This window comes from Microcebus murinus, chromosome 2 (genome assembly GCF_040939455.1).
Source record: "Microcebus murinus isolate Inina chromosome 2, M.murinus_Inina_mat1.0, whole genome shotgun sequence".
NCBI classification, from domain to species: domain Eukaryota; kingdom Metazoa; phylum Chordata; class Mammalia; order Primates; family Cheirogaleidae; genus Microcebus; species Microcebus murinus.
This window is the reverse complement of record NC_134105.1, coordinates 29,094,544-29,237,367: the sequence shown is the minus strand read 5'-3', so window position 1 is coordinate 29,237,367 and position 142,824 is coordinate 29,094,544. Positions and strand designations below refer to the sequence as shown.

The following is a 142,824-nucleotide window of genomic DNA, read 5'->3' as shown; positions in this document are numbered from 1 at the left end:
TTGTGATGCTAGGAAAAGGTGGAGAATCCAGATTTGAATCCAATTTCAACTTTTTACTAGAAGAATATGGAATCCTGGTTAATAATGATGGTGTTGTTAGAATTGCATATTATAATTATTTCCATCCTAAAGAAGCTCTATTTTCCAATGGAGTCTTTTTTTTTTTTTTTTTTTTTTTTTTGAGACATAGTCTCACTTTGTTGCCCTGGCTAGAGTGAGTGCCGTGGCGTCAGTCTAGTTCACAGCAACCTCAAACTCCTGGCTCAAGCAATCCTCCTGCCTCAGCCTCCCAAGTAGCTGGGACTACAGGCATGCACCACCATGCCCAGCTAATTTTTTCTATATATATTAGTTAGCCAATTAATTTCTTTCTATTTATAGTAAAGATGGGGTGTCGCTCTTGCTCAGGCTGGTTTCAAACTACTGACCTTGAGCAATCCTCCGGCCTCGGCCTCCCAGAGTGCTAGGATTACAGGCGTGAGCCACCGCACCCGGCCTCCAATGGAGTCTTGAACAAGGAAATTAGCCGAGCTGCAGGAAAGGCTGTGCCTGGAATCACTGATGAGGAAAGCAGTGGAAACAATGGCCAGGCTGTCACCTCTGTCTATCCTTCTGGTGCCACATTGAGTGTCATGAAACCAGCAGTGGCTGTTCTTTCTACAGGCTCTGTCTGCTTCCCGCTTAACAGACCCACTCTGGCTTTCTATTACTCAAAGAGCCATGGTGGGAAGCTGGCATTGCTTGGCTCATGTCACATGTTCAGTGACCAATATTTGGTAAAAAAGAAAACAGAAAAATCACAGGTATTGTTTTCCAGTGGCTCACGACAGAACACATCCACCTACACCCGGTTGTTGCTGAGGAAGCTGGGATTTCCACTACTTGACACTGCCCAACACAGCCACCCTGTCAGAGCGGCTTAACGTCTTGTCTGCAGCAGGGTGATGAGAATCCTCAGGACTTTACCACCCTCTTTGACCTGTCCATTTACCAGCGGGTACCACCTCCATCTCCAAAGTCATCAAGGCTCGCGGGCAGCTAAACGTGAAACATGAACCTCTCCAGCTCCTCCAAGCTCAGTTTGAGTCACTGCTGCCAGCCCTTCAGCCTGAAGTTTTCCCTCCTAGTTTCAGGGAATTACCCCCTCCTCTTCTGGAGCTATTTGGCTAAGATGAGATGTTCTCCTCTGAGAAGGCATGGCTTGCTCAGATCACCAATAAGTCTACAGCAGAAGACCTGGAATTCTATGTCAGGAAGTATGGTGACATTCTTGGAGGAACCAGTAAATTACCAAAGGACCAACACAATGCCAAACATATCCTTGAGCACATCTTCTTCCAAAAAGAGGCATTCCAGAAATTGAACCAGCTTGGGAAACATAGTAAGATCCCATATTTAAAAAAAAAAAAAAAGAAGAAGAAGGCTGGGCGCGGTGGCTCACGCCTGTAATCCTAGCACTTTGGGAGGCCGAGGCGGGTGGATTGCTCAAGGTCAGGAGTTCGAAACCAGCCTGAGCGAGACCCTGTCTCTACCAAAAATAGAAAGAAATTAATTGACCAACAAAAATATATATACAAAAAATTAGCCGGGCATGGTGGCGCATGCCTGAAGTCCCAGCTACTCGGGAGGCTGAGGCAGTAGGATTGCTTGAGCCCAGGAGATTGAGGTTGCTGTGAGCCAGGCTGACGCCACGGCACTCACTCTAGCCTGGGCAACAAAGTGAGACTCTGTCTCAAAAAAAAAAAAAAGAAAGAAAAGAAAAGAAAAGAAAAGAAAAGAAAAGAAAAGAAAAGAAAAGAAAAGAAAAGAAAAGAAAAGAAAAGAAAAGAAGGATGGAAAAGAAACCACTTGGCTGAATATTCTGCCTAGAAATCTCCTTAGCCCCATTTACCAGTACATTAAATATACTTTCTAGTTTATGTTACCACAGGTGACATTCTTCTAAATGTTTTATTACTACATAACAGTAGTTGCCTTTTCTTCAGCCTTCAATAACAATTTCCTTGCTCTCCTTCTAATCTTCACTAACAGCTTCTTTGAGCCCCTTCCAGCTTCCAACCACGACCTAGCCTCAAGTCATTCCCACATGTTTTAGGTTTTTGTCACAGCAGCATAACACTTCTGGTATTGATTTCTGTTCCAGTTATTTATTACTGCATAACAAACCAAACCAAATCTTAGTGATTTAAAACAACAATTTCTTATCGCTCATGCTTCTGAGGCTTGACTGAACTCGGCTGGGCCGTCCTCACTTGGGGTCTCTCGTGTGATTACTATCAGATGATGGTTGGGGTTGGAGCCATCGGAAAGCTTCACTGGGCTAGCTGGGTATCCAGAATGGCTCATTCACATGCTGGAAGTTAACACTGGTTCTCTGCTTTGAGACTATCAATCAGAGCGCCTGCAAGTGGCCTGTCCATGTGACTTGGGGGTCTCACATCATGGTATCTGGGTTCTAAGAAGGAGTGTCTCATGTCTCAAGAGCAAACATTCCAGGCTGGGTGCGGTGGCTCATGCCTGTAATCCGGCACTCTGGGAGTCCGAGCTGGGCGGATTGCTCGAGGTCAGGAGTTCGAAACCAGCCTGAGCAAGAGCAAGACCCCCGTCTCTACTATAAATAGAAAGAAATTAATTGGCCAACTAATATATATAGAAAAAATTAGCCGGGCATGGTGGCACATGCCTGTAGTCCCAGCTACTCGGGAGGCTGAGGCAGCAGGATTGCTTGAGCCCAGGAGTTTGAGGTTGCTGTGAGCTAGACTGATGCTACTGCACTCACTCTAGCCTGGGCAACAAAAAAAAAAAACAAAGAGCAAACATTCCAAGAGATACTGATGGAAGCTACAATATTTCTTATGATCTAACCTTGGAAATTCCCAAATGACACCTCCTCTGCATTCTATTGATTAAACAAGTCAGCATTCTCTTGATTGAGTTGCTAAGCCCCGCCCAGGTTCAAAGGGAAGGACAACTCCACATCAGGGAGGGAAGGAATTGATGTTTACCTCTGATGACTACAACGTCAACCCAAAGATTATTTTATCCACTTCAAAAAAGTGATTAAGTTTATAACTAGAATTGTATTAAATGAATTGATTTCACTAAACTAGACATTTTAAATCTTCCCATCCAAGAATAGGAGATGTTTTTCTATTTTAGATTCTGTTTTATAATTTATAGTCACATTTAATCTGTGAGACAAACTTCCCCTTTGGAACAAAAATGTAAAAGAAACAAAATACTGTGTATACTTGGAGCATTTTCCAGAATTCCAATATGAGGTTGCATTGTACAGGTTTATGAACTCTAATCATGCCCAGGAAAATTCAAAACTTATAGATCTGTCAGAATCATTGTGGGAATAAATGCCTACGTAATCTAAATTATGGGTGATTGTTAAAGTAGTGGCCTAAAGCCAGAAAAAAAACAACAATTCCTGGATTTTTATTCATTTATAAATTGACTTAACTGAGAAACACACCTCTCTCCTACTGGGGTTGCCTCCCTTTTCCCATCCCATAAATTAAGTTAAACCCAGATTATTGGTCTTAGGCAGATGCTCTGTGAGGACAAGGATAGGTAGTATCCACTATCATCATTACTGCTACCATTTAATGAATACCTACTATGTGCTGGGTAATAGCTAAGTACTTTGAGCCTGTTACCACATTAAAGATTAATTAATCAATTAATTAATTAAAGAAAATTAGGCCAAGAGGACAATAGCACAAAATAGAGATCCCAGAGATAGACCCATGTATAAATATGTGAATTTAATATACAATAAAAGCATACCAAGGCCAGGTGGGGTGACTTATGCCTGAATCCTAGCACTTTGTGAGGCTGAGGCAGGAGTATTGTTTAAGGTCAGGAGTTTGAGACAAGCCTGAGCAAGAGCAAGACCATCTCTACAAAAAATAGAAAAATTGGCTGGGCATGGTGGCATGTGCCTGTAGTCCCAGCTACTTGGGAGGATATGGCAGGAGGATTGCTTGAGCCCAGGAGTTTGAGGTTGCAGTGAACAAAAATGATGCCACTGCACTCTACTAGTGTGTCAGAGGTAGACTCTGTCTCCAAAAAAAAAAAAAAAAAAAAGGATACTGCAAATTAATGAGAATATGACTCCAGGGTCCAACCAGGAGAATATATCAGTTAAGGTTCAACCAGAGACAGAAACCACATAGTGGTTTGAACAGGGAAAGTTTATTGAAATTAATTCATTTAATACAATTCTATTAATAGTTATAAACTTTCTTGCTCTGTTGGTGGAGTACTGTGTCAGTTATCACAGTTCACTGCAGCCTCAGCCTCCCAAGTAGCTGAGATTACAGGCATGCACCACTACACCCAGCTAATTTTTCTTATTTTTTGTAAATAGGGGGTCTCACTATGTTGCCCAATCTGATCTTGAACTCCTGGCCTCAAGCAATCATCTTGCCTCGGCCTTCCAAAGTGTTGGGATTATAGGCATAAGCCACTGTACTCAGTCTGAATTTTCTTTTGAAGGAATAAAGAAGGCAACTCCATGAGAAGATAAACCTCAGATCTATGAAACCCCCTTCAATTCTTCTTACTTGGGACTGGCCATCCCCACAAGCTAGCATGTCAGAGTGTACTAGGAGCATTTGAGTCAGCATGAAAAACATGTGAATAACAGTGTGTAATGTCTGGTTGAGGTTACCAAGGTTTGAATCAGTGTATTCTAAATTCTGAATGCATATGAATGATAACTAAATAAGTGTAGGTCATATCTGAATCAGCCTACTCTATGCATAGTATCCAGTACTCATAGTATGATCCCATGCTACTATAGGGTAGGCATGGTGGCTCATGCCTATAATCTTAGCACTCTGGGAGGCCAAGGCAGGAGGACCACTTGAGCTCAGGAGTTTGAGGTTGCAGTGAGCTATGATGATGCCACTACACTCTAGCCTGGGTGACAGATTGAGACCTTGTCTCAAAAAAAAATCTATTATATGTTAGTATATGCATATCCAAAAACGTTAGAGGACTCTTTGCTCTAAACTATTGACAGAGTTATTGGTGGAGTAGGTGTGGCAGAGACTAGCCAATAATTTAACAAATCTCTTTCCTTTTCTTCCTGGGCACTCATTAGCTTACATTTCTCAGTCTCTTGCAGATAGCTATGGCCATGTGGCTGAGATCAAGCCAATGGCATTGTGGACAATTCTCCACACTCCGTCTCCTTCTGTGGCAACTTGGAAAGCTGTGTGTTCAAGATAAGACACAGGATGGAAGGAGTCTAGGGCCCTGAACTATTGCTTGGAGGAGAGCAAGTTACTGATCAGTGGTGAAATCCTGTTTTGGATTTCAGAAGTAAAATATCAACTTTTATTTTATTAGGAATTTGAGATGTTATGATTTATCTGTTAAACTATTAGCATTACATTAACTCCTACAGTGAGATTATAGGAGACCTTGACATTCTACATTACACACTTAGGTATTTGCATTTTGTAGAATTTTGTATTGTATTTATAATCAGCATTGTATCCTGAGTAATTTCTTCTTGTTTAACATTTTAGTGGAAAATACAAAATTGGATAGTGGTACTAAAGGGCTGGTTGTTCAATGTCTATAAGCATAGAAATCAGCTTGCTATCATTCTGGTTTTCTTTATTGAGGCATAATTCACACACAATAAAATTTACCCTTCTAAGTGTACAATTCAGTGGTTTTTAGTATATTTACAAGGTTTTGCAAACTTCACCAGTATCAAATTCCACAAATTTTTCATCACCCCAGAAAGAGGCCCCATACCTATTAGCAGTCATTCCCTATCCCCCTCATCTAGTACCTGGCAAGCAGTAATCTACTTTCTGTCTCTATGAATTAAGCTATTCTACACATTTCCTATAAGTGGAATCATATGATATATAGCTGTTTGTGTCTGGCTTCTTTCACTAGACATAATGTCTTCAAAGTTCATCCACATTGCAGCAGATATCAGTGCTTCATGCCTTTCTTTGGATGAATAGTATTTCATTTATGGATGCACCATATTTTGCTTATCCATTCATCAGTTGATGGACATTTGGATTGTTTCCAGTTTTTGATTATTACGAATAGTGCTGCCATGAACATTTATATACAAAGAATTGTATGAACACATGTTTTCAATGTTCTTGAGTGTATACCTAGCAGTAGAATCTATGAGTCATAAGGTAACTCTTCATTTAACTTTTTGAAGAACTGCCAAACTATTTTCCACAGTGGCTGCACCATTTTACATTCCCATCAGCAATGCATCGAGGTTTCAATTTCTCCACATTCTCTCCAACACTTGTTATCATCTGCATTTTTTTATTATACCCAACCTATACCATCCTAAGGGTGTGAAGTGGTATTTCATTATGGTTTTGATTTACACTTCCCTAATGACTAACATGATTTCTTTTTTGAATGCTTGTGTGTGTATAGTAGTGGTAGTATGATAATCACCATACTATAATGACAAGAAACTTGTAGATTATATGTTGAAGAAAGCATAAAATACTGAAAAAACTGGTTCCAGATTCTCTTACATTTTTCATTCATCTGTCCTCCCTGCAACAAACATCTAATCAATTAATTTTCACCTCTTGATGTAGCAAGGTGGCTGGATTGGACACAGTTTGGGAGTCAGTGCTTCTGATGAGTGAAATTCAATAATGCCCTTCCCTCCATCTCCACATACCTATTTCAATCCATCTTAGTCTACTTGGGCTGCCATGACAAAACACCAGAGGCTGCACGGCTTAAACTGCAGAAATATGTTTGCTCATAATTCTGAAGACTGGAAAGCCTAAAATCAAGGAGCCAGCCAATTTGGTTCCTGAGGGCTCATTTCCTAACTTGCAAACCATCACCTTCTCACTAAATTTTCACATAGTGGCCTTTGCTCATATCTGTGCATGCGTGAGAGTTCTCTGGTATCTCTTATAAAGATGCTGCCTATCAGATAGGGCCCACCTTATGACTTCATTTAACCTTAATTACTTCCCTAGAGGCTCCATCTCCAAATACAGCCACACTGGGAGTTCGAGGTGTGCACAAACATTCGGTATGGTCACTGATTCCCTAGGAACTTCCTGCAAAACAAAAAGTCTTGATCTCTGTCCCCTGTTTGAGATACAAACAACCAATCTCAGGGATTGGTATGGCCCTGCCTGATTGCCCGGAAGCTCAACTGTGCTTCTGAGAGGCAATTCAAGAAAAAGGGTAGGCTGCATGAGGCTTGCACAAAAAGTTGAACTCAGCAACAAGACTATGAGAGAAAGGTTGCTGCACTGCATAACGGCACCATTCACATCATACTCTATGTGGGTGGCATTTCCTGAAGTTTTGAACAGTGTAAAATCTGTGAGGCCATGCTTTAGGTAATGGTCCTGAATACAGTGTGTCAGCAATTACTGGCACACTTCCTGAAACCTTTTCCAACTCATACACTATGGAGATATGCCTGCGGAGAAAATTGCTGCATGCATATGTTGGAAAAGCTGGATCACTCACTAGCATCTCATTTTGGGGTCCTTTTCGCTGTGGGACCTTCCTAACTGAGCTAATGCCAAGAGATTAACCACTAATTAAAGTTCTTTGGCTACAAGCAACAGAAACCAAACTCTGACTAACTTAAGGAGGAACATAAAGGAATTAATTAAAAGAAAACATAAAAATTCATAGCCGGCTCCATGGTGCAGTGGAAAATGTGAAAATTCACAGAATCAAAAGACAAGCTGAAAAAAAAGGACAATTCGAACAGCCAAGTATCAAGATACACAGGAATCAGGGCAGTTCTAGATAAATAGATAACAGAAACGAACAGAAAATCCCTTCAGAATACTGCCCCAGAATGAATCAGCTTTAAGAATTTTCTGTTTTCCTGCCTCCCATTAAAATTTTCTTCCAGAGAAAGCGTTTCCAATTGGCCTAGTTGGGATTGGATGTCATTCCTGACTAGGGAAGGGCATTGAACCGTGATTGACAGCCCCACCACAACAGCGTGCGGTGGGGGAGGGGCGTTCTCCAAAAGAAAGAGGTAGAATGCTGATAGGAAAACAACAGATGTCCTCTGCATTCCAACCGTGGGTTGCCAGGCAACGTCTTCCCACTTTTTAAAATACCATATACAATTTTTTAAATGCTTCTGCCTAACATAATATAATTATCTCACATGCAAACAAAAGATACCCTCAACTCCTTCCAAAAGGAAACAATACTTGTCCAGTTATGACATCCATTTCTTTCCTGGTTCCATCATGATCTCCCTCCACATTTCGCAACTTGTGGACAAAATGACAAATTTAATCATCACCAACCCATACCATACATAATTCTAAGAATAGAAAAGGGAAGAGGAGGATAACTACTTTTTAAATATATCTGACTTTCTGCATATTACTGTATATAAGTTATGCTTCAATAAAAGAGAAAAAATAGGCCAGGTGTGGTGGCTCACGCCTATAATCCTAGTACTGTGGGAGGCCGAGGTGGGAGGATTGCTCAAGGTCAGGAGTTCAAAACCATCCTGAGCAAGAGTGAGACCCCGTCTCTACCAAAAATAGAAAGAAATTAATTGGCCAAATAAAAGTACATAGAAAGAATTAGCCGTGCAAGGTGGTGCATGCCTGTAGTCCCAGCTTCTCATGAAGCTGAGGCAGAAGGATTTGAGCCCAGGAGTTTGAGGTTGCTGTGAGCTAGGCTGACGCCACAGCACTCTAGCTGGGGCAACAGAGTGAAACCCTGTCTCAAAAAAGAAAAAGAGAAAATATATCCATGACACAGCAAAGAAGGACTCCAGGTAGAGGCGAACTGATTATGGTATTTATGACTTCTCTCATCGTCTGCCCAGTCTACATTCTCTTGACTTTGACTGGCCAGAGCCTCACTAGGTTTAGTGCTTTGCCAGATGGTTGTGGTACCCAGCCTTCAGAGTAGCACCCAGTGACCCTCTGGTGTCCATGCCCTTGTGTAGTCCCCTCCCATGTTAGTTATATCCTAGAATATTTTAGATTTTTGGAATTACGGTCCTCCCCCGGCATAACTACACCTTCTGTTCTCGCCATCACTACTCTGGTTTTCAGCTCTCTCTTCACTTTGGACCCTACCTATTTATTTCTCTTTCTTCTTATGAGTTCAGTTCAGCATTTCTTTACATTTTAGCCAGCATTTCTAAATGTTTCTCATAAGAACATTTTCAGGTTATGTATTCTGCTAGATTGCTGGAATTGGAAGTCCCATGTTTTTACTTTTCTGTCTGCCCATCTAGACTGCTAGATCAATAGAGAAGGGAAGATATCTTGTTTATAATTGTGTTCCCATAATCTAGTACTGTGCCTGGTACATAGGCACTCATTACATTCTTGTTGAATGAATGAATGCAACCAGGGAAGGAATAGATGCTATAACTGGACATAGGTTGCCTCCTTTTGGAAGGAGTTGAGTGCATTTTTTTTTTCTTGCATGTAAGCTAATTATATAAATAATTAATTAACTAATGAAGACATAGAAGACTTTTGCCCAGTTATAGAGCCTCTAAAGATTATCTTTCAGAATTGTCTACTGCTGATAATTAAACCTTGAGACTTGCTTTTTATATATCATTGCTTGGCCTAAAAATATAGTGGTCATTTGAGTTTTACTTCTTTTATATTATTTTTAAGCCTTGAAAGTCTCCAGAGGAAATGGAGTTTGGTCATGCTGACCTAGTTGTAACACTGACAGCACATGGATTTCTCCATGGCAGGGTAATACAAACAGAATTTATTTGCATGAATATATTATTTGCATTGGCATTTATAGACCCTATTTTTTTTTTTGAGTCTGAGTCTGGCTGTGTTGCCTGGTCTAGAGTGCTGTGGAGTCAGCCTAACTCACAGTAACCTCAAACTCCTGGGCTCAAGCAATTCTCCTGTCTTAGCCTCCCAAGTAGCTGGGACTACAGGTGCTTACCACCATGCCTGGCTAATTTTTTGTTTCTATTTTTAGTTCCCTGGATAATTTTTTCTATTTTTAGAAATAATTTTTTCTATTTAAATTTTTTTTCTATTTTTAGAAAAATATTTTTCTATTTTCTAAATTTAGGGTCTTGGTCTTGCTCAGGCTGGTCTCAAACTCCTGACCTCAAGCGATCACCCCACCTTGGCCTACCAGAGTCCTAGTATACCAGGTGTGAGCCACTGCACCTGGCCTATAGAGCCTATTCTTTAATGAATAAATGTTTTTTTATCCATTGACTTGACAGTTTGCATTGTTTAGAATAGGTATACCATAGACTGTGAAGTTTGACCTGGTCAATTTCATGATAAAAGGAGAATTCTTGATTGCTTTTTTCGAAACCTACACTTGTCCCCATCTTCCCCTTTTCTGTAATTTCACCTACTCGTTCAGGAATCAACCTTGGATGCTCTCTTTTTGTCTCATCCCTCAGCCTCTCCCATCCCACAGCCAATTCATTAGCGGTACTGTTAGCTCCCCCTTTGAAAAACATCCAGAATCCAACCTCTTCTCAGAAGTCCTCCCTACTAAGACTCAACCCCCGCCATCTCTTGCCGAGACTATGCAATAGCCCCTTAGCTCATCTGCCTGCTTTCATTCTTGTCCCCACGATCAGTTCTCCACACAACAGCCAGAGGGAACTTTTCAAAGTACGGATCAGATCACATCCGATATATAATCGATATATAATAGTGGGCCAATTTAAAAGACAGCCGAAGGCCGGGCACGGTGGCTCACACCTGTAATCCTAGCACTCTGGGAGGCCATGAGGCAGGTGGATCGCTCAAGGTCAGGAGTTCGAAACCAGCCTGAGCAACAGTGAGACCCTGACTCTACTAAAATAGAAAGAAATTAATTGGCCAACTAAAAAAATATATAGAAAAAATTAGGCGGGCATGGTGGCACATGCCTGTACTCCCAGCTACTCGGGAGGCTGAGGCAGGAGGATCGCTTGAGCACAGAAGTTTGAGGTTGCTGTGAGCTAGGCTGAGGCCATGGCACTCACTCTAGCCTGGGCAACAAAGTGAGACTCTGTCTCAAAAAAAAAAAAGACAGCCAGAAAATATAGCTTCTGTGTTATCCCTAACCACACTATAGGAAGCCAGGGGCCATCTCTTTAAAAAATGGTATGATGCCCCATTCCTAGAAAAAAAAAATTTAAAGGAGGGGGATGTTGCTGCCATGGGAAGTTATAAATAGCAGAGCTTGGGCTAATCATCTTGGCTCTTCTCCACACTTCATTGTGCAGCACAAACAACCTCTGAGCAATCAGCATGAGAATGCTAAGAAAATAGTCACAATAACTCAAATTTTTGGCAGATAGGGTCCGGACGTTTCTACTCATTTCTTTCATTTCAAAGTTGACATTTGATGAACTAGTGAAAGGCTGGCTTCTGTGATGACCCAGGCTTGCTGCTCTGATGCTATGCCACCCACTCAGCAGGAATGAATATGGTGGAATTTGGTCCTTTTTCACATTGCCTTCTAGAAGGACTGTTGGCCAGAAACCCAGTGGGCAGAAAAAGGCTTCCTAAATCTCAGGCAGGCTTAGAGGCACATTATGATGAAGCTAATGATGCTTCAGATTTAGGACCCCCCACTTGCATGACACCCTTCCAAGGCCCTATACCTAATTTTGTATTCATATTATACAAACTACCTAATTTTGTATTATTTTTCTTAAGAAGGACTCCATGTGTTTGCAACCAAGCTTACAATCCCTCTTCCTGGCTTTTGTGACCGTGATCAGGAACAGGAGATCCAGGCTGTCCACGACATGAGGAACGAAGGGAGGAGAACAGCAAATGCAGAGTTCTTATGGCCTTCTGTTTTGCTTAGGTTATCACTCCTCTGAAAAACCTTCTGTCCTCACCATTCTAAGTCATTCAGCATCCTCATTCTTAACTCAGCAAACAATGACTTTCCTAAGACTCTGGACAGATTGCCAGCTGCATGGACATTGGGGAAACCCCACTGGGAAAGCTGTTCCTAAATATCTTGATTATGAAACTGCATGTTAGCTTGATCATCTCTTCTGCACCGACCAGCGAGGACACCAGTTTGCAATAAGTGGCTCCACTTGGCCCTGCCTCTCAGCCACCTAACATGTGGACTGTGAGTCACTGAAGTCTGGGCATAATGCATTTGAACTTCTTGGGACACAGCAGGCTCTCTGGCTTAGTGAACTAATTAGAAGTGAGACCCTTTGCTTTGACCTCTGCTCCAAGTCATGAGTAATCAAAACATTCAGGATTTGTAGCTACTTAGCTCCATTTTTAGGCAAAATTGCACAAAGTGACTCCACCATCATTAGCACCTCCCAGGTGTTAACAGCACCTGCCCCTGCATCATCTCCAAAAGCAAGACATTAAAGACTTACTGAGATACACATTTAATAATAAATTTTAAAATAATTTTAAAGTAATAACATTTAAGGATCACCATAAAAATGCATTCCCCAAACTATATAATCCTTAGATTCCACAAAACCCAACTTCATCTCTTCCACAATTCAGGGACTGGCAAATTGAAGATTTTGTTATTGAAAGACCTTAATTTCTACTTAACAGATCAAGCCAATAAAAGATTAATATATTCTTTTTTTTTTTTGAGACAGAGTCTTGCTTTGCTGCCCAGGCTAGAGTGAGTGCTGTGAAATGAGCCTAGCTCACAGCAACCTCAAACTCCTGGGCTCAAGCAATCCTGCTGCCTCAGCCTCCCGAGTAGCTGGGACTACAGGCATCGCCACCATGCCTGGCTAATTTTTTCTATATATATTAGTTGGCCAATTAATTTCTTTCTATTTATAGTAGAGACGGGGTCTTGCTCTTGGTCAGGCTGGTTTCGAACTCCTGACCTCAAGCAATCCGCCCGCCTCGGACTCCCAGAGTGTTAGGATTACAGGCATGAGCCACCGCGCTCGGCCTAATATATTCTTGATTAAACCAGATATGCAGAACATTGCATATTTCCCAGCAGTAATATGGAAAGTAATGGAAGTCAGCGTGTGACAACTCAAGTTTCCAGTCTGGCTAAAAGTCATCCTGCTTCTAACTTTACCTAATATTCTGTGCCTTCACTCTATTTATTGAGTATCACATAACCCAGGAGGTTTACCGGCAGGTTGCATGGTTGAAAAAAGCCAGTATTTTTTTTTTCCTGAGGTTCTTACAACCGTATCATATGTAATGGTATTATAAAGAGGATGAATGCCATTAAATTTAAGACCCTACTTGATGGGTTTAGACATCTAAGTTGGATGCTCAGAACCAGGGAGAGCTAAATTGCTCTACACAATAGAAGAAAACAAATGTGGAGTACAGAGGACAGTTCTAGAGAGAAGAGGAGATGGGAAGGGGAGGCAGGGAGCCAGCAAAATTCTTAAAGACTGGGTGTACATAGGGTTAAATGTTAGTGAGAACCCCTTAGAATGGTAGAATAAATGAAAAGAATTTTAAGATTGGAGTTGTCACTTATGCAAATTTCAAGTGTATATCATTTCTTTCTTTCTTTCTTTCTTTTTTTTTTTTTTTGAGACAGAGTCTCACTCTGTTGCCCTGGCTAGAGTGCCCTGGCGTCAGCCTAGCTCACAGTAATCTCAAACTCCTGGGCTCTAGTGATCCTTCTGACTCAGCCTCCTGAGTAGCTGGGACTACAGGCATGCGCCAACATGCCTGGCTAATTTTTTCTAGTTTGGGTAGAGATGGGGGTCTCGCTCTTGCTCAGGCTGGTCTTGAACTCCTGAGCTCAAACAATCAGCCCACTTTGGCCTCTCAGAGTGCTAAGATTACATGGGTGAGCCACCACGCCCGGCCAAGTGGATATCATTTCAATTTAAACAATTCCTTCATTTTCTCCCTATCTTCCACCCACAAATCTTTTTATAATACCTACTACCCAAACAAATGCTTAGTATGACCAGTATTTGTAAAGCCTAGAGAAAGAGATGAGCTCATACATGTATGTGGAAGGAATTCGAAAACCAGAGGCATAAATGAGAATGTAATCCCCAGGAATTCACAGGAATCTTAAGGAGGGGATGCATTTCCTCCACGGGGTTTGGCACTGGAGATTAGAGGCAATTTAAAGTGATCTCAGCAGGTAGAGGGCTGTGCTACACAGATAGCCTCCTTTTCTCATTCCACAAGGTGTGTCTGGAGATGAGGGAGAGCTCTGGGCATCACCCTTGTTCCGAGTCCCTGAGTCCACTTCTGTTGGCCAATGTTCCTTTGCAGCCCACTGGTTCTCAATGAGGGCTGCCACTCGGGGCCACTGAGCATAGCCTTGGAAGTGCCACCCTCTTCTCACCAAACTGTGAGAAGTGCCACTCAAGGAGCGGGCACCATTTTATAACTTGCACCAAGGGGCCCTCTGGGATAGAGAGAGTCCTGCTGCCACGGGCTGCGTCAGAACAGAAAGGGAAACCTGCCCGTCCCTTGGCTGTTCTCTATAACACCTCCTCATCTACCTTTCCCTGGAGGTTTATACAACTCTTGGGTTTCACGAATTGTTCCTACCCTAGGGACCTCCTTCCCTCCCCTTTAAGCTGCAAAGCGGCCTCTCTCACAATGGAGTTAGGACTTCGCTTTGCAATGCAGAACAGTTTTATTTATTTCTTTGATCCTTGGCCTTTCAAACTGTGCTCTCTTATGCCTGCTGGGAATAAAGAGCAAGCCTATTGAAGAGTCAGGTACCTCTTACAAGGCTTCTCCCTTTCCTACACAAAGACACAAAGGCATTGCCAAAGCTTTGAAACTAAACCCTTAGACTCCTCCAGTCTATGCTTGTGCATATTACATGAAAAGGAGCCTAGAAAAGGGGAGAAAGAAGGGGACAAAGAGTGTGGTTTTCTTTTTCTAGCTACAATTGTGTGCATTTTCTGACTTTTCTGAAATGAGTACACAGAGGCTCAGGGAGGTTATATAACTTGCCTGGGGTCACACAGCTAGTAAGTCACAGACTGGAAGTTGATCTCAGGACTTCAGATTGCTAGTGTAAGGCTCTTCCATTATAGCTCATCTGTCTCTGGAAGGTTGAGGCTAGCTGCCCGGCCTGGAGTAGAAAGAGCTTTTTCCATGAGGAGAGACACATATGACTGTCCCCAGCAGGTTAAAAACAAACAAAAAATGGTATAGAGCCTAAATATCTCTATAGTCAAAGGAGTTAAAGTATCTAAAGTACTTGCCTCCTAAGGCATCTGCCTACCAAGTGGGCAACCTGAATACCAAGTGTGTGCCACAGGACTCTACGCTTTGTGGCCACAGTTGATTGGACCAGCAACCACACCCTGATTCTAGCTGGCTAATAAGGTGTCTCTCTATCTCTCTGTCTCTGTCTCTGTCTTTCTCTTTCCCCCCCTCACCTCAAGTCTGTAATTAGAATGAGAAGTTTCCAGTTCAGTCTGGGAATTCAATTCAGTTGAGCAGAGGAGACACGTACTCAGGAGCTATGAGTTGACCATCTTCTACCTGCCATGCGGAACAAGAAGCTGAGGCATGATAAGCAGAGAGAAGAAGAATGATCTATGACAGGAAGAAACAAAAAGAGATTCCTGGTGTCTTCGGTTCCAGATCCCAGTGGATTCCTGCTTTGTTTGGAGAGTCCAAAGAATTTGGCATAGAAGGCACTACATCCCAAACCAGTCATTTTCAAACAACAAATCAATGCCAGCTTGTCACATATTTTCATGTAACAAGAGGCTATACAGCTTACGGTTACAAACCCCAATGAGGACACAATTGCCTGGGTGAGCCAGGTTAGTTTATTAATATCTGTTTCCCCAACGATAAGACAGGAATATAGGCTGGGTGCGGTAGCTCATGTCTGTAATCCTAGCACTCTGGGAGGCCGAGGCCGGTGGATTGCTCAAGGTCAGGAGTTCAAAACCAGCCTGAGCAAGAGTGAGACCCCGTCTCTACTATAAACATAGAAAGAAATTAATTGGACAACTAAATATATAATATATAAATTAGCCTGGCTTGGTGGCACATGCCTGTAGTCCCAGCTACTCAGGAGGCTGAGGCAGAAGGATTGCTTGGGCCCAGGAGTTTGAGGTTGCTGTGAGCTAGGCTGACGCCAAGGCACTCTACCCTGGGGAACAAAGTGAGACTCTGTCTTGAAAAAAAAAAAAGACAAGAATATAATAGCACCTTTCTCGTGCAAGTTTGTGATGATTAAAAGAGTGACTATATAAAAATTTCTCAGAATAATGACCGAAACGTAGAATGCAGTATGTGTTAGCTATTATTCACATTTGTTTTTCTCCCTTTACTCCTATTTTATACATAGGGAAACCAAAACCTAAGAAGTCAAAGGCTTTGTCCTTGATGTAGCAATTACATAGTAGGGCTGGGCCCGAAACTAAAGTTTGCTGATTCTAAATTCAGTGTTTGGCCCATCACCCTAAATACCCTGCAGCCAACAACCTGTTGCAGACTTTCTCTGCGAAGAGTGCTAGAACCGAAGCCTGAGGGTGTTATGAAAACTGACGAGGAAGCTGCTGCCTACCTCTGCGCCTGGCTAGAGACTCAGGCTACTTCAACTTGGCCTGCCCAGTGGGGGCTTCCCTGCCTGTACAATCAAGGAAGAGGAAGAAGGTTTAGTAATGATAATATTTGATTTTGAGAAGTATTTTGCAAAGAATCCTGCAGCCAAAAATATATATTCCTTGAAATCAGGAATTGCAAGGATCACACGGATCACTACCAATGGTCTCATCTGCCAGAGGCATCACAGTGGGTGATTCACGGGAGGATGCCCCATACCCTCTTCTGTTGTCTGTTGAAGTCCTAGGCCTATTCACCACTGATATAATAATAATGATCTCTCCTTTCTTTCTTTTATTTATTTATTTATTTATTTTTTGAGACAGAGTCTCGCTTTGTTGCCCAGGCTAGAGTGAGTGCCATGGTGTCAGCCTAGCTGACAGCAACCTCACACTCCTGGGCTTAAGCGATCCTGCTGCCTCAGTCTCCCGAGTAGCTGGGACTACAGGCATGTGCCACCATGCCCGGCTAATTTTTTTTTCTATATATATTAGTTGGCCAATTAATTTCCTTCTATTTATAGTAGAGATGGGGTCTCGCTCTTGCTCAGGCTGGTTTTGAACTCCTGACCTCGAGCAATCTGCCCGCCTCGGCCTCCCAGAGTGCTAGGATTATAGGCGTGAGCCACCGCCCCCAGTCTCTCCTTTCTTTCTGCCTTCCAAATCTCCCATGAGCATTTGAAGCACACAGCCTAGAGCTCTGCGCTCAAGGGAGTCTGGGAAATGTAGTTCTGAGGCTTCTAGCCCTCAAAATATAGGGGGAAAGCATAGAAGAAAGTGAAAATGGTGCTGAGATGCCAATCAGGGGTGGGGAACCTGAGGCCCCAAGGCCACATGTGGCCCTCCAGATCCCCAAGTGTAGCTGCTTGACTGAATCCTAACTTCACAGAACAAATCCCTTTATTAAAAGGATAGAAAGAGATTCCTGGTGTCTTTTAGTTCCTGGTCCCAGTGGATTTCTACCTTGTTTGGGAAGTCCAAAGAACTTGGGATGGAGGGCACTACATCCCAAACCAATCATTTTCAAACAATAAATCAATACCAACTTATGACACATTTTTATGTAACAAGAAGCTATATAGCTTTATGATTAAAAATGTCAATGAGGATTAACTCCTTTTAATCCCTTTATTAAAAAGATTTGTTCTATAAAATTTGGATTCAGTCAAAAGGCCACAGTCAAGGATCCAGAAGGCCACAAGTGGCCCCAATTAAATTCATATACACTTTTTTATCCATGTTTAACTTTCAAACAATATCAATGACAATATCATGCTTCTACATAACATGAAACAATTATCCTTTATATAAATAAAGGTGCTGTTATGGGATGAATTGTGTTCCCTCAAAATTCATATGTTGAAGCCCTAACCACCCCTTCAGCCCCCCACCCAGTACCTCAGAATGTGGCTGTGTTTGGACATAGGGCTTTTCAAGAGGTGAGTAAGTTCAATTGAGGCCATTAGGATGGGCACTAACCCCATCTGACTGGGGTCCTTTTGAGAAGAGGAAATTTAGACACAACAGAGAGACACCAGGGGCACGTACACATAGAGGAAAGGTCAGAAGTTGAGAAGTTGGTTGTCTCCAAACCAAGAAGAGAGGCCTCAGGAGAAACCAAATCTGCTGACACCTCGATCTTAGACTTCTAGCTTCCAGAACTATGAGAAAATAAAGTGCTGCTGTTTAAGCTATCTGTGATATTTTACTATGGCAGCCTTTGCAAATTAGGCAGGTCTGTTCACCCTTTCCCCTAAAAGGAAGACAGGCTGGGTGCGGTGGCTCATGCCTATAATCCTAGCACTTTGGGAGGCCAAGTCAGGAGAATTGTTTGAGGCCAGGAGTTTGAGACCAGTCTGAGCAAGAACAAGACCTCATCTCTACTAAAAATAGAAAAATTAGCTAGGTGTGGTGGTGCAGGCTTGTAGTCATAGCTACAGCTGGGAGGCTGAAGCAGGAGGATCATGTGAGCCCAGGAGTTTGGGGTTGCATTGAGCTACGATGATGCCACTGCACTCTAAACTGGGCAATAGAGGGAGATTTTGTCAAAGAAAGAAAGAAAGAGAGAGAGAGAGAGAGAGAGAGAGAGAGAGAGAGGAAGGAAGGAAGGAAGGAAGGAGAGAGAGAAAGAAAGAAAGAAAGAAAGAAAGAAAGAAAGAAAGAAAGAAAGAAAGAAAGAAAGAAAGAAAGAAAGAAAGAAAGAAAGAAAGGAAGGAAGAAAGAAAAGAAGAGAAAAAGAAAAAAAAGAAAGAAAAAAAGTTCCATCACTTTCTGTATCCATCTCAGGGTGGTATTAATTTTTCTAGTTGAGTCATGACCCTACCTCAATATCCTGTGAGAAGAAGACTAAATCACAAAGTTAACCACTACCAACATTTCCTGTGTAAGATGGCAAAGAAAGGGAAGGGAGAGGGGGAAACCTGGTTGATGTATACAAATATATACACAAGGAAGTAAAGAAAATATTCGTAGTTGTAACAGTCTCTATTTCTGTATCAGGTCACATGGTCACAAATCAGAATTTATAGCTTACTACTCCCCAGGCTATGTTCCCTTAGCTTTCAGCCAACAGCACCTGAAATGCTCCTGACTTCCTACCCAAGCCGTCGCGAGTGCCATAAATGGGAGCCGAGAAATGGAGCCGTGTCTGGAGAGAGGCTTTTCGTTTTTGTTTAATATGGGAGGTAAGGCAACATGTTTTTGTGCTGATGAGAACAGTCCAGTGGGACTATGGGAAAAACTTATGTTGCAGAAAACACAGAGTGGTTTCAGAAGCAATGACCTACCTTGACTAGGGGAGAGGAGACAGATTCCAAGTGCACAGGTGGAGGGATTGGCCTAAGATAGGAGCACGATCAGTTTCATCCAATTAAACAGAAAGGAAGACAGAGTGTATGGGTAGAGGTGCCATGGCAAAGTGTTTGAACTTTACCTTCTGGAAATGGGGAATTGATGACAAGTTTTAAGTAGAGGGAGCCTCCTGATTAGATCTATGTTTAAGAAAAACCTCTGGCTACAATGTGGAAAACAGATTTAAGCAGGCAAGATGGAGGGCAAGGTGACTCTGAGGAGACTGTTGTACTGACCTGGGTCAGAAATGTTAAGGTCTGGACTAGGGTGGTGGCAGTGAGGATGTAGGGAAGTGGACAGATTTGAGATATATTTAGGATAATAAAAGCAAGCTCAGGAAGGTCAGAGAAATAGGTAGCCTAGGACTAGGGCAGCCATGGCAAAACTTTGGCTCTAACTCTAAGTGAAATGGGGAACTATTACAGGGCTCAGAGTAGAGGCATGATGTGATCAAACTCACATTTTAAAAATGATCACCTTGGCTGCCATGTTGCAAATAGAAAGTAGGGACCCAAGCGGAAGCAGGGGAGACCATTCTGGTAGCTGTTGTCACAGTTCAGGGAAGGGCGATAGTAGCTTGGACCGGGGTGGGGGTGACAGTGATGGTAGCAGTGGTAAACAGTGATCAGATCAGAATATGTGAGTTACGTCCAGAAAGTATCCAGCCATGTAACTGTTTTCATTATATTAACAAAGGCTGGATACTCTCCGGACGGCCTCATATTCCTAAGGTACAGACAACCGAATGGTCTGATGGATCTGATGTGGGGCATGAGAAAAAGAGAGGTCTCAGGAACGAGTCTGATATTTTTGGCCTGAACAAGTAGAAGAACTAAATTGCCACACAATAAACTAAAATAAATCTGGGAGAGGAGAAGGGTGGGGCTGTACGCGTTGGGGAATAGATTCAAGGTTTTTGTTTTGACATGTAAAGTTTGAGATGCCAGGTAATTATATAAATAGAGCTATCAAGTAGAAATGGAACATATATGTGTGTGTTCAGGAGAGAGGATCAGACTGAATACATAGTTGGGAAGGCATCAGTGAATTTAAATCAAGAGGACCAGAGGAGATCACCTAGACCGGTAATACTCCACTGGTGTGACACTCCCACAAGAGACAATTTTGGAAAATTGCCAGGACATTGGGTGCGGGTGGAGGCTGTTGTGAGGATTAGGATGAAAAGCACTGCAGGATTCTGTGGGTGGAGCTGGGCTGCTAGACATCCTGCAACTCACAGGACAGCCCTGCACAACAGAAATCGTCCCACATTCCACGTGATTTTCAATTGTCTATCAGACATTCACTTGATGAAAAATATACTTCTTATTTGTTTTAACCTAGGCTCTAACTCTGTTTTTCATGAACACAAAATATTTTTGATAAGTTCTTAGTATGCACTGAGTTTCCCAGGAATACAGCTTCCACGTAATTGATTAAAGAGCGTGCTTTGTTTTCTTTGGAAAATTAGCGACACGCTGCTCACTCTATCTGAGCTGCCAGCCAGCTCTCCCGCCTCAGTCTGCATGTGCAGCTTTGGCAGCACAGTGACTCTAGGAACCACTGCGAGCATCTTACGATGACATCAGGCTTCTAATGAAGTTGTGCATAATTTTTACAAGTTCAAAGATGGAATATTTTTATGCATTAATTTCTTATTTCTCCTTATATTACATTTAGGAAATTAGATTCATTATTTTGAAGTTATGTGTGCAGATTGGTGTGGACACGTTTCCTGACTCAGGAGACAAACTTTTACAGATGGAATCAACCAGCTGGCTTAACCAGTGGCTTCCAGTTGGGTTCAGCAAAAGGGAGATACCACTCCCTCGTGTTGGCCCTTCAGGCCCTGGGGTAGCAGATACCTCCCCACCCCATGCTCTGTCATTTCTTGTTGGTTCCCTTCATTTTGCCTACGTCTTTGGCAATAATCCATCATTAAATTGGTTTCAACTGGACTCAGTTTGAGCATACCATCTGTTTCCTGCCAGGCCCTAACTAACACAGTAGTTATATTATCTCTGAATTCATTTCAGGACAGTAAAGGGCCAAGTTACAAAAGATATGTTATAAAAAGGGAATACATCCAGAATGTGGAACATTTTGCAGGACAATTGAGGGGGTTTCTGCAATAATCAATGGGATGAAAAATAAAGGGAGAGGACAAAAGCTAGAGATTTAATAGATTTTTTTTTTTGAGACAGAGTCTCGCTTTGTTGCTCAGGCTAGAGTGAGTGCCATGGTGTCAGCCTAGCTCACAGCAACCTCAAACTCCTAGGCTCAAGCAATCCTGCTGCCTCAGGCTCCCAAGTAGCTGGGACTACAGGTATATGCCACCATGCCCGGCTAATTTTTTCTATATATATTAGTTGGCCAATTAATTTCTTTCTATTTATAGTAGAGATGGGGTCTTGCTCTTGGTCAGGCTGGTTTTGAACTCCTGACCTCGAGCAATCCGCCCGCCTCGACCACCCAGAGTGCTAGGATTACAGATGTGAGCCACCGCGCCCGGCTGAGATTTAATAGATTTTTTTATTTATTTATTTATTTATTTTTTTTGAGACAGAGTCTCACTTTGTTGCCCAGGCTAGACTGAGTGCCGTGGCGTCAGCCTGGCTCACAGCAACCTCAATCTCCGGGGCTCAGCGATCCTACTGCCTCAGCCTCCCGAGTAGCTGGGACTAGAGGCATGTGCCACCATGCCCGGCTAATTTTTTGTATATATATTTTTAGTTGGTCAATTAATTTATTTCTATTTTTGGTAGAGACGGGGTCTCGCTCAGGCTGGTTTCGAACTCCTGACCTTGAGCAATCCGCCCGCCTTGGCCTCCCAAAGTGCTAGGATTACAGGCGTGAGCCACCACGCCCGGCCTTTAATAGATTTTAAGGGCACAGCAAAATGTAATGTGTAGGCCTTTTTTGGATCCATATTTGAACAAACCCACTGTAATAAGACATATCTGACATATTAGGGAAAATGTAATTAGAGACTGGGTATTAAATGACACCAGATAACTATTTTAATTTCTGTTAGGCATGGTCATGGCATTGTGGATATGCATGGAAATGGCCCATGTCTTTAAGAAATGCATCCTGAAGTATGTAGGAACGAAATCACATGATGCTTGGAATTTACTTGACAATATTTTGACAAAGACAAAGAAAAAAAGGATAGATAAAGAAAATGGAAGGAAATATGGTTATATACTGAATCCAGGTGGTAGGTGTATGGGAATACATTGCACTATTCTCTCTATTTTTATATGTATGTTTGAAATTCTTCATGATACAAGATTTAGAAAATAAAATAAATGAAAAGGGGTCATTAGGTCTAATAGGGTTGAGAGCTGCCGACCAAGGCAGGGAGTATACACAAGAGAAGAGGTCAAGACTAGGTCCTGGGCCGGGCGCGGTGGCTCACGCCTGTAATCCTAGCACTCTGGGAGGCCAAGGCGGGCGGATTGCTCGAGGTCAGGAGTTCGAAACCAGCCTGAGCAAGAGCGAGACCCCGTCTCTAATATAAATAGAAAGAAATTAATTGGCCAACTAATATATATAGAAAAAATTAGCCGGGCATGGTGGCGCATGCCTGTAGTCCCAGCTACTCGGGAGGCTGAGGCAGAAGGATTGCTTGAGCCCAGGAGTTTGAGGTTGCTGTGAGCTAGGCTGATGCCAGGGCACTCACTCTAGCCTGGGCAACAAAGCGAGACTCTGTCTCAAAAAAAAAAAAAAAAAAAAAAAAGACTAGGTCCTGGGCAGTCCAGGTGGAGGTTGGGGAGATGGGAGGAAAAGCCAGGGAGGGAAGAAAAGAAGAGAGTGGTATGCCTGCAGGGTCATGTGAGTGCTGTAAGGAAGAATTGGTCATCTGGACTGCAGATGGGTCAGTTATGAGAATAACTGAGAACTGACCATTGTTTTCTTTTGAGTTTCAGAAATGGGGATGGGGTCTCACAAGGTTGTCCAGTGGCTATTCATAGGTGCAAAGTGCACTGTAACCTGGAATTCCTGGCTTCAACCTCCCAAGTAGCTAGAAATACCGGTGTGCACCTTGCTGAGTGTTGCTTTTAATCTTTTTTTTTTCCTGCATCTTATTTCGAGAGAGAAGACCATTGGTTTTAGTAACATGGTGGTCACTGGTGACCTTGACAAGTCAGTTTTGGTGTAATGGTTAACATGGTGGTCACTGGTGACCTTGACAAGTCAGTTTTGGTGTAATGGTGGGGGCAAAACCTCACTGGGTTTGAATTCAATCCTCCTCTTCTCTAGATTCTGCCCCATTTCTGGGCTCCTTTTTACAGCACTCCCTGTGGTTAGGGTAAGTGGATTGGAGTGGGTTCAAGAGAGAATGGGAGTAGAGAAAGTGGAGACAGAGGACAGAGTCAACCTTTTGAAATGTTTTGCTATTAAAGCAGATTAGAGAAATGGTGTGATAACTAGAAAAGAGTGCTGTCAAGGGAGGGGATTGGTTTGATTTGGTTTAGGACAGGAAATACCATAGCATGTTTGTAAGTTGCCAAGAGTGCATCAGTAGAGAGGGGAAATGGGAAGATGCAAGAGAGACAAAAATGATTGTAAAAGGAAAATGCTTGAATAGGAGAGAGGAGGTGGCATCTGGTGCACTGGTGGAGGACTTGGCCTTAGATAGGAACAAGGACGGTTCACTCATTGTCGAAAGGGGGAAGCAGAGCACTTGGGCACAGATGCTAGTGGGTTGGTAGATGTGGTGGTAGGAGAATGGTACAGGCTCTCTTCTGATTGCTTCTCTAATGAAATAAGAGGCAAAATCATCAGTTGAGCATGAGGAAGGGGAGGAGACTTCAGAGGTTTGAGAGACAGAGTATGAAATAGGTGGCTAAAAGAGTGTGAGAATAAATGGACTAGAGAAGTGAGCAGCATTACTGGCCCATTCAAGGTGAAACTGGGCAATATTGTGTGTTTTTCTGAAACACTGCTATGGACTGAATTGAGTATCTCCCGGATTCATATGTTGAAGCCCTACCACCATTGTGATTGTATTTGTAGACAGGGCCTTTGGGAGGTAATTAGGTTTAGATGAGATTATGAGAGTGGAGCCCCATGATGAGATTGGGACGTTTGATTGAATTGCATTAAATCTATGGACCACGCTAAAAAAAAAATTGATAACAGTATTGATTCTTCTAATTCATGAACATGAAATATCTGTCCATTTATTTAGGTCATGATTAATTTATCTCAAGAATGTTTTATAGTTTTCAGGTGGAAGGTTGTACACATGGAATTTTTAGAGACAGGGTCACCCTTTCTGACTCACTCTCTCCAGTACCCTGAACTTAGTAATTTTTTGTTAGGGACCGACCTTCCACAGCCCCACCAGACAGAAAAGCAGAGACATCGAGGATGTAATTACACAAGAGGAGGTTTATTTTCTGGCTAGCCAGGGTCCAAGCCCTAGAGCACCAACGCAGTGGCCACTCTTGCAGGCAAGGACCCCGACTGGGATTGCAGCGTGCCTTTTATCCCTATGGTGCATACGCTATGCAGTGGCTGATCACGCGTGGATCATGCATTGACCTTTAACATGATTGGTTGGCTGATAGCCCCACTATACAGGGTTTCAAACAATGCAAAGTTGGCGCAAACAAGCAAGCAAGCAATGGTTTCCATGGCAAGCAAGCAACAGTTTCCAGAAGCCGGATGTTAGTTCCGGCTTCACTGGGGGTGTGGGCCTTGCAGGTATGCAATGTCTCGACCCCTCACATTTTCAACCTCTTCATAACATACAACCCATGAATCCTATCTTTTTTTTTTTTAGACAGAATCTTGCTTTGTCACCCCTGGCTAGAGTGCAGTTGTGTCATCATAGCTCACCACAACCTCAAACTCCTGGGCTCAAAGTGTCCTTATAAGAAAAGGAAGAGAGATTAGCGCTCTCTCTTTCTCTCTCCACTATGTGAGGACACAGAGGAGGAGGTGGCCATCTGCAAGCCAGGCGGAGGGTTCTCACCAGGAACTGAAATTGCTAGCACTTGATCTTGGACTTCCCAACATCCAGAACTATGAGAAATAAATGCATGTTGTTTAAGCCATCCAGTCCATGGCATTTTATTATAGCAGCCTGAGCAGACTAAAACAATCACGTTGAGCCTGAGATGTGGATTTAAACAGGAGTATATCCAGGCAATATCTGTAGAGGGGAAAGAAGGCAAAAAAAGTAACAATAATGAAGCTAAGGAATTCTACCTTAGAGTCTATGGAATCTAAGTAGACAAGATAAAAGTAGATAGTAGATAGATAAGTAGACAAGATGAAGGATAATAAAAAAGCGATAGGGAGTGGGCACAGGGTGATCCTAGCACTCTGGGAGGCCAAGGTAGGAGGATGGCTTGAGCTCAGGAGTTTGAGACCAGCCTGAGCAAGAGCGAGACCCTTTCTCTACAAAAAATAGAAAAATTAGCCGGGCGTGGTGGTGTGTGCCTGTAGTCCCAGCTACTCGGGAGGCTGAGGCAGGAGGATCTCTTGAGCTCAGGAGTTTGAGGTTGCAGTGAGCTATGATGACATAACTGCACTTTAGCCAGGGTGACAAAGCAAGACTCTGTCTCAAAAAAAAAAAAAAAAAAAAAAAGATAGGATCAATGGGTTGGATGTTATGAAGAGGTTGAAAAATTACTAAGTTCAGGGTACTGGAGAGAGTGAGTCAGAAAGGGTGACCCTGTCTCTAAAAATTAAAAAAAAAAAAAGTGTACAACTTTCCACCTGAAAACTATAAAACATTCTTGAGATAAATTAACTATGACCTAAATAAATGGACAAGTATTCCATGTTCCTGAATTAGAAGAATCAATACTGTTAATATATCAATTTTTTTTGCAAATAGGTCCATAGATTTAATGCAATTCAATAAACTCCCAGCAGGCTGTGTGTGTGTGTATTTGTGTATGTGTGTATCAGTACAAGCTGATTCGAAAATGCATATGGACAATAAAAAACTCTAAAATATCCAAAAAACGTCTTGATTTAAAAAACAAAGTTGAAAGACTTACACTACCAGATTTTAAGATTCACTATAAAGGCCAGGCATGGTGGCTCACGTCTATAACCCTAGCACTTTGAGAGGCCAAGGCAGGAGGATGGCTTAAGGCCAGGAATTTGAGACCAGGCTGAGCAACAGTGAGACTCCTGTCTCTACAAAAAAACACAAAAAAATTAGCCAGGTGTGGTGGTTCCTTCCTATAGTCCCAGCTACTCAGGAGTCTGGGGCAGGAGGATCACTTGAGCCCAGGAGTTTGAGGTTGTAGTGAGCTATGATGATGCGACTGCACTGTAGCCTGGGTGATAGAGCCAAACTTTGTCTCGAAAAAAAAAAGAAAAAGAAAAAATTTACTATAAAGCTATAGTAATTAAGACAGAGGACTTTTGGACTAAGAATAGTCAAGTAGATCACTTGAACAGAATAAAGAGTCCAGAAGTGGACCTGAATGTGTAAGTTCTCTTGATTTACATCAAAGGTGCCACTATATAAGTAGGGGAAGACTGGCCTTGTAATAAAAGGAGCTGAAACCATTGGAAAAAGCTGGAGAAAAATGAAATTTCACTTTTAACTCAAACTATATAAAAAATTACTTTGAGGTGTATCATAAACCTAACTACAAAAACTATAAAATCAACTTTTAGATAAAAACATAAGAGAAATTTTTTGATATTGGGATAAGTAAAGATTTCTTAATTGAATCACAAAATATACTAAACTGTAAAAGAAAAATTGATAAATTGGATTTAATTAAAATTAAAAATATTTGATCACATGATATCATTAAGAAAGTAAATAAATAAGCTATATACTGGTAAAAAACAAACAAACAAACAAAAAAAAAACTCAAGTCCAGAATATACAAAGAACTCCTACATATCAATAAAAGACAGACATTCAGCCGGGCGCGGTGGCTCACGCCTGTAATCCTAGCTCTTGGGAAGCCGAGGCGGGCGGATTGCTCAAGGTCAGGAGTTCAAAACCAGCCTGAGCAAGAGCGAGACCCCGTCTCTACTATAAATAGAAAGAAATTAATTGGCCAACTGATACATATATAAAAAATTAGCCGGGCATGGTGGCTCATGCCTGTAGTCCCAGCTACTCGGGAGGCTGAGGCAGAAGGATCGCTCGAGCCCAGGAGTTTGAGGTTGCTGTGAGCTAGGCTGACGCCACGGCACTCACTCTAGCCTGGACAACAAAGCGAGACTCTGTCTCAAAAAAAAAAAAAAAAAGACAGACATTCAATTTAAAAATGAGCAAAGGACTTAAAAATCATTTCAGAAAAGAGGATATTTGAATGGCCAATAAACACATGAAAAGGTGCTTAAAATAATATCTCATCAAAGAAATGCAATTAAAACCACAACAGCACTCCAGGAGGCCAAGGTGGGAGGATCGCTCAAGGTCAGGAGTTCAAGACCAGCCTGAGCAAGAGTGAGACCCTGTCTCTCCTAAAAATAGAAAGAAATTAGCTGGACAACTAAAAATACATAGAAAAAATTAGCCAGGCATGGTGGTGCATACCTGTAGTCCCAGCTACTCAGGAGGCTGAGGCAGGAGGATTGCTTGAGCTCAGGAGTTTGAGGTCGCTGTGAGCTAGGCTGATGCCACAGCACTCTAGCCCAGGCAACAGAGCAAGACTCTGTCTCAAAAAATTAAAAAAAAACAAAAAACCACACACAAAAACCCATAACGGGATGCCACATACATTTAGCAGAATGACCACAATTTTTTTTTTTAACCAACTGTCATTATCAAGGGTTGCTGAGGATATGGTATAACTGGAACTGTCATATGTTATTATTTGGCAGTTTCTTATGCAGCCAAATATATACTTACACTATGATCTAGCACTTCCACATCTAGACATACCCAAGAAAGATTAGCTCATAAATCCATCACAAGACTTGTGCAAGAATGTTCATAGCAGCTTTATTCATAATAGTCAAATATTAGTCAAAATCCAAATATCCATCAGCAGGAGAATAAAACAATTTGTGTTGTATTAATACAATGAAATGTTACCAACAATAATAGAAATAAAAGACTATGAGTGCACAGAACTATGAGTACATAGAATAACACGAATGAATCTCAAAAACATGACACTGCCAGAAGCCAGAAACAAAAGAATACATAATACATATATTATGTATCATATATTATGATTCCATTTACAGGAAGTTCAAGAAGAAGCAAAACTAATCTATGGTGATAGAAATCAGAATAGCGGTTACCTCTCGTGGATTGAGTATTGATTAAATGGGGCACAGGGAACCTTCTAGGGAGATGGAAATGTTTTGTATATTGAACTGGGTGGAAGTTACATGCGTGTATACAATATAGAAAAACTGAGCTGTATGGTTAAGATTTGTGTGCTTTCTGTATGTAAATTATACCTCAGTTAAAAATTTAAATATAAGGGATTTATTTTTTAATTACAAAAGCAAAATAAATGCATGCTCTTTACAGACTATTAACACAAGTGTAACTATAATAGAAGGATGACAACCCTTGATCCCATTTCTAGGGACGTAGGCTGTCTTCAAATTTCTGCAGGTCTTCGATCTGGCAGAGGAAGGGGGCGTATTGTATAGGCACCAAAGGGTGTATCTAGGATCTGTGGGGCAAGCCATAAGGAGATTGTTTCCATTCAAGAAGAGGAAGACCTATTTTACAACTTTCCCCAGAAGTGAAACAGGCTGTCTGGAGCCATAATGAGCTGTCTGCCATGTGCAAGCAGAAGGCAGCCTGCCAGCCAGCTGGCTATGTGATCTGTGCAGCTCTTTTGCCCTCTCTGAGCCTAGTGGCCAGGCTGGGTGGTTCCTGTGCCTTCTCTAGTACTGGCAGCCTTTGAGGCTGTACGGAGGCCACTGAAGGAGAAGGTACTGGGATGAGTGACTTCCATGACTGTAGTAGCAGTGAGAAGTCAGACAGGCTGCAGGTTCCCCTTCTCTTATGAACCACTCTAAAGGTAGACAGTCCTGCTCTTCCCTATTTCTCTGAAACTAGGCCACCCACCCTAGGACATCCTAGACTCCCCCTAAGCCATTCAGATCACTTGGGATCATCCACCCACCCCAGGCCAGTTTCAACAGAATTTCTGCCAGACAGAAGCCAATTTCCTGCATGGTGAGCAATATGGGCTCACCCTGGGCTGGGCCTCTTCAGGACCTCACCCCGGAAACAGCCTTAGGCTACAGCAATCAGAGACTTCCTTGATTGCCTTGGAGATGTGAGCACCACCCAGCCCTGCCCAGCTGCCCTAGAGGAAAAGGGAAGACTCTAGATCTTGTCCCAAACAGTCCTAAACCTGCCACCTCCTTTCTTCTCCCCTCTTTACCTTGCCTCCCTTTTCTTCAACATATACTGTGACTCCTGCACTGTACCAGGCACTGTATTAGCCCCTAGAGATGCAGAGACTTGTGATCCAAGGCGGGCCCTGCCCTAAGAATCTCACAGCCCTGAAGAGAGACAGACATGTACGGGTACAGGTTGTTCTTGTTATTTGTGGTTGTTACATTCTTTATAGTCACCATGAACACTGAATCAGAAAATACTAGATCATTGCTCCTAGGAGAAATATAAGGTTGGGTTCCTGTGAGCCTCTGTCACAACATTTTTGTCAAATGATCAATACATAACCTTGTTTTATGTGTGTTTCTATTTAAAGAAATAATATTTAATATGCATTATTGACTCATTAATATCGAACTCCCTATAACTCATGCCTGAACAAAGCTTATCTAATACATGTGTTTTCTCTGTAAGGCACATCTCAACTGTCTTAGCCCATTTGCTGTTGCTACAACAGAATACTTGAGACTAGGTCATTTATAAAGAAAAAAATGTATTTCTTACAGTTCTGAAGGCTAGGAAGTTCAAAAGCATGGTCCCAGCATCTGGTCAGGGCCTTCTTGCTGGCTCATAACATGGCAGAGGGCTTCACATGGCCAGAGAGCAAGAGAGTATGTGTCAGCTCAGGTCTGTCTTCCTCTTCTTATAAGGCCACTAATCTCATCATGAGGGCCCACTCTGATGACCTGATCTAATCCTAAGTAAGTCCAAAATCCAACAGAGAAAACATTAATTCTTGAAGCTGAAAAACAATCTCCTTTGACTCCATGTCCTGCATCTGGAGCACATTGGTGCAGGTTTGGGCCCCCATGGCCTCAGGCAACCCTGCCCTACAGCCTTGATGGGCTCAGCCCAGGGTTCAGCTCTCTTGGGTTGGAGTTTCCTTCCTGTATCTCAGCCAGGCTGTTGCTGCACACTGGTAGCTCTATAGTTCTGGGGTCTTGGTGGTGGTCTCATCTCCCATGGCTCTCTGCCAGGCATCACAGTGGGAATTCTCTATGGTGGTTCCACCCCTGTGACAAGTCTCTGCATGGGCCTTCAGGTTTTTCAGTACATCCTATGAAATCTAGGTGGAAGAAGCCATCCCCCGACAACTCTTGTTTTCTGCATCCACATGAACCTGGTCAAGGCTTACTGCTTGTACCCTCTGGCACAGTTGCATGAGCCACATCTGGGCCTGCTTGAGCCATGTCAAGGTGCCACCAATGTTTATGGCTTATATGTCCTGCAGAAGCATGTCAAGTCACACCTTGGGCTTCACAGTGCAGGAGTCACAATATATGTTGAAGAAAAGAGAAGCAAGGAAGAGAGGAGAGAAAAAAAGGAGGTAGCAGCCAGAGAAGGTTTAGGACTGAAGTGTCTGAGGGGCACTGTGGAGGTATGTGGGGAGCTTAGTCCCAGGGTGGCTCTGGGCCATGAGCCCATGAAGGGTACCCTGGCCCTGGCCCTCAAAACCATTCTGCCCTTCTAGAGTTCTATGCCTGTGACAGCAGGGGCAGCCTCAGAGGTCTCCGAAATGCCTTTGGGGTCTTTCTCCCATTGTCTTGATTAATAGCACCTGCTTCCTTTTATCCATGGTAATCTCTCTCTCTCTCTTTTTTTTTTTTTTGAGACAGAGTCTCACTTTGTTGTCCAGGCTAGAGTGAGTGCCGTGGCATCAGCCTAGCTCACAGCAACCTCAAACTCCTGGGATCAAGCAATCCTCCTGCCTCAGCCTCCAGAGTAGCTGGGACTACAGGCATGCGACACCATGCTCAGCTAATTTTTTCTATATCTATATTAGTTGGCCAATTAATTTCTTTCTATTTTTATAGTAGAGATGGGGTCTCGCTCTTGCTCAGGCTGGTCTCGAACTCCTGACCTTGAGAAATCTGCCCGCCTCGGCCTCCTAGAGTGCTAGGATTACAGGCGTGAGCCACAGCGCCCGGCCAATGGTAACCTCTTTATCACAGGGTGGTGTGGCCATATCCTTGCATGCGTTTTTGTTCTTCACATGATCAGGCTGTGAATTTTCCAAATCTTTCTGCTCTCTTTCGTTTTTAATTATAAATTCTGTCTTCAAATAATCTCTTTCCTCTTGTATCTCACAATAAGCAGTTAAAAGTAGCCACACAGCAGTGGCTTTGCTTAGGTATTTTTTCTGCCAGATATCCTCTTTTAAGAGTGAGATACCAGTGGATCATCACTCTTAAATTCCACCTTCCATGCAGCTCTGGGGCATAAACACAGTTTAGCCACATTCTTTGCTACTTTATAACAAAGATGGCCTTTATTTCAGTTCAAATAAGATATTCCTCATTTCTGTCTGAGACATCATCAGAATGGCATCTACCATTCACATTTCTTTTTTTCGTTTCTTTAATGCCCAATGTGGTAGCATGCCATCCACATTTCCATCAGCATTCTGATCACAACTACTTAAGTAAGTTCCAGAATTTCCCTAGTCTTCTTTTCTTCTTCTGAGCCCTCATGAGAATCACTGTTAGCAATCCATTGATTGCAATACAGTCTTTTTTTAGCCTACTTCCACAAACTCTTCCAGCCTCTACCCATTACCCAGTTCCAAAGCCACTTCCACATTTCAGGTTATAGCAACCACCCACTCTTGGCACCAATTTTCTTAGTCCATTTCCTGTTACTATAACAGAATACCTGAGACAGGGTAACTTAAGAAGAAAAGAAATGCATCCCTGACTCAGATTGAAAAAGTCAGGGAAAACTCCCCAAAAGATGACACTTTGGCTGTGTCCTGAAATACAAGGAGGTCCAGGTAGGGGGCCAGTGACCACAAACTAAGTTATGTGGTGTGACAAAGAATTATCTCATTCTTATTTCTAGGTATGCTGCTGTACTCATTAATGAGGTCTTCTCTTTCAGTGTTATCTTCTCAGTCAAGAAATAGAACTTTCTGCAATGATGGAAATGTTCTATAACAGCACTAATATGGTAGCCAGTGGTCACACGTGGCTATGACAACTTAAAGTGTGATAGTGTGATTGAGGAACTGAATTTCAAATTTTATTTTATTTCATTTTATTTTTTTGAGGCAGAGTCTCACTTTGTTGCCCAGGCTAGAGTGAGTGCCATGGCATCAGCCTAGCTCACAGCAACCTCAAACTCCTGGGCTCCAGCAATCCTGCTGCCTCAGCCTCCCGAGTAGCTGGGACTACAGGCATGCACCACCATGCTTGGCTAATTTTTTCTATATATATTAGTTGGTCAATTAATTTCTTTCTATTTATAGTAGAGACGGGGTCTCGCTCTTGCTCAGGCTGGTTTCGAACTCCTGACCTCAAGCAATCTGCCTGCCTTGGCCTCCCAGAGTGCTAGGATTACAGGTGTAAGCCACCACGCCCGGCCTATTTTATTTTAATTACTTTAAATTTAAAATCAAATAGCCACTAGCATGTGGTTATCACTGAGGACTAAACTCTGATCTGTTCTTTTGCCTTCCTTTCTAAGGGGGCCTGGTGAGTCATGCTTACAAATGATAAAATCTCAGTAAACAGGTTTTTATGATGTGATTTACTTCCCAATCTGGTTCCGGTATAGCATCACATGGAAGATAGAAGACCCTTATCTTAACTCAAGGATTCCTTTCGGCTCATTCCTGGTCTTTTGGACAAAGCCTACCTCTTTCAGGCAATTGTCAACCAAAGAATCCCTAAACCCACCTATGCTTGTAAGCCCCCACTTTGAGATATCCTGCCTTTTCAGGCCAAAGCAACTTGTATGTCTTCAAATTGATTTATGACTTTACCTGTCATCTACAGATAGTGTATGTCTTTGTTCCTGACAGTAGAATTCCTAAGTGTAATTTCTTCTTTATTTATATGAAAATTTTACAAACAAGTGGCAAATGAAGAATTGTTCTGTCCCCCAATCTTGTTCCTGCTCCAGCATTTCCTGAGTAGAGGTGCCACTCATTGTTTCCCAAGTTAGAAGTCTAGGCATCGCCCTCAGATATTTCCCTACCTGCCCCCCCCCAATTATATCCAGTCCAACCAGCTGCCAAATCAGTCCCCTTCTTTCCATCTCCACTGCCACCACCCCAGTCTGGCACTTTCTTTCTTGGAACGTTACGTGAGCAGCCTCCCCCCATTAGTCTTCCTGCTTCCACTCTCACCTCCTTCAATCCTTCCTCCACAGAGCGGTTGATATGGTCTTTCTAAACTCTTCATCTACGATACGGCTCCCCTACTTAAAACTCTTTAATGGCTTCCCTCTGCCCCTAGAATGAGGACCAAAATGCTTAGCATGGCCTCAAAGCCACGTGTGCACCATCTGCCTCCACCTTCATGTTCAGCCTCATCTTGCGTCTCCTCCCTCAATCTTTGTGCTCCAGCCACACAGGCTTTCTTCCATTTCTTGACTCCACCACCATCTCCCTGGCCTCTGAACTTTAGCACATTCTGTTTCTTCTGCTTGAAAGACTCTCCTGCCCCCTTCTTCTGTTTGCCTGGCTAACTCCTGCTCTTTCTTCAAGCCTCAGGCCAGGAGTTCGCAACCTTCTGATTCTGTTACACTTTCATAGCGCCTTCCTCTTCCCAGTAACATTCCTGGCATTCATGTTCACTCTGTGAATATCAATTTTTCCTGGCAGGTAAAAAGTCCATAAAGACAGGATTCTGTTGTCTCCCCCACACTCAAAACAGGGCCTGGCACATGGGAAATGCTCACTCAGTATTTGTTGACTAATATCTTTTCCCCTGGAAGCATAATGCATAAACAGCTTCTGCACATGCCTCACTGAATTTGAGGGAGGCAGGATGACTCAGCTTGCACTTTGCGGATGGGAAGCTCTTGAGGGTGATATGGTTTGTGAGCCACCCAGCCCGAGCCACCAGCAATCTCCCCTGGACCATTATAGGAGCCTCTGAATATTCTCTTCCACTCAACGTTTACCTCTCTGTAATCAATCTTCCATGCGGCAGTCAGGGCAACATTTTATTATTATTATTATTATTTTTTATTTCGGCATATTATGGGGGTACAGCTTTTAAGGTTTCAATAAATGCCCTCCCCCCCCCAAGGGCAACATTTTCTTTAAAACATAAATAAATTTTCTTCTTAAATGGCTTCAGTGGCTTTTTGGCTGCTCTCAAAATTCAAATGTTCGCTGTGGGTTACAAAGCCCTGGGTGATCTGGCTCCTGTGCACCTCCCAGCCCCAGCTCATACCACCCTCCGTCTCGTTCACTACACTCTGGCCACACTGGTCTCCTTCTTGTCCTTCCAATATTCCAAGCTCTTTGGTGCCTCAGGGTCTGCATCAACTGTATCTTCTACCCACAACGCTTTCCCTGCAAGCTCACCGAACTTCTGGCTAATTCTCCACCTTTAGGATTCAAGTCAAATGTCACCATCCCAAAACCTTCTCCCCTGAGCACCTGACTTGAAGTAGCCTCCGTACCAGTTCCCTCTACCACATCACCCTGCGTGTTTCCTTCATGGTGCTTATTATGATCTGAAATTTTCTACTTGTTCATTTATTTGTCTTTCGTTCTTACCAAGAACGCAAGCTCTGCTTTGTTCACCACTCTATTCTCAGAGCCTAGCTGGTGCGTGACATATACGAGACTCGTAAATATCTGTTCAAGTCAATGGAATCAATATTCCAGATCAACAGAGCTGGAATTCTCCTGGCAATGTTGAAGTGTTGCCTCTTTCTTCCAGCAGGTGGCGCTAAAAGCTGCTCCTAGTCCTTACAGGAGTTGGAAGGTGCGGTTGGCAGGATTGAGGGGAGCACTGGGAGGGGAGAGAGAGACCAGGTTTGTTGTAGCAACGCTAGATCTAAGCATAGAGAAAGTCAAGAGGGCACGTCTCCCAAGGATTGGGGAGGGGAATATATAAGCTGTCCAGAGGGACCTGGAATAGCCAGTGACCGGAGATGCTGCTTTCCGGCTCTCCCCACCCGTCCCACTCCCAAATCGGCCCCCAAGAACTCAGCGGGGGGTCTTGAAGAGAAGAGCAATTTCCTGTGAGCATGAAACCAGAGAAGGCAAGGATTTTATTTATATATTTGGGGGATGTTTTGTTTTGTTTGAGACAGGGTCTTGTTCTCTCGCTGGGACTAGAATGCAGTGGCGTCATCAGAGCTCACTGCAGCCTCAAACTTCTGGGGTCAAGGGATCCTCCTGCCTCAGCCTCCTGAGTAGCTGGCACTACAGGTGCATGCCACCATACCTGGGTGATTTTTTCTATTTTTTGTAGAGACCCAATCTTGCTCTTGCCCAGGCTGGTCTCGAACTCCTGGCCTCAAGTGATCCTCCTGCCTTAGCCTCCCAGAGTGGCAGGATTACAGGTGTGAACCACTGCACCAGGTTTTCAATTCTAAATTCCCATAGAACATTTGGGATAAACTGAGACCTGCAGAGAAGCATCATAGTGGGTCAGTGGGACTTGAGTCTGGCTCCCAGCTGAAGCTCTGTCCAGTCACAGCTCACATTCATATTCACTCAGCTCCACATGCCCGCCAGGTCTGGCCCTGAGCTTGGTGTGGGAGACTGAGATGAAGCGGATGGGCTCTCAGAGCCACCCCAAGGGGCAGAGGGCAGGGTGCTGCTTCAGAGAGGCTTGCTGGAGCCCAGGCACGTTGGATGAGTGTCTGCCAGTGGAGCTGAACTAGTGGTGTATTCCAGGGCCACTTCCTGCAAGAAGAGCTGCATCTAGATCAGACCCGGGGTTGGCAGGGGTCTCAGACTTCCTCCTGAAAGCAACGGAGACTCACAGAAGAGTTTCTAAGCCGGAGAGCTACTCAGTTATCTTGGGTAGTTTGCAGAAGGAACGTGAGGAGATGAAATCAAAGACAAGGAGACCAGCCAGGATGCCGGTGTAATCTTCCAGGTAAGAGATGGGAAAGAAGCAAGCTTGAGAGGTTTAGAAAATTTTATTTTGTTTAAAGACAGGACTTGGTGATTACTGATTACAGTGGAAGGAGAGGGAAGGGGTGATGGGCCTCTATAACACATGATCTCAGAGTCCCTGAGCACTCTAGTTACAGAGGCCTGACTACACCCCGAGCTCCTGTCTTGCCCAGGCAGCCTGTGACATGAGATGACAGCTATAAAAGCCGTGGGACCTGGCTTGGTGGTGGCAAAACTATGGGTTCTCATAACAGCCTTAAGTGGTGATTAAGAGCACAGACACCATAGCCAGACAGCCTGGATTCAAACACCAGCTCCTCCACTGGTGCACTGTCTGATGACCTTGGGCAGGGCACTTAGTTCCTCAGTTTCCTTATCTGTAACATGGGGAGAATAATGGTACCTTCCTCATAGGGAAATTCTAAAGACTGAATCAATATTTACTAAGCACATATAACAGTGCCTGTTAGTAATGCCTTATGAAATTTATAAAAGTAACTCTGCAGAACTTCATCGGTAAAAATGGAGCCCCCTTCCCACCCAAAATGGAGCCCCGCACCCAAGATAGAATCCAAACCCAAATAGTCTAAGCACTCCTCTTTTCTGGGCTTCATTTACCCATCTATAAAGTAAGAAGTTTGGACCAGTAGATCCTGATCCTGCCGGCTTTGCTTTCCTACAATTTTGGGAGTTTAGAGTAAGTGTGAGACCCAGTGCTGTGCTGGGGCAAGCTCCTACCAGTTTGTGAGAGCTGACTGTCAACTTTTGAGGAATTTTTCAAGTTAGAACAACCATTGGTAATTTGAAATTGGCTATGGTGGGAGTTACTTACACCACAGAAATCAGAGTGCTACAAACTAGGCTTTCCCCACCACCCTGTTCCCCACTAGAGGTGGTTTTTGTGTTTTTGGGTTTTTTTGGCCAGCACACCACTGGTGAGCTCCTCCCTCATACGACACAAGCATGTCTAGCCAGGTATGTCCCTATCTCCCAACACTGTTGGCACAGTTGTGCAGAAAGAATTGCAGGTCTCTAGGGACAGACACTATGGGGCCCAGATCACAGAGTCAGCCCTGGCACAGCCAGCCCCACGAGCTCAGGCACGCACGGGCAGGGAAGCACAGAGCACAGGCATGGGCACAGCGGCCCAGTCACTCTCAGACTCCCAGTTACTCTAAGACTCAGGTGAGTGGACCGTGGAACAAGGTACTGGAGTCTCACAGAGATGAGGGGGGTTTCCAGTTAGGTCACTGTTGGCTGTGTGACTTTTCGCCAAGTCCTTCTCCACACTGGAGCTTGGTTTTCTTATCTTTCAAACGGGGACAGTTCTGACTCAGCAAGATGGTTTCCAGGATTAAATGAGCATACCAGCAAGTGAACACAAAGCCTCCGCACCGGGCCTGGGACAGGGTAGGTGTTTCGTAAACATCAGCTGAGGCTGTTGTCACACCTTCAGACACTTTCTCCCCACCCAGTGGCACCTGGGGCTCAGGGCGCCCTCTCACTAAGTCTTGGCGCAGAAGGGCTCTGTGAGTGGCTGAGGACACAGACAGAAACGGGTAGCTCCGTTTTCCGGCTTTTATGAAAATTAATAACATTAATAGCTCACAGACATATACATCCACACACATCACTATGTACACAGTCATTAAGTTATTAATTAGGCTCTGTATAAAACGTTTCTACATTAGTGTTCCGGGCCAGGCCCGGTCAGTCCTTGGCATAGTCACAGTAGCAGCCCCGGGGCTCGGCCCCACAGGCAGGCAGAGGGGAGGCAGGAGGCTGTGGAGTGGCCGGCCACACAGCGAGCACGGCAGATGTCCTGGGCCTGCTGACTCTTAGTCTTCGGTTCCCTTCCTGGCACCCGCAGACCAGCTGCTCAGGGAGTGGGAAAACAGGTCTTGATGCCTCGTGTGGTCTGGTGGCACAGGATCTGTGCATGGTGGCTTCGGCAGCACAGCAGGCCCTAGAGGATGCTGGCCAGCTCTGTGGAGTCTGTGTCAGAGCAGCCCGAGCTGCTGGCTTCATCCCTGCCAGAGCCAGAGGAGACGGGTTGGAGGAGGTGGGCTTACCCCTCCCCTGCCCCACCTGCCTCCTTCCTCACAGGATCTCAGCCCTGCAGTCGCAGCCAGCTGTGGGTGTGAGCCACAGGGCACAGAGCTCGTTCACGCTCACTTTCAGCTCAGAAATGGCCGGTTGGTCTGTTTACTGTTCTTGCTGCTCACAGGGCACCGCCAGCTCTAGAGCGGTGCTCTGGCCTGGGCTGGCATGACCCCCACCCCCCGCCCTCTGGTCTCCTGAAAGGCAGGGCTCAGGCCACACCTGAGGTCCCTCATGCTGGGAGGGCGGTGAAGGGTGCAGGCTCCAGCCCCATCTCCACCCCTATCAGCTGGGCCAGTCACTCTTCCTGGCTAAAGCTCAGTTTCTTCATCTGCAGGGTAGGAATCATAGGAATTTGTCACCTAGGGTTGTTGGAGGACCACAGAAGCTCACAAATGAGCACTCTCTGAAATATGAGCTCCTCAGGACAGAGATTTTTGTTTTTTGTTTTGCTAGAGCAATGGCTGGCATACTGTAGGCATCCAATAAGTGTGTGTTGAATGAATAAATGTAAAACCACTCAGTGCAGTGCCTGGTGCATGGCTAAGTGTTGGGACTGTCAAGAGAAGATGTGCAGGAGGTGAGTCTGGGCTTGGCCACAGTTGTCCCCTCCTCCCCCAGCTGGTTCCCTCCCCAGTCTCACCTCAGAGCCTGCAGGGCCTTCTTGTTCTGCCGCCGCTTCTCCTCGTCGATAGGGTACAGCTTGAAGAGCAGCAGGCCCAGCAGGATGAGGACTATGGGAGCCATGGTCACCAGCATCTTCAGCGTGAACCTGACAGGTTCCGGCTGGGAGCAGCCACGGGTCTGGTACCCGGCAAAGCTGTGGGACCCAGTGGGCAGGGCAGTGGTGAGGAAGGGGCGCCTGGGGCCTGGCCCTGCCAGCCCTGTCCCAGGCCCCCAGCCCACTCACTCGAGACTGAGGGTGGAGATGCCCAGGGAGACTCCGGAGGCGAACTTGGTGAAGAAGACATAGAAGGAGAAGAAGATGGGCTCGGTTCCATGGGAGTGGGGCTGCTTTAGGTGGAAGTCGTCAATGACATCGGGCAGCATGGACCTGCACAGAGTGGCGGCAGCCATGAGGACGTGCCCACCTGGCAACCCCAGGCCCCCACTAGCCCACATGGTGCTGGGTGTCAATGGGCAGAGGCAGCCCTGGGGAGCTCGCAGCACCACAGGTGCACAGCTCAGTGAGGGGCTGGCACCTTCGCATGAATAAGAAAAGAAGACCCCCTGCTCCCAGATGAAGTAGCCTTTTCTAGGTGCTCAGCTTGGCAAGTGGAGTGCAGGCCAGATTTAAGCCCCTATTTTACATCCTGACTAGGGGATGTTGCACAGTTCCCAACCTGCACAACCATATAGAGCAGACTTGCCCCACCTCCAACCTAGAAGCCCCCACAGAACTCTCCCCAAGGAGCTTCAGAGCTAGGGGTGAGGGGCTGGGGAGGACACTCAGTCGGGCCTGTATGTACCTACCAGGGTAGTAAGAAGGCAGCTGCCACACTGATGCCAGCTGCCACGGCTACCACGTACGTGACGATTAGGTTACTCTCCATGAGGGCCACCAAGATGAGAAATGGCACTGCTGACTAAGGGAGGGGAGTGCAGGAAGATGAGTCAGCTGTGAGGCCCCCATCAGTCCCCCAACCTGAGCCCTGCCCTTTCAGCCCCACTCACTGAGATCCCAATGTATACAGCCGTCTTCTTGCCAAACCGGGTTAGGAACCACTGCCAGATGGGAATGGTGAATGTGGCCGAGAGCTATGGATGGACAAAGAGGGTGAGGGGGTGAATTAAAGCCACAGAACCCATCCTACCCCTCCCAGGACCCTGAAGGTGCTCCCAGCCCAGCCCAAGAGCAGTTAGATGACAGCACCTGGGCAGCAAGGAAGTTGACAGGCACCTTCGACAGCTCCCCCGAGGAGCTGGGAGGTGGTCCCCACAGATCTCATCTCCTGCCTTCTCCTACCTCCGAGCACACAGTTCCACAAGGTTCTTGGCATCCATCTCCTTGCTTTTGCTGTGCCCTCTAATGAATATCCAGCCCCAAACTTTCTTTCACAGTCCTACCTAGGCAAGGTCCAACCAAGTATTCGACGAGGCCTCCCTCGTCCCTTCATGACCTCAAGTCAGCCTGGGAAACATCCTCCAACTATCCAAAGAACCGTCCCACTGCCACTCAGCCCGGGCTGCCTGCCCACGCTCACGCCCCACACGTACCATGATGGCCAGGAGTAGATTCTGGAATTCATTGCGGAAGCCCAAAGTGTAGGTGCAAAACAAGGCAAAGTTGCCCTCCACCAGCTGGGGGGTGGGGCAGAAAATGCAAAGAAGGAGGTGATCCTGGGGCTGGGCCTCCCCAAAACATTCCCACTGCTCCAGAGATCTCCGCTCACCCCGCCTCCATTCTACCTGCCCCTCAGGCTTCATTGCATCCTGAGTCCTCTGCCTACCCCCTCCCATGACACCCTCTCTGGGGCTGAGCAGTCAGGCCCCCACTCACCATGAAAGCCAGGGAGGTGAAGAGGAAGCCAGCGATGAGCTTGATGTAAGGGCCATGGCTCATGACCAGGCGGAGGCCCCGGAAGAAGGATATCGGCTCGGCCTGCTGCGCCTCATAGGGTTCTGGAGACCAGAGGGGATGGTGAGGGGGCAGCAGAGGCCCCTCCCAATGCCTGAGAGCCACAAAGACACAGCCACCTGTGTGGGGCCTGCACCCGTTCCCAAGGCGCCCCTCACCTCTCTGCTCCCGCACTCCCAGGGTCAGGATGACGGCACAGATGACATAGATGGAGGCAATGACGCCTGCTGCCAGCAGGTATGCGTTTTGCTATAAAGGAGGTGAAGGTGATATACATAGAGACAGTCAGTCTGGTCTCATCCCAGCAGCCTCACTCAGTGATCTTGGCCCAGTCCCTTCTCTTCTGGGGCCTACTGTCTCCATCTGCACAATGAAAGGAACATCCTGGGCCAGCTCCTGCTTCCCAAGGCTGGGCATGGTTCAGATCAACAAAATGTTGAGAAGCCAGGTGCGGAGTCTGAGAGCCCACAGTTCAAATCTTCCCCAGTCTCTGCAATTCACTAGCTCTACGACACTGGACAAATGCAGCCTCTCTAAGCCTCAGATTCCTTATCTGCGAATTGGGCATATCAGGCTTATTAATGGACCTATTAAATACCCAACATTTAATAAACATCGGCTATTACTACTGTTTCTAGGATGACTACAAACCATATCATTGCTCCTCATCTCCCTAATCCCTGCCCTGCCAGGGGCCTCACCGTGTCTCTGAGTGAGGTGGTGCTCTGCGTGCGATTGGCACTGTCCGCGGCCACTGTGGAGCCGTTGGGGTCCTGGAGACAAGGGGTATCCGCTTGGCCCACGATTTGCCCCTGGATCGCTGTGCCCAGCACCGTGCCCAGCACTTCCACGGTCATCCCTGGGCAGGGAAAAGGGGGGCTTTTGGAGGAGCCTCATGGCCTGTGGGCCCAGGAAGGAAGGTCAGATGGACGGGAGCCCAGCTCTAGCTCCAGGTGGGGTGGCTACAGGTGGCGGGGCAGCCGGCACCTTGGCCTGAGCACGTGGCCTTTCTCTGTGTGGCCTCTGGTTAGTCCCTGCACCTCTGTGGGTGTCACCTGAGCAATAAGGGGAGTGAGTTATTTTTAAGATGGTTTCACACCCACGCCCAAGAGCAGAGCGGGGAGAAATGTGGCGGAAGGGACCCTGGTGGGTGGGGCAGGCGGGCCGGGCGAGACTTACGGTAGGCTGTGGCAGAATCCCGCTCACTCTGCTCTGTGCTGATGAACATGGTGAGGGCCGAGTAGGGCACGTGGAAACACTGGCAAGAACAGAGGCCCGTGGCCAGTCAGATGGATGGACAGACAGACTGGGCTTCGGGCACCAACCCTGGAGGCTCCAGGGACTGCCCTCATCCTGCCCCCAGAGATACCCAGGGAGGTGCCCACACTCACCGTGACCAGTGTCTCAAAGAGGCAATAGAAAAGCAGGTACCAGAGGGGCTGGACCTGCGGGAAGTCGGGCACGAACCAGATGAGGAAGTAGGCGATGATGGCCAGGGGTGTGGAGAAGATGACCCTGAGGAAGGGGAGGGTCTGAGTGGGGCCAGATGCCAGAACCCCAGAGTCAGGCCCCATGGGGCTGCTCTGCTCCCCAGGTACCTGCTGGGAAAGCAGCCCCAGCCCCGAACCCACCCACCCCAGGGCATCTGGGAAGAGGCTGGTGGCCAAGCCTCAAAAGGAACCCAGGGACTGGGCCCAGAACTGCAGTCCTGAGCAGGGGGTGTGAGAAGGTCAGACCCTGAGTCTCATCCGAGCCTCACAAGGAGCCCGGGCTCCAGAGGCAGCAGCTTCCTGTGGGCTGGGGGAACTGCAAATGGAGGCTAAGACCTCAGAGGTAGGGCAGGGAGCAAAGGAGCAAGCCCAACACCCACGTGTTCCCACAAGCGCACACTCATCCAGTGCACACACATGCCCTATTCACACACACGGGACGTGGGGGTGGGGTACTGGGAGAGAGGCTCTGTGGGAGGAACCAAAAGGGAGCCAACACCAGCCTCCCACGTGTGGGTCCCACACGCCACAGGGGTGCGACCTCAGTCGGGATGGTCTAACTTGGTGGCACCAGTACAGAAAGCCAGCTGGCCACACTGCAGGGAGCCCGTTCTGCTCTACCAACTAACTGTCAATAACTTAGGCTTGGTCAAGGTATTTAAATTCTCTGAGGTGGGCTCATGCCTGTAATCCTAGCACTCTGGGAGGCCGAGGCGGGCGGATTGCTCGAGGTCAGGAGTTCGAAACCAGCCTGAGCAAGAGCGAGACCCCGTCTCTACTATAAATAGAAAGAAATTAATTGGCCAACTAATATATATAGAAAAAATTAGCCAGGCATGGTGGCGCATGCCTGTAGTCCCAGCTACTCGGGAGGCTGAGGCAGCAGGATTGCTTGAGCTTGAGCCCAGGAGTTTGAGGTTGCTGTGAGCTAGGCTGACGCCATGGCACTCACCATAGCCTGGGCAACAAAGCGAGACTCTGTCTCAAAAAAAAAAAAAAAAAATTCTCTGAGGTGCATTTCCTCATCTGTACAATGAGAACAGTAACAGTGCATAACTTACGCTCAATGCTTACTCAAGAAATATTTATTAAGTGCCAAGTATGTGCTGGGAACTATTCTAATTACTTAGGATGGACGTATCAGAGAACGAAACAGATAAGAAATCCTTGCCCTTGTAGAACTTACATTCTAAAAAAATAAAAATCATTTAGAAGTCACATATATTATTCAGCCTTACAAAGGAATGAAATTCTGACCTGTGCTACAACATGAACGAACATTGAGGACATTACGCTAAGTGAAATAAACCAGACAAAAAAGACAAATAGTGTATGATTTCACTTATACGAGGTACCCAGAGTGGTCAAATTCATAGAGACAGAAAGTGGAATGGTGGTTGCCAGGGGATGGGGGAAGAGGGGAATGGGAAGTTAGTGTGTAATGGGTACAGAGTTTAAGTTTGGGAAGATGAAAAAGTTCTGGAGATATAACAAGGTGAAAGTACTTAATGCCACGGAACTGGACACTTAAAAATGGTTGCAATGGTCAGGCATGGTCGGTAGTTCCAGCTACGTGGGAGCCTGAGGTAGGAGGATCGCTGGAGGGAGACGGCCTTGCAGATGTCTGAGGCAAGAGCGGGCCAGGTGAGGAAAGAGTCAGTGCAAAGGTCCTCGAGCAGGGGACAGGCAGGTCTGAGGAAAGGAGGGGCTGCTGGGGCTGTAGAGCCATGAGCAAGGGAGAGGAAATGGGACTCCTTACAGGCCATTGTAAGGACCTTGGTTCTACCTCATAGGGTTGAAGTAATTTTGAGACTTGCATAAGTTGATAGTAAAATGTCAAACAGTGCTTGGGCCGCTAAATGCTACGATTATCCCATCAGGGAAGCACAGCAGGAGGCCGGCAAGTGGTAACTCGTGCAGGCCAGGAAAGCACTCGGCTGGGAGTCAGACCTCAGGCCCAGCCCCCTGTGACGTAACACCCCCGCCTCTCACTAGGTGGCCTTGAGAACTCCAGGAATGTGAATGTCAAAGTCTCCATCTTCTGAAGGAGAGGATTTAAATGTAGGCTTACAGCAGGGGCTGCCCTGAGGGGGCCGAAGGGCTCCTGGACCCTGACAGGCCCAGGCTCTTCCTGCGCTGAAAGGAAAAGGGGCGCCAGGTGTTCCGGCCTGAGAGGGGGCCCAGGTCCTAACTGTGGTATGGACGGGCAGGCCACGTACACGGCAGCGCCTCAGCCCTCGAGCCATCCTGTGTGCATTCAGACACGGGTCGCACCAGACAGGTGGGCACACAGACGCGGACACCTGCTAAATCAGAAACCAGCCTCAAAGGTCACCAGCACTTCCCCACGCTGGCTGCCACACCTGCCCAGCAAGAACATCTCACGTCGTACCTCCCACAGGGAGACCCTGCCTGCCTCCGCCCTGCCTGAATCCACGTGTCCCCTCAGGGAACAAGGGCTCCTCACCAGCCCTCAGCGGACACCCCATCGCAGGCTGCTTGCAGCCGCCACTGAGAAACCCAGTGTGACTGAGAGTAACCCGGCCCGCGGGGCTGGCCCAGCAGCTGCCTGCCATTGGCCGGGCCCCATGAGGAGATGTGGCAGAGAGCCCCGCCTTCCACCGGCTGCCAAGGAGGCGGGCACAGGGCCAAGTCGCATGGGTGCCCAGGGAGCCCTGAGCAGCCTGCCCAGGTAAGGCAGCCTGTCCTGCCCCTGTCCCTGAAGTCTGGATCAAAGGCTCCAACCTGGGCCTTCGCCAGGGGCTGGAAGGATTGGGGTGGGTGGGGGGCCTCGTGGGAAAGGAAGCTGTCAGGGAACAGGGGCTGGGGGAAGAGCTTTGAAGGCCGGAGACCAGGTATGGGCGCCCCTGGGGCAGGAAGGCGCCCACTTGAGCCTGGATGGGCTGGAGATGAAAGGGGTATACCCCCCCACCCTCTGAAGCAGGATGTCCTGGAGGGAACCAGAGCCCCGGCCTGACAGCCTGTCCCATGTGTCTCCCTCGCTGTCTGACCTATGTCACCACCTCCCGCCACCTTGCCCCACAGCCCGAGGCCGAGAAGTGCAGGCTTTGTACCCTGAGAAAAGGGAGTTCACCGCATCCAAGGCGCCAGAGGTTAGGGGTCTGCGACCCCATTCCGGTTTTACCCCCAACCCCTGCTCCACCAGGGGGCACTTTGAAGAAGTACCAAATTATATGTCACTCAGGAACTGTACCAAGTACTTTACATGTTAAAAAAAATTTTAATCCTCACTACAACTCTGTGAGATAGATATAGTTACTATCCCTGTTTTACAGATGAATAAACTTGAGGCTCAGAGATGTTAAGTGACTTGCTCGAGGAAGCACAGCTATAAGTAGTGAAGTGGTCTCCTCTCAAGCACTCTGAAATACTAGCTCTGCCACGATGGGAAGTGACTGAGTGGAAGATGCTAGAATTCCAGCTTCACCAAGGGGAGCAAGTGGACCTTGGGGATCAAAGGGGCCTGAGCTGGCAAAACTGCCCAGCCAAGCACTTTGGCAAGCCTGAGAATGAACGGCTGGGTGTCCCGGTGCCCAGCTTGGGGAAGCTGAGACCCCAGATAGGGTTTCAACACTCTTGGGCTTTAGTGTCATTATCTCCTCAGCCCCTAGGCCTGTGACAAGCCAGATGGAAGGACCAAGGGGCAGATATGCCGGCAGCCCCATCTCCTGCCACCTTGAAGGAGTCTCTTCTACTCACCAGGGCATGAGACGGCCCAGGCGGGTCCAGGAGGATTTGCTAATGCAGAAGCCCACCAGGGGGTCTGTGAAGGCATCCCAGGCTCGGCCCACAAATAGGATGATGGAGGCAGGGAAAGGGTCCACCTGGAATGGGAAGAGGCATAAAACAACTCCCTCATCCACAACCCTCATTCACAGGTAACAGCTGGGGCTCCCCCTCCCTGCCTCGGCCAGGGCTTTGAGACCCTGTGCTGCGCCCACATGGGCTTTAAACATCTTCGCACGCCTTGTTAATAATGACAATGGCATTTCTGTGATAACAGTAGCACTGAATGCCTCCTTAGAGTCTTTCCCAGATCTGGCCTCTTATTTCCTCCCCTCCACTGCCCTTGAAAACATTCCCATCCATTAGAAGGAAGCCAGAGACGTTTCTTTCCTCCCTCTCACAGCCCTGAGCCCCTGACCACCTGATATCAGAAAAAGCATTCACTGGATTACCACAGTCGGCCTCAGTTTCCCCATCTGTATAATGGGAGTTGTGATTTCTATCTCATAGGGTCAAGCCCTATCTTGGATGTGGAAAAGGAATCTATCGGTGCTTTTTAAAAAGTGACCTATCACTACGTACTCAAGCTATCTGTCTCCCCACAAACCCTCTGCACCCTAAGTACAGATTCTCTGGACTGCTCCCCATCCATCAAAGCCCTGCTATGCTACTGCTCTGGGAAGCAGGTGTTCTCTCCCACCCTGTGGTCTCCCCAGTCTGGCCCCCACCCCTACAGCTCTCACACTCATTACAACGCAGTTTTATACTTCACACGTTCCTCAAGGACACACCCCAGTCCATGGGAGTTGCTCAAAAACTAGCTGCTGAATAAAGTCATTTATCCTTTCTGGGGCTTAGTGTTCCGCACCTGGATACAACTAAGATGGATACAACTAAGATGCCATGCTTGCCAAGTCAGATGCTACAGAGAGGAGATGACCGGTGAAAGAGCCCTGGTAGCCATGGCTGTTTAGCCTCCCACTCTCCCATCCAAGCAGGGTGAATTCTCAGGATGCCAGGCTGCTGGCCAAGGCTTCTCAAAGCACAAAGTAGCCCTGCTTCACCCTAAGTACCCATCCCAGTCAAAGACCCTGTGTATGGGGACACGCTAACTTAGCCCAACACTTGCAAGCCTCTGCCCACCAACCTGCCTCTGCTCCTCAGATGAAGGTTGGAGGCACCTTGTCCCCAAGCCTGGCAATGTCCACCAATCCCAGAGCCAAGCCAGTTCACTGTCTTCCAGCCAGGGACATGGTGTGCCAATCTCTTCTAAGAACAGCGTCACTAGCAGGCCTCATTCTCCCTCACACTACCACCTACCCCTCTAGGCTCTCCTGCTCTTGCCAGGCAAAGAGAAGTTGCCAGACCTTGCCAGCTAAGACTCCTGGGGTGGAGAGACTCCCCTCCTGGATGCTTTCAAAAGTCTTCTCATTTCTCACCCACTGTGACTCTGAGAGGCAGCAAAGGAGGGATTTCTGGTCCCATTTCACAGATGGGGAAAACTGAGTCAACTTGCCCAGGGATGCCTAGTCTTTCCCACCTCAGGGTGATGGAGGGGCCCTGGAGGGCTCAGGCTACTCACCTGAGCGACGTCCAGTAGATAGATCTGAAGGAAGAAACCCAGGGCACAACCTGTCACCTGGTAGGGGGCCCCTCCAACTGCATAGCAAAGCTTGTTACAAATGGACAACTGTTGCTTCTTCTTTGGTTCCTTCTGGGAAGAGGAAGAAAGGATGAAAAGAGGCCCAAGATCCTGGCCTCCATCCTAGAAGTTTCCAGATGCAAGACCATCCCTCTAGCCAACTCTGCCAGGAGGAACAACTCTGCTTTGCCCTGTTCCACCCAGGGAGATCTCATTTCCCACAACAACAAAAAAGTATTTTCTGTTCTTAGGAATCTAGAAAAAGGGAATCCATACTCCTGCGGAAGTTGCCCCTAAGCCACCTCCCTCCCTCCTTCAAATTCTAAGGAATCTTAGCCCACCTTCTCTAAATAACTCCTGCCAAGGCCTCTTTCCAAGTTACAGAGGGGGAACATGCTCCAGCAAAGGACCTGTCCCCACCCGGCACCAACTGCCGCAACCTGAAAATCCTCTTGCTGCCAAGAGCTGCCTGAACCCAGCCCAGGCTTCTGCCCTGGCTCAGAGGCCAGGATCCACCTGCCTGCTGGTGAGAGCTCTAGAAAGTTGTAGGGGCCCAGCCTAGCTGGCTGCAGGCACAGCTGTTCCTTCCATCTGTCCCAGAGCGTCCCTGGCCTCCGTAGGCAGCCGGAGCTTCAGGCAAACCCAGAAGCAGTCCTGCGTCCCCCCACCCCCAGCTCCTAGGGGATCTTGGAGAGGGAAGGAAAGAACTCCAGATGCAGGACTGGGCCTTCTCTGGGTGGGGCTCTAGGGAGGTTGGGGTTGCCCAGGGAAAGTAGAGATTACTCATACATAGTAACAGCGTAATTGCTCACCCCGGCTCCTTCCAAGGATAAGTTAATAAAATTAAAAGAAAAAGGCAGTCACCTCCATGGCAGAAATCTATTGCCTGAGATCCCTTCCTGGGGCCCCCTGATTTCATTCAGTCCTTCAGTAGGTCCCCAGAGCTGGGGCTAGGGCCGAATGAGATGCGCAGAGCACCATGCCTGCGCGAACACCCACACTCACACAAACGCCCGAGGAATGCGGCTCCTTTAAGAGCAGAGCCTTGTTCTTATGAATGAACTTGAGCGGCCCTCACAACAGAGTTGAGCGCGAGAGTAGGGAGCTAGGAGTGAGAGATCGGGAATAAAGGGGGTTCCCACATTTCTGGGGTCTCCCCAGCTTCTAGGGCGGCAAACTGCAGCCGCTCAGCACAGAAGAACTGAAACCAGCACAGAAAAGCCGGGCACCATGTGGAGCTGCCGGCGGATCGCTTCCGCAGAGATGAGGAGTGGGGGTGAGCGAAACGGGGTGCCGGCGCCTACCGACCTTACGCATCACCCTCTGTCCTCAGGACACCCCCAGGCCCTCTCCTACCAGCAGGTCTGCCTGTCCCTGGCTATCCGAAGTGTCCCCGGACCAGGTCTATCCCCCGACGCCCCCTCGCCCCAAATCAGCCTGCTTCCCTCGGCTTGCCTTCCACTCGGGGTGCCAGAGCCTCACCTTCACCTGGGCCGGGCGTTCACCCGCTTGGAGGATGCCGGTGGGCAGCAGTCCCGCCGCGGAGCCGCTCTCGGAGCCCTCTCCTTTGGCCATGACCCGCGGGCCACGCCGCCTGGGACCAGGACGCCGGGATGCTCCTGTGTGTGTCGTGGGCCTCCGCTCCCCGCCGGGCTTCTGTCCTGGCCGCCGCTGCCAGTGTCGCCTGCACTAGCAAGCCCGGCAGGCAGGCGAGGCACGCACTCTCCAGCACGCCCCCTCCGCGCCTCTTAAAGGTTCGGCCCCGCTGTCTCAGATCCGGCCAATCCCAGAGCCCTGCTGTGCCGCCTCCAGCCAATCCCCTCGCCCGCCGGCCCTCCCGCCCCCGCCCCTGCCGGGCTGCGCTCTGCAACTGAGCCACGTTCTCAAAGCCCCGGAACCGGCGTCCGGTCGTGCTTGCTCCCGGCAACCCGGAGAACGCCACCGGAGAGACCCCCAGACGCGCACGAGGAAACTGAGGCTCTAGGCTGAAAGTGAACTGCCCAAGGTCCCCCAGAGTGAGTTCACCCTCAGTTGGGCCTACAATCTACAACCCATGACTTTGGACTCCCAAGGCCTAGGAAAGGTAGGGGCTGGGAAGCCCACTGCCCCCTTTAAAATCTGGAGTCAGGTCAGTGTCTCCTCCAAGCCTGGAGGATGTAGGTTGTCACTTTCGCCACCGATGCCCCCTCTCTCGTCCCCGCAGGACCCACTGTTCCCTCCTCCTGCTGTTGGCATCTATGCAGTTAGGGAGAAAAGATGAGGCAACACAGTGGTGGGCCCTACCAGGCCTGCAGCCACTAGTACACTGTGATAACAAGAGTGGCCTTTTATGGATAGCTTTCTCCAGGCTTAACATGATCTCTTTCCGCCCTCACAGCCACCAGATGAGGGTGGATACTTTTATTATCCCCATTTTACAGCCAAGGAAAGGGAGGCTCAAAGAAGTGAAACAGCTGTTTTATGGAAAAGCTGGGTCTGGAAGGTTTTGTCTGATTCGAAAAGCCCTTATTCTCAACAGCTCTGCTCTGTCACTCTTATTTAAATTATAGAAAGCTGAATGGAGTACATGTTGTCTCCCCAACAAGAAGCCCTGGGAAATACAAGGCTACAGAGTCACCCTGGGTTGAAACAATCAAGGAAAGTTTTGGAAAAGAGAGTTCAGAGTAATCTGGTGCTTGAAAGAAGATGAGAAGACATAGTCTGGCACATACGCCAGAAAGAACTGCCTTTAATTGCACCTCTGGGTCCCTTATGCCAATGTCGCCCCAGTCTTCCTAGTTTCCTCTGATTAGTGAAGGGACTGCGGGGGCTCTCAAAGACTATGGCTCTCCATGTCAGGCTCTTTTTTTCTTTCTTTAGATCTCTGATTGCAAGGAGGAGAAATGAGGTCTAGCTGCCCCAAGATGGCCACACCAAGCTCCCTCAAATGCCCTAGCAGATCCCATCTGGGCACACAGCTCTTGGCCACTACTGAACAGAAGAGAGCCAAAGTGAGGCAGTCGGATACTATGAAATGGGCATGGACTGGCCTCCCTACCTCCACCCTGAGCTGTGTGACACTGTTCTGCCTCTTGTCCCCTCTCCGGACTTGAGGTGGCTACGATGGATTCTATGATCCCTTCCAACCCTAAAATCTTCACTCCCATAGAATCACACCACATCACAAGTGATCTGGATCCCTCACCAGACCGTGAGCTCCTTGAAGGTAGGAGCCACAACTTTTTCACTTCCATATCCCCACTAACTAGCTTGGGGCTTGATGCATAATAGAAACTTAATAAATAGGTGTTTAGTGAATGAATGTTCATTCTTCCCCCCTAAGGTACAAGCATAAGAGTATCCCATTTGGAAAAGCCCTAGACTGCTCCATTTATAGGTTGTGTGGTTGACCCTGGGCAACTCAGTTAACCTCCCTGAGTGTAAAATGTAGATATGAATAGTAGTTACCTAGGAAGATTGTTTGGGGGATGAAACAAGCAAGTGCACAGGAAGCATTTAGCACAAGCGCCTGGGAGCTGAGGCTGGGTTGGTCCCCCTCCTGGCCTGATTCCAGTCTGTCAATGTAGCAACGCAAGATTCCAGATATGGCCTGACCAAGCCAGCACAATAGGCCTATTATTTCCCCCAGTCTGGACGCGACACATTGTTAATGCAGCCTAAGACTGCTGGGCTTCAGAGCCTTTCTCTCCCATGATTAGTTCCCATCAGGTTGTGGTCAACTAAATCATTCAGATTCTTTTCACCGGAGCTGGGGTCAAGTCAGGTCTCTCCCCCATCCTCTGCTTTGTGTAATGTCTTGAAGCTCACAACAGAACAATGTCATCTTGCTTATTCCAGCCAGTCAAAATTGTTTTGGATGCTGGTTCTATGGCCTACTGTTTTCTCTCACTCTAAATTTAGATCCAGCCTGCCCCTTGCGACTTCAACTTCACCAGCCATATTGTTGGTCAGGACAGAGCCCCATAACACACCAACAGAGACATTCATTCACCATTAACTGAGTCAGGGCACTGCCAATACAACAGCTCCTGCTTAACGAGCACCCACAGTATGTTGGGCAATGGGCACCCAAGGTATGTTGAACACCCACCGTATGTAGGGCCAGTATGCTAAATACTTTATATATACCGTCTCATTTACTCCTGATAACACCCCTGAGGATGGTCATTTTTATTAACCCCATTTATAGATGATAAAACTGAGGCTAAGAGAGGGGAAGCAGGGATTCTATTTTATTTTATTTAGTTATTTTTTTGAGACAGAGTCTCACTTTGTTGCCCAGGCTAGAGTGAGTGCTGTGGGCTCAGCCTAGCTCACAGCAACCCCAAACTCCTGGGCTCAAGCGATCCTCATGCCTCAGCCTCCCGAGTAGCTGGGACTACAGGCATGCACCATCATGCCCGGCTAATTTTTTCTATATATAGTAGTTTGCCAATTAATTTCTTTCTATTTATAGTAGAGATGGGGTCTGGCTCTTGCTCAGGTTGGTTTCGAACTCCTGAGCTCAAACGATCCGCCTGCTTCGGCCTCCCAGAGTGCTAGGATTACAGGCGTGAGCCACCTCACCCTGCCCAGGGATTCCATTTTATAAACCCAGAGTGAGGCCCCTTTTTCTGATGATGAGCTTGATTGTTGGTTTTGTCATTTAGAGATGTTGTCTTCCAGGTGCCTACAGTCCTGACAAGGGTACTCCACTGGCCCCCTTGGATATTCCTCTCCCTACCTCCTTATCCTCATACCACCAGGCCTGGAGTCCAAGGGGCTTTGCTGAGGCTGCAGTCCATGGTGGGCAGAGGGCAATCTTACCAGCTCTATTAGCTTTGGGAGCCTGAAGCAGAGACCTGAGCCCATTCTTTGTAGAAACATTCTTTCCATCTGGAACAGCGGCTTCTCCCTGAGGGACAGACAGCTCCTTATTCTGTGGTGGGACCAACCTCCCAGCAGTCCTTGACCCTTTCTGGATCTAGCCCAGCCTCATAGCCTAGGGCAAATCAACCAAAGAGCTCCCGTGGTTGTTCTCCACCTGTCTATACCCTGATGGGGATTAAGCCTAGCACAGTGGGCTCTTTTATGTGCCCCTAGCATAGTTGCCTGAGGCCACGGGGGAGGCTGCCTCTTACCCTGAGCTTCTTGGGAGGCAGGGCAGCATAGTTAAGTACAGAGATCCCTGAGTCAGGTTCCCTGGCTTCATATCCTATCTCTACTATTACTACTCTTGGGGAAATTACTGAATCTCTTTGAGCCTCAGTTTCCCTACCTGTCAAATGGAGATGATAACTGTACCTATCTCATAGGGTTGGCATGAGGATTAAGCGGAGTGCTTAGAACAGTGCTTAGCACATGGTAAGCACTTAAAAAGATTTATTGTCATTATTTATCATTATCATTATTAGTACCCTGGGCAAAATCTCACCGAGTAAGGCCACTAAGGTCAAAGGGGGGGAAACTTGTTGGTGAGTGGTTAGGGGCTAGATTTATGTCCCGTGACTCAAGGTGGTATTTTTGGTGCAGTGGGATACTGGGATACTTCCAGGGAAGAATTACCAGGTGGAGCTGTTGGGGTGCTGGTGCTAGGATATTGTTGCTGAGTGAATGTGTTGCCAGGTGCCGGTGTTGCCAGGTGGGGTAGCTTGCACTCTGTCATCCAGGGGTAAGATCGCATCAGTCCCTAACTGGCAGCCCTACTCCCTGACTTCTGAAGAAAAGGAGCCATGCCCATGCTTTGAAACACAATTGGCTTAACTTGCCACTAGAAAATTGATCTCCTGGATGGCAGTGCTCTGCGGGAATAGCCACACTGAAGAGGTGAGGGCTGAGCAGACCATGGAGCAAGGGCTTCCTGGAACAGCTGCTGTGATGGGGATGCTTCAGCCTGTTCCTCATCTTGCTCCCTTGTTTGCCCTGTGGGGAGAGGGCAGGCAGAAAGTGGAGAGGAGAGACTCTCAAGGGTCCCAAGAGAGGCTCTTTAGGGAGGAAGCTATCTGAGGGCCCTTGAAGTCACTTGACTTCAGTTCCTGCCTGGATGTTGGTTGGGCAATTAGGGAGCAGGAGAGGCCTCCCAGCTGATCTATCTGATCTCATGAGGCTGTGGACCACTCCACAGGGAGGTCCTCTGGGCTGGGTGATGGGTCTGACTGCCGAGCCTCAGTTCTCAGGGGACTGAGGGGTGTGGCGAGCACCCAGAGATTCTGTGGGACAGCTGGTACCCACCCCCAACAACCAGTGTCCCAGGGTCTTCTCATCCTAGACTCCCGCAAGGTCCTCCCAGAAGAGAGAGACAGACCCACTCTTTCAGGAAGACTCTGACTGCTGAGGAGGCATAAGAATGACGGTGTGCAAGAAGCTGAGTAACGTCAACCTTGGCTCAGACAGCCACGCCACCTGAGAACAGAGCGAAGCTCTAGGAGCCGCATTGGTTGGACCAAACTACCGGTGGCCTCAGGGCCCATTAGGTCAGGTGAGGTGTTCCTTGAGCAAGAGCCCAGAGCCTGGCCTCAGAGAAGAGGGTGGGGACTGATGCTAGAGCAACACCTCTCCCTTCCTGGCTGGCCAGAACTCTGCCCTCCTCATACTCACACCACATTCTTACAAGGAGCCTCTGCCTTAGTCTGCTGGCCTGAACTTTGTCAGAGCTGGAAGTGTCTTTCAGAGTAAGTGACTTGCTAGATTTGTGCCAGTGTACCTTGGGCACCCCTGGAGTCCTGCCCCTTCTTTGTGCCTCCTTTTACCCACTTGCACAAAAAGCATGTTGGGCAACCCATGCTCTGTGATGGCTGCTTCTCACCTCCACTGTGGCAAGCCAGGACCTCCAGCTGGCTCCAGACTGGACACACTAACGCTATGATCTCATGCTGATTGACAGCAAGAGATAAAGACACAGCTGGAGCTTTGTGTGCCTGGAGTCAGGCTCATCAGAGTTTGAATCCAGTTCTTTCTCTAGCTAGTCACCTACCTTCTCTGAGCTAATACTTACAATGTTACCCTGTGGATCCAGTGAGACAATGTGTATATACAGAACAAACCTTACAGTGGGCTCTCAACAAATGTTAATTTCTTTCCATTATCTTTTCCCTCTGATTGGCTGGATGTATGTCTTTGATTAATAGACAGTGGGAAAACAAGGTCCTTACCATGTTCTGAGATTAAAATTTTAAAACATGGGGACCTTAAGGGACAAATGAAACACACAAAAGGATACTTGATGATATAAAGGTGGCTTTGTCAGTGCATTCATGGAGCCCACTCAGCAACAAAGAGATGAATAAGGCATGGACGATCTTGTCCTTTGAGAGGGTCACATCTAATCATAGAGACAAACACAAGCAGAATGTTACAAAATAATTTGGCAAAGGCCTGGTGGAGATCTGTCTGAGTATACAGAATTGAGAACACCAGATTCTCTTGGAGGGATGGAGGTCTGGGAAGGCTTCAGAGAGGAGATGATGATGGAGCCAAGCCTTGAAGGCTGAGTAGTAATTCCAGAGACAGAGAAGGACATGCCAGGCAAAGGGAACACCACAGACATGGGGGTGTGGTGGAAGATGCTGGATGCAGAGCCAGTGAGTGGCTTGGACTGCCTGAGCATTTGCAGGATGGGAAATTGGTAGACTCTGAGGCTGAGAAGATAGGAGGAGGCCTTCTATTCTCATCCTGAAGACAGTAGGGAGCCATTGAAAGGATTCTAAGCAGAGGAGTAAAATGACCACATGTGTACTTTATAAAGATGACACTACCACTTGGCCATCCTTGGACCCTCATCCCATCTCTCCTGGACTGTTGCTGAAATGCCTATTTCTGTCTGATCCAGTCTGCAACAACAATCAGACAATTAAAAACAAACAAACAAACAAACAAATCTGACCAGTTTATCTCCCTGTTAAAAATCTACTTATTATATGTGTTCAATAACTGTTGAACGGATAAATGAATGAAGGGGCTCTCTGTGATGGTTCCTTCCTCTATGTTTCTGAGTCTATGAGTCTACACAAAGCACTTCCTGATTTCCTTTCTGGGAGAAGTAAGACCAAAAAAGGGAAGGGACTTGCCCAAGGTCACACAGCAAGTCAGCATCTGTAGCACTCTGCTTCCTATCCCACTGGGGTTCTGAGAGGCAGCTCTTGTGGAGAAAGCCCAGGCCATGTTTCACCTGGTCTCTGAATTCCCTTTATAGGCCCTCCAGACCAGGGCTAAGAGAACCATAGAACGCCCTCCCCCCAACCCTACCCTTCATATACAAACAACAGCTCTTTGTCTCCTCCTGCCAGGAGTAGGATTGGGAACTGGAATCCTTCATTCTCACCTTACAGCTTTGGTCTCTTCCTTTGGGGTTGCCCCTAGGAGGAACATCAAGGAACTGCTAGCCTCTGGGCTCAGGGGAGAGTTTTACCTACCCTGGCTGTTAGGCAGGACTCAGTTCTAGAGCTAAAATGGGATCTGTGCTGGGTTCTAGGCTTTGGGCAGATTCTGAGCTGAACCCTGGGCTGATCTGGGCTGTAGACTAGTCTTAGCTTTGGTCTGAATTCTGGGCTTTGTGTCTGTGAGCTGGGTTATAGGTCCTGGGCTTTGCTTTAAGTTCTGAGCTGTGGTTGTTGCCCCTGGATGGACTTTGGGCCTGTACTGAGTTGTCCTGTGAGTTCTAAGGTCTGGGTTCTGGGCTCTCGGCTTCAGTTCTGAATTCTGAACTGGACTTTAAACTCAGGCTGAGCTGGCTTGGGCTCTGGGTTCTAGGCTCTGGGCTGTAGTATGACTACTGGGGTGGATTTTGAGCTCTGGGATCTGGGTCTAGGCTCTGGGCTGAACTTTGGGGCTGGGATGGTTTCTAGCCCTTAAGCAGTAAGCTGTAGTCTCTATCCTCTGAACTCCAGGCTCTGGGCTTATGTGGGGTGGGAGTGGTGATGTGGGGGTCATAGAAGGGAGAGTAGCAACTTGAACCTCTCCCTTTACCCCACTCCTTTTCCTGGAGATTTTCAGCCTAACTCCATCCTCTTGGGAGAGGGGGCCACACTGAAGGTGATAGTAGACTTCCTGGAGTTGGCCAGGAACTTCCCTGGCCACCAAGAATGTAAAGGGCAGGGCAGATGGTTCATGGGAGTATCTTCCGGTGGCCAGAATCCATCCTGTTGTTATCAAGAAACTTTCTGTAGAGCAGAGAGCAGGGAGGAAACCCAGGCACAGCCCACAGCCTGGCTTCGCAGGGGCAGGAGAGAGGCAGCAGCCAGGGCCTGGGGCTGGGTCTGAGGTGCTCTTGCCCCCACCTCTTACCTCATTCCTGGAGGCTTTGCCCCACCCTCCATTCTAGCTGGCAGCTGGGCTAGAAGCTCTCAGTTCCCAGAAGAGACATCCCAGGGCTCACCCAAGCCTTTGGCAGAGTCCTGATGCTCACCCTGATCATCTGTCCCTTACAGTAGATCGTAGATGGCTGTACTTTTGTTCTTCTTCAGGGTCCCCTTCCTCCCACCTCTGCCCCAAGCCTCCCACCCAGCAGGGTTCCTACGCAGCTGCACTGCTGATCACACTCCCCCAGGGAGGCCTCTTTCTCATGTAGACCCCCGTAGAAGACAGCCAGGCAGGCTACACCTCTTTTACTTGCCCACGCCTTAACCTGCCCCCTCTAGCACCGTGAACTCAAGGCCCACATGTATGCAACAGACATCACTGAAGGGGCAGGAATTCCTGTAGGAGATACAGCTGGAAGAAATCATTTTAAATCGTATGTGTCACATAACTGCCCAAGGGGAAAACAGCCAAAACCTGTTAAACTTTTTCACAGGACGTCCCCTTGTGGGTACAATCATTTCCCCACTGTATTCTCTCGTCTCAGATCCTCCTTCCCTACACCCACAGAAAGAGACTACCTTGTCAGTCCTCCACTGGGCAAGACCTCCGTCAGGCTCTGTGCAGGAAACAGAGCCATGGGATAGCACCAGCAGAAACTACTAAGTTTCTGCTAAGAAACACTTAGAACACTTCCCAACAGTCCAGAATAGTATCACAGCAGGAGGACGGAGGGCTGCAGGAAACAGCTTCAGTCAAGCAGTCTCAGTGGGGCTTGGCAATTCTGATCCTCAAGCTGCTGCTCCTTTAAAGTCTTTCTACCAATGAGAAGCGACAAACTATGTCTCCTTTTCATTGTTCACACTTGGCCTTTGGGAGTGAGTGGGAATAAGAGTGGGGTGGTCAATACAGATCAAACACACACACCCCTACAAAAGACAAGTGTTTATTCTCAGCAACAATACAGTCTAAATCCATGTCAAAGAAGAAAAACATTTTCCTAAGGGCTCTATAATCTGGATCCTGCCTATAGTGAGGCTAACATTCCAATTATATTTTGGAGTAATGTCAGATCCTCTGAGTACATTGTCCTGCTTCCAGGCTGTGCCCCCACCTCCTGTACGTACCTGTGCATAAGAAACGGGCCTGGAAAGGAGCCTCAACCCATGATGGTTTTCCTTGGATGTATAATATCCGTGCAAGAGCTTTGAAACTATTACTTCCTTCACTTTAGGCCAGAGGAGACTCATGGGCTAGGGGGCTAGAATTCTTCCCAGCTCTCGGCAGAGCCATCCAGAAGCATGAGGCCTTGGGTTTTCTGGGTACATCCTCATTCTTCCATCTCCACTCCACCCCCACTCTGCCCACTGCGTCCTCCCTCACATCTCTGCTTGTCCTGGGAAAGCCTCAGGGATACGACCCTCCATTCGTGCTCATGAACTTTTTTCATGTTGGTTCATCCCATCTCCCCAGCCAGGCTGGGAGCCTGAGGATGCAGTAGGTAGGCCCGGATGCCTTCATTCAGGTGAGCATTCACTGAGCCTTGACTGTGTCAAGCAGAGTCCTCGAGGAGTTCAGAGTCTGAGGTAGAGACCTACAGGTAAATAAATCATTACAGTAAGAGTGCGATAAAAAGGATGATAGAGAGGGAAATAGAGTAGAGATATGGGCGAAGTTGCCCCATTGCACAACTCCCGGGGTCCATATTACTGGTCCCCCTAGAGTTGTGCAATGAGACAGGCCAGGTCATGTGCAAGCCCAGAGGGGCTATCTGACCTAGCCAGGGAAGTACAGGCAGGTGCCTCAAGAAGACCAGGCATTAGCCAAGTCTCAAAGGGCGAGTTTGCCAGGCAGGCGAAGAAGAGCAAACCGCATGTGAAAAGCCGCTAAGGAGTGAGGGAACATGTTAAGTGTTGGGAAATATCAGGAAATACATCTTGGCTGACGCACTGGGCACATGTGGAGGAATGCCTAGAGCTTGTTTGTTAAATAAGTTAATGAATGCAAGAACTATAATAACAAAAGTCATAATCACCAGCATTTGTTAACCACTCTCTCTATGCCAGGTGCTGTGCTAAGTGGTTTACATGCATTCTCTCAGTTTAACTTCACAACAACCCCATTGAACCCACCCCTGAGGTAGGTTCTTTGTTATCTTCCCCTCTGCAGGTAAGGAAACCAAGGCTCAGGGAAGTTAATCGGCTCACTCAAAGTCACAGAGCTAGTGAACAGCAGAGCTAGGATGGAAACCCAGATCTCCCGGCTCTAGAACCCTGAGCTGTTGACCACTGCTTCACTCAACACCAGTGCCTTTGACTTTGGGCAGTGGTGACCTGAGCGCAGACGCAGAGGGTCACCAGCAGTCACGTCAGGCCCCCTTTGAGCTTCACTAGCAGCAGTGCCCTCAGTGGGTTGGGTATTGGCACTGACAGGGGGCAACCCCACTGAGCTCCTGAGTAGGAGGAGGCAACGTGGGCAGGGAGCCCAAATCTCCCAGCATATATATGAGAAGCCCCCAGGAGTCCCAGAGCTCTCCAGAAGGAATTTGAGGGAGGCTGGGGGGCTGCCAAGCCAGAAAAACACTATTTGCATGAAGTTGTTTTTATCCTAGGCGTGGTGTGGCCTGGTTACACCTGAAAAATGCCAAATTCTCTTCTGTTCTCTCACGTCTGCATTCCTCCCACATCACCTGTTTTTTAATCCCATGAGGACCACACACCCTGCTCCCCTCCATCTTCCCCCAACCCAGCAGTCCCAGCTAGTTTTACTGAGTCTGTCCTCCCACAGGTTGGCTCATCTCCTGCTGCACCTTCCTCTGCCCTCAGCCTGGGTCAGGCCCGAATGATTCCTTTCTCTGCTCCTGTCCCAGGCTGCTGTGAGCTGCTGGAATAAACCATGTGGCCTCTCAGATCACTTGCTCCGTGGCCCTTTGCCTGGTCCTTGCTGGCTCTCCAGCTTCTCCTCAGGCTTACTGTAGGGCTTTTTCTCCTCAACACGACCTCACGTGGTTGAGCTCTGAGGACCTCTTCCTTTAGTCCTCTTCTCTCTTCTCCCTACCCTCTCCCACCACTTCATTGACGATGTTTATACCAATAACCCCCAAATCTATAGTTCCCAATATAGTTCCAATCCAATCTATGGATGCCTGAATGTATATTCCATATTTGTTTATACGTGTATATTCCACATTTGTTCATTGCTTGTTCATACAACTGACCTTTCTTGGTTTGTTAGGATGCTGTGCTTGGAAACTGACATGGACCCTGCCCTCCTGAGCTCACAGTCTAGCGAGCGATAGAACCAAGCAGTGAGAATGGAATGGAGTATGTCAGCAGACAGAGCAGACAGGACCAGGGAAGAGGCAGATAGATGGTCCAAGGAAAGTGTATCACTTAGGCTTGGGCTTGGCTGTGGGTGACAGAAAACCCCAAATCACAGTCATTACAACCAGTTAGAAGTCTAGAAATAACTAGCACAGAGCCAGTAGGTGGATCCATGATCATCAGAGCCCTGGCGCTCTCTGTCTTATTGCTCTACCACCCTCTGCCATCCTTAACACAATGCTTCTACCTCATTGCCCAGCATAGCAGCTCAAGCCCTAGACATCACATCTGCATTCCAGACAGTTCCAAGGAGTAAAGGGTGAAACATGGCACATTCCCTTTTAAAACAGTTCCTGGAAGTTGCACGAAATGCTCTGCCTACAAGCTGTTGGCCAGCACTTAGTCACATGGCTACACCTAGCTGCAAAGAATTCTGGAAAACATAGTTTTTACTCCAGGCCAACCATATGAGCAGCTAAAATTCAGGCTTCTATGACTAATGACATGTGAGATTATGGATATTAGGTGACAACTAGTAGTTTTAGCCTCAGCCTGATATGCTGACACTTAATGTGGATTTTGAGAGCTATATCAGAGTTAGGCAGAGTAGAATGCTTTTGGCAGCAAGCTGCAGAATACATTTTTGGAAATGCAAGTGGTTTGGGATGCCTCCAGCATGGAGTGCATATTGGTGTATGATAGGAGACACAGGCAGGATCACTTTATTTGAGAAGTTATTTAGAGGTAGGAGGCACGGCCCATTCTGAGGAAAGAGGTACACTTAGAGGTGGCGCAGGAAGGGGCTGGCCTGGGTTAAAATTGGGTTCCTCCAGAGGTCAGCAGCCTGGGTACTGCTTGGCCCTAGAAGTCCCTAACCTCTCTTCCTCACTGACCTGGAGTTCCAAGAGATGCGGATTTGCAATTGAGTCAAGTTCCCTTGGCAAGGATGTTCTGGAAGTTCTGGAGCTGGCTAAAGTACTGAGATAAGAATGTAGCACTGGCCAGTGGCAGCAAGGCCATCGGCCCACCACCCTCAACCACTGGTAAATGGCAGGGCAGTGGGATGGGAGCAGAGCCCACATGAACTGCCAGCTGGGCCTCCTCCCCAGACACATCACCAGGACTTCCAAAGGTTGTATTTATTTCCCTGGTGTGTTTGCAGACATGAGGGCAGGGCAGCCAGCTGGGCGTGTGACGTCTGGCTTTCTGGAAGAATGGACTCAATCCTCTTGGCTCTGCCCCCACTGTCCTTCTTTGATCCTCCAGGAGGTGTACAATAACCTTGGCCCATGCCTCTGCAGAGAGTTCAATAGGAAATCCCAAATGCTCTAGCACCTCTCTGCTGCCAACATAGCTCTCCAGCTCACAGTGGCCTCAGTCTGCTTCCCACGGGCACGACACATATCACATGCAGACACGCCAATACATGTTGCTTACACCACATAGCCAGGTCCTCATCCATCTCCAGATTTACAGTTATTCTCACACAAAAGTCACATACACCACACACATGCTCTGTAGAGCCCTCCCACTATCCACATTACATATAGACCCACACACCCTGACATACACATCCCATACATATACACACCACACATGATACTCCAACATACCTACACTCACTACATACCATGCCATACATACACATCCCATGCATACACTCACACCCACATGCTCACTCACCTACACATCACACTCAGCCCCCCATCAATGTTGGTCCCAATGTTTGGGGAGCAGGGTCCCCAAGCTCTCTCTTATCCATGGGAACCCTTGCCTTCTGATGAGACATAGATTCAGCCAGGCAGTTGGAAGAGAGAAGGAAGCACCACTATCTCCCCAACCCAAATGCATACAGTCAGCCCACAGCAAAGAAGGGAGACTGACCTTTCCCCCACTGCCCTGTGGACCTGTGTTTGCCCCTGACGTCAGGGACATGGAGTTCTGGGCAGAGGATCCAATATGATGCCTCGGCCCTGCCCCCACTGCCCAAGATACCCTAGGCTGGAAACAAGAGTCCCAACTAGCAGGCTGAAGCAAGGCTGTGCCAGGCCCACCAATGTGATAGTGACAGGAAAATCTTTTATGCAATAGGCACTGTGGAATGTGCAGGGCACCTGCAGGAGCTGACCCAACGGACCTGGGAAGAGGGTAAAAGGAAAGGCCCTCTCGGTTGTTGACATCAACTCTGGGCCAGCACTGTACCCAGAGCTCCACAGTGTTGGCCCCTGTTGTTCTCATACCACATGTTATCCCCATTTTATAAACAAGAGAACTAGGGCCCAAAAAGGGGCTCAAAGCCTCACAGCCAGTAAGTGGTAGGGTCTTGCTTTGAACATGGGACTACTTTTCCCCATAGCACGGCCAGCACCCTGAGGTTGGGCTGGGATGCTGCAGCAAGATGGCTCCAAGGCAGGGGCACTGATCCCTGGCTGCATGGGGCTCTGTCCCAGGCTCATCTCTCCCTCCTTCTAAGTGGAGGACACTGAGGCAGGAAACTTGAGCCCAGGAACCTGGAGCTGGGGATCAGGAGAGAGGAAAACTATTAGATGGGTTGTGAGTTTGGTCCCAATGCCATAGGCTAAGCCCATGAGTCCTGGGTATTGAGCCAAAGCTGGTGCCACACTAAAGGCCCAGGAGCTAAAAGGGGCTGGAGCTAAATCTTGAGGCAGGCCAGAGCTAGAATCAGAGCTGGAGCTGAGTCAAGAGCCAAACCCGGAACTGCTACTGCTGCTGAGTGGATCCAGGCCAGGGCGAGGGGCTAAGCCTGCAGCCAGAGCCAGGGTAGATGGGATGGGAGACGGAGGTTAAGGAACAGAACCTCCCCAGCGTGTCAGGCACGATGTGGGCACAGAGGGAGGGACACACAGGAGCTCACACTGCTCAGTGGGGGAGAGGGGAACACAAAGAACTTTAATCCCAGGCACACTAGGCTCTGGCAAAAGGGCCCTCCATGAAGCTGGGCTTTGAAGGGTGGCCAGAACTTCAGTCGGCAGAGATGGGTGAGAGAGATTGTGGTAGGAAGTCAGTGGTGAGAACAAAGGCACAGAGCCAAGAAAGTCCAGCCCAGGGCCTGTTCGGAGGAGGGTGAGTGAGCATTCTGTTTGGCTAGAGTACACAGCAGGCTACAGAGCAGTGAGCATGAGGCCACTGAGGTTGGTGACAAGAGCCAGTATTGGGTGACTGCTCGGGAATTTGAACTTTATCCAGAGGGCTATAGGATATCATTGGCAGGCAATAAGAAGGACAGTGATGTGGTCAGACTTGTGTTTCAGAAGAGCCCTCTGGTTGCTGATGTGGAGGAGGAACTAGGGATGGGGGCGGGAGAAGTGGAAGGCAGGGAGATCAAGGAGGAAGCTGATCTAGTAGCCAGCGCAGGAGATCACGAAGCCCAAATTGGGAGAGTGACCCCGGAGAGGAGGGAAGGGCACAGATGCACAATCTGCAGAGGGGCAAGATGGACAGGAATTAGTGATCACTTGGAGGCTGGGTGTAAGAGAGGGTGAAGGCTGAGACACCCAGGGCAGGGCCCAAGTGTCAGGGAGGCTGAGAGGCAGAATTGGGACCACCCTAGGAGAAACCAGAGGGACAGAGCCTAAGCTCCCAACTCTACCTCTCACCAGCTGGGCATCCTTGGTATGTGACTTATGTTCCCTGAGCCTTGGTTTCCTCTTCTGTAGAATGGGGAAAAATTTATTTCCTCTCTAGGGTTTTCATGAGGATTAGACAAAACATGTATGAGGGTGTCTGGTGCATATAACAGTCAATGTACATTTCAAAGCTCAGCTTTGCCCCAGCCCAGATCTCTAGCTCCCAAGCAAGATGCTGGCCTCTATCAATGCTGAGCTCAATACCTTCTGGTCACAAGGAGTGGCGCTCCCTACCCTGGCCTTCAGCCAGTCTGGTATCCCATGGGGAATGGTCTGAGAAGCCAGTATGGCAGCCCTGGGCACCTCTGGCCTCCCAACTCCCCCATAGCTGAGATGTCCTGGGTGTCCTGTTTGTTCACTCTTCAGTCATTGGGGCCCAGCTGGGCCCTTCCTCTGAGCTCCCCTTCCCAGCAGTGTCCCAGAGGCCCACCAAGTGGCTTTGGAGAGCAGGAAGGAGCCAATGAAGGGCACTTCGGTGTCCTGAAGTTGCCTGAGATTTTGTCCCACTTCACCCTTTACCTGGCTAGAGTAGACTCTGGTTGGAATCCCTCCTCCACCCTGTTCCTCCGTCTGCCTATGCAGTGAGACATTGAGAAGGGGTCCAGCCGTGTAGGATGGAAGCTAAGAATTGGGGAGGAAACTGGACCCTGCAGAGTCTTTCAGGCTCCTCTTCTCCTCCTTTAACATCCTTCCAACTCCCTTAAACATCTTTAATCCTTTAAATATAAATGGATCCTCATGGTTCCCATCCTAGGCCCATGGGTGCTCTTTGCACACACTGCTGGGGGTGATTTTGACACTTCCCAGACACCCCGTCTTACCAGTGGTGAATCTTAAGCCCAACTCCCTCTTCTGGGCACCAGGATCCCCATATTCCACTGATCTCATGGCTGACCCAGGCTCTCAGACCCCCCATGGCTACAAGCAAACTCATTCTCCTCCTCTTGACCCTCAGGCCAATGAATGTATCCACCTCCCACACATTCTCCCAGGCCAGAAACCCAAGAGCCAACTTTGTCTCCTCTCTCCCCCCTACTCCATAGCCTACTAATTCTACTTTTTGTTAATAAATACCTTCTGCCTGCCCCTTCTCTCCACCTGTATTTCCAGGTGAGATTGTCACTTCCTTCACCTGATCACTAACTTCTTCTGGTCTCTAGCCTAGCTGTACAAACTCAAAGGCTTACAGATCTTTTCCTTGATTCAGGGGACTCGAATGGCATAAGCTGTCCCATTGTGACATGTTTGAGAAATCTTTTATGGAAGATGTCCCAGAAGGCAACATTTTAAAACTCAGGCAATCAAAAATTACAACTAAATAAAATATCTCCCTTTCCAAATAAACATGCTTTTCAGATCCTTGTAACAGGGGAATTGCTCAAGAGTTTTTTCTTGTACAACAATAATTAACACCACTTTGCAAAAGGCACACAAAAATACATTATATTACAAAAAAGCCACTGCCTCTAGCACAACACCCAAGAGCAGCTTAAAAAACACAAGTTTCCCAGATCTTCAATCTTTTCAAAAGAAGCCAAAATTTGAGTTTTTAGATGAAATTTCATAACTTTTAAAGGTTGGCAATCAATTTAAAAAATTGAAACCACTGTTCAGGCCTCTAGTTTGCAACTTTGGGCTCTTCTAGTCCATGTTTCACTCCTGAAATGGTCTTTTGTAGCAATAAAAATAAAAATAATTTTTTATGTTATTTTATTTTTAAAAGGCTCAGGGAAGCCACAGGACTCCCACCCTGGCCCCCATAAAAAAATTGATTAAAAAAAAAAAACCTACGTGTAACAAATGCTTACTAGTTGCAGACATTGTTTCAAATGCTTCACATAGAATTCATTTAATCCAGCCCCCTACGAAGTAGTGGAATGGAATGACCTCCGCTCATTTAATCTGACACTTCTCATCTGAATACCAGAGAAGTTAAGAAATTTGCCCAAATTACACAGGGAGTCAGTGGAGGAGCCAGGATTCCAACCCAGCTGTCTGACGGTGCCCACCGCCACGAATTATGAAGGTCCTTAGGCTCACGGACTATGTTTCTGTGTACTAACTTCTGCCACAGCTCAATGACTGATGGATGTATGAATGAATGAATGCATGCATGAATGAATGAAAGTGCAGATCTAGTCTTCTCTGTCCAGTTAATACCTGCCTGAAAGCCGCCGGCCCCGCCCCAGAAGCTGGACTCCAAGAACTCATGCCAGAGGTTCACGGCTGCTCAGCGGGGAGCCGGGCTCGTACAATGCAGTACTGGCTGCTCCCTCCCTTCCGCAGCTTTGAGGCTGGGGACAGCCCGGGCCAGCGCTTCCTGAACTCAGCCCCTGGGCCTGTGACATCCGGCACCCCGCCCCCCACTCAGAGTCCCCCGAGCTCCCGGCAGAGGGGGGTGGGGGGAGGCGCCTCTTGCCAGGTATGGAGCATTATGGCGCATTTCGCTGAGTGCTGGCTGGAGGGCTGGTTTCCAGTCCTCGGGTCCACTTCTTGTGTTACTGGGGCACATCTGCCAACTGTGCCATCATAGATTTGTTGCTGTGTAGTCTTTCTTGTCCCACCACCCTGACTCCCTACCTTCCTTGACACACAGGTGTCAGGCCCTTAGAGCCCAGTTAACTTCAGCACCCCCACCCCACCGCAAGTGTGATAACAGTAAGAGCTCCTACACCACAGAACACCTTCTAGGTGAAGGGAACACCCAGCTGAGAGTTTCGCATGGATGATCCTATTTAACCTTCACAACAGCCAAGCACGATGAGCAGTATTCTCCCCATTTTACAACTTAGGTTTTACAAGTTAGACTGGAGACCACATTGGGTGAGTGACTTTCTCAGGTCATACGGCTACCGGGTGGCGCAGCCCAGATCTAACTCTAATGTCCGTCTTGCTTGTTCCAGAATGTTCTGTGTGGCTGCTCCAATATTTAGGCCCAGGGACTTGAGCCAGGCCTGGGGATATAGACCAGTTAGGTACTTCCCTGGCTCACATAAAAACTCCATTTCTGATGTGGAGAACACTAGAAAGCACTGGATGATCTAGAACCTCACTTCATTGCTAGGCAGACAGAAAGGCATACCTGAGCACTTAGTACAAACACATTTCAGGTGGATGGAACAGCTTGTGCAAAGCTTGAGACTGGATGAGCCCCTCCAGTACAAGTTCCTGCAACCACAGAATGCTCACCCCACAGAACACCCCCCCACCACCCTCTGCCTGCTGAAATGGGGTGCTCCCTCCACAGGAACACCTCTGAGTGTGTCTGTGTTGGCAAGACCTCTGGGAAAGCCTATCTTCTCCCCACAACACCTCATGTGGGAAAGACCTAGGCAGTGATGTCCAGGTAAATGTTTAACAACCTGGGGCAAAGGTGGGCAGCAGCGGCAGGTGGGGAGCCCTGATTTGTAGCATTTGCAGGTTTCTGTGGAGTAAATATTCTTTTCTTTTTTCTTTTGAGATGGGATCTGGCTCTGTCACCCAGCCTGGAGTGCAGTGGCATGATCATAGCTCACAGCAACCTTGAACTCCTGAGCTCAAGGGATCCTCCTGCCCCATGGAGTAAATATTCTGCCATTCTGCCATGGCCAATTTCAAGCTACCGAAGTTGAAGTTGGGCAGTAGGACACCATTATATAGGGTACTTCCACCACAACAGATATAAGAGACATATAGTGGTAAAATATAGTAATTAGGGAATGATGAGTTTGGAGTCTTTGTTTTAGTTTGTTTTGTTCTGTTTTTTAATACAGAAAATATCAGGGGAAAACATATATGCAGTCCTCCACTACCACAAATTATACAGTCAAGTTTCTCACGTTTGGGGAAATCTCAGGGGTCAGCATATCCGGAGTGCAATAGGTAAGCCTCACTCTGGGAAAACCTTCATGATCATGGTATCTCCCCTTTTACTGTTTTTAATATGGTTTATTTAAATATAAATTTATATAACTTAATTTTTAATGACCATGTTTAACAACTAGCTCTCATGATTCCTGCAAATGGGACAATCAGCTCTCACCAAGCTGATACAAGCAGCTCCTGCACAGCACTGAGCCTGGCTTTCTCAGGTCCTGGGGCTGTCCTTCCTGCAGCACACGGCTCCTACGCACAGATTCCCCATCTCTCTAGCCTGGGTTTCCCTCTAGTGGACAGAAGAGTCATTTCCAGGTGATTCTCTTGTTCCACCTGTACCCAGAGCTTAGCACCCAGAGAGGGGTATAGCTGAGGTTTGCTGTCACTCGTGGCAAGAGTTTCTTAAATAGGGTCCATACAGTTTCACCATTGTCCTCAGGCACTAGGCACTGGGTAATATGTCCCTGTAAGGGGCAGTGCCGGGAGGGCCCCCGGGACTTCAGCCATTATCACAATCTCCAGAGCTTCTTGGAAATCCCATCTCATCCCCCATGTCACAGCTCAGGCTGGCTACATCGGCCCTTTAGGTTTGGGGAACACCTTTTCCCTGCCCCACATTCACCTCTAAGAAGGCAAACTGGAAGGCCCGGTTTGTGTTAGGAATTAAGTTCTCACACAACTCATAGCCCACTGGGGAAGCATTGACAGGGACCATTCATGGGTTGGGCACATGTGAGAAAATTGTATCAATCGCATGCTGATCTGGGGCTCAGGACGCCCCCTCCTGCATTATGCCTGCACTGTCTTCTTCCAGAAGTGATCTTCCAAAGCACAGATTATATCTGTGCCGATCTTCTGCTCACAAACATCCTCTGATTCTCTGTCGTTTTCAGCTTCAGTCCAAGCTCCTTAGCCAGGCGTTCAGGGCCTTGGTTGGGAACCCCACTCAGATTGTTTACCTTAAATCTCCAAAGAAAGAGCAGGAAACTGACATTTTTGTAACTATCCTCTGTGCTAAACACTTTGCAAACAGTTTAATTTAATTCTCCAATAATACTGCTAGATAGGAATAACAACTTTACAGGTGAGAAAACTCAGTGTGACACAGTTTGCAAACAGAGAAGTTCTTTGTTCAACTCACTCCTCTTTGTTCTTGAAAGCTGCTCTTGTCTCTCTAGGCCTGGCCTTTCCCCCAGGTTGGCTGCAGAGTAAGGTGCAAAGTCTCTAGAACCCCTTTCTCACTGCACAGAAAGCAGGGCTTCATTCCTCAGGGTTCTAAGGAAAGGACTGCTCTGCAGGGAAACCCAAGCAGAGGTTACAGAGCCACAAATATGGGATAAGAAACCAGATTTTAATCTGGTTAAATTGGTGCTGGCCCCAGAGCCCCTCCTCTTCCTCCCTTCCCCCTACCTAACTCTCGTTTTTCATCCTTTCCCGCCTTCTCTTTACTTCTACTGGAATCCTAGACATCTTATGGCTTAGATCAAATTTCCCTCCTCCAGAAAGCCCTCTCAGACCTCCTGCCCCAGGAATCTACCTAATGAAAGTAAGAATTGTTGCAATTTGAAAGGAAGAGCAGATTTCTGGCTAAATATGAGAATTAATCACATGTGTTTATCTCTACTCATGCCCGAAATACCACTAAAATGACAAGAAATGGATTAGAAAAAAAAAGTTTAAACTCACAAGGACAAAAAATAAATAAAAAAGAAAGGTGGCCAGCCACAGTAGCTCATGCCCATAATCCCAGCACTTTGGGAGGCCAAGGGGGAAGGATGGCTGGAGGCCAGGAGTGGAAGACCAAGCTGGACAACACGATGAGACCCCATCTCTACAAAAAAATTTTTTTAAGTAGCCAGTTTGTGATGGTGCACACTATTTGGGAGGCTGAGGCAGGAGGATTGCTTGAGCCCAGGAATTGGAGGTTATAGTGAGCTATGATTATGCAACTGCACTCCAGCCTAGGTGACAGAGTGAGACCCCCATCTCTTAAAAAAAAATAAAAAAAAAAAAAAGAAAGAAAGAAGCAAGAAAACTTGGACCTTTACTTCACACCACATACAAAAATTAACTCAAATGGATCAAATACCTAAATGTAAAAGCTAAAACTATAAAACAAATCTACATGACCTTGGATTTGGCGATGGATTCTTAGATATAGGACCAAAAGTCACACACAACAAAACAAAAAATAAATAAATTGGATTTAATCAAAATTAAAAACTTTTGTGCATCAAAGGACACTATCAAGAAAGTGAAGGCCAGGCATGGTGGCTCGTCTGTAATCCTAGCACTTTGGGAGGCTGAGGCTGGAGAATTGCTTCAGGCAAGGAGTTCATGACCAGGCTGGGCAACATAGTGAGATCCCATCTCTATAAAAAATTTAAAAAACTTGGCTGGGCATGGTGATGCACACCTGTGGTCCCAGCTACTTGGGAGGCTGAGGTGGGAGGATGGACTGCTTGAGGCCAGGAGTTGGAGGCTGCAGTGCACTGTAACAGTATCTGTGAATAGCCACTGCATTCCAGCCTGAGCAACATAGTGAGACCTTGTCTCTTTAAAAGAGAGAGAGAGAGAGAGAGAAACAAAGTGCCATAACACAGATGAACCCGAAAACATTATGACATTATACTTAATGAAAGAAGCCAGCACAAAAAACCATATATTGTATAATTCTGTTTATATGAAATATCCATAGTAGGCAAATGTATAGAGACAGAAAGCATATTAGTAGTTTCCAGGGTTTAGGAGAGAAAGAGAGTGACTGCTTAATGGGTATGAAGTTTCTTTTGGGGGGTGATGAAAATGTTCTGGATTTAGAGTGGTGATGGTTGTACAACCCTATGAATAATTATTATAGAAACCACTGAATACACAATTTATATGGTGAAAATGGTGAATTTTATGTCATGTAAATTTTACCTTAATTTAGAAAACAGAAAAAGAGTAGGGGAGATAACAGCAATTGAGAGATGTCTACAAACCTTGGGACACTTGAAAGTGGGAATGTAGCAAAAGGCCAGAGAAAGCAGAAATGTAACCACTTTTGGTGGGAGCGCAGAGACGGAGAGAGAAATGTCATACATTTTTCTCTAGGGAGCCAGTCCATTAGTGAAATCAGAACCCAAGAACAACTTATAAACTGGAGGCGCTGGATACTTCTGAAGCCAGGGTTGGAGGATGGGGCTGAATGAAGAAGATTGGATGAAAGTTAAAGGAGTTAGACTCCTAAACCTCCTCCCTACGCAGATGGGTGACTGCCTTCTTCCTGCCTGGCAGAAGGCAAATTAAATTGAGAGGCTTTGGATTTGGGAACACCAGGCACAGCTGAGAGTAAGAGTGATGTATTATACTGAAACCAGGGGGGATTTGCTGAACTGTAGAACCCCTCATCCCCCTCCCCTCTTGTTCCCGGAAGACTGGCAGCCAGACTTATAACCTTGCCCTGGTAGATTAGAGGATTTCTCTGCATGAAAATTGAAAGATGCCCTGGTACTGACAGTTGAGGAGTCTCCCAGTAAATCTGCCAGGTACCTGCATAATAACTCTTTAGTGAAGCTCAATAATCACACACTCACATATATAGAGATTTCAATCAGCTTTTAATGCCTCACTCTTTTTTTTTCTTTTTTGAGACAGAATCTTGCTTTGTTGCCCAGGCTAGAGTGAGTGCCGTGGCATCAGCCTAGCTCACAGCAACCTCAAACTCCTGGGCTCAAGCAATCCTGCTGCTTCAGCCTCCCCTCAGCCTCCCCTGAGTGGCTGGGACTACAGCATGCCGGGCTAATTTTTTCTATATATATTAGTTGGCCAATTAATTTCTTTCTATTTATAGTAGAGATGGGGGTCTCGCTCTTGCTCAGGCTGGTTTTGAACTCGAGCAATCCACCCGCCTCGGCCTCCCAGAGTGCTAGGATTACAGGCATGAGCCACCACACCCAGCCGATGCCTCACTCTTTAATATAAATAAAAACTGACAGCAAGGACCACCGGATGTTTAATGAAAATCTCTAGCAAAAAACACAGAGCAAAGTAAACAAGGGAGGATTTGGGGGAAATAGAGAAAATAAGGAGCAGGAAAAACTTTCAAAATTCATAATTAATATGAAAACTATTATTAATATCCCAGAAGAACTAGGGGGAAATGTGTCTACAAAGAAAACCCAAAAGTTACAAAAATGAAACATTTATGGAATTAAAAAAGAGCTCATAAAAATTAAAAAATATGTCCAAAATTTTTTAAGTCAAATATAGAAGGATTGGAAATTGAGAAACTCTCCCAGAAAGAAAGAAAGAAAGAAAGAAAGAAAGAAAGAAAGAAAGAAAGAAAGAAAGAAAGAAAGAATACAGAGGTAGAGATATGAGAAAATATTTTTTTTTTTTTTTTTGAGACAGAGTCTCACTTTGTTGCCTAGGCTAGAGTGAGTGCCATGGCATCAGCCTAGCTCACAGCAACCTCAAACTCCTGGCTCAAGCAATCCTTCTGCCTCAGCCTCCCAAGTAGCTGGGACTACAGGCATGCGCCACCATGCCCGGCTAATGTTTTCTATATATATTAGTTGGCCAATTAATTTCTTTCTATTTATAGTAGAGACGGGGTCTCGCTCTTGCTCAGGCTGGTTTCGAACTCCTGACCTCGAGCAATCCGCCCGCCTCGGCCTCCCAGAGAGCTAGGATTACAGGCGTGAGCCACCGCGCCCGATGAGAAAAGATTTTTTAAAAGTCTAGCAGCAGTTTCAGAAAGAGAGAAGGAAAAAAATGGGGGAGGGGGAATTTTTCAAAGAAATAATTCCAGAGTAAATGGGTTTCCAAATATACAGGCTCAGGGTAAAGAATGCAAAAAGATGTTACAATGCAATTCTGACACTATCTGGAATTAGACCAAACTTCACAGATTAATGGCACAGTTTCCACAAGGCTGCCTTCACTTCAGAAACCAGCTGCAAGCTCAGGGTTTCCCAGGTCATCCACACTTCTGACCAACTGGCTAGGAATTTGAGGCTTTCCACTATACTCTTGGGTTCAATAATTCTCTGGAATACTTCATAGAAATCAGGATGGTGCTGTACTTATAGTTACAGTTTTATTATAGCAAAGATGATACAAATCGGGACCAGCCAAAACAAGATACAATGGGCAAAGTCTTAGAGGGTCTCAAATGTGAAGCTTCCAATGTCCTCTTCCCATGAAATCAGGGTGCCTCATCCTTCTGGCACATTGATGTGCAACAATACATACAGAGTATTATTAACCAGGAAAGCATACCTGAGCTTCAGTGTTCAGCGTTTTTATTGAGGATTCATTTTGTAGGCATGATTGATTGGATCATTGTCCACTTGATTGAACTCAATCTTCAGTCTCCTTTCCCAACCCAGAGGTCAGACTGACATCATGTGCCTCAAAGCCCCAACACTCTAATCACATGGTTGGTCTTTCTGGTATGGCCAGTCCCTACTGTCTATTGTGAGTCATCTTAAACTAACCAGAGGTCCGCTATAGATAACTAATAATAATCATTTATTAGCATAAATGATCAGGATCCACCATGAATAACAAAAACAGTCCTATTACTTGGGAAATCCCAAGGGTTTAGAGGTTACCTCCCAGGAACTGGGGACAAAGGCCACTCAAATTCTTTATTACAACAGACCCATACCAAAGTGTATTGTGGAAAAAATTCAGAATGATAGGGACAAAGAATACAACCTAAAATCTATCAGAGAAACAAGTCACATACAAAGGTTTATAGATCAAATCATATCAGTCTTCTCAATAGCAACACCAGTCGCTAAGAAACAGGAAATTAGTACCTTTAAAATTCTTGGGGGAAATTATTTCCAACCTAATATTCTATATGCAGCCAAGCTATCAACCAAGAATACCATAAAGACAATTTGAGAAATGCAAAGTCTCAAAAATTTTACTTCCCGGCCGGGCGCGGTGGCTCACGCCTGTAATCCTAGCACTTTGGGAGGCCGAGGCGGGCGGATTGCTCAAGGTCAGGAGTTTGAAACCAGCCTGAGCGAGGCCCCGTCTCTACCAAAAATAGAAATAAATTAATTGACCAACTAAAAATATATATACAAAAAATTAGCCGGGCATGGTGGCGCATGCCTGTAGTCCCAGCTACTCGGGACGCTGAGGCAGTAGGATCGCTGAGCCCCGGAGATTGAGGTTGCTGTGAGCCAGGCTGACGCCACGGCACTCACTCTAGCCTGGGCAACAAAGTGAGACTCTGTCTCAAAAAAAAAAAAAAAAAAAAATTTTACTTCCCAAGTACCCTTTCTCAAGCAGCTACTTGAGGATGTGCTCCACAAAGTGAGGAAATAAATCAAGAAAGAGGAAGACGTGAGCTCCAGAAACAGGGGATCCAACACAGGAGAGAAGCAGAGGGGATTTCCAAGATGATGGTGAAGGGAAGTCACAGGTGACAATTGTGAAGCAGGCCAAGAGATCAATAAGTTTAGATTGGAACCAGAAGACAAAGGGTTCCAAGAGGGATGATTCCAAGAAAAAGCGTAACTGATAGATTGATTACCTGGTGGATTTTACCATATGGAATGATTTCTGTAGCTCTGGTGGGAATGTATAGAGTTAAATTCATAATAGATATGTAGAAATCTAAGCAAAAGGAAAAATGAGATAATTTAATTCTGAAAAAACTAGTATAAGAAAGGAAATATCATCATAATACAGCATACTTGTATAGCTAAAGTACTGTGAATATTGAGTATTTATTTATTTAAAAATTGAACAATAATTCTATTGGTAGAATAAGGGAAGACTAAATATGGGGGGGGGCAGAATATAAGAGCTACATCTCTCCTTCTACTCTACGATGTCAATCAAAATTCTAAAATCAGGAAAAAATAGATTATCTTATTGGTCAAAATATGGGAAGAAGTATGAAGGAGTTGTCTTTGAGGAGTTGGAATCAGGTGAGGACAGGGCAGAAGACTGCCTTTGTTTTAAACCTTGCCATATGCCTACATACATGTATTTTTTAATTAAAAATATGTTTTTAAAAAATAAAAAAAATAAAAAGTTGCAGAAAAATTGAAGGTCCCTAGGGCAGCATTTGTTACCGTCGTGAATTCATCACCATTCTGGGTCCAGACATTAGCTCAGAAACCAGAGCTTTTAGCCCTAAAAGCAGCAGCATCTCTACAGAAAAGACATACTTTAACCAGGCTCATGAGACTGATATTTCAAATCAGATGCCAATTCATTAATTTATAAGGGGAAGCAGGGCTTTGAAGCAGACTGGTTCTTCCTGTTCAATGATGAGTGCATTCTCTCCCTGTGGGCGGATCTACATGGGGGAACAGAATGGATTTCAGAGGGTTGCTGGGTGATCCAGGCCATGAGTGAGGTAGGAGGTGAATTGGGTGACTTCAAAGAATGATGCCTCCATCTCCTCTGTTCCTGGATCAGCATCCTTTTCCCCAGAGGATGGACACTGCTGGTCAATGCCTTGGCAACTCTCTTTGATCTCTGGCTTTCTTGGCTGCCCAGATCCTCCTGACTGTCACTTTATTTCTTTAGCCGCATTAATACCTTTAAACAGGTTATAGTCTAGACTGGGCCTAAGAGTTTTTCTGTCTCCATCAGGTAGATTGGCACATCTCTACTTTAAGGCATTTGAGGTTTGTGTTCGGTCAAAGAGCCAACACGCATGCTAAGCACCCATGATATGCCAGGCTCTGTTCTAAGCCCTAGGGTTATAGCAATGAACAAGACTGACATTTGTCCCTGCCTTCACTGAGCTTACAGTGTGATGAGAAAGAGACTAGGGATGCTACTCCAGATAGAGAAAAAGGGTCCCTTCTCCAAGCATAGATTCCCAGCCTCCTGTGAATTCTACATCTCAAATTCTTCCAATAAAGTCATTTATTTAATGTATTCTGTCATTTGTAACCAAGAACCCTAACTGGTACATCAAGCATCTCAGACATTTGTAGAGGCCGGGCGTGGTGGCTCACACCTGTAATCCTAGCACTCTGGGAGGCCGAGGCAGGCGGATTACTCGAGGTCAGGAGTTTGAAACCAGCCTGAGCAAGAGCAAGACCCCGTCTCTACTATAAATAGGAAGAAATTAATTGGCCAACTAATATATATAGAAAAAATTAGCCGGGCATGGTGGCGAATGCCTATAGTCCCAGCTACTTGGGAGGCTGAGGCAGCAGGATTGCTTGAGCCCAGGAGTTTGAGGTTGCTGTGAGCTAGGCTGATGCCACAGCACTCACTCTAGCCTGGGCAACAAAGCTAGACTCTGTCTCAGAAAAAAAAAAAAAGTTCGAAATCAGACATTTGTGGGTCAGAGCACCAAAAGACAATCCAATCCCTCTGCTTCAAGGCTGCCACCAAACTTGGAACCTTTCTGATCTGTGCCTTGCATTCAGCATAAAGCATGGCACGTAGCCTGTCTCAATAAAATCTGGTTGGCTAAATCTCTCAGTAAGTCAGTTCACAAATATCTGCCAGAACTTATTCTAGGTGCTGAGATTACAAAGCAAGAGCTACCTCCTGCCTTTAAGGATGTCCCATATGCACCTTACACCTAACTTATCCAAAACAAAGAGGGTATCATCTTCCCTGCCCTCTCTCCCAACCCATATATTAACTCACACCTGTGTCCTGTGTTCTAACCAGACTGAACTTCTCACTTCCTTGCTGGGATGCCAACAGTGAGTTGTTTGGTGTTCTTAAACCACAAGGGTGAGAGGGAAAGAGAGACAGCAGACAAGCAGCCTAGGGCAGACAAAACCTCAACCAAACCTCCATGTCAGGTGGAAGAATCTAGATGTATTGGCTGCTATCCCAAGTTACCCTCCTCAAGCCTAAAATCTCAGACTAGCCGTATAGTTTTTCCTCTTTCACCAAAGGTAGTCTGCGTAGAAGATGACACAAAGGGGTTATATATCCGTCATCTTGGCCAGAGATGCAGAGCAAAGCTTCAAATGACTTGGCTAGCAAGTGGCAAAGCAAGAGCTTGAACGAAGTTTCCAGACTCCAAATTCCCATGCTCTACTAGTACAGCTCCTACTGAGTGTTTTGTGTCAGGAGTGAGGGAGGGGAGCAGGTCACAGCCCTAGCTTCGCACCGTTGGGGTATTTCTTCCTCACTGTTGTCTCCGGCCCCAGCCCCACTGAGGGCTAGGCCAGTTCTGCGCGACTTTCCTGCACCAGGCCCCTTCCCTAGATGCTCTTCTTAAATCCCCACAATATCCCTTTGCAGACGAAACTGTGGCTTAGAAAGGTTAGGTTTCAGGCTCTAAAGCCTGAACCACTTCGCTTAGCTGCCGTCCAAGTTTAGGCCACCGAGCTGAAGAAACGGGCCAATGCGTGAAGAAGCGGACTCGGGACCGGCCCTAGTTCACTACTGAGGGCCGCCAGGTGGCGCGACGAAGGTGCGGTTGCCCCCTGCCGCGGGTCGCTGCACCTGAACCCAGCGGGGCGCGCGGAGGGAAGTAGGCTCGCAGGGTGGGGCGGAGAGTAGCCCTATTCTCCAGCCCAGGGTGGGCAAGGAGCACGCCTTTAGTTCGGCCGGGTGGGGATCGCCTGCGCCTCGCTAAAGAGTCACGCCTCCCCCAGGCGACTGCCAGGCTGCACCAGCTCGCCTCCTGCTCTGCGCTCCCCAGCGTGCAATTTATGTGGGGGCTACAGGGGACAGAATAGAGCGGGCGAGTGCAGCCGGGAGGTGTGGCCGGCCCCACCTGTCCACTGCCCGGACCCGGGCAGGGAGGAGGCGGAGCTTGTCCCGTAGGGCCCGCCCCCCAGTACCCGAGTCTGGGGCGCGCGACGAGATATAAGGCAGCTGGGAAACAATGCGCCTGCAGCTCGCGCTCCCGCGCCGATCCCGGGAGCGTCCGGGCTGTCGTGCGCGAGCGAGGGAGGGGGCGCGCGCGGAAGGGGCGCGCTCGTGAGTGCGGGCCGCGCGCTCGGTGGCGCGCATGTGCGTGTGTGCGGGCTGCCTGGCTGCCCCGAGCGGGCCGGGAGCCGGTACGCTCCAGGTGGCGGGCGGCGGGCGCGAGGTGAGGCTGCGGGTGGCCCGGCACCGGCGCGGGTGCCGGGGGTGGGCTGGCTGCAGGCTGCCTTCTGGGCACAGCGCGCCCCCGCCCGGCCCGGCCGGGCTGGGCCCTGGGAGCTGCGCTCCGGGCGTCGCTGGCAAAGTTTGCTTTGAACTCGCTCCCTGCAGCCTGGTCCGCACGCTGTGAGCGGCTTCCCTGGGCGCTCTAACCCAGGGCCCGGCTTGCCAGGACTCGAGGATAGAACGCAGGCTGCAAGCCGGTGGGGTTGGGGAGGGACGAGAGCCCGGCAGCTGGCTGTGCCAAGGTACCCGGGGACACCTCTTTCCCTCGGCCCGCACCCAGACAGCACGTCCCCCCTTCCCTCCCGCAGGGAGCGGACATGGACTTCGACTCGTACCAGCACTATTTCTACGACTATGACTGCGGGGAGGATTTCTACCGATCCACGGCGCCCAGCGAGGACATCTGGAAGAAATTCGAGCTGGTGCCGTCGCCCCCCACGTCGCCGCCTTGGGGCTCGGGTCCCGGCGCCGGGGACCTGGCTCCTGCGATTGGTCCCCCGGATCCGTGGCCCGGAGGGGGCGCAGGGGACGAGGCGGAATCTCGGGGCCACTCGAAAGCCTGTGGCAGGAACTACGCCTCCATCATTCGTCGTGACTGCATGTGGAGCGGCTTCTCCGCCCGGGAACGGCTGGAGAGAGCTGTGAGCGACCGGCTCGCTGCTGGCGCGCCCCGAGGGAACCCGCCCAAGGCGCCCACCGCCCCGGACTGCACTCCCAGCCTCGAAGCCGGCACCCCGGCACCCGCCGCCCCCTGTCCGCTGGGCGAGCCCAAGACCCAGGCCTGCTCGGGGTCCGAGAGCCCAAGTGACTCGGGTAAGAACTGCCCCGGATCATGCAAGAGGGGGACACCCCACGGGTGGCCAAAGCTCTCTAGCTCTGTCAGGTCAAGCACTGGGTCTTCTCAAGCCTTTCGACCACCTCCCCTTTTCTTTGGCAGAAGCTGCTGAGGTAGCCCCCAGCGGTGTCTGTCTGGCACGTGGGTGTGTTGGTAAACAGTTTGGAGATGTGGCGTGGGAGCCAGCATCCCCTAGATGATGATTGGAGCCTCAGGGGACAAGGGAGACAGTGGTGAGGGTTGGCGCTTGGAGAACAATACTGGGGTTGGACTGTAAGGGATTCCTGTCCAAAGGAGGCTGGAGGAGTCACTCCAAGCTTGAAGCTTTTTTGTTGCCGCCTCTTTCCCTGGGAAACTCACACTCCCTTAGGGAGAGAAAAGCTGAGGAGCCTTTTGTGCAAAGCCAAAGCCTTCGTCCTTTTAAAAAACCTAGGTCTTCAGTCAGCTTTACTTTTAAATGCCAATAATGAATGTCCTCTCCTTGCACTTCCCAGCCTTAACAACTTGTGCATTCTCTCCATCACCCATGAGACAGGTAAGGGAGGAATGAATGCTCCTCATTAACAGATGGAAAAACTGAGGACGAGAGATAGGAAATCACTACAAGTGAGCCCCAGATTCCTGCCATCTAGCCAGCCCCTTCTCCCCAATGCTGTGTCCCAACCCAGCACCTCTCTTCCTTGGTGTTTATAGGGTCTTTGTGGTAGCTTATCTGAGAAGGGCTACACTTTGACTTGCTGCTTTGGCCTGAGGTGGAAAGATTTTCTTCCAGCTCCCTCCCAATATGTCTGCAGGCTTCAGATGCTTCCTTGTATTCAACAAATATTCACTGGCCCCTACTTTGTGTCAACCTCTAGGCTAGATGCTTGGGTCACCAGGGCCATAGAACTCCAGGCACTCCTCCCTGATCCTTGATGCAAGTGAAACCTCACTGAGGGCGGACTGGAGCATCCTGTGCCACCAGACTGTGTTGTTCTTGCCCCAACATCTTGGACATCTGTACCCATGAGAAGTACTGGAGAGGGTGCTTTTACAGGGTGCAGACTGACACTAGCAGCATGTGGATCAAGACAGAGAAAATTCACTGTAGCTTTTAAGAATAACTTTTACGTGACCATTGGAGAGAGAACTGAGGAATGGGGTATGGAAGTTGTTATACACTTAAGAGGAAAGAGGATAACAAAAAAACTAACAGTCAATTTTTTTTGGTCCACTGTGTTAAGGTCATTTTTAACTTGCTTTCTTACCAAGAGCTTATGTTTGTTTAACAGCTGGCATGGGAATCTTGAGATAAAGAAACTATTAAAGATGTATGTCTACCTTGACTAGTCTTAAAAAAAATATATATATATCTATATATATATCTATATATATATCTACAAAGCCTGGTGGAGTAGCAGAGTGGAAAGAGAATTGGAAGTTTGGAGATCTTAGTTTGAGATGCAGAATGTTTCAAAGGTGATGTGTGGACTTAGCTGATCTTGGTCTCACTTTCTCCCTTTGCACACAAGGGAATTGGAGTTGATTGTCCTGCTGAACACATTTCCTCCTCTGGGTAGAGTTAGACACAACTCTCTGAAAAGGAGAATAGTGTCTTAAATTATTTCTTTCTTAGACAGAACCTTCCTGAGCCATGAGGTTTAACACTGAAAATGAAAGGTTTGGGATGTAGGGAAGCTTCCTGAATTTTTTTCTGACCTGCCCTTTAACCTGAACCTGTTTGTGGGCTCCTGGTTCACTCACAGGCCACATGGCCTAGAACAAAATGCAACAGATTGCAAACAATGAGGAGGGGGTGGGGAGACTGACTGACAGCAGAGCTCAGCCAATAGGGGTTAGGGTCTGTGTAAAACAGCATTCCAAACACAGCATAGCCAGCCAATCACAGGCTTTGGGGCCAGGAGGGTTGAATGGTCAGGTTTTATTAATGGAGAAATAATGCGATTGTCCACACAATGGGAGCCTTCCTGACAAAGGGGCTCAAGCTTCCTGATATGCAAAGAGGCTGAGAACGGAGCTCTTCAGTTGTCAGGCCAAAATGCATTAAGGTGGCCTTCTGTGTGGGGGCTGGAAAATGTGTGGGGCAGGAGTGTTTTCCTCCAATTGCTCCCTCCTGGTTGGGTTACCCTAAGAGACCTTCCGGGCCAGAGAATGCTAGGGACATGTCCAAATATCTCCAGGTCCCTGGTGTTTTGGCTCTTGTATCCGGGACATTCTCCTGCTGTCCAGTCTCTGCCTCTGGTGCAGGTAGCTTGGAAATGGTGGCTTGTACCTTTGTGAAGTTCCTGCAGCTTTCTCCAACCTGTGATTACATATCCAATCTTCTTCAGGTCCAGGGAAGGGGGTGGGGCAGGCAACCTATACATGATGGATGACTTTAGAAACCCACTGAACCCAGGAGCAAAATGCTCCTAAGGGAAACCCCTCCTCTCCCCTCTGTGGGTGCCGAGGAATGGGTTGTAGCCCTCCCCTCTCTGAATCTCCAGCTGAAAGGGATGGCAGAATAGAGAGGTGGGGGAATAATAGGATTTATAACTTGTGAAAAGTAACAATTCCCCTAGTGCAGGCTGTGTTGGGCAGGAACAAAGGGCAGCTCTGCCCACAGACCCCTCATTTACAATTCTGATGGGGCATGAAAGAGCCCGACTGGGGAAGATCTTTATAGCTAAACTTTGTCCCAGGCCGGTAGCTCTTTCTCTCCATCCCCTCAGGGGGGGAGGGGAGAACCTTTGCAGACTGGGGGCTGTTGGCTTGGGTCTGCCTTTTGTTCTTATCTAAGCCTTGCTGTGCAAAAGGAAATTGGAGAATATTTTCCTTCTTGCTTATTTCCCGTCGTTTCCTTCACTCTGCCCTTACCCTATTACTAATGAGTCCACTTTCTTCTCACTTCAATTTGTTTATCTCGAAATTGAGAAAATGTTATCTACCTTCCCAAGCCCCAGCATAGAGAGCTAAAGCTGTAGGGTCTATGTATGTATTTCTCATGGGATGTGTTTCCTCTCTTGATCTCTCTTCTTTGGACAGAGGGCGAAGAAATCGACGTTGTGACAGTAGAGAAGAGACAGTCCCTGGGTATACGGAAGCCTGTCACCATCACGGTGCGAGCGGACCCCCTGGACCCCTGCATGAAACACTTCCACATCGCCATCCACCAGCAGCAGCACAACTATGCAGCCCGTTTTCCTCCAGAAAGCTGCTCCCAAGAAGGGGCTCCAGAGAGGAATCCCCAAGAAGAGGCTCTGGAGGGAGATGCTCCGGAGGAGAAGGAAGATGAGGAGGATGAAGAGATTGTGAGCCCCCTGCCTGCAGAAAGTGAGGCTCCCCAGTCTTGCCACTCCAAACCTGTCAGTTCTGACACTGAGGACGTGACCAAGAGGAAGAACCACAACTTCCTGGAGCGCAAAAGGCGGAATGACCTGCGTTCACGGTTCTTGGCCCTGAGGGACCAGGTACCCACCCTGGCCAGCTGCTCTAAGGCCCCCAAAGTAGTGATCCTAAGCAAGGCCTTGGAATACTTGCAAGCCCTGGTGGGGGCCGAGAAGAGGATGGCGACGGAGAAAAGGCAGCTTCGATGCCGGCAACAGCAACTGCAGAAAAGAATTGCGTACCTCAGTGGCTACTAACTGACCAAAAAGCCTGACTGTTCTGTCTTACAAAGACAGTTTATTTTTAACCTCCCTCTCCCTTTTAGTAATTTGCACATTTTGGTTACGGCGGGACAGTCAGGACAGTAGATCCCAGGATGCATTGCAGCCGGTGCACACACAATAAGGGCTTGCATTCTTGGAAACCTTGAAACCCAGCTCTCCCTCTTCCCTGACTCATGGGAGTGCTGTGTCTTCTCTGGCGCCTTTGGCTTCTCAGCAGGCAGCTGACTGAGGAGCCTTGGGGTCTGCCTAGCTCACTAGCTCCGAAGAAAAGGCTGACAGATGCTATGCAACAGGTGGTGGACGTTATCGAGGGCTCCAGCCTGCATGAAATCTCACACTCCGCATGAGCTTTAGGCTAGGAAAGGATGCTCCCACTGGTGTCTCTCGGGTGATGCAAGGACAGCTGGGCCTGGATGCTGTCCCTGAGGCTCCTTTTTCTAGGAGGCACACGAGCTGTCTTGAGAGAAGACAAGCTCGTAGACTTGATCAATATGGACCATTACCTCACTGTCAGACACTTTACAGTAGCTGAGGAGTTGGAAACCTTCAATATAAATGTTATGATGTTAAATGACGCCTCTCCTCTCACTATCAATGCTGCGACTCTGAGAACATTTAAAGAGCCTGGACTCTAGGTTCTTTGTCTCAGAGCCCTCTGGGCCCTCTCCTCTTAGAGAGGGACCTTTCTGTCCTCACAAGGGACTTTTTTGTTTCACTCTGCCTTTCTTATGCAATGGGCTCTACAGCACTCTTTCCCATAAGTCAGAAATATTTCTCCAAGACACAGAGAAATGGCTTCTAGCCTGGGGCCCAGGGAAGGCTTGGAGTCCTGGCCAATGAATTTTTTCCCTGCCCAGGTGTTTTCCAAGGGTCACCTGAGGCCCGTCTTAGAGGCTTTTCTCAAGGCAGGTGTAAGGCACCTCAGAAGGGAGAACTGTTACCACTTCCTCTTTCCTACCTGCCTCTCATCTCAATCCTTGACTGATAAGTTTGAAGTTCTACTGCTACCATGCAAACCTGTCCTTCTCATGCAACTCCAAGGAACTTGCTGGCTCTACAGCCACCCTTGAGCCCCTGCCAACCTGCCATGAGTCAGATCTCTTTCCCAGAATCTGGGCCTTACTGAAGTTCTTGGGAGAGCAGTTGGGACTCATCCAGCACTCCAGAAGGTGGACTTGCTTCCTGGTGGGTTTTAAAGGAGCTTCCAGGAACTCTGCTTAGCCAACCATGATGGATTTTGCCCCAGATGGACTATGCAGCTCCAAGTGGAATCCAGGTGCAGCCACCAATCTGGGAAAGTCACCCAACCCAGCAGGTGTCATATGGGCAACCTCAGGAACCTCTAAGCCTGTCCTGGAAAAAGGACCAGCCCCTTGAGAACTCTGCCCAGGACAGCAGGTGCCTGCTGGCTCTGGGTTTGGAAATGGGGGAGGTGGGTGGTGGTAGGCACTATATGTGGCTCTGGAAAACCAACTACTACTTCCAAACCTATTGTCCAAGATGGCTTCTTTCTGAGGTTGCTTCTTGGCCTCAGAGAATCCCAGTGGAAGTTTGGAAATAGCCTCTCTACCTTCTGGAGCATGGTTTTCAGGAGCCTACTGACTTCAGGAACTGTCTTTATAGGACAGGTGGGGTGTAGGTTACTGATGTCTCACCTGAATAGCTTGTGTTTTATAAGCTGCTGTTGGGTATTATGCTGGGGGAGTTGTTTTTTTTTTTTTTTTAATACTGTATTTTTGTATGCCTTTTGCAAAGTGGTGTTAACAGTTTTTGTACAAGGAAAAAAAAAAACCTCTTGGGCAATTCTCCTGTTGCAAGGGTCTGATTTATTTTGAAAGGCAAGTTTACCGAAATTTTGTATTTAGTTGTGATTATTGTTTGCCTAATTTTAAAATGTTGCCTTCTGGGACATCTTCTAATAAAAGATTTCTCAACATGTCAGAGTGAGGGCAGCTTATGCCATCAGAATCCTCCTGAACCACGGAAAAATATTTCAGGGTAGCCACAAGAGATCCAGATGGCTGCATTTCTTTAACCATGTTGCTAACCTGGTCATTCCACTCTGGGTTCCTGAAATACCATTTCAGACATGTCTAAACAATGTAGGCTTAGTAATCAGTGAACACAAAATTCTCTTGTGAATTGCAAAGAGTGCTGAATTTGTACTTTAGAAGGCTTGAAATCCCTGCTCTGCCACATCTTCTGTGGCCTTTTAACTTTACCTTTATGAGTCCTAGTTTCCTTATCTGTAAAATGGGGATAAATGCTACTTCACAGGGTTTTTGCAGGTATTAAATGAAGTAGTAGACTTTAAACTGCTTTCTAAACTATAAACCCTTATACTCTTTAGGGTGATACTATTCTTAGCAGTATGATGACCTTTTGCAGGACATCTTTTATAAAACTCTCTGAGAATTTGTGAGGTAATGTAATTTTTTCTTATAGAAAGGCAGTTTTTAGGCCGGGCGCTGTGGCTCACGCCTGTAATCCTAGCTCTTGGGAGGCCGAGGCGGGCGGATTGCTCAAGGTCAGGAGTTCAAAACCAGCCTGAGCAAGAGCGAGACCCCGTCTCTACTATAAATAGAAAGAAATTAATTGGCCAACTGATATATATATAAAAAACTAGCCGGGCATGGTGGCACATGCCTGTAGTCCCAGCTACGTGGGAGGCTGAGGCAGGAGGATTGCTTGAGCCCAGGAGTTTGAGGTTGCTGTGAGCTAGGCTGACGCCATGGCACTCACTCTAGCCTGGATAACAAAGCGAGACTCTGTCTCAAAAAAAAAAAAAAAAAAAAAAAAAAAAAAAAAAAAAAAAGAAAGGCAGTTTTTAAATTCTTTCTCCCTGCCAGGCATGGTGGCTCACGCCTGTAATCCTAGCACTCTGGGAGGCCTAGGCGGGTGGATTGCTCAAGGTCAGGAGTTTGAAACCAGCCTGAGCAAGAGGGAGACCCTGTCTTTACTATAAACAGAAAGAAATTAATTGGCCAACTAATATATATAGAAAAAATTAGCCGGGCATGGTGGCGAATGCCTGTAGTCCCAGCTACTCGGGAGGCTGAGGCAGAAGGATTGCTTGAGCCCAGGAGTTTGAGGTTGCTGTGAGCTAGGCTGACGCCACAGCACTCACTCTAGCCTGGGCAACAAAGCGAGATTCTGTCTCACAAAAAAAAAATAAAAATAAAAAACTTAAAAATAAATAAATTCTCCATTAATGAATGAAAGAATATTAAGGCTCCCTTTCCCTCCCAGAGTTCTCATAAACTTGCTATAAGTGCAAGAGGGGGGAAATTAATAATAGCTGTTCCTGCTAGAGCACTGCTTATGTCTGAGCACTCTGCTGACTCTTTTTTATATCACACCACACCAAGCCAGAGCTACAGAAGAAGAAACTGAGGTTCTAAGAGTAAACAAAACTACCCAGGTTCACTTATAAGTGAGTTGGCATCTCAAACCAGCCTTGCCTATCACCGGACCCAGAGATCTTAACCACTATATTATAATGATCAGCTTGTTTTGTTAGCATGGGGCATGGGGATGAGGTAAACATGGAATTCCATCACTTAACTGCTTGTTGGAACTGTCTTTCTCTTTGGGGCTGTTGCTCCTGCCACTTACTGCGATGAAATGGAGCAAGTGTTCCATGACCAGCTACTCACAGCATTGTGTGCTGGGTGGAACAGGCTTGCTGCAAAGAGGCCCACTCTGGGACTTATAAGAAGAAAACAGCTGCTATTCAGAAAAGCCGTGGGCATCACAGTGAGAGAAGGCCACTTTTGCTTTGCCTCTACTAATCCCACTTTGCAGCTGGGAACTGGGTTGGTATTGCCCACCCAGTCTGTATGCCTGTGGAGTTGGAGTAGGGTCAAAAATCTCCTAATTTCTCACATTTACAAAATGACTTTATTGTGACTCCCACCACAACCTGGTAAGTAAGCAATATCTGCCCTATGGTCCTGGAGCCCAGAGAGTTTTCTTGCTCAAAGTCATGTAGCAAAATCAGGATCCCAAGCCCAGTCTACAGTCAGGTAAACTTTCCATTCATCTCCCACTGCCCCCAGATGGCAAACCCAGAACCTAAGGAGCTGTTTGATAAAACAGACTTGGTGCCTGTAATCCTAGCACTCTGGGAGGCAGAGGCAGGAGGATCGCTCAAGGTTAGGAGTTCAAAACCATCATGAGCAAGAACGAAACCCCTTCTCTACTAAAAATAGAAGCAAATTAATTGGCCAACTAAAAATATATAGAAAAAATTAGCCAGGCATGGTGGCACATGCCTGTAGGCCCAGCTACTTTGGGAGGCTGAGGCAGGAGGATCGCTTGAGCCAAGGAGTTTGAGGTTGCTGTGAGCTAGGATGATACCACGGCACTCTAGCCCGGGCAACAGAGTGAGACTCTGCCTCAAAAAACAAAAACCAGACTTGGACTACCAGAAGTTTTTTTTTAACTCCCAGTGTATTCATCCTTTTTCAAGGCCATTTGTCAACAGACTAATTTGTAGGACTTCTTCCCTTTTATTGGGCCTGGAAAAGATGTGTGGGCACTCAGTAAAATGTTAGGAAAAACCCCATGCTGCATAGATGATGCAAATAAAAAAATAATAATAAATTCAAAAAATATATTAAAGTAATAATTTAAAAAGAAAAAAAGTAAAATGTTAGGGACCCCTAGGTACAGGCAGTAATGCTAGTTATTTTGCATATCTTAATTTTCCCAATAACATGGGGAGCCAAGTAGTGTCAGCCCCATTTCATAGATAAGCAGACTGAAGCTTAGAGACATTCAAATCATTTGTCTAAACCCACACAGCTAGTACCAGCTGCCTGACTCCAGGCTTCAGCTTCTTTGAGTCAACTCTGCTGAGAAAGGAGTGGGAATAAAGCCATCTCCTGGGGGGAAGGCAGGGTGTTTCTGGAATGTGAAGTATTTTAAGCTCCTTCCTAGCTCATTTCTACAGACTCCTACCTCTATCTTTGTCTGAAAATAGCCAGGAGTTTATTCCTGGATTTCAGGGAACAATTTCTACAAATTAGGTTTGCCTCTGAATAAAACACCTAAGGGATCACACTCCTAATTTGGGACATAGACAATAAGGGGTAGCCCAGAAGCCAGACTTTAGTGTAGAAAAGAGAGAACATCCTCTGGGTTAGACAATAAAAGGCTAAAGTATTTGCTTAACTTCTGCCCCTATTGGCAGTTATTTTGGGGAATTGAGATGGTTAAACCATCTTAGATGTGCTGAATTTGTCTAAAGTGCTCCTGAGGTCAGAATATTTCAGAATATTCACTTTAAAAGGGGAAAAGGAGGCTGAACGTGGTGGCTCACTCCTGTAAACCCAGCTCTTTGGGAAGCCAAGGTGAGAGGATTGCTTGAGCCCAGGAGTTTAAGACCAGCCTGAGCTACATAGTGAGATTCTGTCTCTACAAAAAATCAGTCTGGCATGGTGGCACGCACCTGTAGTCCCCTGATACTAGGGTGGCTGAGGCAGGAGGATCCTTGAGACCAGGAGTTTGAGGTTGCAGTGAGCTATGATGATGCCACTGTACTCTAGCCCAGTTTAACCCTGTTAAGAGAATGAGACCCTATCTCAAATGAATAAATAAATAAAAGTGGAAAAGGGGATGGGGATAGCTTTGCTAATCTGGAAGGTGATAGGAGGGCATGAGAGAGAGGTTGCTTTGTAAGGATAAGATAACCAGTTGGGAGATGATTGATGATGGGGGGGGTGACTGGGGAGGGGGGAGGGGGAAGTGTCTAAATGTGTCAGCTAAAGTTCTGGCTTTTCTACCATAAGCCCAGTGGGCAGCTTTTGTTAATGTCTGTTTATTTATAACTGCTCCTGCCAAAGGGATCAACTGTATTAAAGTTACCATTCTCTTGGCAAGGAAATGTAAGTATGTTCTTAAAGTCTCTTAATCAGGTGTGTCATTAAGTGATTAGGCTCAGTGCCAGAGGTCCAGTAGGTGCCCAGTAAATACTGGATTGCCTTTAAGCTTGGGAGAAGCATTATGGTTAAGTGGTCACCCATACCTAACAGATCTCAGTTCCATATCTTGGCTCTGCGTTTTCTAGCATTTTCTTGACTTTGGGCAAGTTATCAACCTCTCCTGGCTCCTGTTTTCTCATCTACAAACTAGATATTAATAATAGCACCTGCTTTATTGGGTCATTGTGTGCAACAATGAGTTCTCAATAAATGATTAGTGTTATTTAAACCATGTTACCAAGCCACACCTAGAATACAGATTACTCAGTTTTGAAAAGTGATAGATAGAAGGAGTTGGTAAAATATGAAATCTTCCCAGAAGGAGTACTTAAAGTAATCTGGAGTGCACATATCGATGTCTCAAAAGATGGTAAATCATCAGGGAAGGAATAGCCAGGGTTTGGGGAGATTGAGATAGGCAGAGGACGAAGGGAGGGCAAAGGCTCTAGACTCTGACTAGCCCACAGCATCTATGGCCCATGGTGGACAGAGGCTGTGCATTTGTAAAGCCGTTGAACATACAGACTCTCCACTTTTCCTCACTGGGCATTGTGGTGCCTTTAAACTGAACAGGAGACGACTCACTTTACTAAGTCGTTAAATACGGTAATCCTTATCTTGTTAAGACATTGATACTCAAACCTGAGTGTGTCTTAAGAATCTACCCACCCTTGAGACCCTGATGCAGTAGGTTGGGGCCAGGAATCTGCATTGCTAAAAAGCAGTCAAGGAGATGGAAACCTAAGGTCACACTTAGAAAATCATGGGTATAAGGGATTGGAACCCAGGTCCTTCAAAGATACAAAAGTATTCACAGACGGTGGTATAGAGGGTACAGTATAATGGTAAAGAGCAAAGAGTTGGGGTTACTACCTGTGTGATGTCGGGCAAATCATTCAACCTCTTGGAGTCCTGAAAGTCTCCTGCAAAATGGAGGTGATGATACCTGAGTTGCAGGACTGTTGTAAAGAGTAAATAAATTGTTACATGTAAAGCACTTAGAACAGTTGCTGCCACATAGTAAAAGCAATATGCTTGCAATGATACATGAAGCTATGGTTCCTTCCTTCTGGAAGTTTATGAGCACACAAACATGATCACAGAATAAGGCAGTATGTGTCTCAGACAACAAGCCTCAGAAGGGGAAGAGAACATTTTTTTTGGAGTCATCAAGAAAGTTCTTGTTGGAGACTGTGATTTTAACTGGAACTAGAAGTACAGGTAGTATTTAGCTAAGTGAAGAAAAAGAAGATGTGCTAGACTAAAGGAATAGCTTTGGGGAAGAGCAGCTGGGAACTGCCTGTCAAATCTGGGGCGAAGGGAGGAACTGGTCTGATTTACTGGCTGGGTAGTCTCATTTTTACAATACAGAGACAGTTGCACTAGCTTTCTAAGGGGATCCTTTCAGTAGCAAACATCGTCTTGTGACTCTTTGAAATAGGGAAGTCAGGGGATGAAACTGATTGTGATTGGGACACAATGAGATTGAGGTGATGGGGTCATCCAAAGGGAAGCACCCAACAAGTTGGAAATATGATATTGAACATTTAGAAAGGAGTTTGAATGGGAGATCCAGGTTTGAGAATCATTTGGATATAAAGATGATTAAGGCATGGAATGCCAAGCCAAGAGAAAGAGATGGGGCAAGAGAAGTAGAGGAGTGGGTCTGAAAGAGCCATGAGATTAGGACCTCTGGTGGCTTTTTCCCTTTCACATCTTTCCCACCCTGACTTTACAGCCTTCAGTGATCCTCTGCTGTCATGCAGGCTCTCATAGAGGACTGAGGAAGCTGGAAGTAAGCTCCCCCTGAGAACATTCTGGTGTGCTCTGGAACAAACCCTATAAGTCAACCTCAGGTGTAACACAAACCCTACAACAAGGAGAGCTCTACTCTCTTCTTCCCTCACTTGCTTTGAGCAATTCTAATGCTCCCAAAAATTCAAATTTGAATTGGTCAATCACCAATTGGAACAGTAATATAAATAGCAATTTGATGAACCAATATAAGGTGTTATGGTTACTCATAAGCACTGTACTGGGGGAATATTGTGCCCGCACCACCAAAATTCATGTCCTTCCAGAATTTGTGAATGTGACCTTATTTGGAAATATATGGAAATACGGCCTTTGCTGATGTAATCAAGTTAAGATGTGGTCATATTGGATTAAGGTGAGCCCTGATTCAATGGCCAATGTCCCAAGAAGAGAGAAATTTGGATACAGACACATATGGAGGGGGAAAGGGCATGTGAAGACAGAGGCAGAGATTGGGGTTATGCTCCCACAAACCAAAGAATGCCACCAAGGATTGTTGGCACCCACTGGAGACTAGAAGAGGCAAGGAAGGATCTTCCCTAGAGGGAAGCATGGGACCATGGCCCTGCTGACACCTTGATTTAGGACTTCTAGCCTCTAGAACCATGAGAAAATAAATTTCTGTGGTTTTAAGCCACCCAGTTTGTGGTAATTTGTTATGACAGCCTTAAGAATCTAATACAGGAACCAAGTTCATCATGAAATACCTCCCACAGGAAATATTTTTTTTATTTGGGGTACCTAATCAGCATGAAGGTTGGGCTGCAAAGGTATCTTAGGTTATACCAAAAAGCCGGTGTTTGTCTCTGACTCAACTTTCATCTTTTAATTTGGAGACAGATGCTTCCGGTCTCTCCTGGCACATTCCTCTTTTCCTCCTCTCCTCTCCTCTCCTCTCCTCTCCTCTCCTCTCCTCTCCTCTCCTCTCCTCTCCTCTCCTCTCCTCTCCTCTCCTCTCCTCTCCTCTCCCTCCCTTCCTTCCTTCCTTCCTTCCTTCCTTCCTTCCTTCTTTCTTTCTTTCTTTCTTTCTTTCTTTCTTTCTTTCTTTCTTTCTTTCTTTCTTTCTTTCTTTCTTTCTTTCTTTCTTTCTTCTTTTTGAGACAGAGTCTTGCTCTATCACCCTGGCTAGAGTACAGTGGCATCATCATAGCTCACTGCAATCTCAAACTCTTGGGCTCAGGCTCAAGCAATACTCCTACCTCAGCCTCCTGAGTAGCTGGGACTACAGGCATGCACCACAATGCCCAACCAGTTTTTCTATTTTTGTAGAGATGGTGTCTCACTCTTACTCAGGCTGGTTTTAAACTCCTGAGATCAAGTGATCCTCCCACCTTGGCCTCCCAGAGTGCCAGGATTACAGGCATGAGCCACCGCGCTGGCTCACATTCCTCTTTCAGTCCTCAATGTCACTGTATCCCCTAGAATCCCACCTTAAATCTTTGAGCCTTTTGGGTGATCCTCTTTGAATGACACTTCACCTTTTGCCATGTCCCTACATGCTTTTTTCTTTTTCTAAAAAGTTTTTAAATAAGTTATTTAAAGTATACAGAGGTCAGGAAATACTACAATAAACATTCATGGGTCATCACCCAGATTTTCCTCTCTACCTTTCTGAACCTCCCCTTTCTCCTTTTCTGCCATCTTTCCGTGTGTATCCCACCCTACGCACTTCTCTCAATTTCCTAAAGAAGGTGAGGTAGGTGCAGAGAGGCTCAGCCTGGCTATCCACCTGCCTCTAGGCTAAAATACACACACACAGGGGTTGAGAATTAGAGAATTAGGTAGTTGATTGCAGGCTTTTGAAAGGGCAGGCAATGAATTATTACCCTTTGAGTATCCCTAGTACCTTATTCCTGCATTTTAGATATGCTCTTCCAGACTGGATTTATCCTGGTGTTTTTACCTTTAAAATTAGAATTTCTTTGCCCATAATAATCCATAATATGTGGAGAATGTTGGAGATGGGCTTCTGTTTCCTTCACCTCTAGACATACACATAAACTTTAAGTGAGGAACTATCTTGAGCCTCCTTTCAGAATACAGTGAGCTACTTCCTTTCTGCTCTCATAGAAAGAGGGGAGGGGGCCAGGGCTAATACCTGGGCATGAGTACAAATAGCTTTCTTGACTTTCTTTTGCCTACTTATTACTCTGCAAGCTTCCTATTAGAGGGTTTTACGTTGTTCCTTTTTAGAAATACTTATTAACTCTTGGTCATAGACTTCACTTTCCCAATTTTCCCTTGAACTTAATGTCGCCAATTAGGATTCCAAATTACAGAATATCTTTCAGGAATGATTTTTAGTATGATTTAGAGTTCAGAAGATCTCTAGGAAGACAAACAGAGTTATACATAAAATAGCCTAAGGGATTTTAAAAAATTATATTCCCATTCTCTTTTGGTAGAAGTAGTAGAATTATGATGAATGGAAATGGTACTATGCTTTTCTCACTTCTCATTTGTTTTGGACCACAGGCTCCATTCTGATATAGGAGTCTTTCCTGCTCAGCATTTCAGTGATAATTCTCCCCATGGTCTATAAGTTCCCTGTTCTCCTTGTTTCTATAGCAACAGTCCTGTGTTGGTTGGCTAGAAGCAATTTTCTGCTGCTGTGGTGAAGCCACATTTTTTCATTCCTTTCTCCGTAGTTGCCTTGGTAACCACTCTCTTCCTCTTCTAGTCTCTAGATGGTAAATTCCACCCCCTTCTTTCTTCTGTCTCTAGTAACAGTCACCTGGTCATGACTTGGACAGTGCTATCCCATCTGTGAGTGAGCATACTCTGTCATGGTCAGATTGTCATCATGAAATCAGCCTCCCTTTTCTTTTAATTGCATCATTTCTCTGGCCTGCCATCTTTCTGGTGGTTGTCATGGTAACCATACCCTCTGAAAGTCTCCAGGCAAAGGTTCTACAGTTAACAACCATCATGTGAGAGTGTCTGCCAATACGTGGCCATGCATCTCCATTTTAAACCCAGCCCCAGGCGGGTATCACAAATTGGAGAGAACAAGGCTTTTGATCAAAGCAGGCTGGGTTGAGAAAAGGAGGTACAGGGGATGGAGAGCTGGGAACCGGTGTTCTCCAAACAATATATGTGGCTACAAGGTTTAGGCTGGGTCTGCAAGAGTGGTCATTATGCCAATCGTGATTCAAGTGATTGAGAAATGTATTGGCAGTCATGCCAGGCATGCCTGTCATATGCTAGAAACTTCCAGAGGTCACTCCTCTGGCCAGGGGGATCCTGGTGATATGACTTGAGAGCCAGACAGAGCCAATCTCAGGAAGAAAGCAATTAGAACTCTTAAATTGGCTAAGGAGGGGGTAGCAGAATAGATATTTAGGCACTTTTACACACTACTGAAAATTTCTCTGCTCTTAGGCTGTTGCTCTTACCTCTTTAGAGAGGCAGATGGGGTGTTAACCATTATAATAAAACAAAGTGTTCAACAAATGGTGGCTGTTTTGTGCCAGGGCATTGTAGTGTAGTGGGCACTTTTCAGACATTACTTCATTTTCTCCTTAAGGCAGTCTTGAGAGGAATTTAAAGATAAGAACACTGAGGCTAGGAGGTGAAATTAATGAGGATCACACAGCTGGTAAGTGATCGAGCTGATATGTGAACCAAGCTCCATCGAACTCCAAAACCATTTCTTAAAATGTTGTGGAGGATTTTGGTCTTCTCTGGTCCTAATTTTTTCCACCCCACTTTATTTATTTATTTATTTTTTGAGACAGAGTCTCGCTTTGTTGCCCAGGCTAGAGTGAGTACCGTGGCATCAGCCTAGCTCACAGCAACCTCAAACTCCTGGGCTCAAGCAATCCTGCTGCCTCAGCCTCCCCTCAGCCTCCCCTGAGTGGCTGGGACTACAGCATGCCCGGCTAATTTTTTCTATATATATTAGTTGGCCAATTAATTTCTTTCTATTTATAGTAGAGACGGGGTCTCGCTCTTGCTCAGACTGGTTTCGAACTCCTGACCTTGAGCAATCCACCCCGCCTGGCCTCCCAGAGTGCTAGGATTACAGACGTGAGCCACCGCACTCGGCCTCCACCCTACAATCTGAGGGTTGCTACTACTTTATCGTTCCTGCCTGCTTTCCTTTTCCTCTTCCTATTTTGTGGATTGTGCTTTGTTTTTCTCTGTTCTCACCCCATCTGTTGCATCCTTTGGCCAAGGAGATGGAAAGTTTTGTCCCGCCTTCGGATTGCGTCTGAAGCTGTACTGTGGGATGAAAGCATAAACGCAGCCGCCCTTACCTGGGAACTGGGTAGGTCTGATTCTCCAGAACGCCTCACCTCTGGGCTAACTGGCTCCCGTGCTAGATAGGCAAGTCATTCTTCTCTCCATTTAACAATTATTGGGTACCAGGTACTGTGCTAGACACTGGGAGTACAGCAAATAACCTAGGCAGAATTTGTCCCAAGAAATCAGACAATTAACAAGAGGCCAATATATAATTTTATATTGTAGTGCTATAAAAAAAATTGGGTCCTGTGAAAAAGTAACAGGGACAGGTCTATTTTAGATAGGGCTGCCATCTCCCACTTAAGACGACAGCAGGTAGGTTAGGTCTGACACCAGCTAAGTGATTAAGTGATGGCAGTGATGCCATGATCCTCCTAAGCTTGGGACTTTCGTATTGCTGCTCCTCCTTTAGTACCCTGACCCGCAGTGTTCGAGATCCGCGCAGGCGCACTCACGTTTGCCTTGGGGCCGACAGCTCTTGCGCAAGCGCAGATGGATTTAAAATGGCGGCTGTGGCGGCTGCACGAGCAGTTCCTGTGGGCCCTGGGATCCGGAGCCTGCGTCGGACACTGCCTCTTGTAGTGATTCTCGGGGCCACAGGCACCGGAAAATCCACCCTGGCGTTGCAGCTAGGCCAGCGGCTTGGTGGTGAGATCGTCAGCGCTGACTCCATGCAGGTACGGCAGTGCGGTTGGCCCCAGGCGCCTGGCAACTCCGGAGGTCGCGTGTGGGCCGTGGCCGAGTGGACTCCTACCTTGTCCCATGGTCGTAGTAGGTGAACCCCGAGGGTTGTGAGGACGGAGGGGGTAGGTGAAGGGAACTCATACTTACTGGCGCCCACCATATGCCAGATACAGTGCTGGATGTTTCCCTTCCTCATTAACTTCTGAGGACATTACTGTTTGTTAGGTACTGTTACTATCTTCATTGACTGATGAGAGAATTGGGACCTAGGGTGGTGAAACGAGTTTCTCCGAGTCACGTAGCGAATAAACAGAGGAGATAATATTTGAACCTACAAGGTTGACATATTGTCGTCCAATAAATATCTTCTGAAGGATAATTGTTCCAGAGGTTTTGCTAGAACTCTAACCCTAACCCAGCGAGACCAGGATAAATTGGATACCACCTATGAGATGTCTGCTGGGGGAGTGGGACAGGGTAGACAACAGACCTGGAATCTTGTCCTGAATCTGCCATAGACCACGTCACTTAGGATTAACAGTGTCGTTTATTTGGACATTATTTATCTGTAAAATGGGGAAAATGTCACCTCACAAAGCTATAGTGCTTACTAATTGATATCATGAGTGCTAGAATGAAGAGCAGGGTGGCCTGTCCTGAAGAAGGCCAGACATGTGGTAAATGCTGGTTGAAGCTGAGATTTTTAACTCTATTGGCTGATCCAAGTTGAGGGGGCTTTGTCCTCTTCTTTGAGGTTGGAGGCCCAGAAGGGGTGTACTCATTGCATCTGGGAGCATTTGTGCTCTATTGAAAGTGGGTAACATTTTGGGTAAATCTCTGGTGGAGAAATTACAATAGCTATTTGTTGAGGAGAATTTACAGTTATGAGTCTTCAGAGAGTAAATAAGATATTGGACATGAAATGCATGTGATGGGTACTCAGCAGGGAAGGGCAGTTCTTGCCCCTATTCTACCCGATAGGCCTCCAGGCATGGTTTCTACCCTCGTCAGTTCATTTGGGGTGACAAGACCATCAGCACACATAAAGCAATAGGTTAATTCAGCGAATATTTATTTGCATCTTATTTTGTGCCAGTTTGGGGAGACAGTTTAGCTCAAATCCCAGCCCTGTCTTTTCCAAGATAGGCAACTTCAGCCTAGCCTCTTTGTGCCTTTGTTTCTTCTTCTGTAAAGTAGGAAGAATAATATCAATAAGACAGCATTATTGTGATGATTAAATGAGATAAAGTATGTGAAGTACTTAATACAACATATGGCACATAGTAAGAGCTAAAAATATGGTAGCTGCTTTCTGCAAGGCCCTCTTGGAGAGACAAAACCATAATCCCTATCCTTAATGAGTTTTAGTCCAGCTGAACATGAAACAAAGCAGAGCTATTACGTGTTTGAGCAGAGATATTAATGGTGCTTTGCAAGGTGGATGGGGTTGGGAAGAGAGAGACTACAGCTGCTAGATTTTATGATAAATTATTAAGTATTACAGCCTTACTGGAGAGAAATCAGTGAAGGCAGGCATAGTCATGGAACGCTCTTTGAAAAAGGGCTTTCAAAATAGGTCAAGTTTGGATAGGTAAGAAAGAAGAAAAGGCCTGTCAAAGAAAGGAACATAAATGAAGGTTTAGAAGGTGAAATGGACATAGTGTGTATATAGGATGGTGAAAGACTGTTCAATAGCAAGGTATTGTAGATATTATGGATTGGGAGATGAATAACATGATACTGGCAGTGTGTAAGGAGCATTCATATGTGAGCAGCATGCATGATGAATTTGGGGTGGGTGCGAGGTGCATACAAAGAAAAAATCCCAATATGGTGTCATAATAGATCTTTGATTTGATACTTGGGGACTTGAGTAGTATGGTTTTCAGTAAGATGGAGTTAAACCAATAAATAATATCTAAGGTGCATTCCAGTCTTTATGTTCTATAATTTATATAATTCTGAGTTGATGTGGTGTTAGTGGGATGGAGAGGAAGAGAAAGATGTAATATTTTGAAGGTAGTATGTGTTACAATATGAGTTGGTCACTGATTGGGGAAAGAAGAGAATAATTTCCACAGTGTGATTCGGGATTCAAGTTTGGGTGCCTGGGAGAGTGTGGTGAACCTGGAAGTCAGAAAGAACTTGAAGAGCACATGGGAGTGGCAAGAGGACATGAGAGGGGAAGTCTAGTTAGTGGATGTATGGAAAATGCTATAGATGTGAACCCACTTCAGAACTCTTGTGCTTGTTCCCTCTGCCTGGTGGACCCTCTCCTCCTATAGAAACACGTGGCTTGCTCCCTTTCTTTATTCAGGTCTTTGCTCAGGTGTCACCTTATTGAGGCCTTCTCTGACACCCCCCCCCCAAGAAAGTGTTCTGAATAAATTATTCTAATTTTACCTCTGTGCAGTGGCTCACACCTGTAATCCTAGCACTATGGGAGGCTGAGGCAGGAGAATCGCTCAAGGTCAGGAGTTCAAAACCAGCCTGAGCAAGAAGGAGACCCTGTCTCCACTAAAAATAGAAGTAAATTAATTGGTCAACTAAAAATATATAGAAAAAATTAGCCAGGCATGGTGGCGCATGCCTGTAGTCCCAGCTACTCGGGAGGCTGAGGCAGGAGGATCGCTTGAGCCCAGGAGTTTGAGGTTGCTGTGAGCTAGGCTGACGCCACGGCACTCTAGCCAGGGCAGCAAAGTGAGACTCTGTCTCAAAAAAAAATTTTTTTTGCGTCTATTAATATCTTTAAGTAAGTTAGTGGGTTCCTGCAATAAGGGTTGGATATAGCTCTGTAGTAGCTATTACAATCTCAGAAATGTTTCTTTACTCATAACTGTACCGTGAGGTGAAGTTGCTAGAGGTCTTACTCACTGTAAAATAGGCCACATCACTAGGACATTTTTTTGCCTCATTTAGTGCTGATGATGTGGTAGATCCTTAATATTTGATGAACTATTGTATTAAAATGGCACATCTTAATCCATTCAGGTTCTTCCTGTGTGGTTTTTTTTTGTTGTTGTTGTTGTTGAGACAGAATCTTGCTCTATTGCCTGTGCTAGAGTGCCGTAGTGTCAGGCTAGCTCACGGCAACCTCCAACTCCTGGGCTCAAGCGATCCTCCTGCCTCAGCCTCCCGAGTAGCTGGGACTACAGGCATGCGCACTACCATGCCTAGCTAATTTTTTCTATACATTTTTAGTTGTGTGGCTAATTTCTTTTTTTTTTTTTTTTTTTTTTTTTGAGACAGAGTCTCACTTTGTTGCCTGGGCTAGAATGGCGTCAGCTTAGCTCTACCTCCTGGGCAACCTCCAACTCCTGGGCTCAAGCAATCCTCCTGCCTCAGCCTCCAGAGTAGCTGAGACTACAGGCATGCGGCACCATGCCTGGCTAACTTTTTCTATATATTTTTAGTTGTCCAGCTAATTTCTTTCTATTTTTAGTAGAGACGGGGTCTTGCTCTTGCTCAGAGCTGCTTTCGAACTCCTGACCTTGAGCAATCCGCCCGATTTAGCCTCCCAGAGTGCTAGGATTATAGGTGTGAGCCACCGCACCTGGCCTTGTCCAGCTAATTTCTTTCTATTTTTAGTAGAGACAGGGCTCACTCTTGCTCAGGCTGGGCTTGAACTCCTGACCTTGAGTGATCCTCCCTCCTTGGCCTCCCAGAGTGCTTGGATTACAGGTGTGAGCCACCGCACCTGGCCAGGTTATGTTTAATTTTGATTATACCCTGGATATTCATAACATTTCTTCTTAATCCCTATTGGAAAACTTTTACCTTTAATTTTACTTTTCAGCCCAAATAATGAAATATAGTATCCATGTCCCATTCACTGTGTGTTAAGGAAATAGGCCCAAGGTCTTAGAGTAAGTAGCAGACCTGGAGTTGAACCTAGATCTCTACTTTCCATGCCCAGTGCCTTATCCGCTAACACATAGCCATGCCCTTTAGATGAGGCAGGAGCTATGGGATTCCATCATTAGAGTGGTTCTTTTTTTTTTCTTTTTTGAGACAGAGTCTCGCTTGTTGACCAGGCTAGAGTGAGTGCCGTGGCATCAGCCTAGCTCACAGCAACCTCAAACTCCTGGGCTCAAGCAATCCTTCTGCCTCAGCCTCCTGAGTAGCTGGGACTACAGGCATGAGCCACCATGCCCGGCTAATTTTCTATATATATTAGTTGGCCAATTAATTTCTATTTATAGTAGAGATGGGGTCTTGGTCTTGCTCAGGCTGGTTTCAAACTCCTGACCTCCAGCGATCCGCCCGCCTCAGCCTCCCAGAGTGCTAGGATTACAGGCGTGAGCCACCGCGCCCGGCTATTAGAGTGGTTCTTAACTTGTATGGCACTCATCCTTCATAGGAGTGTACTACATTTTGATCAGGATAAAAATGTATTTTAGGATTCATATTGTGAATCTTAGTGTGAATTTGTAGTGACGTCTGTCAAGTGCAATGTTGAGCTGACTGGCAGCCACTTGATGGGTTGTAGGGGGATAAAATTTAATGTCAAGTTGGTACTAAAGACAGACAGTGTTTATTTGAATGAAGGAGAAACTTGGCCTTGTGGAGAGCCTAGACAGAGTAGTAAACTTCTTTGTTGTAACAGCCACACAGACCAGAGGGTGACCAAATGGAAAGTGTGATAATTAGAAGGTTTTTTCAAATTTCCAAATTGAGTTTTTAAAAACAAATATTTGCACTTTAATAATCTCTTTTGGTATACTACCAAGAATGTTGTATTCAGAATTGTACTGGCAACTCAAAAGCTGTTGTAAAACACTGCCTTAAATCTTAAATTATCTTGTACCTCATGCTTCTTTTGTCACGCCTTTGTTCTGCCTTAACTGTAGCATCATCCCAAGGCAACCTTTACAAGGGCACTTCCTGTCAGGGGAAGTACTTATCTTTGTAAACATTGGATAAGTGTTTTAAGCTTCTTTGAGGTAAAACTACAATGGAGTTTTTTGTTTGTTTGTTTGTTTGTTTTTTGAGACAGAGTCTCACTTTGTTGCCCAGGCTAGAGTGAGTGCCATGGTGTCAGCCTAGCTCACAGCAACCTCAATCTCCTGGGCTCAAGCAATCCTGCTGCCTCAGCCTCCCTAGTAGCTGGGACTACAGGAATGCGCCACCATGCCCGGCTAATTTTTCTATATATATATTAGTTGGCCAATTAATTTCTTTCTATTTATAGTAGAGATGGGGTCTCGCTCTTGCTCAGGCTGGTTTTGAACTCCTGACCTTGAGCAATCCGCCCGCCTCAGCCTCCCAGAGTGCTAGGATTACAGGCGTGAGCCACCGCACCCGGCTACAATGGAGTTTTTAAGGGTAGCATGTCTAGAGTAAGAATTTCTTCATGGAACCTGCTACGCAGTGACTTGTTTCTATAGCCACTTAGCATCTGAAGGGCCTGCCTGGCTTCTTGCTTCCCATTATTCTTATGTACAGGATTTGTGGAACAGGAAGACACAACTACTTTCTGAGGGACTATTTGCTTAGGGTGTCCGGTTGGGCTCTACTGTGGATTTCTGCATGGCAAGTCTGACAAAAGTGAGTAACAACATTTGTGCTTAATTTTCTGAGTTTTCTGAACCCTGGTTTTTTCACAAATTGTAGAAACAAATATTCTCATTTGGTAGTGAGAGTCTGAATTTAAGGAGGACAGGTAATACAATCCCTGTTTTCCAGGATGGAAAAACTGAGGTACAGAAAGATTAGAGAGCGGTCTAGAGATCATACTGCAACACACTGGGAATTGGATCTGGGTCTTCTAACTCATTTGTAGAGTCTGATATATTTCAGGAAGATGATACTGAAGGTCTTCTTTTCAGTCTGAGTCTTTATCTTGGCATGTAAATTCAAGGTACAATGCATCGCCTTCAGTGATGAGATAAAATATTGTACTGAGAAACTTGAAGATACTTGCCAAACATGTACAATGACTGGCTGGAAATACAGACTACTAACTATATGCTAAGAGAAAACAAACAAAGTGTTCTGTTTGGGTTTATAGAGAGGAAGTATCTTTAATGCCTCAATTCTTCAAGTCCTCTGGAGAAGCAGTAGTCATACACAGAGTCACAGTTCCCTTTGTATTTGCTTAAATCTACAAGAGAAGCAAATGATTTTTGGCAGTCTGACTAGTAGGCAAGGTATGTGTCATCTAACAGATGTGTGGACTCTGTGTTCTTTTTGTTTGCTTTGGGACATAATTTAGGAGCAGTGTTTTGTACTAAAGGATAGACTGACTGATAGTGCTCAAGGGAGATCTGGGATGCATGGGGGAGGGATATGAGAGGAGAGATGTGGTAGTGTGTCACAGTAGCCTAATAGATGTGCAAAAAAGGCAGGAAGACCTGTTAACCTGTAAACTGGGAGAGTGGGGCCTATCTGGAGGCTATTTGCCACAACTGACAGAGGAGTTCTTTTTAAAGGAGTGAGCCTGACAAGAAGCTAAGAAGGAAATCTCGAATCTTTTGACTCATCTAACATCTGATGGGTTTCTAGGTCCCTTTGGCTGTGGTGTTTTTTGTGTTGTTTTTTTTTTTAAAACAGAGTCTCACTGTGCCAGCCTGGGTAGAATACAGTGGCATCATCATAGCTCACTACAACCTCAAACTGCTGGGCTCAAGCAATCCTCCTGCCTCAGCCTCCCAAGTAGCTGGGACTGTAAGCACATGTCACCACACCCATCTAATTTTTCCTGTTTTTGGTAGAGACAGGGTCTCGCTCTTGCTCCGGCTGATCTCCAATTCTTGAGCTCAAGTAATCTTCCCAACTTTGCCTCCTAGAGTGGCTAAGATTACAGGCGTGAGCCACCGTGCCTGGCTCCTTTGGCTACAGTGTTAAGCTGGGTAGGTTGTACATATATGGTCACTTTTTTGCAGCTACACGGAGAACTTTGATGTCAAACCTTCTCTGTTACATAAGGAAGAAGAAGTGACTACTGGCCAGTTGGGGAACCAAAGGAGAGCACAAATGAGGCTTGCAGATTCAGATTCATGAAGGTGAGGTGCTGCCCTGATGCTTAGGTGCCTGGGGCAAGGTGTTAAAGCAGCTGTACTTCAAAAAGAAGTATTTGTTTGAAGGGTAAAAGTTACTTATACTTACATGTGTGCTCCAGTGTGACTGAATAGAATTGGTTTTGGTTTCTTATGTAGTTTGTTGGATTCCTTAGATAAATTTGGTCAGACCAGGGTCCTGTTTACATCCTTGCTCACCCTTGGAGCTCTGCTTCTGAGCAGCAGCCTTAGTGTTCCACCCTCCTTGTGGCAGCCAGAGTTTAAGCCCTCACTACTGCACCATGAATGATGATGATAATATTACTACCAAAATAAAAACAAGAATAATATAAATGCTAGGTTGTCTAAAAAGTTTGGAATATTATCTCATTTGATATTCTCAATGTTCTCACTGCAGCCTTTCCCCACCTTTTTCAAAGACAGGGTCTTGCTCTGTTGCCCAGGCTGGAGTGCAGTGGTGTCATCATAGCTCACTGTACTCCTGGGTTCAAGTGATCCTCCTTCCTCAGCCTCCCAAGTGGCTGGGACTCCAGGCACATGCCATCACACTCAGCTAATTTTTTGAGTTGTTTTTGTAAAGATGGGGTCTCACTCTGTTGCCCAGGCTGGTCTCACTCCTGGCCTCAAGCAGTCTCCTGCCTTGGCCTCCCAAAGTGCTGAGATTACAGGCATGAGCCACTGCACCTGGCCACTACAACCATTTGAGGTACATGTTATTATTATCTCATCCCCACCAAAAATTACCTTCTTCAACTCTGATCTCCATGCTGTTCTGTATTTTCTCCTCTAGTTTCTCCTATTTATTTATCCATTCATCCTCCATCCCTTTATTTATCTTTGTACCACTGTGTATACTTTATCAGGCAGAAAAGAGGGAAGAATAATGTTCTTTATGAAAGAACAGCATGAGCAAAGATGAGGAAGAGTAAAAGTGCATGGTATGTTTTCAAGAAATGCCCAGCAACCATCTGGCATAGAGGATACTTGAACAGGAGTAGTAGGAGGTGAAATTAAAAATGTAGACCATGGGAACAAATTTTGGGGCCCTTGAGAGCATATTATGACATTCGGGATTTTAAACAGGGACATAGTAGAGTAAATCTATTTCATGGGGTAAGTGATGTCTGGATGGAGAATGGGTTAGAGAGGGAAAAACAGTTTAGGGTACTGTTATGTTAACCTGGGTGAGAGGTGCTGGTGCTTGGCTGAGGAAAAGAGGTAACCATTTTGACATTTTGGAAACAGAACCAATAGGATTTTGGTTATTGAATTGGAAGCATTATGAAAAAGAAAAAGATGAGAACAAAGCCTTTTTGTGTTTAGAAAAAATGAGACATGCTTATTGAAAAGAAATCCAAATAACACTAAAAAGTTCAAAGACAACATAACCATAATCTTAACATCTGGAGGCAACCATTTTTAATATTTTGGTGCACATCCTTCCAGACATTTGTCTTTGTATTTATGCACATGTATATGTTTATAACACATGTATATGTTTTATGCACATGTATATGTTTTGGTGCACATCCTTCCAGACATTTGTCTTTGTATTTATGCACATGTATATGTTTATAACACATGTATATGTTTTATGCACATGTATATGTTTTGGTGCACATCCTTCCAGACATTTGTCTTTGTATTTATGCACATGTATATTTATGCAACATGCATATGTTTTTATGCAAATAGACTCATATAGTGCATGCTATTCTGTATTCTGCTTTTTTTTGGCCTCTTAACAACATGTTAAGGATATCTTTATTTGTTAATACATAACTCTTCATAAGTTGTCTACGCCTGGGGCAATTGTCTCCCAAGCACAGACGGCAATCTCTGGAGATATTTTTGGTTATAGTAACTGGGAAGATGGGTTCTTGGCATCTAGCGGGTAGAAGCCAGAGACATTGCTAAACTTCTACTAGGTATAAGATAGCCCTTCACAACAAAGAATTATCTGGACCAAAATATCAGTAGTACTGAGGTTGAGAGACCCTATTCTACATTATTATTATTTTAAATTTTGGAATAGTTGTAGATTTACATAAGAATTTCAAAAATAGTACAGAGAATTTCTGTATAGCCTTCATCCATTTTGTCCTAATATTAACCTCATACATCATCATGGTATACTTATGAAAATTAAGAAATTGACATAGGTACAATACTATTAATATTAACTAAACCGTAGACTTGGATTTCACCGGTTTATTCACTGATGTCCCTTTTCTGTTTCAGGATACCATATTCTGTTTTAGGATGCCATATTGCATTTAGTCATCATGCACTCTTAGTCTCCTCCACTCTGTGACAGTCTTTTAGTCTTTCTTTTTCTTTTGTGACTTGATACTTTTGAAAAGTACTGGTCAGTTCTTTTATAGATGCCCTTGAGTTTGGGTTTTGGTATCATTATTAGACTGGCATTATGGATTTTGGGAAAGCATACCATAGAAGTGAGGTACCCTTCTCTTTGCATCCTGTCAGGGTGTGATATAAACCTGACATCAGCATGGTTTATTATTGTTAATTAACATTGATCATTTGGTTAAGGTACATCTGTCAGATTTCTATCCTATTAAAGTCACAATTTTTCCCTTTCCATATCATTTTCCCTTTTCATTTCCATAATATAAGAGTATCCAGCCATATTTGTTAGAAATGGGTTGCCAAGTCTCGCCCCCACTGAATAGAAGGAGAATTAAGCTCCACCTTCTAGAGGGAAGAATATCAAAGAATTACTGACATGTTAAAAGCACCACAGTAATTAATAAATATTTTAGGGGAGATACTTTGAGACTATGCAAATATCCTGTTTCTCCTTACAGTTTAACCCACTAATTTTAGCATTTATCAGTGAATCTTACCTGCTACAGTTGCTGTGGTAATTTCCCTCATTCTTTCTGCTTTATTTATTTTATTTTATTTTTTGAGGTAGGGTCTCGCTCTGTTGCCTGGGCTAAAGTGCAGTGGCGTATATATGCAGGAGATTATACTGGTATATCTGGCTGTAATCCAGCACTATCGGGTTCTTTCTAGTCTCTCCCTACTCCCCCCTCCCCTTCTTTTCTTACTTGTGACTTCTTTCTCTGAGAGTTAAGAAATCTGGCTGTCATTGTCTACAGTATATTTGCTTATTTGTGTAACCTGTAAAGTAGTTTCAGTAGTTTCTCCTGTGAGAAATTAATATACCAAATAGAGTACAATGATTGTGTACAGTTTTTTTTTGTTTGGTTTTAGTCTTCCAGGATCCAGTAATGACATTGTTTTACAAAGTTACTTGGGTCAGCTCCTCCCCACCCCAACAGTGATGTTATGTCAGATGGTTGTAATACAGTTAGATTCATTTGTTGCAGTCTATCCTGTGTTGCCCAGACATTCTGGTTATTTTTTAAAATTTGTGTACAATAAAGTACACTTTTTTGTGGTATACAGTTTTGTTGGTTTTGACAAATGCATAGAGTCAGGTGTCCACCATCACTATACCATACTAAATAGTTCCATCACCCTAAAAAGTCTATGTGGCCTCTTTGTAGTCAACCTCTCTCTCTAACCTCTGGCAATAACTTACCTGTTTTTTTATCCCTATAGTGTTAACCTTTTCCAGAATATCAAGAAATGGAATCATATAATATGTAGCCCTTGGGGTTTGACTTTTTTCACTTACCAAAATGTTTTTAAAATTCTTCCATGTTGTGTGAGTCCATTACTCTTTATTGCTGAGTATTATTCCATTGTATGGATGTACCATAGTTTGTGCATTCCCCTATTAAAGGACATCTGGGTTTCTAGTTTTTGGCAATTATAAAGAAAGCTATGGTAAACATTCATATACAGGTTTTTGTGTGAACTTAAGTTTTCACTCATTTCATTTGGATGAATACCTAGGAGTGGGATTACTGGCTTGTGTGGTAACTTTGTGGTTTAATGTCATAGGAAACTACCAAACTCTTTTCTAAAGTAGCTGTGCCACTTTGCATGCACGTCGGCGATGAACAAGAATTTCTGTTCGTCTATATTCTTTCTAGCATTTGGTATTGTCAGTTTTAAAAAAAATTTAGCAATTCTAATAGATGTGTACTGGTATCTCATTGTGGTTAATTTACATTTCCCTAAAGACTAATGATGTTGAGCTTTTCATATGCTTATTTGCCATCTGTATATTTTTGGTGAAGTGTCTGTCAGATCTTTTGCCCACGAGTGGGGGTTGGGTTGTTTCTTATTGTTGAATTTTAAGAGTTCTTTATATATTCTGGGTACAAATCCTTTATCAGATATGTTATTTGCAAATAATTTTCTCACAGTCTGTGGATTATTTTTTCATTCTCTCCACAGTATCTTTCACAGAGCAGAAGTTCTAAATTTTTTTTTTTTTTTTTTTTTTTGAGACAGAGTCTCACTCTGTTGCCTGGGCTAGAGTGCTGTGACATCAGCCTAGCTCACAGCAACCTCAAACTCCTGGGCTCAAGCAATCCTTCTCCCTCAGCCTCCTGAGTAGCTGGGACTACAGGCATGTGCCACCATGCCTGGTTAATTTTTTCTATATGTTTTTAGTTGTCCAGCTAATTTCTTTCTATTTATAGTAGAGATGGAGTTTTGCTCTTGCTCAGGCTGGTTTCGAACTCCAGTACTAGGATTACAGGCGTGAGCCACCACGCCTGGCCAGAAGTTCTAAATATATGTAATGCCTAATTTATCTATTTTATCTACCACCTCTATCTAGTTGCCAAACATTTTCATTTCCCCCAAAAGAAAACCCATACCTACTAAGCATTAATCCCCATTTCTCCTTCCCCCTAGCCCCTGGCAACCACCAGTCTGTTTTTTGTCTCTATAGATTTATCCATTCTGGGTATTTCATGTAAATGGAATCATGCAATATGACTTTTTGTGTCTGACTTCTTTCACTTACATTAGTTGTAGCATGTGTTGGTGCTTCATTCCTTAGAATAATATCTCACTGTATGTATATACAGTTTGTTCATCTGTTGATGGGCATTCGCACCTTTAGGCTGTTGTAAATAGTGCTGCTGTGAACATGTGGGTACATGTATTGGTTCTAGTACCTGTTTTCAATTATTGCAGGTATATACCGTGTTTCCCCGAAAATAAGACCTACCCATAAAATAAGCCCTAGCAATATTTCTAAGCATTTGTGCAATATAAGCCTACCCCAAAAATAAGACCTAGTGATGGGCATGGCTACACAGCCTATCTGCACAACCCATGCATTTCATAGCAGAGTGGTAAAGAAGACGAGCAGCCCATCTCATCTGCCCCATCGTGACAGCGACTATCCCAGAGGTGGCGGGAAAGGTGCGGGCAGCCCCACCAACAAGGTCGGCTCCCCCTGTCAGGTCCTGGCCATCCTGTGCATGCTGTAAGCTGAAGCTTTGAGGGGAAAATAACACATCCCCTGAAAATAAGCCCTAGGGTGTCTTCTTGAGGAAAAATAAATATAAGACCCTGTCTTATTTTGGGGGAAACACGGGGTACCTACGAGTGGAATTGCTGGATCATGTAGTAATTCTGCGTTTAACTATTTGAGGAACTTCCACAGTTTTTCACAGTGACTGTAGCATTCTACATTCCTACCAACAATGCACAGGGGTACCAATATCTCTATATCTTCTCCAACAGTTGTTATTTTCCTTTTTTTTTTTTTGAGACAGAGTCTCACTTTGTTGCCCAGGCTAGCATGCATGAGTGCTGTGGCGTCAGCCTAGCTCACAGCAACATCAGTCTCCTGGGCTCAAGCAATCCTCCTGCCTCAGCCTCCCGAGTAGCTGGGACTACAGGCATGCACACCACGCCCGGCTAGTTTTTTCTATATATTAGTTGGCCAATTAATTTCTTTCTATTTATAGTAGAGATGGGGTCTTCCTCTTGCTCAGGCTGGTTTTGAACTCCTGACCTCAAGCAATCCGCCCGCCTCGGCCTCCCAGAGTGCTAGGATTACAGGTGTGAGCCACCGTGCCCGGCCTCCATTTTTTTTAATTATAGCCATCCTAATGGGTATGAAAGTGGTATTTCACTGTAGTTTTGGTTTATATTTCTCAGTGACTACTGATGTTGAACATTTTCTCGTGTACTTGTTGACCATTCGTATCTTCTCTGGAGAAATACCTTTTCAAGTCCTTTGCTCATTTTATTTTTATTTTATTTTATTTATTAATTTATGAATGAATGAATGACAAGGTCTCACTCTGTTGCTCAGGAGTACAGTGGTATGGTCATAGCTAACTGCAGCCTCAAACTCCTGGGCTCAAGTGATCTTTCTTCCTCAGCCTCCCACCTCAGGTGGGACTATAAGGGCACCACCATGCACAGCTAACCTTTACTCATTTTTAAATTGGGTTGTTTGTCTTTTTATTGTGGAGTTGCACACATTACATTTTGATACATATTGCCATACTACTTTCTAGAAAGTTTATACTATTAATAGTAGTATGTCTATTTCCCTTCACCCTTGCAATTATTTATTACCCATCTTTTTCATTCTTGTCAATCTGGTAAAGAAGAATGGAGTTCATTTTAATTTCATTTCTTTGTGAGGCTAATTGTCTTTTCAAGGATATATTGGTCATGTGTTTTTTTTGAATTTTGTTTGTTGTGCCCATTTATATAATGCTTTTCAATTTTGTGTTTATTGATTTGTCAGAGCTTTTTGTGTATTTCAGGCTTAACCTTCCGTACAGCCTCATGTATTGGAAGTATGTTTTCAGCTGCTCATTTATTTTTTGACTTATGATTTTTTGGGGGGGCATACAGAGGTTTGAAATTTGTATATTCTTATATATTTTTTTAGGAGTACAAGTTAGTTTTTTTTTTTTTTTTTTTTTGAGACAGAGTCTAGCTTTGTTGCCCAGGCTAGAGTGAGTGCCATGGCATCAGCCTAGCTCACAGCAACCTCAAACTCCTGGGCTCAAGCAATCCTTCTGCCTCAGCCTCCCGAGTAGCTGGGACTACAGGCATGTACCACCATGCCCGGTTAATTTTTTTTTTCTATATGTATTAGTTGGCCAATTAATTTCTTTCTATTTTATAGTAGAGATGGAGGTCTTACTCTTGCTCAGGCTGGTTTCGAACTCTTGACCTCGAGCAATCCGCCCGCCTTGGCTTCCCAGAGTGCTAGGATTATAGGCATGAGCCACCACACCCGGCCTCCAAGTTAGTTTTAACACTCTTTTTAGAAAGAGTCTGTCTGAAGTTTATAATCTTTTGAGTTGTTGGAACTTACAGAGCTGAATAAAAAATGTCATTGATTGTTTAGTATAAATGAACACATACCCAGGGCTTTCTTGCCTTTTTATTTTTATTTTTTATTTTCTTTATCAAAAGATAATCATCAGCATTTTTTTCCTGTTTTCTTGCCTTCATTGGGCCTGTTGCTCTTCCCTTGGAGTGTTGTACACTTATGTGTAGGTAATTGCAGGTTAACCATGGGGTTCTGCATTGTCCAGGCTGACATAGGTCTGGTTGTGTTTGGTTAGCTACCCAGTCATTTTCTGCTCTTGCATGTGTGCAGGTGTGCTCGCTGGTTATCTCTCTCTCTCTCTCTCTCTCTCTCTCTCTCGTTCCTTTTTTTTTTTTTGGTTTACATTTTACTGCCAATCACAGTACTTGTAACAGTGATTCTCAATCCAAGCTGCACATTAGAATCATCTGGAAAGCATTAAAAAAAAAATACTGATGCCTGGGCTTATAGTGGTCAGTAAGTATCTGTTGAGTAGAATTAGATGATTTATTAATACCTAACTCTTCAGATGCCAGTGTTCTCTCCTAATTTACAGTCTGTCTTTAAAGTCTTCATTTGGCCTGATAGGCAGTTTTATTTACCAGGAAAACTGGGTTTTAGTCCCAGCTCTACCACTAACTCACTGTACATGTAAACTTGAACAAGTCACTGGCTTTCTCTGGGCCTTAGTTTTCTCTTTGAATATATTAGAGAGGGGAAATACTTGGATTAGATCAAGGATTGGCAGACTTTTGCAGGTTAGAGCCAGATAGTAAGTATTTTAGGTTTTGTGGGTCATACATTGTCTGTCCTGGTGTCTAAAGCCCCTTTCAGGTCTAGCATTTTGTGGTTCTTTTGTTTCAAACCCTAGCCAGGGGTCTTACCTCAAAGAGCCAATGAAAATCTTGTTCAGCCACTGCCAATTAAATATAGATAACGTCAGGCACCTATGTAGTACTCATCATCTGCTTTGCAGTATTCCAAACATTTTACCTATATTAACCGTAATCCTCAGAATAACCTAAGGAGGAGTGTAGGTGTTCTTATCATCTGCTTTGTACACATGAGGAAAGCTGAAGCAAAGAAAAATTAGATCCTTAAATAACCTGCCAAATGATGGCTACAATAGAGCCAAAATTTGAACTCAGGTAGTCTGGCTCTTTTATACTATATTGCCTCTCCCTAACTTAGACATACAGCTCTAAATACTAGAGCACCTCAGCTATCATAAGTATCCTAAGGTAAAATATCCCTGAAACCATCAAAGATGGGTCAATCTTGAGGCTGTAAAGATGGCCAAAGAGTAAAAACTTTGTTATGAACTTTATTTTCTCTTTTCTTCTTCTTCTTCTTCTTCTTCTTTTTTTTAAAGACAGGGTCTTGCTCTGTTGCCCAGGCTGGAGTGTAGTGATGCGATCATAGCCCACTATAGCCTGAAACCCCTGGGCTCAAGCAAACCTGCCTCTGTCTCCTGAGTAGCTGGGACTACAGGCGCATGCCACCTCACCTAGCTAATTTTTCTTTCTTTTGTAGAGACAGAATCTCACTATGTTGCTAGAGCTGTCTCAAATTCCTGGTCTCAAGTGATTCTCCCATCTTGGCCTCTCAAAGTGCTGAGATTACAGGCATGAGCCACCGTGCCCACTTATTTTCTCAAATGAGCCCTTTGTTTCTGTCTCAGCATTATAGTCACATGGCATTGTCTGTGTGTATATTTATAGCTTTCTCTCATGCTTATTCTTAGAACCTTGAAAAGGAGTTCAGTGTGTGGTAGGTTGTCTTCTAAGTTTCTGGAATTTAATTTCACCTCAGTAGGAATTCATTACATAAAGCAAGCAAATAGACCAGAGTTAAATAGGGATAAAAATTCTACCAGTAAGAGGCAACAGAAACAGCTTGTGTTATAGACAGAGCATCCAGGCTTTAGTTCTGTCTCTGCTTCCAGCCAGTTATATGGCCAGGGAGCTTTCTGAGCCTCAGTATTCTCAAATATAAAGTCTGAGCCTCAGTATTGTCAAATATAAAGTTTCGAGTGATTGAACTGGATGGTCTCTGGAATTTCATTATATCCATGCTTCTCTAGTATTTGCAGGTGCACTTCTAAGCAGCCATTATAGAGGCTCTGTGTTGCAAAGTTTCTCATGTTTTAACTTAAAAGTATATGCTTTATTCTAGCAATCTTTAAGACAAAAAAAGAAAAAAAAATAATAAAAAAAAAGTATATGCTAATTTTTGTATTTTCTGCCCTAATCAATCTATATTAATTGAGATGTAAAAATATTTCAGAGTTTTTTACCATGTGGTAAGATTGATGCTCCAAAAGAATGCATCACATACATATTTATGCACATCTCAGTTAGAAAAGTATGGCCTTTTATGATTCTAGTCTCTATTCCCTTAAGGTGAGACAGCCATAGAAAGAATAAAAGCCATAATCTACAGTATAAATTTGAAACCACCAGTCTCACCAGACTGACTGAACAGATCAGCCACAGTTTCTCTTTTTAGCACACTTTCTGAGCATCTTAATCTGTCCAATTTATTCAGCATGTCTATATTTGAATTTGTGCCAAAGTTAATGGGAGTAATTGCCATGGTGTTCCCGCTGCTGATTCATTATTTCTAACCTAGTAACATTATAAGTTAAAAAAAAAAAGAGTTATCCTTTATATTAAGAAAGTAAAGTTAGGCCAGGCGCGGTGGCTCACGCCTGTAATCCTAGCACTCTGGGAGGCCGAGGCGGGCCGATTGCTCAAGGTCAGGAATTTGAAACCAGCCTGAGCAAGAAAGAGACCCCGTCTCTACTATAAATAGAAAGAAATTAATTGGCCAACTAATATATATAGAAAAAATTAGCCGGGCATGGTGGCGCATGCCTGTAGTCCCAGCTACTCGGGAGGCTGAGGTAGTAGGATTGCTTGAGCCCATGAGTATGAGATTGCTATGAGCTAGGCTGATGCCACGGCACTCACTCTAGCCTGGGCAACAAAGCTAGACTCTGTCTCAAAAAAAAAAAAAGAAAGAAAGAAAGTGAAGTTAGTTTAGAGATTGACCTTTCCCCAGCTCTTCAGCATTTCTTCAGTTGGATTTGATTAAAGGAAAATCAACTTTCTGGTGAGTGTCAACATCCTTTAAAAAGATAATTCTCCCTTTCACCCACCTATGCCAAAATTATCTTTCTTTCAGAAGCTTGGATTATTAGAACTAGAAGCAATGTTAGATGTGAGAAACTTGAGGTTTCAGTGGAGAAAGGGGCTTCCTAAAGTTACAAATCTGATTTGTATAGACCAAGGTTTAACAATATAGTGGAAATAGAACAATGACCATGAAGTTCGAAGACATGGATTCAGAGTTTGTTTCTGCCACTAACTAGCTGTATGATTTTGGGCAAGTTGCCTAATGTATCTGAGTTCCAGTTTCCTTGTTGCTAAGAGGAGAGCAAAATAACTTCATAGGATGTGAAGCCCTTAGCATAGAGTCCAGAACTCTGTACTTCACATATGGAATATTCATTGAGTATTTTCCATATGGTCAGTGCTGTGCTAGATGCTGGCTGTCTCATGGGGGAGATAGTCTGGTTGAGCATGAAATTGTCACTTGTTGTAATGGTAGTGGGAAATGTGAAGGTGGTGAGCTTTGAGATAATTTTAGGAACTGGCATGGACAGAAATTGAGACAGGCAGATGGGAAATGTGAGGAGAGAGACGAGACAGACTGGAACACTTCAGGTTTTTGGTTTGTTTATCTAGGTCAGCGGTCTGCAACCATTTTGGCAGGAGGGACCAGTTTCATGGAAGACAATTTTTCCAAGGACTGGAAAAGGTTGGGGCCAGAGCTCAGGCGGTGATGCCAGGGATGGGGAGTGGCCTTAAATCTGGTCTGTGGCCCAGGGGCTGGGGACTGCAGATCTAGGTGGTTCACCCAAGTGTGGCTGAGAAGATAATTAGTTAAACTTTGGTACCTGTTTGGGGGCGGGGTGGTGGTGGTGGTGATGATGATGATGATGATGATAGCTAGCTAACATTTATTGACTGCTTTCTAGAAAGCCCTATTCCATATGCTTTGCATGTATTAATTACTTAATCATAACACTAACCATTTGAGGTTAGATTTACAATTATCCTCACTTTATAAATGAGGACTCTGAGGCACAGAGAGGTTAAATAACTTGCCCAAGGTTACAGGTTACATCGCTAGTAAGTGGTAGAGCCAGGACTTAAATACGGGCAATCTGGTTCCCAACTCCTTACTGTTAACTACTTTACTATACTTATCTCATTAATGATGGAAATGTCTACTAGGCAGTTGAGTATACAGGTCTGGCACCACAAGAGAGAACTAGATTGTGGATATGGATTTTGGGAGTTGTAAGCACAAAAATTGGTTGTGTGGTCTTAGATGTTACCCAAAAAAGTTTGTCATTCAGAAAGGGCACATAGATGCCATAAAGACTGCCATTTCTCAATATTGTTACCATGGCAGACATTGCTAATAGATCAGTGGCTGGCCTCAGTAAAGGAGACTGAGGAAGGGCCAGAGAGATAGGAAGAAAACCTGGAAAGAATGGTGCCCATGAAGCTCCAAAGGAGAGAGCTCAGTAGTATCAGATTTTTGCTTTTCCCATTATTTGTTTTGAGAGCTTAGTAGAAAATGTTATATTTGGCAGTCAGGGTTCCTTAGAGATCTCAGTGAGATATCCATGGGCAATGGAGAGCCGCAAGCAGAGAAGGTGGATAATTGTATTGATCCATAATCCAAGGTTGTGGTTTTCAAGGAAGGTATAATCCACAAACGCAAGAAAGTGAAAGACCTCAGGATTTGGATTGGGAAGGAAATGAAGTCAAAACGGGATGATAACTTGAGGGGAAAGAGCCAAATTAGGGGCCAGCTTTTCCTCTTGTTTGTAGACAGCTATGTTGGGACATCATAGCCAGCAGTTAGACCTCCAGGATTTGCCCAGTGCCCAGGACACTGCTGATTAGCGTACTCATTAGGGCCACCGTACATGGCAGCCCCAAAGTGTTGGAGCCTTAAATGGATGGGATCTTTGGCTGTAAATACTTAAAAATCTGGAAGAGTTTATCCAAGGTGAAATTTTTTTAGACTATTGACATTTTTTAGGCCAGATAATTCCTTGTTGTAGGGGCTGAGGGCTGTCCTGTGCATTGTAGGATGTTTAGCAGCATCCCTGGCCTCTACCCACTAGATCTGCAGTACCCAATTCCCGGGCCATGGCCTATTCTGGTCCCGGTCTGCAGCTTGTTAGGCTCTGCTAATGCTTGTACCCGTCCGTGGGAAAAAAAATTGTCTCACAGTAGGAGGTGAGTGGCAGGTGAGTGAGTGAAGCATCTGTATTTCAGCTTCTCTCCATCCCTCACATCACTGCCTGAGCTCTGCCATCCACCATTGCTGCCCCACCCCCACCATTGCCCCAACAAGGAAAAACTGTCTTCTTTGAAACCGTCCCTGGTGCCAATGGTGGCAAAAAGGTTGGGGACTGCTGCACAAGATGATAAGTAGCACCCCCACCGCTGAAGTTGTGACAATCAAAAATATTTCTGGGCATTTCCTTGGTGAACAAAATCACTTCCAGTTGAGAATCACTGCTCTAGATTCTGTTGGTTTTCCTCTAGGTCTCTATTGTAGATTTCTCTAGCCTTCATTAGCCCCTCTGGCTACTTTAGCTCTGTTGATTTGGAGAGTTTGGGTTATTTCAGCCTTTTGGCCTTTTCCCAGAATTTTTTCAGTCTGGAAATAAACTCTCAGTAGAGGTGAGACAAAGAGGTATATTTTTTATAATACCTCTTAATGTCATACAATGTTAACATACATTATAATATTCAATGCCTAGAATATTAAATGTTTAATGGTTATGATATTTAAAGAAGACGACAGAGTTAAACTTTAATATCTCTCATAAACTTTTATGTCACTTACCTCCTTTTATTATAGCTGTATGTATGTGGGTCTCTCGCTGGCTTGGACTCCTTGAGGACAGGGACTCTTTCTTAATCTTCTTTGCATGCCTAACATCTTGCAGAGTACCTGGCACCTAGTAGTAGGCTTTTAGTAAATGTTTGCTGAGATAAGTCAATTATGTTGGGTAGTTGGGTAAGTGGGTTAAACCTCTAATTTTTCAGAATATTTCAGTGGTCAGGCCTCACAAAGAAGCCAGAGGTCCCGTAGTGTTGTCCAAATATGATTTGTGCAGAGAGAAGCATTTTATTCAAAGTCATTTCTATCTACACAGATCACAAGTGTCCTCTGGGAGAAGGGGAAACAGAACAGAGTGGCATACTGCTTTTAAAAGATAACACAGATCCTTTTAGTTCTGCCTAGCACCCAGGGTGACTGTTTTATAGCTAGACTCACACTGAAGCTATAATTGAATCTGGAAAATAGGGGAAATATAAAGCATTCAGCTACAAATCTAACCTGTTAATGTTTTCTAGGCAGGTAATAAAATTATAAGCCTGATTGTGGCATTTACAATATAAATGTCATCTAAACCTCTGGACCAAATGTGACATTTATAAAACTGATTGGTTTCTATGTTTGTTTAGATATTTATGTTTGGTACAAATGTGTAAAATGTTGCTGTGTTCTTTTTAACTTTGTGGTATGATTTTAATTGCTAAATAGTAGACACCCATAAAAACACATAATTCATAACCGTATAGCTCAAAAAATTATCAAAAAGTAAAAATACCTATATAACCACAACTCAATTCAAGAAATAATACCAGCTCTCTCAGTAATTTTGAAAATTTTATTTCATTGCTGATATTAACAGGTTTCTCATTGTCCCTAAAAGCTATCATCCAAGTCTTTAAAAAATAAATTGTGGTAAAATATACATAAGATTTACCATTTTAACCATTTCAGTGGCCATTTTAACCTTTTCAGTGGCATTAAGTACGTTCATGTTCTTTAACCACTGCTACCTGCCATTTCCAATACTTTTTTATTTTCCCTAAATGAAACTCTGTACGCACTAAACAATAAATCCCCATTCTCCCCTTCCCGCAGCTCTATTTTGTCTCTCTGAATTTAGCTGCTGTGGGTACTACATATCAATGGAATCATACAGTGTTTATCCTTTTGTGGCTGACTTATTTCACTTAGCATAATATCTTCAAGGTTTATCCATGTTGTTTCATGTGTCATAATTTCTTGCCCTTTTAAAGACTGAATAATATTCTATTGAATGTATAGACCACACTTTGTTTAACCATTTATCCACTGATGGACATTTGAGTTACTTCCACCTTTTGGCTATTGTGAATAATGCTGCTATGAACATAGATGTGTAAATATCTGTTCAACACCTGCTTTCAATTCTTTTGGGTATATACCTGAAGTGGAATTGCTGGATCATATTATAATTCTATAATTTTATTTTTTGAGGAACTACCGTATTGTTTTCCATAATGGCTGCAACATTTTACATTTCCATCAGGAATGCATAAGGGTTAAGATTTCTCTTCATCCTTGTCAACATTTGTTATTTGCTGTCTTTTCTTTTTCTAATAGTCATGATGAGTATGAAGTATGGCAGTATAGCCAAATCTTTTTAAAAGAAACTTTTTGTTACAGAAATATCCCAAAATGCAAAGAAAATAGAGGAAATGGTAGATTGAACTCCTATATATCCATCAGGATATATAGGACTCCTATATATCCATAAGGCTATTAACTAGCCTTAATAGTTATAGCACTAGGCCAGTCTTGTTTCAGTTATAGTCTGGCTCCCCTCCCCTCATTGTTGCGGTGCAAATCTCAGTCATATGCTTTCATTCCTATGTACTTTATATGAATGCAAGTATATGACTAGGATATGTATACAGATTGAATATGCCTTATGCAAAATGCTTGGGACCAGAAGTGCTTTGGATTTTGGATTTTTTTCTGATTTTGGAATATTTGTATTATACTCACCAGTTGAGCATCCCAAATCTGAAAATCTGAAATGTTCCAGTGAGCATTTTCCTTTGAGTATCATGTCTGATGCTCAAAAGTTTCAGCTTTTTTAGCATTTCAGATTTTGGATTTTCAGATTTGGGATGCTCAACCTGTACCTCTAAAAGTTAAGACTCTTTAAAACATAACCATAAAACCATATCATACTTAACAATTAACAATAATTCTTTTATCATCAGATACCCAGTCAGTATCACCCTCATCTTTTTTTTTTTTTTGAGACAGAGTCTCTCTTTGTTGTCCAGGCTAGAGTGAGTGCCGTGGCGTCAGCTTGGCTCACAGCAACCTCAATCTCCGGGGCTCAGCGATCCTACTGCCTCAGCCTCCCAAGTAGCTGGGACTACAGGCATGCGCCACCATGCCTGGCTAATTTTTTGTATATATATTTTTAGTTGGTCAATTAATTTATTTCTATTTTTGGTAGACGGGGTCTCGCTCAGGCTGGTTTCGAACTCCTGACTTTGAGCAATCCGCCTGCCTCGGCCTCCCAAAGTGCTAGGATTACAGGCGTGAGCCACCACGCCCGACCAGTATCACCCTCATCTTTATATCTCATTTCTTTTAATCTGATGGCGTAGGAGGCAAAGGGTTAATAAATTACTGAAAGATGACAATTTGTTGGTAACCAAGATTGAGTGCTTTTATATGAATTAACAGTTTTTAGTTTTTTAACTCTGAGGAAAAGAAAGCTCTGCTTTCTTTAAAAAACTCTAGAGTGCGTTACTTACCTCAACTCTTAGCTTGTCGGGGATGGTAACCGGAAAAAAAAATACTCTCCTTTCTGGAATTTGCTGGCATTTGTAGATGTACAATAGGCCACTTCTTTTAGTAAATAAGGTGAGCCTAGTTCTGGGGTTACCTTCCATTTCAGTTATTAATATATTTATGTGTGTGTTTGTTTAAACTCACCATTTTAAGGGCCTCTAGAACAGCGGTCCCCAGCTTTTTTGACACTAGGGACCTGTTTCATGGAAGACAGTTTTTCCATGCAGGGTGATAGGGTGGGGGAGCGTTGTCACCTCAGCTCCACTTCAGATTATCAGGCATTGGATTCTCCTGGGGAGTGCACAACTTGGATCCCTCCATTGTGCTGTTTGCAGTGGGGTTCATGCTCCTATGGGGATCCTACGGGCTGCTGATCTGATGAGGGGGGGCCAGGGTTTGGCTGGTGATGCAAGGGATGGGGAGTGGCCTGTGGGTGTAGGTGGTACTTTGCTCAGTCCCTGACACTCACCTCCTGCTGTCTGGCCAGTTCCTGGCAGGCATGGACTGGTGCCACTGGTGTTGGTCCGTGGCCCAGGGATTGGGGACCACCAAAGCTGTAATAGGGGTCCTCAAACTTTTTAAACAGGGGGCCAGTTCACTGTCCGTCAGACTGTTGGAGGGCCGGACTATAGTTTAAAGTTTATAGTCCGGACTATAGGGCCGGACTATAGTTTAAAAAAAAACTATGAACAAATTCCCATGCACACTGCACATATCTTATTTTGAGTAAAAAAACAAATGGGCAAAAACACCCGCATGTGGCCCGTGGGCCGTAGTTTGAGGATGCCTGTGAGTCTAGAAGATAAACCTAGGCCAGGTGCAATGGCTCACACCTGTAATCCCAGCATTTTGGGAAGCTGAAGCAGGAGGATCAGTTGAAGCCTGGAGTTTGAGACCAGCCTGGGTAACACAGCAAGACAAAAAAATTAAAAACAAAACAAAAACAAAAAACCTCGGGAGGCTGAGGCAGGAGGATTGCTTGAGCCCAGGAGTTCGAGGCTGTAGTGAGCCACACCACTGTACTCCAGCCTGGGACACAGAGTGAGATCCTGTCCCTTAAAAAAAAAAAAAAAAAAAAAAAGGAGAAGAGCAAGAAGATACACCTAAAGGTAGATCACAGGATAAAATTTTGTCTAGCCTTCTCCGGTCTCTGATAGAACAAGCTGGAAGAGATATTTATAGTTTGGCTTTTTTCGAGGGATGGGTAATCATACATTTGCAGCTATGCATTTAACACTGGTTAACATTAATTAATACTAATCTCAGTGTAAAAAGTGAGACTCCTTTTTACTATAACATACTTATCAATATTCAAAAATCTTCTACTGGCAACATCAAGTTGTTGCTATGTGAGCATTTTAACATTGGATCATTTGGGATTCCAAGCTACAGCAGAGCCAACCAAGGGCTGTGTGAAATGAGAGAGTTTGAGGAACAGATAGTTATTGACTCTTTTCCCTTCTTTAGTTTTCTTACTTTGCACAGTGGAAGACCCCAGTGTATAATCTACTCTATGACCCTTTTAACAGCAGAAGGAAGTCTTGTTCAATATACACACAGGAAAGAACGCCCTATGATTTACAATTCTATCACTTTTCAGGTGTAAGAATGCAAGTCTCCTGTCAGGCACAGATTAAATGAGCTAATAAAAAGGCAGAGCTAGTACTTTCCCTGTGGCTCTATTTATATTATTTTTTCTGCGTGCTGTTTTACTATTTAACAATTTTATTTACTTGAAGATAGCTTCTATCCTTGCTGGTAAATAACCTCAGTCACTATGAGCACAGAGGCTTTAGAGTGTTAACCAGTGACATTAAAATTATTTCCCTTTCACGCCTGTAATCCTAGCACTCTGGGAGGCCAAGGCGGGCAGATTGCTCAAGGTCAGGAGTTCAAAACCAGCCTGAGCAAGAGCGAGACCTCATCTCTACTATAAATAGAAAGAAATTAATTGGCCAACTAATATATATAGAAAAAATTAGCCGGTCATAATGGCAGATGCCTATAGTCCCAGCTACTTGCGAGGCTGAGGCAGGATTGCTTGAGCCCAGGAGTTTGAGGTTGCTGTGAGCTAGGTTGACACCATGGCACTCACTCTAGCCTGGGCAACAAAGTGAGACTCTTATCTCAAAAAAAAAATTATTTCCCTTTCTCCTTGTGTTATTATGATAGTAGTTGATAGTAATTTAGGTAGTAATATAATGACCCTCATGTGGCACTTACAGTGTGCCAGGCAAAAAGTAAGTGCTTTTTACATGTAGTAATTCATTTAATCTTCACAGTAGCCCTAGGGGTTAGATATTAGTATCCCCACTTTACTGATGAGGGATTGAGGCACAGAGAGGTTAGTAACTGACAACTCCCAAGTACAAATAACCAGTAAGTGACAGAGCTAGGAACTGATCTAAGGCAGCCTGGCGCCAGGGTCCTTCCTCCTAACCATTACACTGTACTGTACTTATTTGACACCCATATAAGTAAAGGGAAATGTGAGATAAAAAATGCTTTTAACATCTTTGTGGGCTCTACAGAACTTATCATTTGTTCATTCAGTGCTCCCTGTAGAATCAGTGATTACAGAGAGAACATTTAATCTCAAAGCATTCATCCCTGTTTTCAAACTAGTATTTTCAGATCTGTTCTCCATCTGAGACCTTGCATTTAGAAAAAGTACACATGAACTTTTTAGTTGAATTGGCAGATCAAGAGCTTAGGGACAGGATATTGCCTTTGAGTATTTAGACTGTATGTGCTGACCCCTGAAGCAGTAATTTGGGTAGATCACAATGTTTCTACCAGAGTACAATAGTATTAGGGGTTCTGACTTCAAAGTGTGTATGTTTTGTATGTATCTTTGTAGATAAGCCACTTCTCCACAAAGGAACCAGTCTTATACAAATTCTGAAAACCTTTTAGAGCCATTTAAATCCAAAAAATATCTAAGCATTTTGAAGTAGAACTGTGAGCAACAAATGCAAAATATTACCTTTCTGGAGACTTGTGATAAGTAGAATAAATAAAACAACCTGTCCATTTTTACATGCATAAAAAAGTTCAAGCCTAAAGAACTTCCTTTTAATCTTACAGAATTAGTTCTCATTTGGGTATGGATTTGCATACCCTTCTTATCTTAAAGTCTGAGCTAATAGCTACTGTTTGATAAGAAAACCAATCCTCTGTTTTCTTTCTTTGTCTTGGGTTTCCTAGATCTGGCTGTGCTCTCTGTTAGAATACATCTACCCTGGTGCTTTGGGTCAGTCAAGTGTTTGGCTGGAGGGAGGGATAGATCACCATTTCTACCCCTCTAAGGTACATGTTATGGAGGCATGTGGCTTTCTCATGTTAATTTTCTTTCCTCTAGGTCTATGAAGGCCTTGACATCATCACCAACAAGGTTTCTGCCCAAGAGCAGAGAATCTGCCGGCACCACATGATCAGCTTTGTGGATCCTCTCGTGACCAATTATACAGTGGTGGACTTCAGGAACAAAGCAACTGCTCTGATATCCTTAGGAAAGATGGCAGCTAGACTTGGTAGCTACAGAGCAACCCAAGCCTAGAAAGAAGTTTGCTTTTAGTGGCAATTCTTTAAGTAAGGGGTACCCAAGACCAAATTGATAGCATCCTCATCAAACTATGGATTGAAAGATACAGTGCCCTTGAAACTCAAATTCTTGTCCTTAGACTGCAGCATCAGCATCCCCTGGGAACTTATTAGAAATGCTGAATGTTGAACCCCACTCCAGACCTAGTGAATTAGAATCTGCATTGTGACACAAGTCCCAGGTGATTTATAGTCACATAAAAATTTGAAAAGCACTGTTACAGTGATGAGAACACTGATTTAGGAATCAGAACATTTGTGTTCTAGTCCTAGAACTGTCTGTTTTGGCCATTTGAATTTTATTGGATAAACCATTTAGCTAATCCCACTGAGCTTCAGTTTCCTGCCCTTTAAATGGGGATAAAAGTTAATTTAAAATTTATTGGAGTTACAGTTAAAATTTCAAAGGGATTATTGGGTGAGGACGTATTGGAAAAAGTAGTTCTGGGTAAAACCAAGAAATTTTTGAAAAAAGAATAATATAAGGGAGACTTGCCTTTATATTTAAATATCTAGGCTGCCTTTAATATCTGGACTGCCATGTATTAAAACATATTGAAAAGTTATAATAATTATAACAGCATGGATTTTATGTAATCTAGATAAATATATGGTACAGAATAGAAAACCCAGATATAGAGTCAAATGGATGTATGTATTTAGATTATGATCAAGGTGGCATTTCAAAATAATGGAGAAATAATGAAGTTCAGTCAGCCCTCAATATCCATAGGTTCCACATCCACAGATTCAACCAACTGTGGATTGAAAATATTCAGGAAAAAAAAAACCAATATAACAATAAATAATACAATACAAATAAAAAGCAATACAGTATAATAACTTTTAATATAATATTTACATAAAATACTATGTAAGTGTTTACGTTATATTAAGTATTATAAGCAATCTAGAGATGATTAAAGTTTTTAAGAGGACATGTATAGGTTATATGCAAATACTATGCCATTTTATATAAGGGACTTGAACATCCTTGGGTCTTGATATCTGAGTGGAGTTCTGGAATTAATCCTTCATGGATACTAGTGGATGACTGTAGTTCATAATTGTTCCTAGGACAGTTAATTGTTTTTGGGGAAAAAGCCACGTCCTCATTATATATGACATGTTATAAATGACATAATAAATTCCAGATGGATTTTGGAGTTTAATATCCATTTTTTTAATGAAATCTTAAAATGTGGAAGAAGAGTAGTTGTACTATTTTAGAGTAGGGAAGGGTTTTGTAGATATAACTTTTTACAAAAGGAAAATAGTTAGATTTGAATATGTAAGAATTAAGAATTTTTTTTTTTGAGACAGAGTCTCACTTTGTTGCCCAGGCTAGAGTGAGTGCCGTGGTGTCAGTCTAGCTCACAGCAACCTCAAACTCCTGGGCTCAAGTAATCCTCCTGCCTCAGCCTCCCGAGTAGCTGGGACTACAGGCATGCGCCACCATGCCCGGCTAATTTTTTCTCTATATTTTAGTTGGCCAATTAATTTATTTCTATTTATAGTAGAGACGAGGTCTCACTCTTGCTCAGGCTGGTTTCGAACTCCTGACCTCGAGAAATCCGCCCGCCTCGGCCTCCCAGAGTGCTAGGATTACAGGCGTGAGCCACCGCGCCCGGCCTAGAATTAAGAATTTATATTGTTGAAAATGTATATTAACTAGAACTCCTAGGTATATACCCTAGAGAAACTCTTGCCACAGGTATATCAGTAAATATGTGGTAGAACTTACTATAACAGCATTGTACTTAATAGCAAAAACTTAAAAGCACCCAAATTCCCACTTACAGAAGAATGTATAAAGATTTGCTTTGTTTACGTAAGTTAAGTACTTTTCCAACAGTGAAAATGAATAAATTGTAGCTCCGTGCATCAATCAATGTGGAATAATCTCCAGAAATTTATGTAAAGTGTGGGAGATTACAGAAGGATACATATATGTTTATGTCATATGTTATTATAAAGGTTAAAAAAGTAAGCAAAACAAACTAATATATTGTTTAGGGATACATACATATCAGTAATAATTAAAGACAAGCAAGGATATAGTGAAAAACCAAAAACCAAAGCAATTCAGGATGGTGATTCCTTCTGAGAGGGGAAGTAGGAGTTGGAATGGAAATGAATACACAGGCTTTGAATAAATTGGTAATATTCCATTTCTTACATTGAGTTCATGAGTGTTTTATTATTAAGCTTCATAATTTACACGTGTTACGTATATTCTTTTGTATGTATGGAATAAGAAAAACAGCTCACTGTAAACAAAATTTAGAAGCAGACTACAAACCTTGGGGAAAATATTTGTAACATAGGAAAGGCACATGGTTAGTATTCTTATTATATGAAGAACTCTTATGAATCATTACAAAAAAAATACTTAAAAGGCATGAGCAGTAATTCACACAGGAAGAAATACAGTAGTGGTAAACATGAAAAAGGTTTATCTTTGCTGTAAATCAGGAGCATGCAAATCAAAATAATGAGATAATATATTTTGCCTAGCACATGGCAGAGATTAAAATGCAGGTAATAATTCCTGCCCTACCTACTTCACAAGGCTGTTGTATCAGATGAGATAATATATATGAAAGCCTTTTGCAAATTAAAATACATCACCAAATGTAAGTTGGTTGCTATAAGACAGTTCAGTTGTTCAGAAAGAACTGATATGAAATGGAGAGTTAGTTAAGATTTTTCAAAGGACAGCAACAACAGGGGATGACTTAATCAGGTCTCTTACAGGCTAGGAGATTTGTGAATTTTAGTAAGAGCCTACAATCAGAATGTCAGACTTTAAATACCTTAAGAAGTATCAGTCAGCCTTCTTGATTTGACAGGTGTAGGTTCTATTTACTGAGGCCCAGAGAGAAGAGCTTTGCCAGTATCACAGTCATTTCATGACTTGGGCAGACAAACCTTTTCCCATGAATTATCTACGATCCTGTCTCCCTCCCTCTTTTCCACTCTCTCCTCTTTTGGTATCTTACTATTTTCCCCTTCCCTTTTTCATTTTCTTGCTCACTTTCCCTTTGTTAAAGACATTATAAGTTGAACATCCCAAATCCCGAAAATCTGAAATCAAAATGCTCCTAAATAGCAACGGTTTTGAGCACCAACATCATGCTCAAAGGAAGATTTTCAGATTTGGGATACTCAAACAGTAAGCATAATGGCAAATATTTCAAAATCTGAAAAAATTTGAAATTTGAAACACTTTCTTGGTCCCAAGCATTTCAGATAAGGGATACTCAGTGTGTATATAATTGAAGTTTGATTGTACTGTGTAATTGTATGCTCCCTGCACTTAATTTAAAGGAGGAATAGAGAATTTGTTTTCTCTTTGTAAAACAAATAGACAATGTTTTTTCTTTATGATCCTTGATTGGTAACATGTTTTTTTCACCTCACCCCAAGCTCTTAAAGATTAGTGGGCTTCTGATAGAAAAAGAGGTCATCTGTCTGTATGTCCACAGATTGGCTGGCAAGAGAGAGAGGTGTGTAAATGATTCTTTATTTGGTTAATGAAAGTGTCTTTTTGATCAGCTATCCTCAGAAGCACAGCCCTTGATGAAGCAGATAATTATCTGTTCAACAGAAATTTTAAAAAGAAAAATTCAAAGTAGCAGAGATATGAAAACAGTAGTGGTTAAAGTAAATCAAGTGCTTACTATTTTTCAGGCATTGTGGTATGGGATTTATATGCTTTGTCACATTTAATGCTCTTAAGAACTTTCAATGGCAGTGACTTTGTTTAAAAAAGTAAAAAAAGACAAAAAAAGTTAAAAAAAAAAAAGAACTCATGGGGGCCTGGCGCGGTGGTGGCTCACGCCTGCCTGTAGTCCTAGCACTCTGGGAGGCCGAGGTGGGTGGATTGCTCAAGGTCAGGAGTTCGAAACTAGCCTGAGCAAGAGCGAGACCCTGTCTCTACTATAAATAGAAATTAATTGGCCAACTAATATATATATATATATATATATATATATATATATATATATATATATATATATATATATAAAATGAGCCGGGCATGGTGGCGCATGCCTGTAGTCCCAGCTACTCGGGAGGCAGCAGGATCACTTGAGCCCAAGAGTTTGAGGTTGCTGTGAGCTAGGCTGATGCCATGGCACTCACTTTAGCCTGGCCAACAAAGAGAGACTCTGTCTCAAAAAAAAAAAAAGAACTCATGGGGATTTTATAGGTGAGAAAACTGAAGCTAAGACAGGTTGAGTAACTTGCCCAAGAGCTAGACCTGGTAATTGAAGTCTATTTGTCTTCAGAACCTGTGCTTCTCACTTAATGTAGTGAAGTCTCTAGTGGCAAAAATGTACATTACTACTACATAATGGTAGAGACTGATTGAGTCTAGGAACCTTAGAGAAACCAGCTTGTGTTTTGCCTTAGAAGGCAAAGTCACACAATGGATGTCACCTTGGTGGCTTCCTGAGCAGTTGACACTTGGTTCTGTGAGAGTCCTTGGGCTTGTGCTTGTTAAACTTATTTGGAATACCAAAAGAACTTTGACTTTTAGGAGCAAGACCTAGAAAGAACTAGAAGGCATTACCGTCAAGCATTTGTCTCTAGTTTATGTAAGTCCCTCCAGAAATGATTGGAAATGATTCTGAAAAGTTATAGGAAACATTGAAGGCAAGTGTCATTTCATCTTGGTTTCTGCCCTTTCTCCTCTGTTTGCAGACAAATGTGTTTTCTTGCTAATACTCTCCCTCCCAGGTGAGTCAGGATTCTCTTCTTGATATTAAATATGGTGATATTTTTCTTAATGTTCACATTGAAGATATATTTGCCCGAGACAAAATTCCTATTGTTGTGGGAGGAACCAATTATTACATTGAGTCTCTCCTCTGGAAAGTTCTTGTCAATACCAAGGTAGGTTTAATTCACTTGTAAGTCACTGAGAAATAGGTTCCTGTTTCTTGTTGGCTAATTTTAGTGGGAGGAAGGTTGACTCTTGGCTATTTCTTATACTCAGCAACTGTAATTTTCCTACTTAATAATCTGAAGTAAATGCCACCTCCATATGTGAAGTGTACTCCTCCAGGCTGGCCTAAGGGCAGGGGCTGTTGTGTGGGAAAAATGCTCCTGCATGGATTAATTAGCATCTCCACATAAGTTAACAGTACATTAGTGTGATTCGGCCTTTTCTGGCTGGCAGCACAATGTATGTGTCAGGGAGATGGCCAATACTGACCCTACTTACGGATATGCTATAACACAGGGTAAGACTTTACAAACTGGCAATCTGGTCTACTTTTTCGTCACCCTTATTGAGAAGCCTGGACTCCTGTATATGTTAAATTAGATGTGATAGCTGTGGGACCTGTTTGTACTCCTGACAAGGAAGCAGGGTAGCTGAGTACTTCCCAGTGCAGTAAGTCCTCCTTCCTTTTTGTTTGCTGTGGCCTCACAGCACTTACCACAGCATACTGGAATTTTCTGTTTATGATCTGTCTCTCACAGTATGGCAAGATCTTCTGATTCATCTGTATTTTGTATTTGTAACATTTAGCAAAGTGCCTGGCACATACACTGTCTCAATGTTTGTTGAATTGTTGAATTAAATTTACTGCTAAACCTTTGTTTAATAGCCCCAGGAGATGGGCACTGAGAAAGCAGCTGACCGGAAAGCAGAGCTTGAAAAGGAGGATAGCCATGCACTCCACAAACGCCTCAGCCAGGTGGACCCAGAAATGGCCGCCAAGCTGCACCCACACGACAAGCGCAAAGTGGCCAGGTAAGAAAGTCTGGACTGCTGACCCTGAACTCCTTTAGCATTAGGGGCCAGAGAGTTCTTCAGTCTGCCCAGGTGATGAGAGAGGCTTGGTAATAGTAGTGGAGATTGATGTGTCGTTCTAGCTCAGCAGGTTGGGAGTCTCTGACTAATTGCCTCAGTTCAACTCCCTCAATAAATAGTTGCACCCTACTTTGTTGTTACATTTTAAATGCATACATAGTACAATATCATTTTTCCCTAGGGCCTATGTAATCTTGCTTCATTTTCTATTTGATCTTTGCTTGTATAACAGTTTTTATATAAATTTTTTTCTGGCATGCGGCCCGTTTACATTGTGCTTTGCATTTCATAATTGATTGTGTAATGCTGGGTTCTGCCCCAGCAGCTTTCCCAGTGGGAGGTAGATTTTATAAACTGTCTTGTAGATCAGCTCACCTTTGCACATGGAGACTTTCTTGTTGGAAAGAGAGGTGTTGAATGAATTCATAAGGTCATGTTTTCTTATGTTGTTTTGAAATTGCAGTCTCTTGATTAGGTTTGTTTTTCTGCAGTATTGGGCATGATACTACTTCTGGCATAGTATAACATCTAACGAAGGACCTATATGGGTGGTTATACAGAGTAAATATAGTAACATCTGGTATTGATAGGGCTTATGAAGTATTGCATTCAAACGAATTTTCTAGATCAGTGTTTCTTAATTATTTTTTCATTATTGTCCCCCAGGAGCCTTTTTATTTTTATTTTTTTATTTATTTATTTATTTTTTTTTTTGAGACAGAGTCTCGCTTTGTTGCCCAGGCTAGAGTGAGTGCCGTGGCGTCAGCCTAGCTCACAGCAACCTCAAACTCCTGGGCTCGAGTGATCCTTCTGCCTCAGCCTCCCGGGTAGCTGGGACTACAGGCATGCGCCACCATGCCCGGCTAATTTTTTATATATATATCAGTTGGCCAATTAATTTCTTTCTATTTATAGTAGAGACGGGGTCTCACTCTTGCTCAGGCTGGTTTCGAACTCCTGACGTTGAGCAATCCGCCCGCCTAGGCCTCCCAAGAGCTAGGATTACAGGCGTGAGCCACAGCGCCCGGCCTATTTTTATTTTTTGATTAAAAAATTTTTTTAGAGACAAGATCATCCATGCTTAAGTGTGATAGCCCATCATAGCTCACTGTAACCTTGAATTCCTGGGCTCAAGAGATCTTCCTGCTTTGGCCTCCCAAAGTACTGGGATTATAGGCGTGAGCCACTGTGCCTGGCTCCAGGAGTCTTTTTAGAAAATTTTTCCCTAATTTTTCCCCCTGCCAATGAAATTTAATATTAAAGAATAGGATTTTTTTCAGGTAGGGTTGTCCATTGCGTGGGGAACACATTATATCTATTAATAAGTTTTTCACCCGCTTAAAGTCAGTATCACCCCATTAAGAATGCATGTTGTAGATTAATGAAGTTTATACTTTTTAGTATCCAAACATTTTATTTTAAACATTTTAATAGGAATCTTTCTCCCCTTTTTTTCCTTAAAACTTAGAAACATTATGATGAACATTTATTTTCATATTGTTTTATTGCCTGATTCTTGAGTTTGGTCTTTTTTATTCTCTCCTTTTACTAATCAGTTCTTTTTGTCATCTCTCCTCATTTTGCTGCTTTTAAACTAGTAATAAGTTGGAGAATTTTGTCTTAGTAAGAGTCAATAGGTTCAAAAAAAGAGCTCTAGATTCTCTCCTTTAGAGAGGATTGGAGGACTTCTTTTCATCTTTCTTTTGGTTTGAGGCTGTATTCTAACCTCCAGATAAGTGAGATATCTATTACTACATTTTTTTCTCATAGATCTTCTTTGAGTGACCAGTGACAATAAAAGACAATGGGGCTTCACTCATGTGGTAGGGTTTCAGGAAGTAGAATTGGGTCAGGAAAGGGAAAGATCACTTTAAAGCCGATAAGTTGCAATCACCCAGCGTGGTAGAGTATAGATTTGGGAGTTAAATTACCTAGTGCTGCATAACATAATAGATATGGACAGGTGTGGATAGTGGTTTAGGAATGAGTATGTGAGTTGTTTTTTCAGTGATCTTTCTGCCTGTAGAGCACTGGATTAGCCAGAAGCATTCTTCATTAATTTTAGGCATATTTAAAAAGAAAGCTGATAAGCTGGATGTACGACATACTTGTATTGTGGGAAAGGCACGCCAGCCAGCGAGACCAGACTTGTTGGCTTGTAACATAGTGTCCCAAACAAGCTCTCTTACTGCTTACCTGAAAGTGAATGAGTACCATTCTGTTTGTATAGAAGAAACCTGTTTCTGAACTTGTTTTACTGATCTCAGGAAAATTTATGTATGTTTAGAAAAATAGTATTATTTCTTACTTTACCTAAAGTTTTCTTTAGGACCCTTTTTGAGTAGCTGTAGGGTTGGAGTAACCCTAGTCCTTCACGTCTTCTGGGGTTAATGCTGTGAAAATGAGAACGAGACTTTTTATGACAAACAGCCTGTCTCCTTGTTTCACTTGAGAATGAATATTTCCCAGTGGTTTTTATGGCTATGCTCCTTCTCCCCCCTTTTAAACGACTTAGGAGCTTACAAGTGTTTGAAGAAACGGGAATCTCTCACAGTGAATTTCTTCATCGTCAACATGCAGAGGAAGGTGGTGGTCCCCTTGGGGGTCCTCTGAAGTTCTCTAACCCCTGCATCCTTTGGCTTCATGCTGACCAGACAGGTAAAAGCCCTTTGATGCCCCAGAGTCCATCTGAGATAGAGCTTAGAGTCATAAGTTACTGTATATAAAATGTTTAGAACCATGAGTGGCTCATAATAAGCACTAAACAAGTTTAAGCTATTAATTGTATTATCATTATTTGTTGACTTAGATGTAGTGCCATTCCCCTAGGTGTCTGGAGAGAGAGGAAGGATAGCCCTGGCACTAGGATAAGGTGGCACTGGGATAGGATGGAATGGGTGGAATGGGAAAGAGACTGCCATCCAGGGAAGGTCCAAAGCAGAAAGAGAAGGAGGCTTCCTGTGGAAGGAGGTCTGATCCCTGGGTTGGCTGGAGGCTGGATTACACTGATTATTCTAGAAGCAGTAGGCCTGAGAAGTAGCTAGCTAGCTGATGATTAGCTAGCTAGCCTGATGGCATTTTGTTGCTAAAATATAATAATGCCCTTTGATAGTAGTAACTCATTTATCCAGCAAACATTCAATGAAGCATCAAGTATTCTGCATAGTACTTGGGTTTCAGAGATGAATAAGAGGCAGTGCCGCCTCTTATAGAGCTCCCAGTCTAGTGGGGTGACAGACAAGGAAATAGATACTACAGTGTGACAAATGCTGGGCTAGAGATACATTCAGAGTGCTATGGGGCCACAGAGAATGGATGATGAATGTTCTCTGGGGAGAATCAGTGACCAGTTTACAAAGGTAACCTATGAACTAGGTCTGGAGAGATGAGATTATTATGTGGACAGGCAGTATAGTGTAATGATTAAGAGCACAGGCTGTGCAGATACCACCTTTCCTGAAAAAAAAAAAAAAAAGAGCACAGGCTGTAAGGCAGACTGTTTGGTTTCAAATTCTTGCTCTATTGTCTTCTAGCTGTGTGAGTTGTCAGACAAGTTAGTTTACCTTTTTGTGCCCCAATTCTCTTATAAAGTGGTGATAGTAATAGTAAATATCTTATAACTTCATTGAGGATTAGATGAATTTATATATACAAAGTGCTCAGAATGTATCTGACACATGGTAGATCCTCAGTAAACACAATCTTTTTAGGAAGGTAGGAAATAATTGTTGCAAGCTGAGACATAGCAACGGTAGAGATGTAGAAGAGTGTAATTGAAGTGGTGTAAAATTTGTTAAATTAATCTATTCTAAATTTATAGAAGAATGAAATTTTTTAATAATGAAATTTTTGTAAATAAAAACTTTTACTATTCAGCATAAAATAATGGTATCTGATTCACAATAAAGCTGTGTTTGATGACAATATTGGTACGATTTTGACCTCTCAAGCTTTGCTCCTATGTCTGGTTTAATAATTTAGGATATATTTAGGATGGCATTGGATTAAAGTTTCTTGTTTCTATTCAAAGTGTCCGCTGGGGGGGGGTTCTTAAATGTAAAATAACACAAAGTTAGAGTATAATGACAAATTAAATGACAAAGAATTAATAAAGGTAAACCAAGGGGTCCTCAGCCACCTCATAAATACATTGGACATACATTCCATGTGAGAATAAAATATTTGGTCTTCCTAATAGCTGTAATTGTATGCTTTTCTTTATACAATGAGAAGGCATGTGCTTCATTCTGGCTTTTTTTTGTTTGTTTGTTTAAAGTTGTAGAGTCTTAAGTGTGAGTAAATATAATGTGAATTACTATGTAATCTGGATTCTGAATCCTTTCTTCCATTTGGAAAGATTTTCTTTTTTGTGGCAGTGTGTTCATTCACCATAAAAGTGTAAAGTAGGCACCTGTAACATGCTTGCTGGTTAATGGGCTAATTTGATTCAAGTTCTAGATGAGCGCTTGGATAAGAGGGTGGATGACATGCTTGCTGCTGGGCTCTTGGAGGAATTAAGAGATTTTCATAGGCGCTATAATCAGAAGAATGCTTCAGAAAATAGGTGAGAATTTGGTTATTACTCTGACCTACTCTCCATCTCTTGCCTGTGGTTGAAAGACCATAGACACAATACTGGCTTTGGATCTACTTGTTTATTAGCCTTTGTCCTTGGTATTGGCAAGGCTTATTGGAAGGAGGTTTGATATACTTGTTACAGTTGCAATTTTCTAATCTTTCAGACATTCCCAGGAGTTATTTTTCAAGGAAGTAACCTGGGAGCTGGTGGGGAGGGGAGGGGAAAATTTCAGAGAGTCATAACTGCTCAGAATCTCAGTTCCTCATCTGTGAAATGAAATGGCTCAACTAGGTCATCTCCAAGGCCCCTGGTAGCTTTCAGAAGCAATGGCTCATCTTCTGATGCTCTCCTGTTCCCAGCCAGGACTATCAACATGGTATCTTCCAATCAATTGGCTTCAAGGAATTTCACGAGTACCTGATCACTGAGGGAAAATGCACACCAGAGACTAGTAACCAGCTTCTAAAGAAAGGTGTGAATTCCTCCATCTAACCTAGTCTTGGACATCCTTGGGTGACAGAGTACCCTGCTGGTATGGTCTGAGAAAGAGCTGAGGCTAGAAGAGTACCAAAATGGCTTTCAGCTCAGAATTGAGATTTTCATCCACTAAGTCTAACATTGTACTGCTGTGGCTGATTTTCTCTTCTGCTGGGCTGGGAGGGCCTGCCTCTCTATAGGGTAAGAAGTGCTTACCTAGGTGTTCTTATATCTACTGTATCTTTCAGGTATTGAGACTCTGAAACAAGTAACTAAGAGATATGCCAGGAAGCAAAACCGATGGGTTAAAAACCGTTTTTTGAGCAGTAAGTCTCATGTTTTTCTTAATCCCTGAGTCTGTTTTCAGTAGAATATAGATGTCCTCAGCTAACCCAGAAAATGAACTTTAGTTTCTGGACCTGTTCTGAGATTTTGGAACTGACCTGGGGCAGGGTTGATTATGATTATCTAGGTATGTTTTCTTGTGATGTCTCAGAAAAAAGAAAATTAAGTTTTCATTGAGGAATCTGTCTTATGCCTTGAACAGATGGATACTGCAAACAGCTATGAACAAAATAGCAGTGTCTTCTTAGCAGCATTGATATTCAAGGTTGATTTTAGCTTCAGTTTTGTACCTAAAGAGCAGTCAGATTTCTATAGGGAGGATTTCCTATTTATAATATTTTTTTGGCCAGATGAGCAGTATAAAAAGACAAAACCAGCCAGGTGTGATGGCTCTTGCCTGTAATCTTAGCACTTAGGGAGGCTGAGGCCAAGAGTTTGAAACCAGGCTGAGCAATAATAGGGAGACTCCATCTCTACCAGAAATAAAAAAATTAGCCAGACGTGGTGGTGTGTAGTCTCAGCTACTTGGAAGGCTGAGGCAAGAGGATCGCTTGAACCCAGGAATTTGAGGTTAAAGTGAGCTATGATGATGTCACTGCACTCTAGCCCAAACAACAGAGTGAGACCCCGTCTCAAAAAAAAAAAAAAAAAAAAAAAAAAAAAAAAAAAAGGCAAAGCCTTCACTTCTCCCAGCATCTCCATCATGGCATCGTGGTCATGTATGTGGCACTTCAGATTGCTCCACCTTTGCTCCAGCTGAAACTTTTTTTTTTTTTAATTATTTTTTTTATTTTGGTATATTATGGGGGTACAGATTTTAAGGATACAATAAATGCCCATTTCCCCCCTGGCTGAAACTTTTGTTGAATAGCACTTTTAAGGGAAAGGAAAGGAAATTCTTATTCATTGACCTTGTTCTGTGTCTTTGGCACTAAATTTGATGCTATTCATATATTATTAAGCTTTTTTTTTTTTTTTTTTTTTCTTCTTTACCAGAAACGTCTGTTGTATATTAAGCTTTTGAGTAGGTGTTATTCTTTTCTTTTTACAGATAAGAAAATGAGGGCCTAGAGAAGTTAAATAACTTGCCCCAAATCCCCCAGCTGATAGGCATTACTTTCTTCATATGCTTTTTTCCACCCACATTATATTGAGTGAATCTTCATATGCTTCCGGATCATCCCATGTCTGCCTTTTGCTCTCAGTTACAGACAGGGCCAGCTGAAGCTTCCACTCCTGCTCTTGATGCCCCTGAACATAATACACCTTGATCTGTGTTGCTGATCACTAGATTGCTGATGTTAACTCTCCTAGCTCCCGCCTTCTGCCTGAGCTTCCCATTGGAGTTCTGGTGCCAAGAGACTCTTTACACTGTCTTCTACTTATCCTGCTTTCGCTCCATGTGGAAGAAGGTAGAAGTCTTAGTGCCAGCTGAAGCTCATTACTGTACTGCAAATTTCTAATGCAGCTTCCCTTCTCCCCAAGTCTGACAATAAGTCTGTAACAAAAGGCTTTTTTTGTAGTAATTTGGAACTTCCTCCTATGGTAAAGCCACAATAACTCCTCCATCTCTGAGGCAGGAGGAGCTGATGGCATAGTGTGTCATGTGCCTGTTCCTCATTCGTGTGTATGCCGGCACAGTCCTGGAGCTAGAGTGAAAGGCACAGCTGCCTTGTAAATTGGGAGCCGCATGCAATTGGCCAGGGCTGGTCTGCTGGGATATGGTTTTGGCAAGAAGCCAGAGGGACTTCCCCACCCCAGCTTGGCCTTGGACCCAAGCCAGAAATAGCAGCTGGGAGCCGAGAACTTGTTGAAAGGTGCTTAGACAGGGCACAGAAGCCCAACAAAGGGCTCAGAGGAGAAAAGAAAATGTAGAGTGGCCTGGAAACAGGTGCAGAGCTTAGCCAAGGCCAGGTGTGCTGTGGATGCTGCCTGCACCCTCCCAGTCTCACCTTTCCATGTGGTGGCAGGTGCAGCCCAGTCCAGTTTATGAAGAATCTTATTTGTGGTTGGCACAGTCAAAAGGCTAGCACCTGCCAGCCGTTGGCATCCCAAGGCCTTTGATGTTTTTGTCTATGGGGTGATGCTCTTTGCCTTTGGGCAGCTGACTTAACTTAGCTGTGGAAGGCAATTTAGTGTGTGTGTAGGCTGGGGAAGCTACCAGCAGAGACTAAACTCTTGCAACATGATTGGCTGAGATGGGTGAAATGCCCGTAAGCTGTACTCTTCACTACCTCCAGTCTCCATTCAGAAGTATTTACTGGAGTGTTTCTTGAATACTCTCTGGATCTGGTTCTTAAAAGAGGGGGCTCAACTAGATATTTCCAAGGCTTCTTTCTAGTTCTCAGATTCAGTGGCTCATTGACTGATACTATTCTGTTCCCAGCCCATGGTTATTAGCATGCTGTCAAGGAGTTTCACACATACTAGGCTTCTGAAGGGACACATATAAACCTGAGACCTAAATAAAGCTGCAAACTCTCTTGCCACAGAGCGCTGTCACTGTAAGATGATATGGAACTTAGAACAGGCACTCACTTAAAGCATTAGTTTCTTTCCTTCTATAATGTGCTTGCTATCTTTATATTGTAGTCCACACAGTGGTTATTAGAGCTGTTACTCTATTCTGGTTTCCTGACTGATCTGGAAGATCCTGTACTCGAGTCTCCAGATTATACAGCTAGGCTTATTGGCTGCAGACCAGTGAAACCTCCAGGTCTCCCTTGCATTGTGGTTCATGTTTCTGGTTAGAATAAATAGCATGGCAGAACGTTTATTCTTTTGGCCCCTTGTGTTTTCCTTTGAGAATTTCTCCTCCCAGAATAGATTGGGTCTTGGAGGCTGACCTCTCACAGCTTTTCTTTCTTACCATTAGGACCTGGTCCCAGTGTCCCCCCCATATATGGCTTAGAGGTATCTGATGTCTCGAAGTGGGAGGAGTCTGTTCTCGAACCTGCTCTTGGAATTGTGCAGTGTTTCATCCAGGTGATTATTAATCATTGTACAGTCTATTGTCTGATTTTCAGAGCATTTTCCTTAGCTAATTGTTGCTATATTGTGGAACCAAGCCTTCTTTTCCATGGAATAAAGTAGAAAGGCGTGCTGCTTTTAGGTACTTGGAGATTGCGTTTCTGCTTTCACATTTAGAAAGGTTATTGCTAAAATGTGTACACAGCTTACCTGCTCTCTGGGGTGAAAAAAAGGAATCTTGGGAAAATCCCACTCCCCATAATGTCAAAGAATTATATCCAAATCTCTTTGAATTGAATGCTCTCCCCACTCTTGTTCTTTTAGGGCCACAAGCCTACAGCTGCTCCAATAAAGATGCCATATAATGAAACAGAGAACAAGAGAAGTTATCACACATGTGATTTCTGTGATCGAATCATCATTGGGGACCGTGAATGGGCAGGTAGAGTATGGGGAAGGGTATGGAGAAATCTGTAGGGGTGAGGTCATATTGACTTCATGAAATTTAAGGTCTTTGGTAGGTTGAACGCTAGAGTCTGTTTATTTGTAAAGGAACAGCCAGATTCCTCTAAGAGCCTGTGCCCAAATTCCTTGGAGGCTTCCCCCAACTGGGGAGTTGTCTCTGTATTCTGAAATTCAAAGGGAGATCAGATACCCTCCAGCTTCAACTGGAATAGATATTTTGTACTGAGAGGTCTGCTATTAACTTTCTCCTTTTTTTTTTTTTTTGAGATAGAGTCTCACTCTGTTGCCTGGGCTGGAGTGCTGTGGCATCAGCATGGCTCACAGCAACCTCAAACTCCTGAGCTCAAGCGATCCTCCTGCCTCAGCCTCCTGAGTAGCTGGGACTACAGGCATCCATCACCACGCCTGGCTAATTTTTTTTTTTTTCATTTTTAGTTGTCTGGCTAATTTCTTTCTATTATTTTTAGTAGAGACGGGGTCTCGCCCTTGCTGAGGCTGGTCTCAAACTCCTGACCTCAGCTTCCGAGAGTCCTAGGAAACTTTCTCCTTTGACTTCACAATCTTGCCTTAGAGGAGTTTAGTACTCAGTCAGGGTAAGATAAGATGGTAAGGGAAGCCAGGCAACTCCTCCAAGAGACTGGAAGAAGCAGAAGCATAGCTGGGAGGGGGCAGGAAGTACAGTTACCACTCTTAATACATTCTTCAAAAGTGGTGTCTCTTCAGTAATTTTTGAGGTAATATGTTGAAATGGCAGTAGTTTCTAAAACTGTGATGAAAAGATGTTAAAGGGAGGCAAACCTGTCATACATGTATAAAGAAGGTAGTCCCCCACCAACCCAAGGCCAGCCCCACCGGGCTGCTTTAGAGCCTGGGTCTGCCTCTTCTGGCATTGTAAGATTTCTTTTGTCCTCCAGTCAAATCCCAGAGGGCTTTGTCCCCGAGTGTTGAATTTACATGGTATTTAGAAACTGGTATAAGGCCTGCTCCTTTTAGGCACAGTGGGCCTTGTAGATTACCCAGCGGCTGGGATCCTTCTGTTCAGGCTGCTATTTTGCATGGGATTCTCAAAGAAGTAGATTTTTCTCCTCATACCAACCAATAGAATGATTAGGTCTATTAACTGGTAACTCTGGCAAAATGAACTCCATTGTCAGAGACTGGGGATGGCTGTGATTGCCCAACCAGCAGAAGAAGCCTTGATTGTTGATTGTCCGTTGGTTTATAATGATGAAAGGGTAAGAGAAAGAGAGTGTCTGATTGTTTTTTCTAAAGGAAACTTAGTGGTTCGATTTGTCAAATGTCCTTCAGGGATAGCCTTAGAGAAGCAACATGTGTGAGCCTTTGTGAGCTTAGCCTGTGTAAGCCCTTCTGTAGTGCCATCTGTCAAGTCCTTGCTCCCATCTCCTGCTGTCATGGAGAGCCAGCCCAGAAGCCCTTTTTTTTTTTTTTCTTTTTTTTTTGCCTTAGGCTCTAGCTGGAGAACAAAGCTGACTTTTTTCCCTAATAAACTTTTCTTTGACTTCTAACCTTCCTTGCTTCCAAACCTTTAAAAATGATGTTTTTAATGTGTATAAAAGAGAATTTAATCTAGTCATCTCTTTAGGTGTTCCCAGATGAAATTTCCTTGAAAAAAGAACAGGATAGTAAAAATGAGCCTATACAAGTTAGTCAGAAGGTGGGAACTGTCTTAGAAGTGACAGGTCAGCAGTTGATATCAGGCAACAGTGGCCTTTAAGCTTTACTGCTCGGTGGCCACTCGGAAGAGATTGTCAGAGATGAATACTTCTTACTGTCTCCCTGGAGCATTGTGTATTCAGAGAATAGGAGTTTGCGGGGTAGTCATTCAAATGGGCTATCTGACCCAGGTATGGGGATGTCAGTCCAGGAGGGACAACTTGGGAGAGCAGGGAAGGACTGGGAAAGGCAGCTGTGTTCCTCCCTTCTCTGTAGAGCTGAGTGCTGCGGGCATGAGGCAGGACATACAGACGAGGATTTGAATTTCTAGCTTTTTAGCCTTATGAGTTAAAATGCATCCGTAACGGGACACCCCATGCCATAGAGACCTGATTCTAGAAAGTAGGGTCTCTTTTTAAAGCTATAGGTCTAATCAAAAGCATTTACCTGCTGTGTGACCTTAGACTTGGACAAAATATAAGACCTCTCTGAACTTTAGTTTCTCCATCTACAAAATGAGCAGAATGGTACCATCGTCCTGCAAGAACGTTGTAAGGATTGGTGATGTAAAGTACGTAGAAGGGAGCACTTGGTATGTGGTAGCTCACTCTAGTTTGCTGGCTAACTGGCCACATAATTTATTCTTCCCTTAAAAATGCTAAGCAGCTGTACCAATACATGTGTCAATTCTGTTATTTATTGTTAAAGAAAAGGATTGTATGCCTTAGTAAGTGGGTCCTAAAAAAAAAAAAAAAGAAAAGGATTGTATAGTTAATTTTATTTGCTTCTAGGATTAATTCTAGAAAATTTTAATGAGTTTTTTGTTTGGTTGGTTTGGTTTTGTCTCATCAGCACATATAAAATCCAAATCCCACTTGTACCAACTGAAGAAAAGAAGAAGGTTGGACTCAGATGCTGTCAACACTGTAGAAAGTCAGCGTATTTCTCCAGATCGTGACAAAGAGCTTAAAGAGAAGGGATCCCCAGGGCAGAGTGATCAAGAAAGAGCTGAAACCCAACATTTAAGAGACGTGTCCAGTGGCCTTCGCAAAGGTGGCGGGGATCCAGTTCCTGAGAGAGGGGTGTCTCTGTCCCCCTGTCTGGACTGAGGAGTGCTGTACAGAAAGCTCCCACTGTTTTCTTTCATTCAGTGGCACAGTTTTAAAGCCTCATGTTCTCTATAGTGGAACCAGCAGGTCTTGTCAGCTCCTTGTTGGCTGATGTGTCTGGTAATGATGTAGTTCAGAAAGGGATTTTTTTTCTTTGAACCTTAAAGCTTCTATTTTTAACAGAGGCACAGACTGTACAGTTTTATACTTCAGGATCTTTTTAGTGGTGACTACCAGGATTCACTATATCCCTTAAAAGAAGTTTTTATGTCCCTGACTCTGGCTAAAATTATCTAATTTCCAAATGCTTTTGTAGATGTCTGAAGCATTGTGAACCACAAATTAGGAGTTCTAGATTTGAGCGAATGGCAGGAATGGACCAGCCCCAGTGAGATGATTAAGTGAACCAACCAGTTCTTAGAATTCCACAAAGAAGAAGGGAATCAGCAGCCTGAGGTAGCTGTGACATGGAAGTGGAAGACTAAAGACTTTGAAATTTGTTGAGTTGCTCCTGTGTGGTGGTTCCTATCACTGCTGTCTTTCTGAATTGGAAATCTATTTTGTATTGAAAGTTAAATAAAGAAAAAGTTGCAAGAGCCTCTTTATTCCTTAAAAAGAAAAAAATTGTCCACGTCTAGTTTATATACAGTGTGTTCTATTATCAGCATGATAGCTTTTTCTCAAAATTGACATTCTTCATTGATCATGCTGTCTGTTCATTTGTGTAGCAGATGTATATGGAGTACTTATATATTACTTGAAGACATTTGGAGAGGATCTTTTATTGGAGATTTATTATTTCCAGGGGAAACCCTCTTTCTGGAGTGATCTGAGCAAACAGCAGTGTTAAACATTTTTTTTTTTTTTTTTTTTTTGAGACAGAGTCTCGCTTTGTTGCCCAGGCTAGAGTGAGTGCCGTGGCGTCAGCCTAGCTCACAGCAACCTCAAACTCCTGGGCTCAAGTGATCCTTCTGCCTCAGCCTCCCGAGTAGCTGGGACTACAGGCACGCTCCACCATGCCTGGCTAATTTTTTTATATATATATCAGTTGGCCAATTAATTTCTTTCTATTTATAGTAGAGACGGGGTCTCGCTCTTGCTCAGGCTGGTTTTGAACTCCTGACCTTGAGCAATCCGCCCGCCTCGGCCTCCCAAGAGCTAGGATTACAGGCGTGAGCCACCGCGCCCGGCCTAAACATTTATTTATGTAACATAAAAGTATTCTTATGTTACAATTCAGTGGCATTGATTATATTCACATTGCTGTGCAACCATCACCACTGTTTTTATTTCCAAAACTTTTTTGTCACTCCAAACAGAAAACTCTGTCCTCTTTAAGCAATAACTCCCCACTCAAATATATTTTATTTGTTCAGACTCTACTATATGAGAGTTCCTAGACTAGGCTAGAGGGAATGCAGAGTTGAGATGCGGACCTTGCCTTCAGGGAGCTTATAAATAATCGTGTGTACATAAACAACCAATCTAGGCAAGAAAGTATCAAAGCCATAACAGCTCTGTAGAATTTCCATTTAGAGGGAGGAGGAAGGGATCATAGAAGAAGGATCATTTCTGCCGGACCTTAAGAAGCAATTCTTGCTACATGTATTGTTACCTATACATACAAGATTACATAGAGGAAAAGGTAGAGTAAAAAAACTAAATTGACCTTTTTTACAGTACTGAATTCCAGAGCCTCACCTGAACTGATTTGAATCTCAAGAATAAATTTTTTCTGTGGTCAAAGAAGAAATCATCCTTGTATCCACCCAGTCTTGTTCTTAACATGGTATAATTTTCTCAGTCAGTTTCTTAACTGCTTTAGGACCTAACAGGGTGGGAAGCCACATCTTCCCACTGGGAGTGGAGATGAGTACTTGCTGTGAACCAAGCAGTGCACTTTATGTACATTATCTTCTCCCACAGCCTTGGGAGGGAGATGCTGTTCCCATTGCTGTAGCCAGTAGGGAAGCCGAGGCTCAGCAAAAGCACAGCAGGAAGTGGCAGAGCTGCAGTTGCAAGGAGGCTGGTAGACTTGTACTGTGAAGAACTGTATTAAGCTGGCAGTTCTTAGGGAGGAATGTTAGTCTCTGCAATGTTTTCCACTCAATTGCTAAATATGTTTTAAAGCTTAAAAAAGTATCAGTGGACAAACAGGAAAAACTAGTTTTAATAATCCTACCTCAAAAAGCCTTTAATCCTTCCATCTGAAATACCTGGAGCAATAACTTCTCATTGAACTCGTTATCTCTGTGGCAGTTGGAAATAAGGAGTTTTTTTTACCAAAAGAATCAAAGTGCCTAATATTTATGAAGCATCTATTAAGTTCAAGGCATTGTGGTTGGGCCTACTGCCCATACACTTAGAAACTGTAAATTCAGCAAGATGGAATTCCTTCAACAGCAGCAGAGCCTGAGAACGCAGAACATGCCCTAGACATATGCTTGCTGCTCTGGTCTGACGTATGGCCCTGAGTAGTTTCCCGTCTTTGCCTGCTGCACTCGGAATGGCTTTGCTGTTGAGTGTAGGGAAGGAAAGTAATTCTGCCTGGTGACTGTCATAAATACAGAGGTGAAAGAATCCTTAACCCCTTGTACAGAGGGGGAAACTGAGGCCCGAAACATGGATGTTCTGCAGTTACAAAGCAGTTTGTGGCAAAACCAGGACAATTCAGGTCACGTCTCTTACATGACTACTATAGCTCATGCCAAATCTCATTTGAGAGCTGAGAAGTACAACAGAGACCACCTTTGAGCTATTTGCTCAGCCTGGAGTGAGGATGAGGAATGCCGCTTTGCATCATCTGGCCGCAGCTGATCCTGGACCAGCAGGGCTCTCCAGTCCCAGTACTCAGAGTCTTTAGTCCCACACAGCAGCAGTGCTACCTAAATAGCTTTCGTAATTAATTCTAATACTCCGCGAACTATTGGGTTCATCTACCTCGTTCAGTAAAAACCTGGCTTAGGCTTTAGATACTGCTTGTAGTTCAGCCAATGTTGTTTTAAGTGGGTAGAAAGTACTTTGAAGAGAGAGCTGGATTATTAGGACCAAGAAGAGAACAGCTTATCTGTAGTCCAGGTAGGTGGTTTGCTCCTTTGTAATGCTAGGTAATTATTTGTGTTCTCAGCCTTAGTTCCACATTCTACAAAGAGGATTTTTCTGCTTAAAACAAAACACACAGTGTAACACTAAA

The 142,824-nt window shown here is 44.7% G+C and overlaps 3 protein-coding genes, 1 non-coding gene and 1 pseudogene across 10 annotated transcripts; 3 read left to right on the top strand and 2 right to left on the bottom strand.

Annotated features, from left to right (window-relative positions):
• Positions 1-515: 515 nt before the first annotated feature.
• LOC105855057 (intraflagellar transport protein 52 homolog pseudogene) lies at positions 516-5,832 on the top strand (annotated as a pseudogene).
• A 32,353-nt stretch (positions 5,833-38,185) lies between these two features.
• Positions 38,186-49,903, bottom strand: MFSD2A (MFSD2 lysolipid transporter A, lysophospholipid). 3 transcript variants are annotated; one of them, XM_012735756.2, is made up of 14 exons: positions 49,661-49,903; positions 48,119-48,250; positions 46,510-46,634; positions 42,691-42,814; positions 42,479-42,557; positions 42,001-42,158; positions 41,458-41,548; positions 41,222-41,343; positions 40,939-41,022; positions 40,396-40,479; positions 40,195-40,307; positions 39,632-39,775; positions 39,365-39,541; positions 38,186-38,651 (listed from the first exon to the last, which is right to left on the bottom strand). In XM_012735756.2, the coding sequence occupies exons 1-14, from the start codon at positions 49,751-49,753 to the stop codon at positions 38,588-38,590; spliced, it is 1,590 nt and encodes a 529-aa protein (XP_012591210.1). In that variant the 5' UTR covers positions 49,754-49,903; the 3' UTR covers positions 38,186-38,587. The 3 variants fall into 3 exon arrangements, with proteins under 3 accessions (XP_012591210.1, XP_075853091.1, XP_075853083.1); XM_075996976.1 differs by lacking the exon at positions 49,661-49,903 and adding an exon at positions 49,043-49,063; XM_075996968.1 differs by lacking the exon at positions 40,939-41,022.
• Positions 49,904-68,180: 18,277 nt separating this feature from the next.
• LOC142869630 (U1 spliceosomal RNA) lies at positions 68,181-68,338 on the bottom strand. The gene has a single exon (XR_012918224.1). It is a non-coding gene; the product is annotated as a U1 spliceosomal RNA (small nuclear RNA).
• A 9,742-nt stretch (positions 68,339-78,080) lies between these two features.
• MYCL (MYCL proto-oncogene, bHLH transcription factor) lies at positions 78,081-84,806 on the top strand. The gene is made up of 3 exons (XM_012735751.2): positions 78,081-78,309; positions 78,677-79,181; positions 82,228-84,806. Exons 1-3 carry the CDS (start codon positions 78,229-78,231, stop codon positions 82,824-82,826), a joined length of 1,185 nt encoding a protein of 394 aa, XP_012591205.1. The 5' UTR covers positions 78,081-78,228; the 3' UTR covers positions 82,827-84,806.
• A 10,583-nt stretch (positions 84,807-95,389) lies between these two features.
• Positions 95,390-140,247, top strand: TRIT1 (tRNA isopentenyltransferase 1). 5 transcript variants are annotated; one of them, XM_075996954.1, is made up of 12 exons: positions 95,458-95,577; positions 102,469-102,588; positions 121,947-122,089; positions 126,991-127,087; positions 127,807-127,952; positions 130,528-130,670; positions 132,465-132,576; positions 132,951-133,063; positions 133,317-133,394; positions 136,289-136,398; positions 136,708-136,825; positions 139,375-140,247. In XM_075996954.1, the coding sequence occupies exons 2-12, from the start codon at positions 102,583-102,585 to the stop codon at positions 139,629-139,631; spliced, it is 1,323 nt and encodes a 440-aa protein (XP_075853069.1). In that variant the 5' UTR covers positions 95,458-95,577; positions 102,469-102,582; the 3' UTR covers positions 139,632-140,247. The 5 variants fall into 5 exon arrangements, with proteins under 5 accessions (XP_075853064.1, XP_075853068.1, XP_012591202.1 ...); XM_075996949.1 differs by lacking the exon at positions 102,469-102,588 and having other exon boundaries at positions 95,390-95,577; XM_075996953.1 differs by lacking the exons at positions 102,469-102,588; positions 133,317-133,394 and having other exon boundaries at positions 95,390-95,577.
• Positions 140,248-142,824: the final 2,577 nt, after the last annotated feature.

Bases quoted from the DNA above. Each gene is read 5' to 3' on its own strand.
- MFSD2A (XM_012735756.2), bottom strand. From the start codon at position 49,753: ATGGCCAAAGGAGAGGGCTCCGAGAGCGGCTCCGCGGCGGGACTGCTG. The intron at 40,480-40,938 runs GTACGTGTGGGG...GTCCATCCATAG, and splicing joins ATCTACTCCTGGCCATCATG to CTCTCGGCCACATTCACCAT. The intron at 40,308-40,395 runs GTGAGTGGGGCT...CCCCTCCCTTAG, and splicing joins CTGTATACATTGGGATCTCA to TCAGCAGTGCCATTTCTCAT.
- MYCL (XM_012735751.2), top strand. From the start codon at position 78,229: ATGTGCGTGTGTGCGGGCTGCCTGGCTGCCCCGAGCGGGCCGGGAGCC. The intron at 78,310-78,676 runs GTGAGGCTGCGG...TCCCTCCCGCAG, and splicing joins TGGCGGGCGGCGGGCGCGAG to GGAGCGGACATGGACTTCGA. The intron at 79,182-82,227 runs GTAAGAACTGCC...TTCTTTGGACAG, and splicing joins CGAGAGCCCAAGTGACTCGG to AGGGCGAAGAAATCGACGTT.
- TRIT1 (XM_075996949.1), top strand. From the start codon at position 95,404: ATGGCGGCTGTGGCGGCTGCACGAGCAGTTCCTGTGGGCCCTGGGATC. The intron at 127,088-127,806 runs GTAGGTTTAATT...TTTGTTTAATAG, and splicing joins AAGTTCTTGTCAATACCAAG to CCCCAGGAGATGGGCACTGA. The intron at 133,395-136,288 runs GTAAGTCTCATG...TCTTACCATTAG, and splicing joins TAAAAACCGTTTTTTGAGCA to GACCTGGTCCCAGTGTCCCC.